Source organism: Pyrus communis, chromosome 16 (genome assembly GCF_041283825.1).
Source record: "Pyrus communis isolate YQ-2024b chromosome 16, ASM4128382v1, whole genome shotgun sequence".
Taxonomy (NCBI): domain Eukaryota; kingdom Viridiplantae; phylum Streptophyta; class Magnoliopsida; order Rosales; family Rosaceae; genus Pyrus; species Pyrus communis.
Genome location: NC_142580.1, coordinates 26430447 through 26552747, shown reverse-complemented (window position 1 = coordinate 26552747; position 122301 = coordinate 26430447). Strand labels below are relative to the sequence as shown.

The following is a 122301-nucleotide window of genomic DNA, read 5'->3' as shown; positions in this document are numbered from 1 at the left end:
ATTCAAACCAATAGGAATTAGCAACAACTTTGTCTAATCTCTCAAAAATAAGCAAGTCATCCTTGTTTTTGTTAGGCCAAGTGAAAGGAACACCCAAAGCTTGTAACGAAATAAGCCCAACATTGTTCATGAAGTCCACAAATTTAGTCATACGAGCATTGACACTTTGGTTCCCACCCCATTTTTCTTGAATGCATGTAATATTGTTGAAGTCTCCTGGCAACATCCAAGGTTTATCTTTGGGGTTTAAGAATAAAAACTCCTCCCACAAACTATCTTGGACAGATTTTTTAGGGTAGACATAGACAAAAGTAGCATAGTACTCAATGTTTGTATGCACATCTTTAACTAGAGCATGGATATGTCTAGGAGAAGCAGCAATCACATTCAGATTAAGTGCACTATCATTCCAACACATAAATATGCCACCCAATCTCCCCTCAGGGTTAAAACCAAAAGATTGATAAAACAACCTTCTAAAACAACTAACGGGGGCTTTATCCATATCAAACTTAGTTTCTACAAAACAAAAGAAGTCTAGCTTAACCAAGATATTAAGAAAGGTAAATTTACTAGTAAAATCAGGTCTTCCCTAACCCCTACAATTCCAAACAATACCCTTCATCAGTCAATTTCCTCAAGATAAGTGGACGAACCAGCCTCAATAGCTTCCTCCTCGTAAACACATTTTCTTGGACTCATCATTCCCCCGGTTGGCCTAGCACTTACGAAAGCGCCTCAGCCACAAGCATGGCCGCAACAAAGCTTCCCGAGTTCTCCCTAGCTTCAGACTCACCACCTCCTACATTTGACATCATCACATCCTAAAACACACATAGCATCAAAGAAATTTGCCTTGCCTAGCCTAAGATCATCATTGTAGTAAGACTCAAATGGAAACAAAAGCTCAACCAAATCATCAAACATTTTTAAATTAGACAGATTTCAATCAGTTATAAAATCGGTAGCTGGTTGAGAATAATGATTTGCATTGTCCCGATAATCCTCTTCATTCCCACTTATCTGCTGCTTTCTCTACTTTGATTTCCCAGCCCTTCTCCAGTCCTGCACAATATCAGCCTTTGCTACCCACTTTGGCTTAGGGCTAGCAACCACTTCTCTATATGACTTGTCATCCCTAGAATTATAACTCATTTTCCTCTCTCTTGGAACAACCGTAGTCCAACCCGCCTCATCAGGCCCCACATCATCATGTTGCCCAGATTCCTCAACTTTCGTGCACTCCTCCTCGACAATTGTTGGATTTGGAAAACAGAGCATCACATCTTTTTGCAAACTCGCCTTAACATTATCATTAACAGCCATGTCCTCCGGATAGACAGACGGTTCATCATCAAAAACCTTGTCAATCATGAAACAACCATCATGCGCTTCAATTACAGCTCACACATGCCCCTCAAGCCTCATTCTTTAGCAGTAAAAACAAACTTCAAAAATCATTTCATAACTGATAAGGATTAGGTAATCATCCTCATGGTTAACAATAAGGATATGTTTCAAGGGGAAGCATAAGTCAACTTTTAAAAGAACTTTAACAAATAGGCCGTTTAAACCCGAAGTTACCTCATTCACTCTAATCACAAGACCTAGCGGCCGCAAAATATCCTTGATAATCTTCTCCACTTTGTATTGCACAGGGACTCGAGGTAGTCAAGCCCAGACAACCAACTTGGTAATGACGTCCGTGTCCTTGAAGTTTGTTGTCCATCGTTCCAAGTGGAAGATTTGTCCATGAACATACCATGGTCGATTCTTCATGACAAATTTTAAGTCATCCTCATCCATGAATTCAAGAGCAAACCACTTCCTACCGAAATGGTCCAAATAGAAGGTGCTATTCACCTCGTTTTTCCATAGCAGCCCCAGCTTCCACTTGATCAAGCGAGTGTCAAGGTTTTGACCTAACATCTTCCCCATAAGAACCCTAGACAAAATATGCTTAACACGCTCCATGGTAAAGGTGCTCATAGCCCTTTCAACAACAACCGGATCTTGTCTAGGTTTAGGAACATGAAAAGGATTCTCCCAACTAGGGACACAGCTCTCAGAGTAAATTCTAGGCTTGTGAGGAGTGCTAGAGGAAGAGGCAGCCAATTGAGGGTTAGATATTCTGAAGGAACCAGTAAGTGAGGGAAATGGAGGCAAGAAGTTTGATGGGAATAGGAGGCACCACTGAACCCGGAATATATAAAGACGCTTAGGAGGAAACCAACCATCAAGGCACACCAATAAAATAAAGAAATACAATAAACAGAAAATCTAAAACCCTATACCGTAAGTCATGATATCAAATCTCAACCATTTACTGGGAGTGGCAGCTGCATGCAATAAACCAACGTCTAGAACATCCCAAAGCACTAGCCTATAGCCAATGAGAGATCTCAAAAAGGGGATAGGGCATGCCAAACGTCTTCGCGTCCAGCAGCCCCAAACAAAAGTTAGCCAAATGCTACACCCTAAGTAACTCCAGTCATAATAAGAGTTGCAAACCACCACCCCCAAGACATTGAGGCAAAAAACAACAAGCACAACACTTGAAACGTCACTTAAACATCTAAAACCAGCAAATCAAGAACCATACAACCATCATAGTAAAAAGACCAATAAAAGACCAGCCTGCAAAGCACCACGAAAAAATCAAGATAAAGAACCCTAGAAACTTATAATGATTAGCTAGACACCTCTTATTAGCTACTACACTTATCCAATAACCCTACTACAAGAGACCCCTCGGGGTTCACCATCCACTTGGCTATCCTCCAATTAGCAATCCACCTCCATCTACTTGAGCTTATGATTAACCTATTCTTAATTATCGAAACCTTAATTGTGGCAACCTAGAACTTATCTACACCATACTTAACTGAGATCTCCTTATCCCCATAACAAATATCTCTTCCCAAATTGTAAAACCTAAAGAAAATACAGTGGAGATCCTTGTGAGGACGCTGGCGGTGCCTCACACACAGAAACCCTAGACCTTCCCCCATTTTTTTTTCTTAGTTTGTATTAATTTTAAGATATTAGGGGGCTTGCAACCTTAACTCATATAAACAACAACATTTGCTATTATTTAGAATACGATCAATATTTTCAATATACTCTGCTCTGCAAAGTATATAAACTTCCTAAAAAGTATTACACATGGACCAATAAAATCACATTTCAAATGATGACATGGCATCCTAACCATTTCAAAGCTTCATATTCTGAAGAGTAGTTTTCCAAGGACACCTACAAGAATCTTCTAAGCACTCGAGCAAAAGCCGCATTTCCCAGGCATAACCTCAAACAGTTTAACTTCAATACATGTTACAGGCTGGGAAAAGCTTAAACACAATAGAAATCTTCCATAATTCATCAACTGGCACAAAACCCTTATGCACCATACACATTCTTAATCATCTCATTGAAGTGTAAACCCTAAACCCTCTAAACCCTAAATCTCTAATCCAGCTATTGTAATCCACTTAACCCAATTAGCACAAATCAATAATTTACTCAAAATGCACAAATTAAGCATAATAAATTAATAACACATGGGTTTTGGCGTGGATTACTTGGGTAGATACAGTCTTCATGCGTCCCCGGTTCAAATATAGTAACCTCACTCCAACTAATATCGAAGCCTTTTGTGCCCACACCTGATGGATTGTGTAGTGATAATTACCAAGTTGAGACTAATACCAGTGTTGTTGGAGTGGGGCATTTTGGCCCGTCTCTCTGATAATTCTACACATATCACTTTTAATCGAAAACAACATATGGGTTTTGTGTATAATCCATAATTTTGCGATTTATTGTTTATGATTGTGAAATGTGCACCTGATTTTCTTGAGGAGGACAACTTTGAGCTTGCAAGCGAGGTCTTGAGATCAGAGTTTCTGTTCAAGATTCTTGCAGGCCAAGATGCGCTTCTCGGAGTTCTTGAGGTGGTAGGTTTTCTCCCGCTTTACCATCCACTCGATCCCACTTGACGTCATCTTCCTTTGTATAACCGTAACTACCCACTCCAGGTTCCCGTTCATCACCTTCACCCGAATCTTGATTGCTCGTGTCGATGACCCACTGTCAGTGCCATTAAGTCCACCCCCTCACTCGCCCGCTTCAACACGTTCCAGGTGCTCCTTGCCGTTACCGAGTTCATTGCTCCGCTTTCCTCCTACGAGAATGCACAGATGCCTAGCTGTTTTGTTTAAGTGATCAAATGTTTTACTGAGGTTTTTATTTGTTTATTTAGTTATTTTTATAATTATAATTATAATTATTTTAAGTTATAATAATGCCCTCTTGACTTTGAGTGAGAGGTATTAGGTTTGATTCTCGTCAAAAGCGAGTTTGAATTACATTATTGTTAACCTATTATGTGGCTAAGCTCACCCCTCTCCCTAGGTAATATCGTTTCTTCAAAAAAAAAAAAAAAAAAAAAAGCATTACACTAATCCCCCGTTTGTTTCACCTTATGCTATGCGAGTTTGAACTACATTATGCTATGCGCTAGTCAAGTGGCGGGCTAGCGCCTAGCACTTAGGCCCTGCCTAGATGGGTTTGTATTTTTTAAATAAATTTAAGATACAATATAGAAATAATTGCTGGTTTACACGTTAAAAAAACCCATGCTTATATATATATATATATATATATATATATATATATATAATTTGAAAAAAAAATGCAAAACATACAAAAATAAATATCTGTTATAAAATATTGAGCGTTTGTAAACTTTAGGGTTATTTTAAAGACCATTAATTTAATGTTATTACTGAGCCTTATTTTCTTTAAGAAAGATGAAGTTGGGCCTGATATACTTGCTAAAAGAAAATGTCAAAAACTTTTACTATATTAAAAAAAAAAAAAAAAACCTACCAACCCTAGCTAAACATTAGTTGCAACCCTCAAATCTCATCTGCACATTCTCTCTTCCTCTCTCTCTCTCTCTCTCTCTCTCTCTCTCTCTCTCTCTCTCTCTCTCTCTCTCTCTGTCTCTCTTCAGATTTCATCGATGAATTATTGTGAGTCAGGGCAACCGGATGTGGAAAGCACTCCCTCGTCAGATTTCATCGACGAATTGTGGAGACTGGATGTGGAAGGTGACGAGGAAAATTGCCTAGCATCACCGCCTAGACACCCCCTAGCACCACCTAGGAATGCCTAGGAGCGCCCAAGTAGGTGCCTAACAACTCCCTGCTTTTGTCCATCGTTTGGCAACCAATCGAGATGACACTTCATCGCTAAGCGCTTGGGCGCCGCCTAGGCTACGTTTTAAAATACTGTTAAGGAATATAAGAATATAAAGTGTTCGGTACAGTGTTGAACAAACAAGCTAAATAATGAAAATAACATTAATCTATATTTGGTATTTGTTCAAGCTAAACTGTAATATTTTTAAATTGTAAATTAATTACATATTTTTAATTATAACTATTTTGTATTATAGCTGAAAGGAAAACATCATAAACATTATGATAACACATCAATGAAGTATAATTGGGTTACTTTGTTAAAGCTTGATGGGAAAGGTATGTTTACAATGAGAAAAGATGACTTTTATAGAGTAACCAAATCATGGCTTTGTTGTCGATACCCACCAACTTGAACAAAATGCATCAAATTTTGCCATATATCATGTGAAATTGGTACAAAGCGGAATATCCTACATATAAAAATTTAACTTTGCATAGTAAACTAGTCAAATGAGCTAGTCAACTAGTTACAAGTTTGTCAGTGATAGAAAGTGCAGTTGCAAGAACAAAACCTAATTGACTAGTATGTCCAACTAGTCAGAGTCTGCCCATATCAATTTCATAACAACAGATCTCAAACTTGAACACATTCACATATTAGTTCATTAGGCAGACAACAATGACAAAACAATTATGAATTAAAGTATGCTGGATTGACTAGTCAAACTCATCAGTCAACTAAGTACAGATTTGTCAGTTAATCAAACACAAATCTATGAATCAAACTTAGTTCACTACAAGTTATCCTAGTCAATGACATTCAATTCATTGCTGATAATATGCAGTGTAAACTTAGTTGCAAACACATATCAAATAACAACTCATAGGATGTATGAAACATATGCTAGTAATTAAGATATGTGAATAAGTTTAAGAGACAAAGAACATAAGAAGATTTTGGCCCCAAAAACCCACCTCTTAGTTAAAAAACGGGGGACTCTCCAGTAAAGAAGATTCATACAAAGTTCCTGCACATGCTTAATTCCTATATCCTAATCTATGAATCAGCTTATACCTATGTACAACCTTGCCTTACACAAGAAGAGGATTCCTTCGGTCTTCACGAAGTGGAAGCTGCTCCTAAATGGATTTGTCTCTAGTTTTCACAAGATGGCAGCTTCTCTTGAATTCTTCACCTTGCAGCGCCGAGATCAACACCAACAAATGCACATGATATGATAATGATGACAGTGAGCAATCTGGATTCAATGACCAGTCAGTTTCTTCGGTCAAATAGTTGAAAAAAGAGACTAACAAGAATAAAAAAAATGGTCAATAAGCAGATTTAAAACTTGAAACCTTGATCACAAATTTAATGCAAAACCCTGAAGAACAATGCAACCCTATTATGCAAGAATGGGTGTTTAATATATGAACATGATTTTGTGGCTAGGGTTTCTAATGAAGAAACAAGAGGCAACCCAAGGCCTTAAAAATGCTATTTGAACATGTAAAATTTCCTAGCCAAAACAATTGAGCATATAAGAAAATTTAAACAAGCATTTTCAGAGATAGATTTATAAATGTTCAAAGAAGAACATTACCCATAAAATGCTTGATGCTCATAAGGAGATTTGAGATGGAGAGGAAAAAACCAACTCTCTAAAAATTATACACTCTCTCCAAAGAGGAAATGAAATCTTCTAACCCTATTAAAACAAAACCTTTGATTTCTGCAAACAAGGTACAAAGAGACACTTTCAAATGTACAAGCAATCTAAGTAGATCAATGGTGAAAAGCTTAATCTTGTATAAAAGGTGTCAGCAGCGAGCAACTCTAACAAAACAAGGTCACTAGTCGAAATGCATCAATAAGTTAAACATGAAATGCATAGGCATGAACAAACCCTTGAGGTGATGTGCCACATCCTTGAACACTTATTCCCAACATCAAAAGTCCTTAAAGAGATATTCTAAACACTAATTGGAGCATGTGTGGTACAATTACAATATTGACAAGGAAAACGAAATACAAAAGTCTAGACTTCACATCAAGATTTATAGCAACAAAAGCAGCACCAACAACATATGAATTAAAGTTGATACATGTCCGTCCAAGATCAAAAGACTTCAATCTACATAATTTTGATTCACAATTATTATAACAAGGGCCACCTATATCCTTCAATAGTTAATAAGCTGATCACAAAACAAATAGCCCACATGATTCACATAAAACTAGTAGCTATCAAAGATGGGCATTTCTAAGGTGCGGATGAAAATCAGACGATCAGAAGTTGCTGAGCTCACGATAGAACTGGGTTGTTATGACTTAGTGCAATTAAAAAATTTTAAGTTTTTTTGTGTTGGGAATCTTTTGGTCAGAGAGTAAGGAAGAGGTGGGTAGTTGAGGGATTCTTGGCGCACTAAAGAGGGAAAGAGAGGTGGACAGAGGGAGCAAGGGTGAGGAATCGATTTCAGTTGAATTGAAGCTGCGTTGCGACAGTGACCCGATAATCTTGTATCTTTAATTGTTTTTGTTCACTGGGTATGTTTTTGTCTTTGAGAAAGGGAGATATTGGGGTTGTCTTCCCCGAGAGAGAGAGAGAGAGAGAGAGAGAGAGAGAGAGAGAGAGAGAGAGCTGGTGAAGGGTGTGACATCTTGATTTGGTGTGGATTAAAGATGTGCTTGGGTTGGAGTTGACAATGGGGGTTTATCTAGAAGGTCTGAAGAAACTAAGAATGTGAAGGCTAGTCTATGAAGAAATCCAGAACCTCTATTATAATCCATTTTCATTCCGTTTTGGTTATAATTTTAGGTTTGAATCCACAATGGTGGATGGTTACCATTAGACATGGCTGAAATCGTAAAACTGGATTTTAGATATTTAGGTGCAAAACTTGTTCTGGGTTGTGATAAGTCGTGTAGATTTGTAGCAAGTAGACATAGAAGTGTAATTCGATGGGGGTGAGTTAGGAATAGAAGAAATTGTGGTGGAAAGAAAGGATGTAGATTCAGGGGATCAATTTGGTGCAGGGAGGGTTGAATTAGTTTTTCCAACGGTAGACAATGAATTGAAACCGAAATTGAAAATGGAATTTGAGTAATTGGATGAAGGGTATACTTTTTACAACAATTACGCACTTGCAACTAGATTTAGCATTCAGGAGCAGCATAGTAGTACAAAGTCCAGTGATGGTGAATGTTGGTTAAGGAAATAATGTGTTTGTGGCAAACAAGGCAAGAAGAGGGTGGATGCTAATCCGAAAAAGTTTGTTGTTACAGTTTTCAATGAAGGACACAACCACCCTATGTCAAGTGCGCCGCACTTATTTAGATCACATCATTGAGTTTCAGAGGCAAAGAATGGGGTAACTATGAGGTAGATAGAAGAAGAAAAATGGATCTCATTGAGAAGCAAATGATGTTGTAGAAATTTTTTTTTTATGAGGACTCCATCTTGTCCGAACCTCAGCCAATATACTCCAAGAAAGAAGAAGTATTATGTTGACATGCAAGATGAAATTATGAAGACTCATAATGCACAAGAGTCAGGTTCAAGTGTTGCAAACTATCCTGACGATTATTTTCGAATCCCATCACTAGGACAAGGCGAATAGTTTTAGCTTATATCATTTATGTTATAATCCCATCATTTATGTTTTCAATTATTGTTCAAGTTTTTAGTTTATGTTATGATCCATCATTTATGTTATGAACTATCATTTATGTTAATTATTGTTCAAGTTGCTGGTTGCTGTGATATGTTTTGTTTCAAAAGTTTTGTCGAAATTTAATTTTTTAGGTTAAACATTCGTAAGCTTAAATTACGATAATATAACTCAAAGTTACAAAAAATAATAGGGCTAAAACCATCCACAACAATTAACACATTTTAGGTCTTGAAATTTAGGTTTTAGGTTTGGATGGTTGGGTGACATTCATTGTTTAAAGACCTAAATTATGTCTTTTAATGGACGATATGTAAATTTGTAAAAATATTGATATCATTCATTTTGATAAAAATAATGCAAATTTGCTCAAAAATGTGGAATTAAAAATGAAACTTTGACAATATCATACGACATTTTGTCGATATTTGACTGATATATAAAAAAACATCGAGGAAATCGGTCGATTTCAATCAAAATTTAAGTGATTTCTTAGATATTTCTACGGAGGTGAGCACAAAGAAATTTCAAAAACCAATTATAACGAGCGACACGTGACGTTATATCCGTTCTTACAGGCCCTCTCCCTCACCAGGCCCTCTCCCTTACCTTGCAGCGTCTCCCTTCTGCCCCTCGTCCCGACCACAGCCCAGCCAGCTCCTCCCCCACCCGGACCCCCGTATTCTCCGACGACCACCCGAACCGCCCCAAATCTTGTAGTCCAAAATTCCAATAGGTCCATTATTAGGCGATGGGTCCACCGCGATCTCTGATTCTTCACCGGCTCGCGCCCTGCTTTGCAGCTCGAATCAGGCAGAACCAGAGGCTTCTATCCTCTTCTTTCTTCTATTCCTCTTCCTCTTCCGCTGTCGAAGAAGCCTCTTCTTCTTCTCCATCTCCGGCCCTCGACCTTGATTCCGTTCACATGACCGATACCTGTGTTCAAGTAATCCCTCTCTCCATCTCCTTCCCTTTTTTTGGGTGCGATTTGACATTTGGGCTGCCTGTATTTTCCATTTTTATTTTTGGGTTATTAATCTGTAATGGTTTTAATTCTGTTGCTTAGCTAACCATTTTCGATGATTTTATGAATGAATCACAAAATAAACACGGGCAAGAAAAAAAATGAAATGGGTTGTGCTAATCGGAATTTTTTTCTTCAAAATTTCTAGTGGATGCACGAAGACTAATCGGCTAAACGGTTTTACTCTAGCATATAATTTGCGTAGCATATCTGTTTTTCGTTCTTATTGAATCGGTTATCATGCTCGTAATATGCAGTTTTCTAGTGAAGAGAGTTTAATGTAACTTATGACATTTTGCGTCTGTAATCTTGAATTGTTTTGTTGAGCTTGGTTTTTGAACGAATATTGTGTTGGGCTTGGTTTCTCAACGACTGTCTTGCAGAGAATGAAACAGCTGCAAGCCAGTGAAGTTGAGGGAAAGATGCTACGTTTGAGTGTAGAAACTGGTGGATGTTCTGGGTTCCAATATGTTTTTGATCTCGACGACAAACACCACCCAGATGACAGGTATTTATAGTCCATCTCTGTAATAATAATTCTTGATTAAAAACGCTTTTGCTTATTAAGTTTGCTTGGTTAACTGGGGACCCATACATTCCACAATAGAGTATTTGAGAAGGAAGGAGTAAAGTTGCTGGTCGACAATATTTCATATGATTTTGTGAAAGGAGCAACTGTTGATTATGTTGAGGAGCTGATTCGCTCTGCTTTCCAAGTAAGTCAATTTATCTCATTCTGTTTTCATGCTTTATTCTTTAATATTCTTGTCCGTGGTGCACATCAAATTTTACACACATCACCCCACATGTAATTTCTCGGTTCGGGATATGTGAACTAGAATAAGTAGTCAATAAATATATTCTTAAGAATTGAAGATGTGCTTGAAATTCTCTGTTAACTATACCTATCTTGGTGAGCATAAGAAAAGTATGGACCATCTGCCAGTGGTCTTCTTTTATGACAATTAGAAATACATTCTGTTATAATCGAAGATCTGCTGAAATCTTTTCTGTTAGCTAAATGATGTGGATAATGTTGAGCATCGGTGCATAAGTAAGAACCATGTGCTAGATATAAAAATCTAGCATAATGGTATTCTGTGTATCAAATATAACAATTGTAGATATTTGTGTAGGTCTTGGCTCACCTTGGTAAACTGGTGGTCATGTTAGAAAATATCATAATGGTTCCCTTGACGATTTAGCTAATAATTCAGTGAGCGTGTTTACCATGCAAGGAACATATCATTGTGGTACACTAGTGGTCTTGTTTGGGTGTTTCCTTTATTTGGATCACTTCCTATATTTTTTTTTTTTCTAATTAGGTTGCAGTAAACGAGAGATAATTGGCAATGCAATACAGTGCTCTTCTGTCATGCGACATATTGGTTGTTACTGGTGTTGTGTGGTCAAGGAGAACAAGGGTTCTTTTCATTTCGGGAGGGGAGTTACAATAAAGAAAATTTTATAAGAATTGAGAGAACGTTTTTGTATGTGAATGAGTGGGAGGTAATTGATTAGGAAGAGCCATAAGGAATGGAAGAATCTTGCAGTGAGTTCAGTTGGGATATGGAAGCTGGGTTTCTCGGTTTTGTTCTTTTAAATGAGTGGACTATGTTACAGGTGGGATTAGGAGGAAACTTGCCCAGGCTATAGAACAGGGGTGCCTTTAACATGGCTATGCCCTTGTGTGTGGTTGCTTAGATTTGTTGTGTACCCCCATTACGGGTTTGGTCAAACAATATGGGGATGTTTAAAGTCTGAAATCTGCTGAATCCCTTCTAAATTTGGTAGGACAAGACCCTTATGGTGTGTTTGGATGAGGGATTTCCAAAGTACCAAGGGATTTAGGCTACAATAGTAAAAATGCACTACAAAGCATTGGATAGAGGGATTTGAAACGACTAGATGCAATGCACTTAGAGGGGTTTGTAAATGACTGCCTGACAGGAGTCAATTGAAAATTCTATGTTTAGTGGCCGTTGTAATGCTGTTCCATTAGTATATTGGTCTTGCGGAATGGAGCGAAGTAGTAAAGCTAGAGCCTAGAATTTGGTTGTAACTCATTAAGATTGAAGATCCACAGAAGCAATTTATTTCTGTATTTGCTTTTCGTTGGTTATAGTGTCTGATTCCTCAAGAGGAAGCATCTTGTATGATTATGCGATTGCCTGTATGTCTGTTTTTGGGTCGTAACTTTATGATGCTGAACTAGTGTAATCAAAGTCAATAGCCTCTAGGCCGCTAGAGAAGTGCAGTTATAATATCACATCTTTCACACGAGGATTTCCTGTACAATTAATCGAATCCTGGTTTCATGTTCAGGTGACTACAAATCCAAGTGCAGTCGGGGGGTGCAGTTGTAAAAGTTCTTTCATGGTGAAATAATAGTTTTGCCACGACTTTTGTGCCCTGCCTTCCAAGATAGCTTAAGACTAGGAGGTAATTAGGTCCGTCCTAATAGATGCTTACATATAATTTTTTCACTTGATTTTTTGAATCATGATTATTTGAGTACATTGTATAATAAAAAGGGTTGATCACAAATGGTTCCTGAATCAAGATGGTCTCTGAAATTGAAAATCAATTAATGTAGTCCCTAAAAATAGGTGTCGCAAATCAATGTAGTCATTCCATCACAATTATGTTAAAAATTTTGTTAAGTGTTGATGTGGCACATAAAGAGGGTCCCATTACTCTTTTTCTCTCACAAATAGTCCTTGAAATTGACAAACGACATTAGTGTTTTAAAAATCGGCCTAGGCGACGCCTAGGCTCTGGACGACAGAGCTCTGATCCGATTTTGACCAAATTGTTCACTTAAGGTGGAAATGATTTAGGCGGCCGTCTAGGCGCTCACTAGGCGGTCTAGGCGGCGCTAGGCGCCACTCTAGGTAGTTGCAAATCCCAAACGCGCAACAACTTTGAATCTGCAACTTCCGATCTCGGCGAGCTTCTGCAGCTTTGCTGTTTGTAAGTAGATGAAGGAAGAGAGAGTATGCCCATAGAGAGAGAGAGAGAGAGAGAGAGAGAGAGAGAGAGAGAGAGAGAGAAAGGGTATTTGACATTTCAGTCGTGGCGGTGCGACCATGCAAGCTGTAGTTTCTATTTCACTTTGTGGTTCTGATTCTTATGAAAGAGATCAGGAAGAGAAGATGAAGAACCGAACTGATTTAATGGGAAATTGGGAAGGTGTTTAACTTTATTTGGGCTCAGGTAATGTGAGAGGTGGTGTGCACGTTCACCTTGGGTAATGTGAGAGGTGGAGTGCACGTTCAATGGATTTTAATTACACAACAACCCACTACATGGGCTTTTATCTTTCAAAAGTTTATATATATATATATATATATGTATGTATGTGTGTGTGTGTGTGTGTATATATTAATGTTTTGTCTAAATGCCATATGAGTTATTTAGTCTATACCCAATCTAATGCAAGGATCATAAACAAGAATAATGTAGTCTATCATTTAAGAATACTTCTCATTATGATTATATGCTTACCATTTTTTAAATATTGAACTTATTGGATGGATGTACTTTGTGTATTAGTTTTGTATTTTATCATTCTTTTATTATCCATACAAGTATATATATTTTAGTGTAAATAAGTACTCATTTAGAAGATATATAGGTGCCCGCCTAGGCTCCGCCTAGCCGCCTAGGCTAGGCCCTTGCTCGCCACTCGACTAGTGTCTAACGTTTTTTAGAACCTTGAACGACATCAAAATGGTTCCTGAAATTGATCCGCGACGTCAAAATGGTTTTTGAAATTCAAAATTGATCAATGTAGTCCCTCAAGTAAGTGTCCCAAATCAATGTAGTTCTTTTGTCAAAAAAATTGTTATGTGCTGATGTGACACATAAATAGGTCACACAAGTTTAATTAAATTAAATAAATTACAAATAGGTTTAATAATTTAATAGTTAATAAAAAATTGTGAATCCAAAAACCCAATCCTACAATCACCTCCAATCCCAGTCTACATTTCTCTACCTCCTTTGTTGTCTATTATATAAAAAAAAAAATTCTAAATACACCCATCTTTAGACACTTTAACATTCTTCGCCGAATTGATCTTGGATTGAGATCACCAATGGTGACGGCTTAGTTGATTGACAATGACTTCTAGGACATCACCATTAACATTTAGGTGATCAACATCCTCACAACCTTACTTTTGGGGAGCTTGTTTAGTGCTTCCCTGGTGGTCTGGTGACTCAAAGAACGGCAAGGTCTGCCTTGAAATAATGAAGTTATAATTGAGGTGCGTCTATTGTTGATTGAAAACTATTTTCAAACTCCTTCTTAGGCCTCGGTTAAGCCTTGTGCATTTAAGAATTTATGGAAGGGATTTGTCTTTGGAGTATGTCCTATTATAAGAAAAAAAATTCTATTGTGCAAAAAGGTATTTAGACAACTTTTTTAATTAATTATTAAACCCACATCAACACATAACGAATTTTTTTTTACAGAATTGTCGCGGAATGATGATATTAATTTGCGACACCTAAGGATTACATTCATCAATTTTCAATTTTAGGGACCATCTTGATGGTGTGAGTCAATTTCAAGGACTATCTTAATGGTACGAGTCAATTTCAGGGACCAGTTGTAATAAAAACCCGTAAATCTTATGGGGCCCATTATGTGCCACATCGGCACATAACATAATTTTTAACAAAATTGTGACGAAATGACCACATTGATTTGTGACACCTATTTCGGAGGCTACATTAATTGATTTTGAATCTCAATGACCGCCTTAATGGTGAATGTAAATTTTAGAAACCATTTGTAATAAAAATCCAAATTTTTTTTATGTATTACACATTTTTACCACGTATATCTGATTGAGGCATCTTGTACTTTTCTCAGCTTTCTGACTTCAACAGTAGACGAATGCTTGCGAGTTGCGACTTGAAATTTGTTGGATTAGCCGCCATGCTACTTGTTACTTTTACTTGAGTTGGGATTACAGTACATTGCGGGGTTTCGATGACTGCCTATTTTGTTGATGTGTAGCGGCATAGATCAATAGTTACTGATTGTAAGGAAGTGAAGGTACTTCAAACTTCATGTTTAATTCTGATGCCGAAGTTTCACTTAGTATTACGATTTAGTGGTATTTCTTTTCACTTGTAAGTGGGAGGTCTTAGGTTCGATTCTAACCAAAGATGAATATGAATCACATTATTATGGCTAACTTAGTGTGAGGTTTAGTTTACTCTTTCACCGCTTAGTATAGATACTATCGTTTTGTTAAAAAAAAAAAAAAAAAAAAAAAAAAAATTCTAATGCCAAAGTATTTTTGAAGCATCGAGACCTTACTGCAAAGCAACTCTTTCCGGCTCTTTCAATATCCAGAAAATTTGGTTACGCTATTAGCCTCACAAACCACAATTCCATACTTCACAATTCTTGCTAGTAGCCTCCTATAACGTACACTTCTACGTCCCATCCGGTACCAGTTCCTAACAGTACAATGAGCATTGCTTGTATAATACTGTACGACTTGATCTGGTCTCCAACCAATGGCAAAGCTAGGAATTGTTGGAGATAGGAGAAAATTTTAAAAGGGTAAAAGGTTCTAAAGAATGTAAACAACTAAATCCTTTTAGATAGTAGGACAATATTAAAGATGTTCTTGATTTCTCAATACAAACAAGTTATAATTATTGCCGGCAAAATTTTATGTCATGAAAACGTTGCATAAATACCTTATTATCAATAAAAACAAAAATCTATGTTTCAATGTAAACAATTAAGCTATCACTCAACTATTAATCTCCCATTTTGTAACGCAATGGCCTTTTAACAATATTCATAGTGAAAAATGCTCTCTCTACCAAAACGGTTGCAACTAGTAATACTAAAGTCAATGTAATAAGCTTATACACTAACTTGTAGGTTTCACACCTCTTGGTCTTCACTAATTCTTTTGAAAGATCAATAATTCTTTTCAATGATGAAAACTCAATATGCATCTCCATATCATGAATATAATTGTTAAGTTGAATTGGAAGATTCATGAGGTCCACACGATCAAAATCTTGAGTATAAAATTGGCAAAACGAATTATTTTTTGTTGGTCAAATAATGCAAAATTATTCACCAGACCCAAACATGCCATACAAAGAAGCAACTCGGTATTTACCTCATTGAAGCAATCATTCAATTCTTTTAGTTGCGTAGCAAGGAGGATGAGTGCTTAGCTTCTTATAATATCACTCCATTATGTAATTGTAGAAGTATGACTAATAACTAATTAAACAACAATTCAATTAACAATATAAATCAATGAAATTAAACTAACAAAAATTCATATCAATAATAAACCATCAATTAATTTAAATTATGTAAATGAAATAATATAAATTTAATGTCAATCAAAATTGTTAAAAAAATGTCAATCAAATAAAATTAGCGATTTAAATAATTAAGATTTTGAAATTTGGGATTTTCCTAAAAATTGAGACTGGACGGTGGTCGCCGTCCCCAGCGTGGACATGTGAAGGCGACAGCGCGTGGTGTTCAGATGGCAGGACGGCGGTAGGGCGGAGGAGACATTTGCTGCCTTGCTGTTGACTGTCGCACTCTCCAATGGCAGACCAAAGGTTCTGCCTCTTTGTGGAGTTGAATCGTTGAGGTAATGCTTTGTGAAACCATTTTTGCATCAACAAATCATTGTGAAACTCTAATCGTGGTCACTTTCGCATTAGTAACCCACGACTAAACCAATCCACCAAGTAAGGTCGGTCGGGCACAAAACATATCAAATGCATTCATACGAGCTCAACCTCAAACTTATTTCACCCAAGCGTAAGTGGAGAATACTACTGGACTAAAAGGGCGTTAGTCAGAAAGAGAGATGCCACTAGACCAAGTGTTTGTTAAGAAATCCTAAATCGCGGTTGAAGAACGTATTTAATAAAATATACACTCAATTACAGGGATAAAGAATTACACTAAAACAGGAAAAAAGGGAATGGGGAAGACGGTTTTCGGATTATAAATCAAGCTGATATTGGAGGTAATGCTCACCAAGAAACAGAAACAAGGGAATGGGGACGACGGTATTCGGATTATAAATCAAGCTGATATTGGAGGTAATGCTCACCAAGAAACAGAAACATCTTGTGGGAAAATAACGACTTTACAAATATCTGGCAGGACTGCAGGAGAGCCATATCTCAGATGATACTGTAGCTGTCATCACCATCACTCGTCCGAATGTAACACATTATTGCCAGTACAAATACGAAAAAGGATGAGAGCTCCATTGCCAAGGCTCCCCAACCAATAACACCAGCATGTTTTAAGATTGCAGGGATTGCAATGCTTCCAATAGCTGAAGCTCCAGTCAGGAACTTGGTTGCATTTACCCAGCTGTTTCATCATCCGCTAGTTAATAAGCGAGTAAGAACACGAATAATGTTGATGCAGCGTTAGACTTAAACGATAGATATTTCAGTATGTAAGTTGAGGGGAGAAAGACAAACCCATTTTCAGATTCTGAAAATATTGAAGAATCGGATCCCACAAAGAACAGCAATGGCATGGGAAGGAGCACATACATTATTACTGCAAAACATCATGAGATGACCACACCATCAGCGTGCATGGTTTCATGCAAATCATTCAAATAAAAACCTACATGCAGAGGATGTTCACTGGACGGAATTAAGATTCTTGAGAAATGTAATATTTATCTTGTTTTAGTAATTAAAAAAAAAAGTATGTTTGAACAGCCCAATGATGACAATGTAACACGACTCTGATACCAGCAAATAAGTGGACGATATGATCGTGGAATTCCATTCCTCGCACATTATAGTGCTTAGAAAGCTATTATTTCTAATTACAGCTTTTGCATATATAGCAGAATTACTAATTACCTTAAACCATTAATCGAATAGAAGCATTAGCTGTGCAGAATCATCGAATCCGTTACCATATACAAGAAAGCAGAAATATCCAACCCTGATTTATTCCTGAACCTATCTTCGTACATGTTGCTAGATGTCATTTAAAGCCACCATATAACCATATCACTATCCTTTTACCACCTGACCTAAGGCTCAAAGGCTCTTGTTTCTAATCAGGGCAAGACAAATATGAAAAAATTAAAAAATAAAATAAAACATATTCAGATCTATTTTATGGATTTGAGTTATGGGAATTAAAGGAATAATAATTTTGGGAAAAAGGAATAGAACCCTTAAAGATTATTTCTTAAAGGAGCTAGAGAATAAAAAATTGAAATCTTTATTAGTACTGTCATACTTATTGTCTTACAAACACATCAACATGTAGCATCACATAACAGCTTATTTGGCCAAAAGAAAAGGTATCACATTGCAAGTTTACGAAGGAAAACAACAGTTCAAAACCTACCAGTTAGCATTGGCCACCAATTATTGTACAAGGCACATGCCTGCATCGAAAAACGTGATAGATGAGAACCTAGTATGACTATCAACCTTACAATAGAGAAAAGCTTACTGATACACATGAATTGAGCATAATTGACAATAAGAAGCACTACCCACCAAAATTTGCAATACAATTCCTCCAGAGACCAAAATTGCCAAGGCGGCAAGTTTTCCAGTGTGCAAGCAAGCATGCATATAGACTGGTAAGTCTGCCATCAGGTACTTACCGCATAGATGGGGAACACCTGAAATCATGTGGTGCTTAAAATAAATATCTCAGCAAATTGACAATAGTAAATAAAAGAAAGCAGTCCATAAATAAACAAAGTACACGAAATATTCGTAAATCATACAACTCACGCCACAATGAACAAGGAAAATGAAGAAGAGACTCATCATAAAAAACTAACAATTAAAAATTCCAGTCATGTAATGCTTAAAGTTTGCTATGAAATAATAATTTGTTGGTCACCTACTTTGACTCTGTTAGGTCTAGGAAGTAACCGCTAATATGATCTGACTTCTCAGGCATTCTTTCAATAAGTGTAATTCTTTATTAAGTTGAGGATCACTCAAACAAATCATACATACAAAGTAATGAAAAATGGTGGTGCTATAGATACACATATTAAAACTGAAACATGATGGACAGAATGAAAATTATTTATCCTATGCAAGAAAAGAATCCAAATAGTTTAAAGACAACTTCCGTAGAACTGTTATTAGGCCTAGCAATTCTTTGCAAGGTCACCCCAGTGATTGAGATAATGGAAGGATGACAATGATTTTATGGGTAAATTGATGATTTTAATTCGTTTCACTCGAGTAATCTGGGATGCACAGATTCTAGAATCCCCTTCTATGCTCATTCCCCATAGATCAGCATCAATCTCTGAATGTTAGTACATAAGTATAGAGTAAGCTACGGAACCACCCTGAAGCATGGCATACATGTACGTGTGTGTGGCGATGTTATTTCTCTTGCTTGAGATTTCCTTCATATTTCTCTTGCTTGAGATTTCCTTCATAACTATCATGACTTATTACTTACCTAGTAAATGTTCAACAATTGCAAAATCATTTCAAAATCTACAAGACATGTTATTTGTTCCACAGAGACCTACAGCTAAAGAACTGCCTCCAGTGCCTATTTCATACTCCTACATACATACACATACATAAAGAGTTCATGTGCCAAGGCAAGATGCTCCTCATTGCCGATCACCGGATCGATGACCACGATATATAAATACACATAGTTCAGACCTAATATGCAGCTAAGGAACCACACATCCCAGTCTTTTGAAGTTGGTAACAATGCATGTAGTAAAAAAATAGACTTTCTTACTGCAATTTACATGTCAGATACAAAGACAGAAAACCAACAACATCAAATGAAAGATGAATTCCAGTGTTTCTTGCATAAATATCTCGAAATTACTATTCATATTACCCATCAAACTTACTAATCTGAACCACCTCAATCTTAGTAATACATATATAGCATAACAGTTTCTCATCATTTAATCATGAATGCTAGTCCAAATTTATATAATCTCATTCAGAACAAACACAATTCCAACAAAATAATTCTTAATACCTGAATTATACATCTTAATAAGTAATACATATTAACTCAATCTAGTGTGTTCATATTATGTATATCATCAAATCAGGGTTAGGGCTAGGGTTAGGATTCTAACTCCTAATAAGAGTATCCATTCCTTGATCTATCCAGTTAAATCCTAAATTAATCCAAAAATATTCATTATCCATATTAAATAATGACAATTCTTCAACCATAATGCAATCACAAATGAAGGTTGAAGAATTTACCTTACTTGTTACTTCAATCAATCGAGCTCAGCCATCCGATTCCGAGGCGGCGAAAACGGTTGGTTGGTGATTCGGAGTCCGTCCGGAGTCGACAGCTGAGCTTAACTCTAGAACAAGAAAGAACGATGAAGACAAAGAATAAGATGAGAGAAGGCTGACGCCAGACGGGAAAAAGATTACCCGAACAAGAAATGGATCGGGGCTCCACAATTTCATTTTTGCTTCAGAGTTCGGACCTCAACAATAAGTCTTGGATCGCACGTGATGCCCATTTTCTCCTAATGTATTTTGAACCAGGATCCTCGCCGGATCCATTCCCTAGGGATCTTAAGGATCACGCAATCGTATCCGTATATCGTGCGGTCAGAAATCATTTAAATTTTAAAATTTAAAATTCAAATTAAATAGTACCTAATGAAAACTGACTGCAAGATATACGATAAATAGACAGGATTGCGTGATCCCTAAGATCCCTAGGGAATGGATCCGGCGAGGATCCTGGTTCATGTATTTTCTCCTTTTTCTCAACTTAAAACTACAGCCTGTCAGTATTCTTCTTTATTTATAAGTGAGAATTATTAGGTTTAATTTTCACAAAAAACGAATTCGAACCTCATTATTTCTAACCCATTGTGAGGCTAAAACTCACCTCATCTCCTTTAATGTAGATAATATTGTTTGTTCAAAAAAAAAAAATCAAAAATCAATAAGACACATTGTGCCTTCCACTGTAAAGGCTTACCATTTTTATGATGTCATCCTTATATTATCATTGTGTGATCATTATGTTATTTAGGCCTGCCAAACGGGTCATGTTTGCCGTATTCGTGTCATTATCATGTAATACTTGTTATCTTAACGGGATCGTGTTGTGTCACACCCATTATCTTAACGAGTTCTTAACAAACAGGTAAAAATAACTCGATCCGTTATGACCCGTTAAGAAAAATCTTTTCTTTTATTTTTCCTCTAAATTTGCACATATCACATTGCCAGATAAATACTACTTCAAACATAAAAGATCAAATGCGCATGATATGCAAAATGAAGGAGTTTTTCTTTTCAAGGTTGTGAAGCTTTTCTCATAAGTTAAAACCTTGCCAATGAAACTCAAAGCTTGCATATTGTTTTTTTTTACACAATCCTTCAACATTTACCTCGATTAGGGCTCAAGATTCGCTCAATCTAGAGATAGATTAGAGGCAAAAGTAGCAGATAAACCGGTGGTGGGTTACTAGGTCATATGTGGTGACAGTATTGACACACCCCGACCGGAGTCGAGACGTGCTGGCGGTCACGTGAGGGTGACGTAGCCAAGTGCGCAACAGAAGTGATAATAATAAGAAAATGTGAATAAAAAAAAAAAAAACCAAAACTAAACTTATTTAACTAGAGATAATATGAAAAAGTGTGAAAGTGATAAAGTATAAGATAAACGCATATCACAGCATAGGTAAAACGAAAGTGCAGTTGAACTAACTAAGTACCAATTATACAAACAAGGAGAAGATCCCTACTTTTATTTAGTAGAATGTTAGAATTGCTATGTAGTCCTCATGAGCCACCAAGGATGAACAGCTACCTGGAACCTGGAGGGGCGTAAAATAGAAGGGTGAGTGGGCAAAAACAAAGCGTTTGAAAATGTATTTATCTTTATGAACATGATAACCCCTCTCCGTAAAACCCGTATAGTTTCCAGAAAATACTACTACGTAGGTATGAAAACCAATGCACAAGAGTAGTGAAAACTGAAGTATGCCATGTCGTAATATCTTAGCAATAATAAATGTAAGCCAGGTGTGGAACCAATGTAAAATAGTATGCCAGTCGGAGTCACCTAACATGACCTGTACAACTGGACTTGTAGCTCATCAATCTAGGCTAGCACACGAGTCAGAGTCACCTACCTGTACGACAAGCTGGGTATAAATATGTACGGTCAAGTGCTACAATCATGTGAAGGCTGTGTGATAATTCGCGGGTCACGTACGAGTTGGAACCACCTATTGTGGTCTGTACGACAGGCTGGCACCAAACTTGGATCCAAGGTGAGCGTGCGGTGTAGGAGGTGAACAATCATGTGAAGGCTGGCCCTAGCCCCAGGTGGGAGCACTAATACTGGGGTGCAACCATGATGAGCTCTAAATATATGTGTGCATACCAATGCAATACAACCCATTCAATCACATAATACTCACCTGAAGCTTACCTAAGTCTCCGTAGCATCACACAATACAATGCACAAGTGTAACAATGCAATATTTAAAATGTAACTTATTTACGACATGGCAAGCAAAGCATATTTCCATATAAAAACGTTTTTGAAAACTGTATATAAATATATATGTATATATATATATATGTGTGTGTGTGTGTGTGTGTGTGTGTGTGTAGAAAACAAATGCCCACTCACTGATAAGTAGTAGGATCGTAACCCCCTAGCTTCGCTTGCCCACGCTCGTCCTCGGGGTACATCTCACCTATATACGATATTACGTTAATTAATTAGCACATAAACAAAGCCTAGGATTAATTCGTCATACGTTGCTCAAACGGGATGTTTGAATATACCAACATGATTTACTCGACAATACGAACACCCCCATATTTTTAGAAAATTTTTTGGATGTTGGACGCGCCCTCAAGCGTAGGCACGTGCCTAGCACACGGGAAGGAAACCCTAACGGCATTAGGAATATTCCGTTCAAATATCAGAATATTCCGTTAAACTCTAACGGTGTTACCTGACGCCGTTAGAATATTCCGTCAACTTTGACGGAATATTCTTTTTCTTCTTCGGTGGATCATGCCGGTCTTCCGCCGTCCACCACACCTGGCTGCCGTCTGGTTTGCCGGTTTCTGGAAAAATTTCAAAGCTTAATATCTACTTCATTTCTCAACCAAAATCCATGAAATTTATATGGATTTGAAGGTCTTGAAGAGTAGAACACATTTGTACCTATTAGGAGTTCAAAATCCTGCAAAAAATGGTCGGAAAATTCCTTGGAAAATCCGGCCAATTTTGCAACTTTCCAAACTCGCCTATACCAACATTTGCTTCACTCCAAAACTACTCCAAAGTGTTAGGGAAGTTGGGTGGATACCTTTCCAGGCCTTAAAACATCGAAACCACTCCTAGATCTCATCGGAGCAACTTGGCTCCTCATCGGAGCTTATGAGTCGATGGTCAAAATTCACCAAACTGAAACCTAAGGGTATGGCTAGGTTTGTGAGTTTGTGAGGAGTGTGATGGTAGTCTTTGTAGGTTCGATCTGTGCTATTTTGGTGTGGTTTGTGTGCGTGGGGTGTCTTGGGTGCAGAAGGAAAAAAAGAGAGGAGAAGAGTCGAGAAGGAGAGAGAAAGAGAGAGTGTACATGTATGTCTGTGTGTGTGTGTGTGATAGGCCAGAATCAGAAAATAATCTTTTCTGATTGGGTTGCCGTGAGAGAGAGATAGAGTTCCAATTGGCCCAAAGAAAGATAAAGGCCCAAAATCTGATTGGTTTAGAGATAATAGAAGCTGATATAATTGGACCTGTTTACGTATTCAATTAATCGTAACTTTTTCGTTACGAATCCAATTCGGCCCTAACTCACGTCGACGCGCACGTGACGTCGAGTACGATTTAACTACGACGGCGAGGAAATAATTTAAAACTACATATGTACATCCACGTCACTAAGCCAACGAGGGTAATATCGTCACTTTACACACTAGGGGAGACAATATATATAATAATTTGGAACGGGTCGTCACAGTAGTGCAGTGGAGGGAGACTGGAGAGGGTGGTTGTGGACTCGTGGTTGGTTGAAGTTGAAGTTCGAGACTGAAATTCAAGAGTTCAATTCGAGAGAGAGAAAGAGAGCGGCTGCTTTGATTCGCCAATCAATATTTTGAGAATCAATATCAGGCAAGCGATGGAAGATATAATATGTCCTAGTCATTAGCCACTCTCCACCTAATTCCCTTAAAAATGACATCCTACTCTTTAAAATGCTCTTCCAAGCTAGAGAATAATTTTGTCGAACTTTATTACCCAAAAAATACTCATCTCAAAGGTACTTACTCTTGACCAATGTCACCCACAAATTATTCTCATCCGTTAGAACCTTCCAACCCAACTTAGCTAGACTAGCATTATTAAACTGATCCAGACGCCTAACTCTAAGGCCACTGAATTTCTTGGGAGTGTGTTGTACACACCCTATCCCAAGAAACAGGAAAAATCTTCCTATCCCTACCCCAAAAGAAATCCCTGCACTCCATATTTAGCCTATTCAAAATTTTATCCGGGCATTTAAAACAAGACATAACATGGTTAGGCATACCTGTAAGATTTGAGTTAATAAGGGTAAGTCTACCCGCCTTAAAAAGGGTGTTTGCCTTCCAACCTGCTAGCTTTTGCTTAATCCCTTTTAACAGCTCATTCCCATTAACTTGATCTTTCCCAAATACAAATGTTATAAATACCAAGGTACCTAGCAATAGTAGTTTTGTGTTGGATTTGTAAAATATTAACAATATTATTTCTGATTTGTGAGTTAGTAATATTTGAAAAATAAATGGATGACTTATGGAAATTAATATTTTGCCCAACCGCCTTAGCAAAAGGGTTCAAAATAGAGAGAATATTTCGTGCTCCCTTGGGTTAGCCTTAGCAAAAAGCAAACAATCGTCAACAAAAACTAAATTAGAGACCCTAAGGCCCCGGGGAGACGATAAGAAACCAACATGGGATTTAGTACTATTAACCATCATATTAAGATGCCTAATTAATGGTTCCATACAAATGATGAAAATGTAAGGCGAGAGGGGATCCCCATGCCTAATACCGATCTTTTAGATTTTATTCTGCAAATATACCATCGATATATTTTATTTGTAAAATCTATGTCATCCCATGGAGTTTATACAAATGATATTGGATGAAACCAGATGGAAGTATGAGTTACAGCATTCATGTTTGTAATGGCTGACAATCACCAAACTCCAATGGAACTATGATATGAAATTGCCTACGAATCAACCATAGGCAACAATTCTCAATTTTAATTTATAAAATCAAAGAAACAAACATTAATCATCAAAATTATCTCATCAATGCAAAATGCATATCCGGTTCAAAATTGATCAGTCAATCTTCATCTACTCTTCGCTAGCAGCCTTGGCGCTCCGAAAACCCTTCTTCAACTCAGCAACTCTCTTCATACAAGCAGCCTTCGACTTCCCGGGCACAGCAGCTGCAATCTTGTCCCACCTCATTGACACTTCCTTTGGAAATGCCTTCAGGGCATTGAGCAATGCAATGTCTTCAGTAGAAGCCCAACTCTCTTTCTTCACTTCACCATTTTCCGCCATCAACTCATCACCCATCTCTAGATTCCCACTTTCAAATTTCTTGTCATTGGGCTTACGCTTCTTCAAGAACTCTGCATATGAATCTGAATCACTCACTTTCTTCTCTCCCAATTCTTTGGCCTTCTTGATCACACTCTCCACCTTATGCCTTCCTTGAAACGACTCGGCAATAACCTCCCACCGTCTCAGCTTCCCCACCGGGTGCTTCAACAGCAGTTTCTTTAAAAACTCAGCATCCTCCTCAACCCACTCCATCTCTTCACCAAAAACCACTGACCCATTACCATTACCTTCGGAAGCCTCACTCTTTTTCTCTTCTCTCAAAGACCCACCAACAGTTTTGGCCACCGGCATCGAATCTGTCCCCAATTCATCAAACTGACGCAGTTTTGATCTCTTTTGAGACACCCTCTTCTTCGATTCGTCCTCTACATGGGTTGCAATTTCTGGAAAGTCCATGACTGGGCCGTGACCAACCCGGTTGTCACCACCAGTGACGGGTGCAGGAGCGAATGGGCTGATGAGGAGGGAGAGAGCGGCCCAAATGAGGAGAGATTGGTAGGGTTCATTTTGGAGGAAGAAGAAGGCGAGACCCAGTAACAGAAATGAGATCAAGACGGTTAAAAAAAAGAATGGCTTGCTGAGATTCTTGTAATAGGGTTGTGGGTTTGCAGCAGAAGAAGCTACTGCTTTGGATTGGAAAAGGAACCTTGGCCTTGCGTCCTCATCCAAAAATTCCATTTTTGGATCTTAGAGCTAAAAGCTTTAGACACAGCTTTATATATATGCTACTAGTCCTTGTGGTTCTTCTGAAGGTCAAACGTGAAGGCTTTGCTTAGGAAGCATCGCTGAAAGGTAAAATAGGAAGGTATGTATCAATACTATCCAGCCAGTAGATGTAAAGAACAAAGAAACCTGAAAAATTAGCACCATAATCTGTTAACAGAAACCATGGTAAATAGCTAGACACTCACCACATAATTCAAAAAAGTAAACAGAAAGAAAACTTAACAAACTAAAGACTTTCACTCGCTAAAGCGTTAAGCCAATCAAATTGAACCTGTGAACATCTCCCATTCTTCTCTTTAAATGAAATTTGATAGCCTGCTCACTGTTTTCACTTTTCCTAGTGAATGGTAACACGCCAACTTCAAACTCATATTGATCAAACATTTTGGAAGTTAGAAATTAAATAAACTCGGAAAACAATTAAATGATCAATTATCATTACACTCCGAATCCACTAAGTAACTTTTGGGCACATCGAAGGGATAGAGAATTGAATGATAAACAATCAAGCTGCATGGTCCAAATTGGAACTCAATTCACTTGTTACTCTATAAACTTAAAATCATGTTAAAACTAGTAAAAATGCAAGTGAATCTTGAAAAAGCTTCTTAAGTAACTAGTGCTTTCATCAAAAGCGTTTTCAATCATTTTAAAGGCACTTCCAAACAAAAATGTTGAATGTTACAAAAAGAAAAACTTTGTGAGTATAATGTTAATTTGTAACACCAGAGACCTTTGCGTAGTATTTCAATCTCGTTTTTCACATATACTATATACAAGAACAATACACAAAGGAACTCAAAACGAACACACGCAATGATACAATGCATCCATGTAAATTTACTACATATATGCAAACTAATCCAATTTGTTTTCTTTGTTCAGTAGGAAAAAGGGCATTGATTCTACAAGTCCTTTCACCGAAAATAAACACAAACGTTTATATACTGCAGAATTACTGGGAGAGGGTTGATAATAAGATGAGATGAGCAAATACAACAGTTCCACAATTTAATACTCTAAATAAATAAATAAATTGAAAATTCAAATTGTAATCGTTCATCAATTAGATTAGCAGCAGAAGAATCAGAGAAAATGGAGATAGAGAGGTGAATAAGTTTAGGGAACGGAACCTCAGCCTGGAGAAGTTACCAGAAACACCCAAAAATGGGAGAAGGAGAGATGCGGCTGGAACCTCAGCCTGGAGTAGATCCAGTTGGACTCAGTCTGTGAACGGAACCGACAAGATTGAGATTTCAGAGACGTCTGATTTTGTAGATCCGGCGACCAAAATAAACCAACCACGCGACGTCGTTCCCGTTTTTCTTTAATTTATTATGGCCAAATCGGATAAATAATTATATGGTGTACTCCGTTAGCAAATTTAGTCCAAAATTGATTTTTTTATTAATTATCTGTTAATGTATGTGTAAAATTGTAAATTTAGTCCAAAACTGATTTTTTATTAATTATCTGTTAATATATGTTAACATACGTGTAAAATTGTATTTTGACATGGGCACTCTTCCTCGTCTCTCTGCTCTCTCTGTAATTTGAATTTTCACAAAACCAGTTCTGAGAAAGCCATCATTGAGATCGGCAGGAAGCTTCAAGACTGTCCTCTTGTTGCTTTCTACGAACAGCAAGAAAGCCGTCATTGAGATCTCCAAGTTCCCTTCGGGCTCGCTGCTGCTTCAGAACAAACCTGTAGAAGAAGGTGAAGTTGTTGATGATGGCGATGGTCACGTGCGGGGAATAATGGATGAGGTTCTCGGTTTCTTCACTGAGATTTCGGTGATACCGGACTGCTTGACCGACTTTCCTACAACACTTGACCATGGTAAAATTGCTGAATTTCACTTTAAATTGAATGCAATATTGGTTTTGCCTATTTTCTTTGTGCCTGTTGCTTTAATTTTTTAAAGAAGTTGTGGAGAATTGAAAAGAAATCACGTTTCTAGGAGGAAGCTTTGATTTGTTTTGAAGAAATCGAATTTATTCGAAAGCTGTTATGATGATTTTCGTTCGGTTCGATTTTGTGTTCTACTTTTGTAATGGTAGATACCGGAGTTGGAATCAGGGACCTCTTAATTTGTTTGTGATTGCGATACAACAATTGACAAGATAATTTGAAACAAATTAACATGACATTTGTGTTGGCAAGTTTATGCTGATTGAATTTGAACCAGACATGGTGTTGTACAAATACAAATTACGGACCTTCTTCTTATCCATACTTCTCGGACATGGTGTTGTGAAAGTACAAATTACAGACCTTGTTCTTATACAGTGGACATTATAAAGACGAGGAAGAAGAAGGTGCACACGTCAAAGTACAATATTACGGATGTATTAGTAGATAGTTAACGGAAAAATCACTTTTGAACTAAATTTGCTAACGGAGTACACCATAGGGGTTTAAATCCGAGTTTTTTTATATCACAGGGGCTATCTTTCGAATATCTTATGGCCACAGGGATCATTTATCCAATTTGACCTTTACTTATTTAGTTAAGTTTCTTTTGAGGAAATCAAAATTGCCTTATCAGTGCAAGTTTCTCTTTTAAGGATGGGTCATGTGAACGTTGTAAGCTGTTATTTATGGAGGGTATTAGATTCTTATTGAGTTTTATGTGATGAAATAGGGCGCAGGGTCCATATTATTAATATTCACTTTTAGTTTCGCAAAAAGGCCCAAAGGTAATTGGACAAAATTACCCCTAAAACAAAAAAAGGATTACAACTTTGAATAAAAAATGGTTTCAGTTAATAGCATATTACACCACAAGGCTTGAGAGTCATTTGAAAAATGAAGCATGAGACTTCAATTTTCTGAATTGTACCAATTTAAGCTCTTTGTCAATTCAACCATCTAATTAGATGTTAAGTATTGATGTGATATAAACTTAACCTACATTTCAAGAACTCATGAACTGCCATTTTCAATATTTGATACCTTACTCTTTTAATCTTTTTATAAATTGACAGTCAATGACACACCCCGACCGAGATCGGAGCGTGCTGGCCGTCACACTAAGGTGACGTAGCCATGTGCACGTGCGGAAGCTAATAAAGTAGTAATATAAAAGTACGAATAATTAAAAACTAGCATACAGGGTACTAAACAAGTGCTAGCGTAAGTGAAAGACAATTTCAGAGCAGGTCTACAGCAGTCCAAAAGAAAGTTGCGACAAAAGTACACCCAAAGGTGACCCTACGCTGGTGAGTATCTGTCAGAAAGCCGGGAGAATCCTCTGGGAATACCACCGAAACTGCTAATCGACTAGAACCTGGAGGGGCGCAAAACAAAAGCGTGAGTGGGAAAAAACAAAGCTTTCGAAAACCATTTATAAAATACATTCTAACCCCTCGCCGTAAAACCTGTATACTTCCCAGAAATAACATATGTACGTATATACGTATGTATAGATATGTCAAACATGCTCAAGGGTATGCCAATCATGCTCCAGAATATGCCATGTCGGAAATCTCATAATACAATGCAAGTGCTCAGGTATAAAGTATGTCAATAACATGTAATCTGGCAGCCGGAGTCACCTAACGTGACCTGTACGGCTGCATATAGAGCTCAAATCTCAAACTCAATAACTGAACTTGCCCACGAGTCGGAACCACCTAAAGTGGTCTGTACGACAGGCCTGGGTGTAACATATATGTACGCTCTAGTGCTACGATCACGTGAAGGCTGTGCGAATAATCACGGGTCACCTACGAGTCGGAACCACCTAAAGTGGTCTGTACGATAGAACTGTGCACCTAACTTGGATCCAAGCTGAGCGTGTGGTGCGGGAGGTGAACATCACGTGAAGGACTGTGCCCTACTCAGGGCGGGAGCACTAACACCAGGGGTGCAGGTTATGAGCTCTCTAAGCATCTCAAGCTACTGCTGAATGTAAATATGAATACCATTTACCTGACACTTACCTGTGTGTACACAGCACCCAATATGCATATGTATATGCAAGCCATTACTAATGCAGGCAATTATGCATAAACGATAATAATAAAGTGCATGGCATAACGTAAATAACCCCTTTTCAAACAATTTCTGGGAATATAAATGTATATAGGTATATACGGAAAACAAAAGCCCACTCACTGGTATGTGGAAGGGTCGTAGCCCCCCTGCCTCGCGTGTGCACGCTCGTCCTCGGGGTACGTGTCATCTATATGCGAAAAAGCTATAAAAAAACGTTAACTTTAAAGCACGTAACCAACTTCTCGTAATAACTTCTCATACATTGCTCAAAATGGACAAATGAATATACCAACGTGCTCTACACAACCTCAGGATCACAACCGTATTTTTAGAAAAATTTTCCTCCGTCGCACGCGCCCCCACGCGCCGGCCAAGGCACGGCCACACGCGCCGGCCACGCGCAGGCACGTGTGGCGCACACTGACGGCGTCAACTGACGCCGTTAGGAATATTCCATCAAAACTGACAGATTCCGTTAACGGCGTCAGGAATATTCCGTCAGAATTGACGGAATATTCCGTCACCTTCTCCGTTCAGTCTCCGGTGCCGTCGCCGGCGCCGGAAAACTGGAAAAACTTCGAACCTTGATTTCTCGTTCATTTCTCAACCATTTTCCAAGATTTTTGCACCAAAATGACACTTAGGACATGTAGAACATAAATATACTAGTTTTAAGGGTTGAAAACCACTAGATTTTACCTGTCCAAATCTCCAAAATCCGGCCAACTCCACAACCAACGATTCCGACGTCCACTTTCGTCCAACGAGCTACTCCGATGCTCCTTAGGACCCCACTAAGACACCTACGAGCTTAGAAATCCCAAAAACTCAATGAATAATCTTTGCATGAACAGTACTCGAATCGGACATTGTTGAATCGACGTGAAAACCAAGGATTTCTCACCTGAAAATGGTATGGCTGTGCTCGCCTCGACCTCACGAGTTCAATGGTATAGTTGGTTCCCTCGATCTGCAAAGGTTTGAGGGTTCTTGGTGTGTGTTTGTACGTTAATGGTGAGAACGGGAAGGGAGAGAGAGATGAGAGACAGAGACAGAGAAAGGATAGAGAGAGACAGTGAATGTGCAGGTGTGTGTGTGGCCCAACACATGCCACAACACACAAAACAACCAAAAACGTGACGAAAAACGCAACTAGGGGCAAAATTGTAATTTCACACGTACGTTTCGATATTTCCGGGACGGGATGTTACAGTCAATGTATGCTTAAACTATCTCTTTAATTTTAACTTCTTTTAGATTTTTTGTAACATTTTTATTTCATTTTGTTCGTTCATCTTTTTTATTTTTTTTTATTTTTTTGTATCCAATTAATAGGTAGTTAGAATGTCACATTCCGGTTCGGGCTTCCATCACATCTCGGGTTCGACTCCACTATAGCATGATATTATCCGTTTTGGGCCCCGATCACACACTCACGGTTTTGTTTCTAGGAACTCACACGAGAACTTCCTAGTGGGTCACCCATCCTGAGATTGCTCTCACATGAACTCACTTAACTTCGGAGTTCTGATAGAACCCGAAGCCAGTGAGCTCCCAAAAGGCCTCGTGCTAGGTAGAGATAGGAATATACATATAAGGCTTATATGATCCACTTCCCTAGGCGATATGGGATGTTACATAGAATTTCGAAAATTTAGATTTTACAAATCAATCAAATAACCAACATTCTAGTTTAGACTGTATAGAGTTTCTTAGAGGCCATTTGATAATTATTTCATTATTTAGTTTCTGACCAAAATTTGAAAACTCAAAAAAGTGGGTTTGGATTTTTAATTTTCAGTTTTGTAGTGTTTTTTATAATTGAAAATAGTTGTCAAACTGGTTTTTAATTTTAATTTTAAAGAAAAGTAAACAGAATGTTAAAACCAAAAACTTGAAGAAAAAAAATAGTTATCAAACGTCTATTTAGTCCTACACTCTCCATCTTCTCCTAACTTGTGGTCAAGATTCTTGTTAGCAGGCATCATATCGAAAGATTTCTCAATGTGCCTAGAATATGAGGTGGTACATGGTACATCATATGTCATTATACAAGTGGTGGTATATTTGAAAAATTAAACTACCCTTCACTTATATAATGATATGTGGTTTACAAGTGATGGGTACACCGTCATGTGGCATGTCGTGCCAATAAAATAAGTACATGTAGATAAGAACTTACACACGTCTTTAACTGAACTATAAGTCTTTATTTCATGGAAAAATGAGTATTCGGTCCCTAGTTTCTAATGTTCATTGACTACTGAGACCTTATTAGTTTTCAAATTTTGATTCAAGTCCCTAGCATTAATGTGATAATGAAGTAACATGTTTATTACATAATTTTTTAATATAAAAATTAGTAATTAATTTAGGGTTTAATACTCACACCTTTATTAAACTCCTAATTAATTTTCAATTCAAACATTTCCAAAATAATAAATAATAAAATTAGATTAAGTTTGTGACAGCCCGTTCCGAAAATTTTAAAACGTACATGTGAAAAGACGATCTTGCCCCTAGTGTGATTTTTACGTTGTGTGGTTGTTTTGAGCTTGGTGTGGTTGGTTTTGCACCACACATTTTCCCCCACACATTCCCTTCACCCTTTCCCTGTCCCTGCACCTGTCCCGTGCCATTTCCCTTCCCATTTTCCCCTCCAATTGTACGGACATACCTAGAAACCACCCAAATCTTCACAGATCGAAGAAACAAAGTACATATCCATGCTCGTGAGGTCCGTAGAAGTGCAACCATACCCATTTCAGGTAAGAATACCTTCGTTTTCACGTCGAACTCGAGATACCCGATTTTTGGCACTGTTCATGCACACGTAAATTCTTATGTTTTTGGGAATTTCAAGCTTGTAGGAAGCTTGGTGAGGTCCTTAGGAGGCTCGGGGTGGTTCGTTTGAAGGTTTTGGACGTCGGGATCGTGAGTTTCGAGGTTGGCCGGAGTTGGTGGTGTTTTCCCGGCAAGATTTCGTGGATTTTAGCACTTGAAAGTGGTATGATTTTGTTCCTCTCGTTGTAAGCTTCATTTTGGTACCAATTTTGTGAAATTTGGTTGAAAAACGAAGAAGATAGGACAATTTGAATTTTTTCTCGATTTTCCGGCGCCGGAGCCTCGCTGGAGAAGACGACGGAATATTCCGTTAGTTTGGACGGAATATTCCTAACGCCGTTGACGGAATCCATTAAAGTTAACGGAATATTCTTGACGGCGTTAACTAACGCCGTCAGTGTGCCAGGCACATGCCTGCGCGTGGCCGGCGCGTGTGGCCGTGCCTTGGCCAGCGCGTGGGGGCGCGTGCGACGGTGAAATTTTTTTCTAAAAATATGGGGATGTTCCTGAGGTTGAGTAGATCATGTTGGTGTATTCATACACCCCATTTGAGCATTGTATGAGAAGTTATTTCATAAGGTTGGTTATGTACTTTAAAATTAACGTTTTTATAGTTGTTTCACATATAGGTGATACCAATCCAGAGGACGAGCGCGGTCACTCGAGGCAAAGGGGTTACGACCCTTCCACATACCAGTGAGTGGGCTTTTGGTTTTCCATATATACCTATATACTTATGTTTTTCCCAGAAATTGATTTGAAACGTTTATTCGTTTATATGCCATGCATTATATTGTCGTTTGTTTATGCATTGTTAGTTGCATATAGATATATGTATGTTTGGTGCTGCGGACGCACAGGTAGGTGCCAGGTGAGTATGATGTATGTTTACTTTTAGTAGTGATTTGAGATGTATAGAGAGCTCATAACCTGCACCCCCGGTGTCAGTGCTCCCGCCTAGAGTTGGGCGCAGTCCTTCACGTGATGTTCACCTCCTGCACCACACGCTCATCTTGGATCCAAGTTAGGTGCACAGTCCTGTCGTACAGACCACTTTAGGTGGTTCCGACTCGTAGGTGACCCGCGATTATTCGCCCAGCCTTCACGTGATCATAGCACTTGAGCGTACTTATATTACACCCAGGCTTGTCGTACAGACCACTTTAGGTGGTTCCGACTCGTGTGCAGGTCTAGTTAGTGAGAGTGAGATTTGAGCTCTAGATTCAGCCGTACAGGTCACGTTAGGTGACTCTGGCTGACAGATTATATGACATTGATGTGATAGTACCTGAGCACTTGCATTTTACTTCGAGATTTTGGCATAGCATATTTTTGAGCATGACTTATATATATGTATCTATATTATATTTTCTGAGAAGTATACAGGTTTTACGGCGAAGGGTTAGAACTTATTTATGAAATGGTTTTGAAAAGCTTTATTTTTGCCCACTCACGCTTTTGTTTTGCGCCCCTCCAGGTTCTAGTTGGCTAGCATGTTTGGTGGTTTCCCTTAGGATTTCCCCGGCATATCTGACAGACGATCACCAGTGTAGGACCACCTTCGGGTGTGCTTTTGTTGTGTCGTTTTCTCCCGGACTGCATTAGGCTTTCATGCTCTGAACTTAGTGTTCACACTTACGCTTGCACTCGTTCGATATTACTTTGTGTAAAGCTAGTTTTTATTTATTCGTACTATTTATATTTTATTTTATTAGTTTCCGCACTGTGCACATGGTTACGTCATTTCCACGTGACGCCCAGCATGCCCTGATCTCGATCGGGGTGTGTCAAAGTTTGTACCTACTAGTTTATTTATTTATTTATTTATTATTATTATTATTATTATTATTATTAAAAGGATTCTCAATTTTTTAATCTTAAATGTACCCATTCATATAATTTTTCACTTTTTTTTAATCTTAAATGTACCCACTCTTAAATATACCAATTTGTTATATGTAAAATATACCATTTTTTTAATATATATAATCCATTCAATTTTTTTAATCCATTTTTAAACTCATATGGGTACATTCTTTTTCATTGATTTGAGAATGTATCCATGTCAAGTTCAATCGAAGAAATTTATTAATGTTATTAAGCTTGATATCTTTTATTTATATGGTTTTGAAGAATGTACCGTACAATAACTTTTTTTGTTAATTTTGGTGAATGTACCCATATATACATATATGTGTGTGTGTGTGTGTGTGTGTATACACACACAATATAATAGAGTATAATTTATATTTTATTATTTTTAATCCACAAATTATGGGTTTTATTTAAAATCTCATTAATATAAACAATTACAAATTACAAGTTTTAATTTTTAATTTAAAAAAATATAGGAACTTACATTATTACATTAATGTTAGGGACTTCGATCAAAAACTAAAAACTAACAAGGTTTCAGTAAAAAAATATTGATAGCTAGAGACCGCATCCAAAGTGTCACTTATTTCATTGTCTTTAAACCTTACCATGTGAAACGAAAAGGTTGGAAATAAAGTCCTCCGTATATATGAAACTTGGAATGTTTTGATCAACAAGGATTGTACGAAGAAAAAAGAAGGTCGGACGAGTCATAAATCATTAAAACTTGTAATTGTGATGAAATAAATAGACTAATAAAAATTAATATATACGGTGATGATGATTAGAATAAGGAATTCTGGTAACTAATTCTCTTATTCTTGGAAACATGCATATACATTCATTCTTCCAATTTGCAAAACAAAACAGACAATAAGAAAAGGTCTTATTCTATTGCATACTTGCATATGTATGCGAAACTAATAAAAATTGATAATTAAACAGGATTAATGAAATCTGATCTGATCAGATCAGTTAACTTGAACTCCAGAGTCGTATGTTTTTCCAACTTTCCAGTCTTCTGGTATGTTGTTCTGAGGAACAACCCAAGTCTCGGAGTCGTCATCACTCAATAACATTCTTATTTGCAACGCTCCACTTGGTGGTGAAGTTGTTGTCCAAATTGCTCCATAACTCCTGTCCAATACTTTGCATACAAAGTTTTTTGGCTACACCAATTTTTAAATACTACTAGTTAATATACATGTAATGATGTTGGTGATCTAATTAATAAGAACGAATAAAAACTAGTAATTAAGCTGGGTTGATAATTAAGAACAAGAGTTTTGTTAGCAATAACAAATAATTAACTACAAACAAAGATTTCATTTGGTCTATCCAGTGTTCTAAAAATCGACCTAGGCATTTGAGTGGTGGCCGGCCGCAGGTATTAACTCATAATCGGGAGCAAAATAGGGATAGGGATTAGGCAGTCGCCGACACAACCTAGACGGTCGTCGAGACAGCCTGGGCAGGCCTTGGGCAGCCTAGGCGGGCAACTGAGTGGCCTATGTGGTTCAAGAATTTCAGTTTTGTTCTGTTTTCAAGAATGCAGATCAGCTACGTTCTTGCCTTTCTGAGTTTCTGGTTCTCTGTTTGGCGAAGAGGAAGAGACGAAGGCCACTCTCATACTTTTTTGATTTAATTTTTTTTTTTAGTTTCTCTCCAATCAAGTTTGGACAGCTACCATCAAGTTGCTTGCTTTTTGTAAAAAGCCATAGGCTGTCAAGCCCTAGCATATTGTTGATTTTTCTCATAAAAAATGATGGGGCGTCAGGATGAAAATGTCTTTACTAAGGAGTAGAATTCTCTCCCATCTTTTTTCTCCTTCATTTTCCTTCCCTCTTATTTGAATGGTCACGGTTAAGCCACATTAACATCTTATATTAATTTTATATAGAAAGAGAAAGACAAAATAGAGAATGTGAGAGGAGAGGAGAAAAGAGAATGAAAAAAAGAAGGGAGAGAATCCTAGTCCATTAAGTATTGGTGTAGAGTACCATCTTTATGCATCCTAGTGTGCCACTTTGCTTTCTATATCCACATATTTGACACCTTTATTTCTCTTTAAATTCAACAGAAATTAATATGATCTCTAAAAAAATATTTTGTAAATTATTATGGGCTTGTAATCATTTGAAGTTTTATCTTATACCATTAAATTCACAAAATATTAAAGATATATAATAAATTATCTAAATTAGCCTAGTTTGTCTAGGCGCTAGACCCTAACTTACCGTCCGACTAACGCCTAACATCTTTTAGAACCTTACTTAATCAAATCTTTTTAAGTTTATTTCAAGAAAAAACCAGTGCTTGCGAAGAGCAAAGCAAGCTGGTTTGGTTCATATACATTGACTGACCCATACACACATATACATATACATACATACATACATATATATATATATTAATTAATTAATTGATATACCTCACACAGCTGGACAGCTGTGATATCTTTCTTCCCTTGCTGGTACCATATTACAAAAGCCAAATAATGAGGATAGTTGCTGTTCTCATCGATCTTGATTGTAATATTTTTGTTTGGATAGCTGCATGATACACTGCATGTTTGAAAAGAGGAGAGATTATTGAGTCAATTTCTAGTTATGAAAAAAGAAGCAGAAATAAAAAAAACTAGAAATAAATTTATCACAAAATCATGCAGGTTCCACAAAGTTGCTTTCAGGATTTAGGCTGCTAATTACCGTCTGTATTCGATATCAACGATACCAAGAGACAGCAGAGAAGCAGCTGCGTCAATAGTTTGAGCCATTCGGCCAAACGCTCGCTTACTCAAGATGAAGTCTGTGTGATCACTCGAGCCTTGGTCAGTTATAACTACAGTTGTCTGAGCAATAGGCACTGTTGGTGCACCTCACCTAGGGAACCATCAAGCAAGCAAACTTAATTATGATCACAAACATTACACATGTACGTGCACAGACATACACACATATCTTAGAATCGTGCATGTTCACCTGGTAACAAGCACCGCATCCGAGGCCACTGCGATAGAGGTCAGAGGCAGCTGAGACATCCCCGCCATTGATTGTTGCTCCAAATGAACCAAATCCGCATGCACCAACTGCAGTTCGATACCAAAAAAAAAAAAAGTATCGAGTAAGCATATGCCTGTAACATAAAAGATTTTGCTCATTCTTTTTGTTTGATTAAAAGTCTCTTACTGTCTATTTCTTGTGCTTCAGAATTTGGATAATAAGCTGCTCGAGAATGAACGAAGCAGTCAGTGCACGTTGCAGGCTCGCCCAGAGTTTGTAATAAAAGCAAAACACTGAGAAGGGAGAGTACTTGGGTCCCAAGAGAGAAAGCCATTAGCAAAATAATGAAAGGAGAGCTTGGTATTGATCAATATTATTGCAAAGTTGGTATTGCAATATTGCATGAAGCTAGAGCCAAATGGTTACTGGTATTTATAGTAAACTGCAAAAGTCCATCTTCAAATTTGGTAGACTTGACCAACTTTGACATTCTGCTCTGCTCAAGATTTTTTCTTTTTTTATTGAATTATGATCAGTGGAGTTCTGTTGTCGTTTGTCGGCTACTTTCCTAGACAGATTTATTTACTTGTTTTACTTGTTTCTCACCTTTCAAATGTGATTGTGATAATTTCTTTTCCCCATGTTAAATTCTTTGATATTAATTAATTAACAAAAAAGTCATTAGTTAAACTGTATTCAAGTGTGAATTATGCAACACTTACCAAATCCAAATGAGTGCACTTTTCAATTTTCTCCATTAGGAGGTAATGCCATGTTATTTTCTTTGTTTCCGTCTAGAAATGGTTGCTCTTTTGTTTTGTACAACAATCATACCATCACATGATACTACATATTTACTTAGTTTATAACAACACATATATAATTTATTTGTTAATATTACATTCTTAGGTCGATGAATATTAATCATAACTATATTATATGCTCACATTATAACACTTGAATTAGTAGTGGAATGAGAGTAGCAGTAAAACATTTCTCCATTGTGGATAAGCATTAATTTATAAGATGAAAAACATTTGTATCTATCACAACTTGTTGGGGGCAATTTTGATGCCCTACATGCTGTTATTTGAACACCATGATAATGGCTTTGCTAAACCCAGAGAGACTAGTCAGAATCAAATATTGAGGCCTTTGAATACACAATTAAGAGATTAGGTTGGAAACTCTGTTGCAAGTACAAGAGAAAGTTAGGTGCTTTTGCACTAGATAATTAAATTTTATACATGTAATATGGTTGGCATCTCAATTTTCCCACCTAAAGCTAGTGTTTATTTATTTATTTTTTTTTTTTTTGAACAAACGGTATTATCTACTCTAAGGGATGACAGAATGGGTTAAGCCTCATAATAGGCTAGCAATAACTGATAGGATTAAAAGCACACCACAAAATAGCACACAAATGTCCTATTGAATTTCCTTATTGACACTAAAATTTGTCAATTGTAGCATATGAAAATAAGGGTCTTTCCCACAAAAGATTGTTTTATCTAATTACTTAAAATGTCACAAAAATTGGGCTGCTGTCCCTACTGACCAGCCACCGAAAAATAATTATTAGACCGACTTACACTTATCTAAAGTCTAGGAAATTTTATATAACACACTAAACACACAGAGCTACACTCACACAAATTTGTGGGATTTTTGGAGTTGATTTGCTATTTAAATTAAATCGAAAAAATAGGACAGAAACAGTTTTTAAGTAGTTCACAAATTAAGAAAAACGAGTTAGAGGAATTGCTATCCACCACCAAATAATCATGCAAACATGTTATGTTTCGTTCAAATTCCTTTTATTTCTGGATCAAGATGCTCAAGTTGGCTCAATGTTAGAACTCAACCTATTACTCTTTCTTATGTAGTATGTTAAGAGAATGGCGTTTTCAACTTAACTTAGTCCCTAACATGCAATCTAGAATGACGTGTTCATAGATTTAACAAGTAGAAATCATTAAGAACGAAAAGAGTTTGAGTCATCACAAGGCATCGTAAGTACTAGCATTGTCTTACTTATCCTACAAATTGGTTCATATGTTAATCGTAATTAACAAGTACTACTCTAGAACATATGTAGGTCCTCATTCGACAAGGGTAGGCACACACATATTCATAGCGTTAGAATTCTAGATATGCTTACTACGTATGCATCCATAGAAAACACATAAAGAATTCATCATTGAGACAAGTAGCGAACCAATTTTCATCCATTCATAAAAGTAATTCAAACGAAATGTCATAACAAACTTACAATCATATTCGGGGCTTCAAAACAACCCCTAACTCCTAAAGATTTAGTTACATATAATCCTTAAATAAAACCAAAAGAAAGACATGAGTTTGAGAAAATAAAACTGAAAGAAGAAAATGCCAAGATTTCCTCCTTCCTCTATTGCTTCCCTCTTCCTCGTCCAACTTCTTGCTGCCTTGCTTTCTTCCCTCCTATTTTCGTCAGCTACACCTTTCCATTTTTTTTTCCTTTGCTGCTGCAACCTGCAACCTTTTTGTTCTTGCTTGCTGCCCCAGTTTCTCCTCCATAACTCACCCTACTATCAGTCGTTTAGTGATGACAATAAGTGAGAGGAAATGGTAAAACATTTGTAACTCTTTAGGCAGCCTTTATGCCAATTACTCCCACTTAATCCTCATCTTCAATTCCATTTCCTCTGATATTTGAATAGGTGTAGCTGGCTTGTTCTTGGCTGCATCAGTTTTAGCTACTAGATTTATTGGGTTCATTACTTTCATTGCAGTCTTGTCAGTTACAAACTGCTCAGCCTCTTGGGAACCTTTTAGTGTTAAAACAGCCATAACTTCTTCTAGAAAAATGATATTAACAATTACGAAATGTTCCATAAAATAGACATCTGTAGCTTTCCAAGAATATAAGGCTCATTCTCTAATTCATTCTAAGCTGTCCGCAACTTGCTTCCAAACTCAGCTGATCTGCGCATGCAGTTTTGATGAATTTGTTAATTAAAATCTCACTTGTGCTATTTTTCTTTTCTTTGCTTGACAAATCCTACAAAACACAAAAACAAAGTAAATAGCTCAAAAATATAAGGAACTAACTAAGAAAAGATAAGTGAATTTGATGTAAAATATATATCAACATGAGCTTATCAAATACCCCTACTCTTAGCTTTTGCTAGTCCTCGAGCAAAACAAAGAAAACATGAAAAAGTAGCAACATGAAAAACATTAGTTCCCCACTATCTGACCCTCATAGAATTTCATTCAAGAAAAAAAATCATCAAGAACCTTAGCTAGCACCAAACAAGCTAATCCAAGCTCATCTTCCTTATTCAAATGTTAGCAGTAACCTTTCAATCATCCTTGAAGTGGTAGTGTGTGTAATAGCCATGCTAATGCAATTTCAAGGTTTTTTTTATTTTTTTATTTTATTTTTTTAAACACCACATGCAACCTAGTGACCTTCTCACGAGACATAATCACACATATGTTTACTTTAACGTGTTTTGCTCAAAGAATCAAATGTGAAAGATCTACCATAAGCTTGCGTAAAGATCACATCTCCACAATCATAATTGCAAAACTTAAATGAAGACGACCTTTATTGGATGTAATGAGGCTTAGGGAGAGGGTTATAGAAATGAAAGGATAGGTAAACACAAGTTCCAAGCTACATTGCAAGCAATTCTCTTGTTGAGATTTATAAGAACTCAAGCTCTTCAGCCACTCTACTAATGCCTCCAACCACACCCTTAAACTGAAACTTAAAAAACACTTTTTATTTGCTTTGTATACAATTTTTCTTTTTCTTCTTTTTTTTTTTTTTTTAAACCTTTTTCTTTTTCATAACTAAATACCAACATGAAATACCCCCAGACTTATTCTTTTGCCAAACTCCTTCAAAGTACTTCACAAACATTTCTCATAAGACAATCTCACATTGCTCACTAGCTAGCTTAGAAAGGGTAAGGAAAAATGTGTAAGGTATAAGGGTAGACATATATGTTGATAAGAAATAAAAGACTCAACATATATGGCTCAAATTGGCAATCTAATGATATCATTTTTCTTTAGGAAACATGCTTATTTGGGCCATAGTGATAAACCTAATGCCTCTATCCTTTTCAAGTTCATGCAATCAATGAAAAATATTTCGAAAGATCGTTACACAAGTTCTAGAGATGTAAGTCATGTAAGTTCATTACACATGAAAGAATATGAGTGTATGAAAAATGCACACACTTTCAATAACCTCAAAAACTCACATAAGTTGTATATGGTCACTATATTCACATATGAAGCTTTAAGTCATGCTTTAGTTTCACATCAACAAGGCTATGTGCATTTGGTTTTTCAAAGATGATTAAACATGTACAAAACTAACAAGAGAATCAGGAATTTCATACAACACATGCTTACTAAGTTCTTGGTCACCGTGGTTCAAATTCACTCCAATTATATCATTGGGTCGGGAAACTAACAAAAATCTAATTCAAAACAATAAATAAAACAAGACAATATTTTTGGATTTTCAAATCTTCAAGATTTTTTTTATAAATGTTTTTCGTTTTTTTAGAGTTAAAAAAACTAATTAAGAGAAAAAAAAGAAACAACACAGACACAAATCAAACCAGTTCTTAGTCGAAGGGATGAAAATTTTCAATTTGGTCATTTTTTCAATCCTTACCCCCAAACCTAAACTGGACATTGTCCCCAATGTCAGAAAACACAATAATTCATAAAATAAAAATAAAATAAAATAGTAAGAAACAAAATAAAGCATTCGGGCTGAAAACTTTCCCAATTTGCAGTAAAATCAAATGATGACCCCCAAACTTCAATTTTGCAATCAACTTCAAGGGTGGACATAACCAAATGTTCATCCACATCATGCTATGCAAAAGACTCGTAATATGGGTTGAGTCTATACCCATTCACTTTTAACACATTCTTGGTCTTCGCACTTTCAATTTCCACTTTGATTTCTCGAAGCTTTCGAAGTGTTCGTTCAAACTCAGGATCGTAGGAAGCTAGGTCAATGCTCTTGGACCTTTGAGTATGCATATACTACAAAGAGTACCTGAAATAAAAACAAAAACAAAAACACAAACTACACAAGAAAATAAAACAATAGAAAAAATAAGTAATTTGAAATAACAATCCCCCGTGACACAGAGCCAAAAATTTGATAGGATTAAAAGCACATCACAAAGTAGCACACAAATGTCCTATTGATTTTCCTTATTAACACTAAAAATTTTCAATTGTAGCATATGAAAATAAAGGTCTTTCCCGTAGAAGATTGTTTTATCTAATTACTTAAAATGTCACAAAAACTGGGTTGCTGTCCCTACTGATCAGCCACCGAAAAATAATTATTATACGGACTTACACTTATCTAAAGTCTATGAAATTTTGTATAACACACTAGACACACAGAGCTACACTCACACAAACTTTTGGGATTTTTGGAGTTGATTTGCTATTTAAATTAAATCGAAAAACAGGACAGAAACAAATTTTAAGTAGTTCACAAATTAAGAAAAATGAGTTAGAGGAATTGCTATCTACCACCAACTAATCATGCAAACATGTTATGTTTCATTCAAATTCCTTTTATTTCTGGATGAAGATGCTCAAGTTGGCTCAATGTTAGAACTCAACCTATTACTATTTCTTATGTAGTGTGTTAAGAGAATGACGTTTTCAACTTAACTTAGTCCCAAGCATGCAATCTAGAATGGCGTTTTCATAGATTTAACAAGTAGAAATCATTAAGAACGAAAAAGAGTTTGAGTCATCACAAAGCATCATAAGTACTAGCGTTGTCTTACTTATCCTAGAAATTGGTTCATATGTTAATCGCAATTAACAAGTACTACTCTAGAACATATGTAGGTCCTCATTGGACAAGGGCAAGCACACACATATTCATAGTGTTAGAATCCTAGATATGCTTACTACGTATGCATCCATAGAAAACACATAAAGAATTCATCAATGAGACAAGTAGTGAACCAATTTTCATCCATTCATAAAAGTAATTCAAACGAAATATCTTAACAAACTTGCAATCATATTCGGGGCTTCAAAACAACCCCTAACTCCTAAAGATTTAGTTACACATAATCCTTAAATAAAACCAAAAGAAAGACATGAGTTTGAGAAGATAAAACCGAAAGAAGAGAATGCCAAGATTTCCTCATTCCTGTATTGCTTCCCTCTTCCTCGTCCAACTTCTTGCTGCCTTGCTTTCTTGCCTCCCATTTTCGTCAGCTGCACCTTTCCATTCTTTTTTTTAATTTTTTAATTTTTTTCCTTTGCCGCTGCAACCTGCAACATTTTAGTTCTTGCTTGCTGCCCCAATTTCTTCTCCATAACTCACCCCACTAACAACCATTTAGTGATGACAATAAGTGAGAGGAAATGGTAAAACAATTGTAACTCTTTAGGTATCCTTTATGCCAATTACTCCCACTTAATCCTCATCTTTAATTCCATTTCTTCTGATATTTGAATAGATGTCAGCTGGCTTGTTCTTGGCTGCGTCAGTTTTGGTTGCTAGATTTATTGGTTTTATTGCTTCCATTGCAGTCTTGTCAGTTACAAACTGCTCAACCTCTTGTGAACCTTTCAGTGTTAAAACGACCATAACTTCTTCTAGAAAAATGATATTAACAATCCGCGAAATGCTCCAGAAAATAGATATCCGTAGATTTCCAAGAATATAAGGTTCATTCTCTAATTCATTCTGAGTTGTCCGTAACTTGCTTCCAAATTCAGTTGATCTGAACAGGCAATTTTGACGAATTTGTTACTTAAAATCCCACTTGTACTATTTTTCTTTTCTTTGCTTGGCGAATCCTACAAAACACAAAAACAAAATAAATAGCTAAAAAATAGAAGGAACTAACTAAGAAAAGACAAGTGAATTTGATGTAAAATATATATAAACATAAGCTTATCAATAACGTGGTTCAAATTCACATTTGGCGAGAATCGAAAATAAGACCTCTCACTTACAAATGAAGAAATAGCATTAAACCATAATACTAAGTGGCTTCACCTAGAGCTAGTTATATGTATATATGAGCACATGGGCTTCATTCATATAATCATATTTATTGAAGGAAGATAGCCCAAACTAGAAAAGGTGTTTTTGCAAGTAGAACTTAAGGGTGTGTTTGTTGTACCGGACTATCTCGGACTGGACTAGCTTTAGGGACTAACCTGGACTGGCTTAGACTAGATTAAGCTGGACTAACTTAGTGAAGCGCTTGATGCAGTGTCGGACTAAAAAGCTGGATAATAACAAATTCTAATATTATATTATTTAATTCATATTTATTAATATTTTATATTATTTAATACATATTTAGTAATATTTTATTACTACTACTGTCTGGTTTTTTCATTCTAGAAACCTCCCATCTCTATTCCCAATTCTTTTCCACTAATCCCCCTTTTTCTTCCTTATTTTGCTCCATCCCTCTCCTTCTGTTTCTTCCAAAATTTTATTCGTCCATCTCCCTCTTCATCTCCATTTTTTTCTTCGTATCTCTCTCCGTTCATCTTCCTCTTTTCTTTCTAATTTTTCTAAGACACAATTGGCGAATCAGAACCCAAATTAGAGTCTAAGTTATCTGGGTATTCATGGGTCTGCTTCTCCAGCGTCAATGGCGAAGGTCTGCGATCAGGGAGTCTGGACTAGGTGCAGTGTGTTTAGAGTGACTGCTATGCGTTTCAGACGCACAACGATTTTTGTAAAAAAAAAAAAAAAATTGGCTTTTTTGTTTAGAATTTTGGATTTTGATCTGGTTTTGAAAGTGGAAATATTGCATAATTTTTTACCTATTTTGCTTCGAATTTTGTAGGATCTGGATTTGGAAATGGTAGATGAAAGGGGCGAAGTAGGGCATAGTTTATATATGGGACCTGGGTTCCGAATCTTGCGAGGGACAAGTAGATGGGAGAGGCAAAGCGAGGAGGGACGAAGTGCTTAGTCTCGTTGTCCTAGTTTGTATCAAACACAGGACTAGACTACCACTTAGTCCAGTCCAATCTAGTGAATGCTAGTGAGTGCAAACAAACGCACCCTAAGAGTATAAATAAGATCACAATTTAATTGATGGTAATTATTATATAGCAGATGCATGTATGTAATTATATAGTGTTATAGTAATATATTTGTACTTTGGTTCAAAGTATAGTAGTTCTTTTTTAAGCGTTTCATTTTCCTTGCAGTCCACTTCAAGGATGCCCTTTTTTCCAAGTTGATGTGAAAAGAAAAACTTCGGCGCAATATGCTTGGTGTTGTCTCATTTGATATAACCCTTCTTGAGCTGTTCGATGCATGATGCGTTGTCTTCAAAGATTGTCATAGGGACATCTACGGTGGGATAAAGATCGCAAGAGCTTCGAATATAGCCACTACTACTCTTAACCAAAAGCATTCAATAGTATAGATCAAAGTTATTGTACATGGTATTGGCATGGAGAAGTTGTTCCAGATAGTAAGAATGAGAAAAGGAGTAATTGGGAAGAAATAGTTGAAGATAACATTATCGAGATGGTGGAAGCAGCTTATGATCATTTTGCTTCAAATCCTGAACAATTTGAGAAGTTGTTAGAAGATGCAGAGAAACTTGTATACCCTGGTTCAAACTTCACAAAGTTATCAACCTTGGTCAGATTGTACAATATAAAAGCAAAGAATGGGTGTAGTGATAAATTATTTGCAGATTTACTAGAATTTTTAGGAGTATTGCTCCCACTGAAGAATGAAATACCCCCCCCTGTGTATGAAGCAAAACAACATTGTTTTCTCTCGGAATTGAGTACGAAAAAATACATGCATGCCCCAATGATTGCATCCTATACAAGAAAGAGCATTTAGATGCATTTGCATGTCCTACCTATGGTTTTTATAGATGGAAGGTTAACAAAAGTTCTGGGGAGCCTAGTAAGGGGGTACCTGCTAAGGTACTATGGTATTTTCCCCCTATTCCAAGATTTCAAAGAATGTTTTATAATAGCAAGACAGCAAAGAATTTGATATGGCATGCCAAAGATAGAGAAGTTGATGGTAAGTTGCGTCATCTGGTTGACTCTCCTTCATGGAAGCTTGTTGACCACATGTGACCAAAATTTGGTGGTGACCCAATAAATCTCCGACTAGCAATTTCAACAGATGGGATTAATCCCTATAGCGCTTTAAGCAGTAGATATAGTTGTTGGCCAGTGATTATGGTCACTTACAACCTTCCACCATGGTTATGCAACCAGGTAATGATATCGACATTTATATGGCACCATTTATTGATGACTTAAAAACTCTACGGGAGGTTGGTGTTGAAACTTATGATGCATACAATAAGGAGAGCTTTATGTTAAAGGCTGTGTTATTATGGACCATTAATGACTTTCCTGCTTACGGAAACTTATGTGGGTGTAGTGTGAAAGGATACTCTGGATGCCCTATATGTGGTAATAGAACATCTTCTAAATGGCTAAAGTTAGGGAGAAAGGTAATCTTTACTGGTCAAATAAGATTCCTACTACAAAATCATCATTACCCTCAACAAAAAAAACCATTTGATGGTACTCAAGAGTTTGGATCAGCTCCATCTCGTTGAGAAGGGAAGAAATATTGCATAAAGTTGAAGGAATCAAAATATCATGGGGTAAGAAGAATGTAGATCTCCCATCAAAAAACAAAAACAAAGGAAATATTATGTCAAATAATACAAAGCTTCTTGGAAAAAGGAAGGTGAGGAGTGGAATAATGAACACAAAAGAAACAGATAAGAAGGAAAAAGAAATAGACAAAAAGGCTGATGTTCAAACTCACTGGAAAAAGAAGTCAATTTTCTTTGATTTACCATATTGGAAGTCATTGCATGTTCGACATTGTTTAGATGTTATGCACATTGAGAAAAATGTTTTTGAGAGTATCTATGGTACATTACTTAACATTCCTGGAAAAACAAAGGATGGTGTGGTAGCTCGATATGATCTAATTGCTTTAGGTCTACGTACGGATTTGGCACCAGAACATGGAAATAACAAAACATTTCTTCCCCCAGCACCTTATACATTATTTAAGGTTGAGAAGATTTCAGTTTGCAAAGCATTGTCCGAACTCAAGGTCCCATCAGGATATTCTTCAAATTTCAGAAACCTTGTGTCAATGGAGGTGCTAAAACTGTTTAATCTTAAATCTCATGATTGTCATATACTTATGCAGCAATTACTTCCTGTGGCACTTCGTGCAGTACTGCCAAAGCATGTAAGATATGCTATCACCAGATTTTGTCTATTCTTTAGCCACTTATGCAGCAAAACAGTGGATGTTTTAAGGTTAGATGAAATACAAAGTGAGTTGGTGATTACTGTGTGCTTGCTTGAAAAGATTTTTCCACCTTCCTTTTTTGATATAATGGTCCATCTCACAGTGCACTTGGTTAGGGAAGTTCGCTTATGTGGACTAGTTTATTTTCGTTGGACGTACCCTTTTGAAAGGTACATGACAATATTAAAGGGTTATGTGAGAAATACATATCATCCAGAGGGTTGTATGGTTGAATGTTATATTGCAGAATAGAGGTTTGTAGCGAGTATTTATCAGGGGTAGACCCAATTGGAATTCCATTGAAGATTCGTTCACATCATAAAGATGTTGGCTATCCATTATCGGCTGGAAAATTTTTGAAGGCGGATAAAAAGCATTGGCAGCAAGCACATCACTATGTTTTGGATAACACACCTGAAGTGGAACCTTATATCAAGTTTAACCACTCATACTCATTTATGTAGTTTAACTCATTGTTTTTTCATTTACTGACAATATTTCCTATCCTTTTGACCAACTCAATGTTACCTAATTAAAAAAACTATCAGGGAGCATAAGAAATCCTTGATTAAGGAGCACCCCAAAAAATCAAAAAATTTGAAGTGGCTTCAGGATGAACATAATCAAACTTTCATTTATTGGCTGCAAAAAAAGGTATTAAACTCGCATTGACTTATGCACTAACATTTTTGTTTATGAACTCAAATTAATTATGCCAACATATGCACGTTGAAAATGAGCTTAATGTCCCTAATAATCACATATCAGAAACCTTGAGATGGATAGCACATGGCCCTTGATATGAAGTAACAAAATATTCTGGATGTTCCGTTAGTGGTTGTAATTTTCACACCAAGTCTCGTGATGATTCACAAGTCACTCAAAACAGTAGAGTAGGCTTAGTGGCCAATACGATGCAAATTTCAAGCGCTAAGGATAAGAATCCTATTATCGCAAATATGACTTTTTATGGGGTGATTCAAGAGATATGGGAACTTAATTATAACAAATTCATGTGTGTAGTATTTAAATGTGATTGGGTTGAAAATAAAAGTGGCATCAGATTAGAAGAGTTTGGGTTCAAATTAATTGACCTCAACAAAATTGGACATAAGTCAGATAGTTTTGTTTTAGCTACTCAAGTGAAGCAGATATTTTACATTGCAGATCCAGAGGATTCAAGGTGGTCAATTGTACTGCCTGGGCCTCAGTATTATAGGCTACATGATGATGAGCTAGTAGATACTATAATTGAACGTGAATGTCTTACTACTAAATTGCCACCCATTGAGTCATTTGATTTACTAACTGAGGAGTCTGATGATATCTACATGCAGGATGACTATGAAGGCATTTGGGTTGAAAATACATAGTCATATCACTGAAAGGAATATCTACTCTATTTCATATGTTATTGAATGCTATTTTGAATGCATATTTTTAAATTACATTACGACTTTATATTTTCTCCATACTTTTGGATTTATCTTGTTTAGTTGTGACTTATTGGTAAGCCTTAATTTATTTAGAGATTATTGGGCTGAGATGAAGTATGATGATAATCTTTGTGGAAATGGGAGTTGAATTCATATTGTTCTTTTTTTTTAGTATTGACAATTGTCACTTAGGGAGTATTTGTTTATTGAAATGAACATTGGAATTGAATTGAATGAAGGTTGGTTTTATGATTTTGGAGAATGGCCAATTGCCCTATTTCTTTATTTTTCTTTCTTCCTCAACCAACTATTGGCATGAGCCTATCCGTTTAAGGTTCATTTAAGGAACCAAACATTACCTTTAAGGTTCTTTATATTTCTTTCTTCCTCATCTTACTAATTTGATCATTCTCTTGATTATAAATGAATCTTGCAGAATATCTTGATGAAATGACAGATTCAGAAGAAGATGACCAAGATTTTGTAACAAGGAAACCAAGAGGTGCAACTCAATTGCAAGACTTGGTGCAAGGTAGAAGTGATGGGGATCAGTTGGAGGTTGGATATAACAGTAAGGGACAACCGTGTGGACTTGCAGGAGCAAAACTAGCAAGTTTTATTGGTGTTATGGCGCGTACCACAGTTCCAATTACAATTCCAACTTCGAAAGAAGTAGAGTCATCTTATTAAAAAAAGACTTGGGACATGGTTCAGGTATATCTCCAAAAAATTAAACAAAAAAAAAAGCTTTTACATTTGTATGACTTTGTGAAAGTAATGACAAATTTCTATTATGCATTTGTAGAAAGCCTTTATAGTACATTCAAATAGCAGAGCGGATGTTTTGAAGAGTGCTGCAAAGACGTGGCGAACATTCAAGAGTAGTCTAACATGTGAGTACATATTAAAGTTCAAAGACCAACCTGGAGTCTTAAAGAAACCACCAAAGATCTATGATTTCATTCGTTAGCTAGTATGGGATGAATTTGTGAGGTCGAGATTAACTGAGAAGCATATGGTACGTATATATGATTTCAAAATTAAGTACGAAGCATCCGGTATATATTATGTTTTGCAATTATTAAAGACTAATTATTGGATTGCATTTGATAGAAAATCCATGAAGAATAATCGAGGAGGCGAGCTAAGCATAAGTACCCTCATCGACTTTCTAGAAAAGGCTATGCAAGATTGGAAGAACAAATAGTAATGTCCTGTTACTTTTCTATTCATTTAATTATCATACAAATAAAAACTATCAGATATAATTTTGATATGTTCATCCAAATAGAAATCAGCTTATGGAATCACTATTGACATTGACCGAACAATGCTTTGGAAGCTTGGGCGTGTTGATAAAAAAGGAAACTATACGAATGAGATGGTGAAAGTACGCACTGATAAAATAGTAAGTTTTATCAGTAAGGTTGGGAAAGATACTTAATTGATGTATTTCATACTAACGCCAACTGTTATTGGATGAAGTAACTAAGGCTGTTGAAGATGGGACATTACCTAGTAATGACATATTGACAATTGCTTTGGAAACACCTGAATATTCGGGTCGTGTAAGAGGTGTTGGAACTGGCGTCAGTCATAGAATGTACTTCAAGACTCCAAGATACAAAACTCAATCGAGTCAACAACAAATGATGCAAACACATTTGGAGTAGCAAAGTTTACACATTGAGGAGTTAAATAAGAAATTCAATTTGATTGCTTCTTTGTTAACTCCAGATCAGTTGAGCAAGATGCAAGAGTTGGTCCAATCTAATGTGGTATAGTCCAATCATATTTCTAAGAAACCTAGTTGCACAGCAAGGAAAGAAAAAAAAATGAAACATCTACTGAGAAAGTGAAACAGGGTGATTTGGTGGAAATCATGTCCAAGAAGAGAGCGAAACATGATGATGTGCCGAAATTCATGTCTAAGAAGAGAGCGAAACAAAAGGTTAACAAGAATACTAAAACCATGGATAAGAAGGTATGTACTAGTAATGCAAGTTTTGTTCTTCTTAACTATAATAAGTAGCAATGTTAATTTAAGTTTACTTTTCTTAGGTCAAGCAAAAGGATATGCAGGAAATATCTGATTTGAACATTGATGCGAGAATTATACGCACACAAATTAAACCCTCTTTTTGACAATTGTAGTATATATATAAGTAGGGATCGTTCTTAACCGGGGATTAGGAGGGATTGTTAATCACTTGGATTTGACTCAAAAACGTAAAAACACAATATAAAACACTATACTAGACTCAAAGAATGCAAAACTAAACAAACGTAAAATACTTAAAACAAATCAAATGATTAAGACTTAACAAAAGATGGGGGGGGATTGAGTTTTTGGCGAAATTAACTAAAATGCACAAATTGTAATTAAAGGCAGAATGTAAATATGAATGTGATGAAAATATGGATGGAATGCTAGCTACAAGGTTCTTCTCCACACATGTTACACTTGCATACAAGATTGATTTTTAGTTGGTCTTTCGATAAGTTATGAAACTCAACACCCCGGGTTAATTAGGTCCGCTTAAATTAACCGTCAAGTTCTCCTTAAGTTAATGAATTGGATGGGTTTGCGCAACGCAATTCACAACATTCTCCAAAAGTCCTTTACGTGAAAAGCACAATAAAGATACAATCAAAGATCATTAAGCATCATGAAAACTATAAGTGTTGACGAGACATTCGTTACTATGATGAGCATGAAACTAGTGCCAAGAATTCATTTAACGCGATTGTTTATAAGCAACCTCCACTACTTGTGAATATAAGTTCATAACTATTAGGTGAAACTCACTTATATTCTAGTGTCATATTCATGCATGAAAATTAAGCGTGCACTCTCAATAAACATACATAAATAAGTTATCAATCAAACGGTTAAACAAATTGAATCCACAACTTATGAAATTCCAACCAAAGGTAATCAATTCATATTGCAAGCATAAACATGGTTTCGAATCACCCCCTAGCTAAAGGGGGTTTAGTTCCTCATACGTACAAGACAAAGAGAATTGAAATTAAACATTGAAATCAAAGAAACACCTAAACATTCCAACAACTCAAACTTGAATTGTATGAACGTTTAGGCCCTCTTCTCTTCCTCTTCGTTGCGGCACAAGGTGTAAGGATAGGTTGTGTGATGGTGTGAAGTGTTTTGGAGGGATGGGGAGTGGTTGGAGTGGCTGCAATGGAGGAGAAAAACTGCAGAAAATGGAAGGGGATGCACGGCAAAGAATGGTGTGTTGTGTGATTGTTTTGTGTTGTGAATGGAATGAATGTTTTGTGGCTGCAATGGATGCTTATTTATAGGTAAATGAATGATTAAAAGAGGGAACATGACAGCTAGGTTGTTGGTGGAAAGCTGGAAATGGGATGGGAGTGCATGTGGGTGAATATGTGGCTGCTATCATGAAGGAAAGCTGGAATTGTGGAATGCACGGCATTGAGTGGTGTTGTTGGTGTGTGAATGGGAATGCAATCTGAAATGGGAGAGCATGTGGGTGAAATAATGAAGGAAATGCATGTGAGTGAATATGTGGCTGCCATCATGAAGGAAAGCTGGAATTGTGGAATGCATGTGCACGGCAAGGATGGGAGAAGAGGGTGAATGTGCATGTGCAATGATTTCTTGGTGAGGGGATGCACGACATGGGTAGGAATGGGTCTTTTGTTGATGATTGTGTTGGTGATGAATGTGGATGTGTTGAATTGGTGGTGCAATGATGAAAGAATAAGTGCATGTGGCTGAATGCAAAGGGAATGCAAAGTGAATGAATAATGAAATGGGAAAGCATGTGCAAGGTTGTAGTTTAGGGTGTTTGAGTGAATGGTTGAGATGGTTTCTAGGGTGAATGGTGTGTATGGTTTTTGAAGAGAAAATGGTTGCAATGGTGTGTAATTGGGCTAGGGTTTAAGTGCATAAAATGGACCCAAATTGCTCCCCCTTGCATGGCAAGGGAAGGGAAATATGGTTAAGCCCATGGCAAGGTTGTGTAATTGGGTTAGGGCCATTGTTTTGTGTCCTCAAGTGCATACAAGGCATCCAACACTTTGGCTCCAAGCATAAGCTATCCATCCTTAGCCCAATAGTGCTCCAAAAGGCCCCTAAATGCACTTCTTTGCTCCTTAAGCCATTAGAACCTGAAAACACACAAAAGAAGCATAAAGGACTAAAATAACTAAAGAAACATAACGTAAGTGTACGAGAACAAGCCATTTAAGTCGCATGAATATGCTCCTATCAAATTCCCCCACACTTAGCTTTTGCTAGTCCTCGAGCAAAACAGAAAAACAAAACAAAATGAAACGAAACAAAACAAACCAAAGACAATCTTAAACCTTCCAACGTTGCCTCAGGGATTTCCAATGCACATGACATGTTAAAAATCATTACTCACATAGATTTTAATCATCCTTACACTTAAGTACATACTTAATCATAGTCACCACATATTAGTTCACAATTAAGCATTTAAAACCATGTTTTGAATGTTGTAACATGCCTTAGAGAATTTGCTCAATTCCTTACAAGATATGCACTCAATTTTCACTCAGATTTTCTGACTACACACCCTAAACTAGTTATATGTGAGAAGATTGATGTAAACATGAAAACAAACACTCACATATATATATCACAAAGAAAGCAATTTCTGGAGTTTAATAAGCATGTTTAGGTATGATCTCATGAATGGAATGCTCCTACTTAGATGCGAGAACCAGTGACACCATATGCTCATACCAAGTTCAAACTCCACAAATTGAAACACATAACACTCAAGATTGAAGTCACGGGTTATACTGGGGCTTGGGGTGTTTGGATAACAAAGAAAGATAGGGATAAACAAAAGTTCTTTGAGCAATAGTGAGCAAAGTAATGAATTATGCACTTAGAATTTCCTTTAGAGCGCAGAAAACAACTTTTAGACAAATAGGGGAGATTCAAACAACTCTTATTTTTCTTTTCTTTTTCATGACTTTTTTTTTTTTTTTTTTTTTTTTTTTTTTTCTAGCCGTGCCTATGGCACAACAACTCTCATCAATAATCCTTCCCCCACACTTATTTTCTGCAACATATTAATCAAAAGGAATTCATTTTCCGTCATGCTTACTATGCTTCAAGAACAAGGGTACGGATGGTCCTAATCTAGGCTAGGTGAGGATGATATGGGTTAACAAAGAACATGGGCTAAACAAGGCTCAACGGGGTTAAAACTTACAACATATACGAAATATGGGAAGTAAGGCTATTTGGCTATGGTGGCAACTACACAACTTCATCTTGATATATGTTATGCAATTCAATGTCATGCTTTGAATGAAACGGATATAAGTTCTAGCATTTAGTTCTATCATGATACAATTGCATTCTAAGTAGCAACTAAGCAAGGAATAATGAGATCATGCAACAACTTTAGAAAACAAAGAATCACAGATTATAACTCTTCAAAGAAAGTAATGGCTCGAGTCTCACAGGGATGTAGCGTTATTATGAGTTCCTTCCTTCAAGCATGTTACAGAAACGAATTTTTCTTTTATGATTGCATGTGAAGTCATACATTATAACCATAACCAAGCATATACCAAGAGTAAATCAAAATTTTCTCCATGTTTATAACTCTTTTTAACAGTCATGCAATTACAAACCAAATCCTCATCATTGTGTTGGAAGGTATCCTAAGACATAAACACACAAAAACGACTCAAAACACTCTTTTTAGGTTTTTCAAAACATGTTTTTCAAATTTTTATGTGCTTTTCGGAGTTATAAAAAAATACTAAAACACTCTAAAACAGCTTAAAAATACCTTAAAACAGCAAGGAACAACGATTGAAGTTATGGGTGATAAAATCCCACGAATTTGCATCAGATATACTTAGTTACCCCCCCCCCCCCCAATACTTGAATCAAACATTGTCCTCAATGTTTTAAGCTTAAAATCACACCAAACAAAAGTAAACATAAAAACAGCAACTAAACATACTAAACATGGCATGATGTAACTAACAAAGAGAAGAGTTTAGGGACGCAAATCTGGTTGTGGAATGTAAATTCCATCTTCTCCTTGGTGATTGCATTGAGGCTTGATTTTGGTGATTCCACAGGCTTATTCTTGAACTGGGCTGGATGATTCTTTTGGTCTCCCCCTGAAGGTCTGAGCTTACTCCTTTTATCTGTTTCTTTGTTCAATCTTTCCAATTCGTATTGAAAAAGGTTGGAGGATAACTCAGCCTATGCAGTTGTTGCGCTTGTCTCCACATGCTTCAATGTATCATTTTCACTTGCCTTACTTGCTCCCCTTGCAGAAGTGGTCCCTTCTCTGGAAGTGTATCAACCGTTGAAGATGACTACTCGAGAGCAACGCTAGGTAAGCAACCAGGGAATAGATTCCAGGCAGTCGGTTCCAGATCGGAAGACTGACTCCAAGTGCCGGCTGATTGCTTCTTTCACTTTGCCATGCGAGTAAGAACAAGGACAAAGGAAAAGACAGGGAATGAGCATGATATGAGATACTTTTGCTTTTGAACTTGATGATATGAGATACCTTTGCTTTTGAAGAAACGGCGAATGAATCAGCACATGTATTTGTTGTGGTTGTCTCCACATGCTTCGATCTACCGTTTCTTTCTGCCTCATCTGTACTCCAGGTATCTGGTATCTTCTTTGGGGGAGAAAAAATTGAGTATTTCAAGAGGCTTTGCTGGGAGTGCGCCCTCAGAGGTGAGGAAGAGTTGGGCATTTTCTTCAGGTCTGCCTTGCCATAAAAGATGAAGGTTGACATATATAGGGATTTCCCAATAGCAAGTGGTGGTACTGTTCTTTTACCCTTGTCGACAAACGTCTCTTCGATTTCTGAGCAAACGCCTCTTCGATTTCTGAATGGCAAAAGTAGTCACGGGTGCGGCTCTGTCACCACGCTTGTTGGCAAAAGTGCGTAGTTGGGATGATAACCTTCACGTGTTTTCAACTTTGTCACAGATCTTTTGACAAAGTTGAACGCGTTATCTGAAAAGCCTCGAGTGTGTCTGAAAAGTGTGGCGAGCTTTACGCAGGAAAATTCGGCTGTTTGAATCAGTGGTCGTGTCGCCTTTCCTTTTTATAGAGGTATCGATCACCTCCAACATGCACACTTTGAAGATTGTCCATTTGTGAAAATCGTCTCCGACCCTTTCAGATTTTACTCCATCCACCTTTCTCTTTTAACCCTTTGACAATGGCTAACCCGTCTAACATTTGCTTAGATTTGAGTCTCAGCAGTGATCCGAGTGCACCGCGTCAGGTAAATGTATGGTGCCCTTCTTTCTTATCTTCTAATGGCCCTTTGACAGGTGAAGACTCTGTGATGAAGGACGCAACAACATCTACGATAGTAGCTAGGAACCTCCTCACTCCAAAAGATAGTAGGCTGCTTTCAGAACGGTCCGATAAGTTGGCCGTTCAAGAGTCCCTAGCTCTCAGTGTTCAGTGCGCAGGCTCTGTGTCCAACATGGGCCAACGTCTACTTGCTCGATCCCGTCAAGTGGAATCATTGATGGCGGAGGTGGAAACTCTTAAGCAAGAGATCAAACAGCTTAAGCACGAGAATAGAAGTTTGCATGTGCTTGCAAATAACTATTCGACGGGCATGAAGAGGAAGCTTGATGAGCTGCAAGAATCCAGTGGTCGAATTCAAAGTGACCGTCAAAGGCTTGCGACTTTCTTCCAGAGGCACCTTTTTCCTGGCTCATCTAGCGTTCCACCAAGTATTGAGGCCTCTTCTTTGATGTCTCCCGCTTCTGTAGTTTTCCCAAGTAGTGGGGCTTCAAGTAAACAACCTTTGTGAAGGCTCCATTTTCTTTGTTTTAGCCGTGCCTATCAATAAATCAAACATTGTTCTCAATGTTCCAATCATAGACTCACACAATTAACAAACAAACAAACAAAACAACAACTAAACAACCTAACATGGCAGAAACGAAATAGCAACAAAGAGAAGAGTTTAGGAATGCAAATCTGGAATTGGAGTGCTTTCTAGGTCTTCCTTTGTTGAATGCATGGGTTGCCTCCCAAGTAGCGCTTTCTTTATCGTCTTGCAGCCGGACGATGGTATGCTCATTCCTCACTTAAGACCCACAACATACAATGGATCTTTGAATGGGAGGTGATACTTGAGATGATCCGTTAATAGTTTAAGTTCTAGAGTGGATGCCTGAATTATTAACAACATATTAGTATAAAAGAAAATTGAAATTCGGGGAGGCGGCTTACCTGTGTGCTCCGACATGAACTCAAGGATAAACACATCTTCTTTGAACATTTCAGGAACTTTGCCCTTGGACAAATTATGTGTGAGGATTGTTCCTTGTCCTGTGTCATAAAATTCAACTTCTTTGGGGTTATTTATCTCAAGAACGTCCTCTTTGATGAATTCATGATATTCACTACTTTTCACCTTTGGAAGGGCTTCCAAGGTGTCTTTTTCATTTTCTTCTTCCTTGGAAATCATGAACCTGCAAGGAATAGGGATATTAGGTGGAATGGGGTTAGAACTAATTAAATTTGGAACAACCTTACTTGAATTAGATGGCGTAGGAGCAATAGGTTCCTCCGGCAAAGGTGTTTCCACCCTTGCCGTGGGTTGGGTGTATTCCTCTTCCTCAAATTGCAATCTTTCATCTTCCTTGTGATTTGATTTTGATGGTTGAGGGTCCGTTCCAACCTCCTTACCACTTCTTAACATGATAGCATTGGTGGTTTCAAATACTCCCTTCTGATTTACAATGGTTGAACTAGGGAGTTTGCCTTGGTCGCAAAATTGTCCTACAAACTTCGCTATCTGCCCAATTTGCTTTTCCAAGTGGTCCAACCTTTTGTCTTGATTTTTCCTCTCTTTGTTTTGAAGTTGGATTCCCTGCGTCAAAGTAGTAAGTAATTGAAAAATCTTATCATTACCACTTGAATTACCTACATTGCTTTGGGCAGGTTGTGGTGGCTGCATAGGTGTTGAATAGAATTCCTCATATGGCGGCCAATATCCTTCTTCTTGAACATGTTGAGGTTCCCACCACATAGAGTTTGAATGATCACTCCAATCTGAATTATAAGTATTGGAAAACACGTTATTCCTTGATTGAAGATCAAATGTACCAACGCTTTGCATTTGGGACCTTTCCATGAGCTGTGACAAAAGAGAAGCATTATCAAGTGCCATGTTGTGCTTCTCTAGTACTTGAATTCAACAAACAAAACACAAATAAAAAACTAAAACTAAAATACATAACTGAAACGAACAATCCAAGGGATTAACAAATTTGCTAATCCCCGGCAACGACGCCAAAATTTGATGCGAGAATTATACGCACACAAATTAAACCCTCTTTTTGACAATTGTAGTATATGTATAAGTAGGGATCGTTCTTAACCGGGGATTAGGAGGGATTGTTAATCACTTGGATTTGACCCAAAAACGTAAAAACACAATATAAAACACTATACTAGACTCAAAGAATGCAAAACTGAACAAACGTAAAATACTTAAAACAAATCAAATGATTAAGACTTAACAAAAGATGGGGGGGGGGGGATTGAGTTTTTGGCGAAATTAACTAAAATGCACAAATTGTAATTAAAGGTAGAATGTAAATATGAATGTGATGAAAATATGGATGGAATGCTAGCTAGAAGATTCTTCTCCACACATGTTACACTTGCATACAAGATTGATTTTCAGTTGGTCTTTCGATAAGTTATGAAACTCAACACCCCGGGTTAATTAGGTCCGCTTAAATTAACCGTCAAGTTCTCCTTAAGTTAATGAATTGGATGGGTTTGCGCAACGCAATTCACAACATTCTCCAAAAGTCCTTTACGTGAAAAGCACAATAAAGATACAATCAAAGATCATTAAGCATCATGAAAACTATAAGTGTTGACGAGGCATTCGTTACTATGATGAGCATGAAACTAGTGCCAAGAATTCATTTAACGCGATTGTTTATAAGCAACCTCCACTACTTGTGAATATAAGTTCATAACTATTAGGTGAAACTCACTTATATTCTAGCGTCATATTCATGCATGAAAATTAAGCGTGCACTCTCAATAAACATACATAAATAAGTTATCAATCAAACGGTTAAACAAATTGAATCCACAACTTATGAAATTCCAACCAAAGGTAATCAATTCATATTGCAAGCATAAACATGGTTTCAAATCACCCCCTAGCTAAAGGGGGTTTAGTTCCTCATACGTACAAGACAAAGAGAATTGAAATTAAACATTGAAATCAAAGAAACACCTAAACATTCCAACAACTCAAACTTGAATTGTATGAACGTTTAGGCCCTCTTCTCTTCCTCTTCGTTGCGGCACAAGGTGTAAGGATAGGTTGTGTGATGGTGTGAAGTGTTTTGGAGGGATGGGGAGTGGTTGGAGTGGCTGCAATGGAGGAGAAAAACTGCAGAAAATGGAAGGGGATGCACGGCAAAGAATGGTGTGTTGTGTGATTGTTTTGTGTTGTGAATGGAATGAATGTTTTGTGGCTGCAATGGATGCTTATTTATAGGTAAATGAATGATTAAAAGAGGGAATATGACAGCTAGGTTGTTGGTGGAAAGCTGGAAATGGGATGGGAGTGCATGTGGGTGAATATGTGGCTGCCATCATGAAGGAAAGCTGGAATTGTGGAATGCACGGCATTGAGTGGTGTTGTTGGTGTGTGAATGGGAATGCAATCTGAAATGGGAGAGCATGTGGGTGAAATAATGAAGGAAATGCATGTGAGTGAATATGTGGCTGCCATCATGAAGGAAAGCTGGAATTGTGGAATGCATGTGCACAGCAAGGATGGGAGAAGAGGGTGAATGTGCATGTGCAATGATTTCTTGGTGAGAGGATGCACGGCATGGGTAGGAATGGGTCTTTTGTTGATGATTGTGTTGGTGATGAATGTGGATGTGTTGAATTGGTGGTGCAATGATGAAAGAATAAGTGCATGTGGCTGAATGCAAAGGGAATGCAAAGTGAATGAATAATGAAGTGGGAAAGCATGTGCAAGGTTGTAGTTTAGGGTGTTTGAGTGAATGGTTGAGATGGTTTCTAGGGTGAATGGTGTGTACGGTTTTTGAAGAGAAAATGGCTGCAATGGTGTGTAATTGGGCTAGGGTTTAAGTGCATAAAATGGACCCAAATTGCTCCCCCTTGCATGGCAAGGGAAGGGAAATATGGTTAAGCCCATGGCAAGGTTGTGTAATTGGGTTAGGGCCATTGTTTTGTGTCCTCAAGTGCATACAAGGCATCCAACACTTTGGCTCCAAGCATAAGCTATCCATCCTTAGCCCAATAGTGCTCCAAAAGGCCCCTAAATGCACTTCTTTGCTCCTTAAGCCATTAGAACCTGAAAACACACAAAAGAAGCATAAAGGACTAAAATAACTAAAGAAACATAACGTAAATGTACGAGAACAAGCCATTTAAGTCGCATGAATATGCTCCTATCAAACATCATGGAAAAGACGGACAAAATTGCAAATTCAAACAAAAAAGAAAGTGATATCAAGAAGCATTTCAAGGTACATAGTCATTGTAGTATTTGTTCTTTTTGGCTATTTTAAGTAGCGATTATTAATTAATTTAATTTTCCAAGGTAAAGCAAAGTGACCAAGCGAACATATATGATGTGAACATCAACGATAAGACAAACAAAATTACAAATTCCATGGAAAAAATATCTGATATCAAGAAGGTACATGCGTTTTATGTCTTTCCTATTTATGCTATAATCCCAACAATAGTTGATTAATGAAATATATTTTTTTTAAGGTACAACAGGGCAAGCTCGCTATAGACACTGCTAAGAACATTGTTGCATATGGATCAGTCATCCCATTAGACGAGCCAATACATGGAGTTCCACTTGGGCCTAAGAACTACGTGTTTCTATTGATGTAGCAATTAAAGAAGATGCTCTTCTTCCAATACCTAGTTGTGAAGCTGTGAATATCAAACAAGCAATTGGGAGTCACGTAGCTTGGCCACGACATCTTGTTGTGATAAATGATGAGGTACTCCTATGTGATTTTCTTATGAATATGTGGAAAAAATTATCGTACTAATATGTCTCATTTCACTATATTAATCTATCTATGCAAAGTTGAGAACGAATCCACCCTCAGGCAAAGATCCCAAAAACAACCTTTGGCTTTGCGTTCACTTATGCTCATAGCTCAAAACATGCATAAGGATGTTACTGTACCTATCATTATGGAATCTGACCTATTCGGAAATGAGCACACAACATTTATTGGTGGAGATGACATCATTCAATTTTGTTCCATGGCTGAAATATCAACTGTTTGCATTTCAATTTACATCAGGTTTGACATAATCTTAAATTTATATACAATACAGTCTATTGCATGCACCCACATTGGGTAATGATAAGATACTAATTGCCACATTTTTTGTTGGCAACTTTGGTCAACGTTGAAGAAGAACAATCTTGATGGATTGTTTGGATTTGTAGATCCTGGCAGAATTTCTCAAAAGGCTGGCAAAAAGGAACAAAGATCAAATGCATGGGCTCTCATATTATAGAACTGCAAAAAAGGACAATTAATTTTTGCTCTGTATAACAAAGGGTTATTAGTACTATGTGTTTTGAATTTTTGTTCCTAACAGATCAGTAGTTGACCATTGTGTAATAAAGAATGCAATTATTTATGTTTTAGGTTTCATTGGTTGTTGGCTATTACTGACCCCTATGAGGAATTAGTGTATTATATGGACTCGCTTAATTGGATACAGATAGATCCTGGAATGAAGAACATTGTTGAACTGTAAGTATTTGGATATACGTTTGTCTTTATTTAATGCATTTCAAGATTTGTATATATTTCATGTGTTATATATTATCCTCTATGTGCAGAGTATTGAAGATATTTAAAGCTCAAAAGGGAATAAAGGGTCGAAAAAATATTAATTGGAAAGTAGTAAAGGTAAGGAATCTTTGTCTCACGGGTCCAGCACGCCTGTAAGCTTCTCATTATTCTTGATAATATTTTGGTGGTGTTCTGGAATACTGAATGGTTTTGCTTTTATTTTTATTTTTTTACCCTACCTAGTGTGTTTTAGCATTGGAAGTACAGAGTGGTATCTTACTATCTTTCAACAAGATCTTTTTTAGAAGGAATCTGGTTAATAGCCAGCAATAAGTGTAATAAATATTGTTATTAATCCACTAGATTTTTAAGCACTTGGTGTAATATTCTGTATATTAAAAGATGTGCCTTTCCATAGGATAATCATATGACAAAAGGTCTTTTTTGGCATTGCATTAACAAAATGATACCATCAGGGGAAATGAAAGAGTATTTGCTACTTTGCGCTGATAGGTTCTGTATTGGATGGGACCAGACTATATGTATGGATATGTTGCCGACAATTATTTGCGTTTTGTATCTAGGAGCACAAAAACTGAAATGTTACGCCAAACGATATGTGGAAATGATTATTTGAATTGCTATGGTCATGATACCTTACATCCTTTTAAAGTTCTTTGTTTATATGTTTTTATTTTTGCATTTCTGATGTGCGTGTGTGTGTTGTGGAGACTGCTTTAAATTAATCTGACTAACTTACATTTTATACTTTTTTATTTTTATATGAAGTGCCCTTTGCAAGAAGGAATTATAGAATGTGGATATTATGTGATGAAATACATGAAGGAAATCATTGATGATCCGAACTGCTCAATTATTACCAAGGTTAGTACTACTATTACAAAGAACACTTAAGCGAGTGTATTCGCTTGACATTTTATTAGCTCTATACTAAGTGAAAAAAAAAAAAAAAAAAAAAAAAACCACATTAGCAAAAAATACGAGTAGAGAGCCCTTGTTCTTTCTGGGCTAGTTGATGCTAATTGACCACTTCCTTATTAGTTAATGATTGAAATTAGTTTTTGTTATAACATGTTCTCTTCGATTGTGATTTGTTGCAGTTCAAAGAAAAAGCTACATACACTCAACAGGAAATTGATGCATTAAGAATAGAGTGGACTGAGTATGTTGATGACTTCATCCCAATAGATGAAACACTATTAACTAGTTTGTGAAATTTTAAATTAAGTGAACTTATAGTTTTATTTTAGTAGGAAACTCTACACACTATATTGTCTTTTGTAATACTTCAGTACTAGATGAATTACAAATTTATGAAGCAATACTGTTTAATTTAATATCTTGCTTCTTGGATGAATTATGTTAAGTCTTTTTATATATGTCATCATACATATTTCAGGACATGTATTGAATTGTTTATGACACGCTTTGTGTGTCGTTGCTAATATTCAATGACGTTGGAGTGCTATAGTACATGACGCTATACAGATGTCATGTTTACTGTACCATGATGCTTATTCCTCTGTTTATGACACATATTCCGCGTCTCCAATTGAAATAGATGACACACTTTTTTTAATTCAATGATGCTTGTTAGGTCTCTAAAAGCTATACATGACATTTTGCGTATGTCATGATTAGTATACCATGATGCTCATTCCTATGTTTATGACACTTATTCCGTGTCTTAAATAGTAATAGATGACACAAGTTCTTAATTTAACGATGCTTATTGGGCGTCCTTAAAAGTAATACATGACACTCTTTCAACGTCATAAAAAATATCTTTAATAACATCCACAAAGATGACGCTAAACCCTTGCATCATTAAACTTTTAACATGACCCATAAAATACGTCATGTTTGTAAAAATTTGTAGTAGTGCCCTTAATTTAAGGGGTGACAACTTTAGGGTTTATCGGGTTAGTAGGGTCTGTCAAGGTTGCTTGTAACCTTCTCCCTCATTTTATATACCCCCTTTTGTACATTCAATCCATCTATGAAAAACATAATCAAACCAACTTAAAACTTCCGCAATAACTGATAAGCTTTGATCACCGTCAGTCATATGTTAACTAGGTTGTTTTTACTTTCCTTGAAGACCAAAAGCAAGCATCGTGGGGTTAGGATTCCTGTTTTCCAAATATCACAAAGAATGCATGCACTCTCATCCGACTTTCTAAACCATTTTCTTGATTTCTTCTCAAGACATTAGAGGAATAGGGAGTAGCCTACTCCCGTTGTAGCCACCCTCCAGATGCCAATATTCCGACACCCCAACAGCTATCACAAATTCTCGTACACCAGCTTTCTATTTCATTATGTAATATCGCAGCAACACTACCTACCAGGTGAAGGAAAAGAGTTGACATAATTAGACCTGGCGTTCATGTCGTGTTTCTCATTTTCGTGACATACCCGATATCTTAACGAGTCGTATCGTGTAACACCAGTTAAAATGAACTGGTAATATGACCCAACCTGTTAATATTAACGGGTAATATGACTCGACCAGTTACTTAGTAAAGGAAACATATTTTAAACCAATAAAGAATCAAATTAAACCATAATACTAAGTCTATATCTTCTTCTTCTATTCTTCTATATAAAGTTAGAAGCACACAATGGTGAAGCATTCCGAAATGCCAAAAATATCCTCATTTCATACACAAGGCTAATGGATAACTACTCATAAAAATAGGGTTAAAAACGTAAAAATATGGAATTACATCTCAATAATGATTCCGACCATTGGATCAAATCACCCACACTTTCAATTAAATTTCACCCATTAGATTAAGCATACAGTTACTGCTCCAGATGAAAAAAATGATAATCGACCACGACTACTCCAGATGGAATCGAAGCACTCCATATCAGCAGTTGCACATACTAAAGATGGGACCGCCCTCCATCACACGTTCTCGATCACCACAGTGCATACAAAAGTGTAAATTGGGTAATTTTCTCAAACAATATTCTTATCTCTGCCAGAATTTTGCAATGGGTTTTCGCCATAAATTTTCACTTTCTGCTTCAATTCAGGTACTCTATGCCTAATTGAATTGTTCATATCTACAGATGTTTTGATTTATTAACTAATTGCCCGCTTTAATATATAATAATTTGGAGATTTTTACTTGATTATCATTTGAACTATTCGAAATTATTTATCTTTACGAGATTTTTTTAATGGGTTTTGAACCAATTTGTAGAAAGCTCTCTCTTTTGTGTATTGGTTATTCTGTTTCTGGCTTAATTTTAGCCATTTTGGAATGCCAGAGACATTTATAGCAGTTACTAAAGTTACACAATTACCAGTTCTTTACAAAAGGCCTTCTTCAACCGCCGAAATTCTTGAGCTTTCATCCCACCAGAGATTGGTGGCTTCAGCTTCATTGTCACTCAGACTGGTTACCCATTGATGTTGGGTACGGTTTATTTTTGTTTGTCTTTTTTCCCAGATTTAATTTGATGTATTGTATTATTTATCTGGCGACGATGCTCCACTAGCTTCGAATTTTGTGCTGCACATCAACACCCTTTGATCATCCAAGGGCTCTCGATAGAGTTGGGGCGGCAGGATCTGGATCTAAGATGGTTGAACACTCTATAGGCAGTTAATATTTTTGCCAACCAATCTGCTCGGTTGTATTCGTAACCTCTGGGTTGTGACGGTTCTTCATCTCTCTTACTTGAGATTCTTTGAATTTTTTGTCCACATTTGAAGACGAACAGGGAGGAAAGTTGGATAATTATCCTCCTATTTTGAAAAATAAGAGATAATTATCCTCCTAAACTAAGCGGTTATAATCATAACACGTTGAAAAAAAATTGGAGCTCAAATTTGAAACTGCAATTAGCATTGCAATTGGTTTTTTTGCTTTCCTGCAAAAACTAAATTGTTTTCACTCTCAGCTATGTTACTTTAATGTTTGATTTATTTTTAATTTCCCTTTTTATCATTAACTCCAGATTTGATCAAATATATAGGTTGATTGGTGAATCCCCAGTGATCAATGCGTCAATATATGAGTTGGTGGTTTCATTCTTTTGGGTAACTTCCTTTAATTCTTTTTTCCTCCTATCCATGAATTAATTTTAATTAATTTAGTACAAATGTTCATTTTTGGTTTCTAGGAAATTAAAAGTTTGAACCTTTTTTATTTGTGTAATCAGTTTTGAAGTTTGTTTCACAGGGAAAATATGGAAGAAGGAAGAGAAATAAAGGAATAAGAGGGAACAAAAATAGTTTTGAGTCATTGTTTTCTGTTTTGACTAACATAGTTTCACCCCCTTTTCGTTTTTCCTTCTATCCATGATTTTGATTTTAACTAATTTAAACAAAATGATCATTAAAGTTTGAACCTTTTCTATTTCTTATAGATTTGAGCTACAAGAGTAGAGGAGAAGAGGTCTTGATCATGTTTTTTTTTTCTTCATTTAGATGGTTGATCTACTCTCTTATTTGGCACTCGAACTTTTTTATCTGCTTCTATTTCCTATGCATACTTTTTTATATAGACAATTGGTGGACGATGTTTTGATGGAACGGCGGTTGTCAAGTAGGACGACAATCTATGCTTTATTTTATGGGCATGCCCATTTTCTTAACATGCCTCTCATATTTCCCATTATGTTTTTCCTATTTTTCAATTCACGCTCTTCTCTTTCTCACTCTTCGCCTGTAAAGCCGTCAGGTGTGTCGAAGTGGTTGGATATGTTTGATGTGAAAGAACTGGCGTGCTTTGAGAGGCTACGTGAAGGGTATATTTCTATTTTCTTTTTCTTCCATGTTTTATTTATTTATTGGCGATCAATGATACTTTGTTTTTCTTCCATTTTGGAAGAATAATGTTACAATTTCTCTATTTTGTAGTGGTTTTAAGGCTCTACAGATGTCCTTAATTGTATATGTCATGTTTAGTTTATCTTAATATTGTAATCTACGATCGAACCTATATATGTAGTATGAACACTATATCAGAGAAGGGATTTTTATTTTCTTACTTTGTATTCAGTGGAAACAACGAAGAACCATGGGAAGACATCTACAGTCGGTCCAAGAACAGTGATTATAGAATTTGGGTTCAACTTTGTCTTATATCTTGTAATCAGCTCAACTTCTTCTTATTTCCTTATATTCAGATGGATTTCCTCTTCGTTGGGGTTGATTATAGAATTTGGGTTTGTTCATTTGGTGTTTTAAGTATTCGTAAGAGTGTTTGTTTATTTTTTAGGGTGACATACTTATTGCGTTGCTCTTTAAAAAAAAAATTCTGAGAACACAATTCATTGGTGCCCTTTTCAATTTCACTGAGCACAGATATGTATTTGTGCTTTTATGTTTCATTGAGCACAGAATTATCTCGAATTGATGAAGTAAACATGTTCTTTATCTGAGTATGCTTTGTCTATTTTTGTTACTTCATGTTTTGTTCAATTTTTCTTTGCATAAATAAGATGCCATGCAAGCAAGTAAAGCTTTCTGGGTTTTACATGTCTACTGATTCTGAAGCTGGAGTGTCAAAGCAAGAAAATGGTTCAGATTGCGGTTTAAGAGTTGCTTGACTATTAAATATTTTATGTTGTTTAAAATATTGTTCAACGAAGAGTTGCTTGGCTATTAATTAGTGTAAGATTTAGAGAAATGTAGTTAACCAATTCTTAAACCGCAATCTAAAAACCATTTTCATGGTTTTGACACTCGAACTTCAGAATCAATAGACATGTAAAACCCAGAAAGCTTTACTTGCTTGCATGGCATCTTATTTATGCAAAGAAAAATTAATCGAAACATGAAGTAACAAAAATAGACAAAGCATACTCAGATAAAGAACATGTTTACTTCATCAATTCGAGATAATTTTGCGCTCAATGAAACATTAAAGCACAAATACATATCCGTGCTCAATGAAATTGAAAAGAGCACCAATGAATTGTGTTCTTAGACTTTTATTTTTTTTGTAGTGTTTATGCATTCTTGTCTCTCCCCCTCACTCCTATTCAAATAAAAGGAGAAGCAGTGCTACCCGTACTTTTCCCCTTTCCTAAAAGAACATACATAAAGCAAGGGTTCCAAGTCTCTTTCTTTATTTTGGTCAAAGTAAAGAGCAACGCAATAAGGATATCACCCTAAAAAATAAGCAAACACTCTTACAAATACTTAAAACACCAAATGAACAAACCCAAATTCTATAATCAACCCCAACGAAGAGGAAATCCAACTGAATATAAGGAAATAAGAAGAAGTTGAACTGATTACAAGAAATAAGAAGTTGAACCCAAATTCTACAATCACTGTTCTTGGACCGACTGTAGATATCTTCCCATGGTTCTTTGTTTCCTCTGAATACAAAGTAAGAAAATAAAATCCCTTCTCTAATATAGTGTTCATACTGCATATATAGGTTTGATCGTAGATTACAGTATTAAGATAAATTAAACATGACATAAACAATTAAGGACATCTTTAGAGCCTTAAAACCATTACAGAATAGAGCAATTGTAACATTTTTCTTCCAAAATGGAAAAAGAACAAAGTATCATATGATCGCCAATAAATAAATATAACATGGAAGAAAAAGTAAATAGAAATATACCCTTCACGTATCCTCTCAAAGCACGCCAATTTTTTCACATCAAACATATCCAACCACTTTGACACACTTGACGGCTCTACAGGCGAAGAGTGAGAAAGAGAAGAGCGTGAATTGAAAAATAGGAAAAACAAAATGGGAAATATGAGAGACATGTTAAGAAAATGGGCATGCCCATAAAATAAAGCATAGATCGTCATCCTACCTGACAACTGTCGTCCCATCAAAACATCATCCACCAATTGTCTATAAAAAAAGTATGCATAGAAAATAGAAGTAGATAAAAAGGTCCGAGCGCCAAATAAGAGAGTAGATCAACCATCTAAATGAAGAAATAAAAAACATGATCAAGACCTCTTCTCCTCCGCTCTTGTTGCCCAAATCTATAAGAAAAGGTTCAAACTTTAATGATCATTTTGTTTAAATTAGTTAAAAACAAAATCATGGACAGAAGGAAAAACGAAAAGGGATGAAACTATGTTACTCAAAACAGAAAAGGATGACTCAAAACTAATTTTGTTCCCTCTTCTTCAACTATTTCTCTTCCTTCTTCCATATTTTCACTGTGAAACAAACTTCAAAACTGATTACACAAATAAAAAAAGGTTCAAACTTTTAATTTACTAGAAACCAAAAATGAACATTTCTACTAAATTAATTAAAATTAATTCATAGGAACAAGTTTTTCAGTAAAATCCCATAAAAAAACTGTTGCGCTTGGGGCATTTTACCGCAGTACGTAGAAAGGGGCGGTGAAGGTGATAGCGTGGAGGTTCTGGCCATTTGATAAGGATTTGGTTTTAATGAAGGATCGGAAGATGGTAATTTTTAATTCTCCCTTTACTTCAAATGTTGCAGATCCATAAGAAAGAGGTGTTTCACTTCATTGGTTTGTATATTAGCAATTTTTATATATTTGTAACCGTATGATAGGATTACAAATGGTAACGATTTCACTAAATCTCTCTAGCTTTAATTCTTTGTTGTTTTATCCTTTCTGTGTGAGATTTTATCTTATTATTTATAATCTCTGCATTCTTATTCATGTGCTTATAACAACCATTTATTGATTATTATTTTTCTTGCAGTTCCAAGCTTTTGATGAGTTAAGGCCAAATCTCACGATCTCCCTCCTTATCCTGCTTTCTTTCAATTTCTTGGTATATGCAATATTTCTTTGCCGGGATTTTTTATAATATTATTACTATTATTATATTTTCTTCTTCTATATATATAAATACAAAACAAAACAAAACTACCACGTAGATGGATAAAAAGGTAAAAACATGGGTATAGAGTTTTTTTCCTTTGGTAGAATGGCTATAGAGTATTTAGGGTTTTCATTTAAGTTCGTAATATGCTTTTCAATTACTGAATAATTTATTTCTCCCTCTCCTTCTTATAGGGAAATCTATATATGGAACGATTATTGTTGAACTTGATGCCTGTTTCATTTGGAGAATAGTCATTCTGACTTTTCTCAGTCTAATTCCTTTTTACTATTCATATTCCTTTTCCATTTTCATTACATGTACGTAAATGTGGATCGATTTTTAGTCATCAAAATTCATATGTTTTGCAGGTTCTTGATTGCGGTGAGAAGATTGAGCTGTTGGGGGTTAAAACTAATAATCTTCGCTCCCAGGTTAGTCCATAGTTTATGTGTATCAGAGTAATATTTGATTTCTTAATAGGTGGCTTCATTCAAATGGAGTTTGTTTTTAAATTGAGTTCTTACAATTGTGGCAACATAAAATTGACAAAGCAGTTTGCATGTGGAATGGGAAAGGGTAAGATATATATCAAGATATAATAGATAACATACTATGAAGCTAGAAACCTATCAACATCTTTAGCAATTTTTAATAAGATAAATTGTTCAAACAAATGTGATAAAAGTCAGTGTATTTTGTGGTACTGTAAGGAAAAAAAAAAAAAATATATATATATATATGAATTTTTACTCTTCAACTTAATGTCATAGATTAATTGTTTAATTTATTCTTATACATTATTATTTGATTCCTTGAAGTATTTTTACCTTTATTTTTTCCTAATCTGTTTGTATGTGCTTCCGCGCGTATAAGGAGCCTTTATTTTATCACGCATTTTACACCCAACTTAATCATATTCCAATACCTTTTATTTGTATTTATATGTTGTATTTTATTTTTAGAACGCCATATGAGAAAGAAAACAACTACCACAATACATCTTAAGGGGCGCATAGCGCCCGTGATTAAAAAAGGCCTCTCGCATGCACGTGAGCGCGTATAGGAGGATAATTGCAATTGCAATTTCAAATTTGAGCTCCAATTTTTTTTTCAACGTGTTATAATTATAATCTCTCAGTTTAGGAGGATAATTATCCAGCTTTTCCTCCATGTTCGTCTTAAAATGCCTAGCGATCAATTCCATAAAATGTGGACAAAAAATTCAAAGAATCTCAAGTAAGAGAGATGAAGAACCGTCACAACCCAGAGGTTACGAACACAACTGAGTGGAATGGTGGGCAAAAGTATTAATTGACTGTAGAGTGTTCAACCATCTCAGATTTGGATCCTGCCGCCCCAACTCTATTGAGAGCCCTAGGATGATCAAAGGGTGTTAACGTGCAATAGCGGAGCATCGTCATCAGATAAATAATACAATACATCAAATTAAATCCGGGAAAAAAGACAAACAAAAATAAACCGTACCCGACACCAATGGGTCACCAGTCTGAGCGACAATGAAACTGAAGCCACCAATCTCTGGTGAGATGAAAGGTCAAGAATTTCGGCGGCTGAAGAAGGCTTTTTGTAAAGAACTGGTAATTGAGTAACTTCAGTAACTCCTATAAATGTCTCTGGTATTCCAGAATGGCAAAAATTAAGCCATAAACTGAATAACCAATACACAAAAGAGAGAGCTTTCAACAAATTGGTCCAAAATCCATTAAAAAAATCTGGTAAAGATAAATAATTTCAAATAGTTCAAATGATAATCAAGTAAAAATCTCCAAATTATTATATATTAAAGTGGGCAATTAGTTAATAAATCAAAACATTAGACTATGAACAATTCAATTAGGCATAGAGTACCTGAATTGAAGCAGAAAGTGAAAAATTTTGGCCCCATTTCAAAATTTTGGCATAGATAAGAATATTGTTTGAGAAAATTATGCAATTTACTCTTTTGTATGCACTGTGGTGATCGAGAACGTGCGATTAGGGGTGGGCACGGTTTGGTTTGATGCGGTTTTGAGTGAAACCGAAACCGAAACCAAAATTTTTTGCGGTTCGGTTCGGTGCGGTTTCAAACGATTTCGGTTTGGTTTTTAAGAAAAAATGTACAATTTGCAATTTAACATATTAATAAGCATTTCCCAATAGTAATAGGAAAAAGACATTTGTTATGTAAACAATTAGCATGTTGCATGCAGTTGTGATGTTAAAACATGTTTGTGCAATAAAAGGGTGTCCCTTACAATGTTTATCATAAACAAGTTGAATAAATTTGAATTCATTAAAAGTGAGCGAAACTTTCATACTAGAATATATGATATCATGCTTCAAATGAGTAGACTTCATTAGATCATTGTTCGACTCTTGATAACAAGATTAGTCCACCCTTGTACATATATGTGTGTGTGATGGTATAAAATAACAAAGGTCCTTCAAGTTAATGAACGAAAGAAAGTGGTGAATGATGATATTCTAGTGTGGTTGAGTCCATACTAAGTGTATAGATTTTAACAAACAACCAATTAAAACATGAAATCTAATATGGACATTTAATTAAATATTTATTAATATTTGCGGTGCAGTTCGGTTTCAGTGCAGTTTTCAATAGCCAAAACCGAAACCAAACCGTTTTCTATGTTGCGGTTCGGTTTCAAAATCGAAACCGTTTCAAAACCGCAAAACCAAACCATTCGGTGCGGTTCGATTTGGTTTGTGTTTCAGTTTCTGTTTTCAATTCTAAGTGCCCACCCCTACGTGCGATGGAGGGTAGTTCCATCTCCAATCTGTGCAATTGCTGATATGGAGTGCTTCGATTCCATTTGGAGTAGTTGTGGTCGATTATCCTTTTTTTCATCTGGAGCAGTAATTGTATGCTTAATCTAATGGGTGAAAATTAATTTAAAGTGTGGGTGATTTGATCCAATGGTCGGAATCATTATTGAGATGTAATTCCATATTTTTACGTTTTTAACCCTATTTTTATGAGCAGTTATCCATTAGCCTTGTGTATGAAATGAGGACATTTTTGGCATTTCGGAATGCTTCACCATTGTGTGCTTCTGACTTTATATATATATATATATATATATATATATATATATATATATATATTAGAAAGCTAGAATACAACCTTGGAATTGGATCCGCTCCGAATCCCTTCACTGGGGATCTCGGGCATCAATGAATAGTAACCGTTCATCAAAGATCGTTCGGCCATAATTTTTTTCTTTTTTATATTTTTCACGCAAAACAAGGTTGCTTTACTTTTAAAAATATAAAAAGCATTCAATTGTGGCCGCACGATCTTTGATGAACGGTTAGTATTCATTGATGCTCCGGATCCTAGTGAGGAGATCCAGAGAGGATCTAATTCCTACAACTTTATTGTCTCAAGGCTTCACCAAAAATAATTGGACTAAAATAACCCTCAAACAAAAAAAAAAATCTATAACTTACCTAATATAATACATTAAAAACTCATAGGCAACTTTGTCAAAATACAAAAATATAAAATTTGTTTTATTGAAGGAAAAAGAAATAAATAACTCCTCCATTTCAGGAGATACTAATATCTCACAAAAATATTAAAAAATAAATAAAAATAAAAATAACAACCAACGTGGGGAGAAAAAGTATCACGATCAACGTGTTTAGTTTGCAAACTGCATAGTAGTTTCGGTTCAGTTTTCAAACTCCCACAGCCTTGTATGGGCTTTTTAGCCAAAATGGTCCCTAAGATTTGCATAACACATCACTTTGGTCCCTGAGATTGAAAATCAATAGAAATGGTCCCTGAGATTGTCCACCGTCCATTATTTTGGTCATTCCGTTAAAAACTCCGTTAAGTGTCTTAGAGCTTTTGTCCGGAAGTTTAGGCAATTTTCAAAGCTCCATAATTCAATCGTTTCTTAACCAAATTCGACCCATAATATATCAAAATGAAGATAGGAAGGATAGAACAAGATTATACCTATTTGGAAGCCCAATGGTGCCAGAGATTTCTGGAAAATAGCCTGAAAGGTGATTGGCCAGAGGGAAAATTGAAAAAATCGCCGGAAACTGGGTAAATTTTAAACGTTCATAACTTCTTCAATACTCAACGAAATCGCGTTATTCAAAAACAAAAATCATACTACTCCATGACATGAAGAGAATGGTACCTTTTTTGAAGGCTAAATCGCCGTGGTTTTTTCCGGAAAACGGCTTGAAAGTGGCTAACTCGAGACTAAGACAGCCACTTTCAAGCTATTTTCAGCCAAAATACGGCCATTTATCCATATAGAAAGGTACCATTCTCTTGGTATCATTGAGAAATATGATTTTCGTTTTTGAATCACTCGATTTCGTTAAGTATTGAAGAAGTTATGAACGTTTAAAGTTTACCCAGTTTCCGGCAAATTTTCCAGTTTTTCCGCGGAACAGTCAAATTTCAGGCTTTTTTCCGGCCATCTCCGGCCACCATTGGGATTTCAAATAGGTATAATCTTATTATACACTTTCATATCTTCATTTTGATATATTATGGGTCGAATTTGGTTAAGAAACGATTGAGTTACAAAGTTTTGAAAATTGCCCAAACTTTCGGCCAAGAGCTCCGGGACACTTAACGGAGTTTTTAATGAAAGGAACAAAATAATGGATGGTGGACAATCTCAAGGACCATTTATATTGATTTTCAATCTCAGGGACCAAAGTGATGTGTTATGCAAATCTCAGAGACCGTTTTAGCTAAAAAGCCCCTTGTATCATACCTTCTTCTTTGCATTTGTTCAGTTACGAAATTCTAATATCACTCCATCACCCTTCTAATATTGATAGTCCTCCCTGAAATTTCCGGCTTTATTATATTTTCATTTGGTGTTCTATCGATTTGGCTTGGCTTTACCCCAATAGCATTCTATGTGCAGCAGCGGAAAGTCTCTTTAATTTTCTTTCCTTTCTCCACGAATCAAAGGCCTTCAACATTTCATGCAAATTCCTAATATTTATGAACTTTTAACTTCAATTTCTCTCAAAAAATTCATTTGTTTTGTTATTGTTTTTCGGCAGGTCGGGAGAGCTGGTCACATACGTTGTCGGGATGCCTTCGTCGGAAGAATTAATTAGAGCCATGGATGAAATATCTGACACACCATGTGATTGGAATTTTAAATTCTCACAGGCTTTGCTACTTGGTTAATTTCGGTCTCAATTTCCTGATCAAATTTCTTCCTCTCTGATACATCAAGTCGCCTGCAAAAAAAGGTAGCTTTTAATCCTACTCAATTTCTATTGTTGGTTATCTAAATCACGGCATCCTTCTCTCTCACTACAACCCTCGTCAGCATCGTGCTGCGAGGCATGGACGGAGCCAATGAAGGCTCACTGGGGGCAGATGCCCCCACTCAAGTAATTCGCTTATTATGTTGCTGATTAGAGTAATAAATATACACGCGTTATCTTCGAAGAAAATATATGTATCTAATATCCAACATATCTTCATACCACTTATTCTCCATGTCAAATATTATATGAGCAAAAGTGCTTTTACTCTGTCATTCAAACTGAAAAACTCCTCTCCCGCCTGTCATGTATTAATATTTTTCTCACCACTTTTTCACTTTCCACTACTACACTGAAATTTTTGTAACATGAAATTGTGATACATCATCATTTGAAAGTATCTCTATTATCATATTGAGTATAAGTCAACTTATACTAAGGTTTTCTTAATTGATTTTCGGAATACTCCCACGACAAGAAATTTGTGACTCCGTCCCTGCTACAAGGGGAAGTAGTGGAGAACTCCAAGAACTCCATTTGGTCTCCTAAGAGGTAACGGAGGAGTATAATTCCAATTCTATGAACTGCTCCGCTAATTTAGAGAAGGGACTCAATGCTCATTGTTTTTCGAGTCTATTTGGATTTTTTTCTTTTTTTTTTTTTTTTTTTTTTCACACGTTTGGTTTTTGTTTTAACTTTTTATTTTCCCTATTTTCAAGTAGGATTACCCTTTACTTAGTAAGGGAATTATAGGCGAAAGCAACAACTTAATAGTCTGTTATTGGAGCTGAAATTGTGGTACTGTTGGCACTCTTTTCAGTGTTTGCTCGAGTTCGTTTCAGTTCCACATGCAGGACTAAAGAAGAAAAATGCAGAAGTCAGGCTTTTCAAAATTTAAATTAATGCTGTTTTTTGCTTTAATAGTTTTAATAATCCTTTAAATACTTTTTCTTTTAAATTTAAAGCTATAAATACTCTGATTTCTTCTTCGTAGGGAAGAAGGATCAATGAAATTGCAGACGCAGTGTTCCAATTAATCCAACCAGCTCTCTTCAGTTTTACTTCTTTCATTATTTATACAAATAGATAGTGATGAACTTTAGGGTCTAAATCTCTTTAAGAACAACTTCTTTTCCAAAAATGGAGATTTTCATTGGGTTTGTAATTCATGTTTTCAGTTTTGTTTTCTCTCGGTTTTGATAACATATTTGCATTCAATTAATTTTTTTAATATTTTTTATGGACTTCTTGCAGCAAATTAACTGACTCCGCAATTTTTTTAACACCATGTCTGAATTGTCGGGCATGTTTCAAATGTGAGTGTGTTGCCTCATTTCATTGTACGGTTTTAGTTCATAATCAACTAATTCACTCATTTAATTTCCTCACCAATTAAAGGAAGCATTTGCAAGCTTCCACCAAAGAAACGCAAGAAGAAAGGCAACTATTAATTGACCTTGAAGACAATTTGAGTGGAGAACCAAACAGATAACAATGGCCATTGTAGTTTCAGTCTCAACTTTCTTTCTAAGCGGCGTGTTGTGCACCGTGATGTAAAAATAGCTTTTTCGCACGTCCATGAGTGTGCAGAAAGGCTAGTATTTAATAAGCAATATGTAAACTATGGCTATTGTATTTTATATAAAGTTTTTTTAGTTGTGTAAGATCATCAAAATAACTTTTTTTTCTTAATGGGTCAAAACGGGTTAACCATGATTAAACATGTTAAAGATCCGTTATTAACAGGTTCTTAACCTTTGACTGATAACCACTCGATTAGTTAACGTATCAATTCGAAATCCATTATTTTCGCGTTATTTCGGGTCGTGTTAACGAATCGTATAAGAAATTGCCAGGCCTAAACATAATGGCCATGAAACAGATATAGGGTACAAACCAAACCTAGTAATCCAAGAGCTAGACGACGTCAACAACTCAACAACAGGCCGAGCTCTCACCGGCTCATGGGTTTGGACCTCGTACCTGGTCCTACCCAATTGGATGGCCACTCAAGGCCCAGCCATCTTCCACTTCCAATTGCACTTCCAGGACAAGTCGGTACTCGAGCTCAGTGCAGGTACAGGACTCCCCGGATTGACAGCAGCTTGGCTTGGAGCGAGCCTAAGTCGTTCTCATGAATATTGGGCCACTCCTTCCCAGGGCTATTGAGGAATGCGGGGGCCAACGGACTCGGGGATCGAGTCGAGGTGAGGGAACTGTGTTGGGATTGGACGAGTAATTTGATGTCCAACGTACGTGTTCTATAACCCGGATGAGATGGGTGGGTTGGCAAAAGACGTTGAAGAGTGTGGGCCGCAGATGTACTACGGTTTGGGCGGCGACGGATGTCAGGCCGTGGACCGCCAGTGAATTGGTACATAGGTTTTGAGCTTGTTGAGTTCCCGAGTCAAATCATGGAGAGCTTAGACGATTGTTTTCTTTAATAGTAACAAGAAGGGGCGGATGCTGCGGATCTTGCTAGTTTTGCGTCAAGTGGTTATACTTTTCCTTGGTTTTTTCAGAGACTTGTCAACAAAATAGGAAAAGGTAAAAGGGAATCGAGGGGAAACGAAGCCGGATAACAGAAACAAACCAATCATTAGCCTTTTTATATACCACCTGACCGGGGTAAAGGGTTCAATGCCAAGCAATACAAGCACTGAATAAACACTTGCTAAAGATTTCATCATCGTCGATGCAAAATTATAATGTAGAGTATAACTACATGCCAGGAGCTGAAAGGGTTAGGCGACTTACCCCAGCATGCTGTACAATTTTTTGGTGGTAAAACTGCTTCTGTATATGAATAAATGGGGTCATTCCCCTGTCAGTCAGCATATATAGCTCGCTCTGTCTCTTCTGGTGCCAGAACCATTTCGCCAAAAACCATGCCATGTAATGCTCTCATTTCACTTAACCATCTTTTTCTTACCTTTCTTCGGAACAATACAAAACTTCAAGCAGGTAATATTGGGGTTATCCTTTTCTTTCTCAGCAGCGGATGTGCCGCTCTTGTTTGCTCAGACCCCATATGCTCATTTGCCCACTCTATTTGATAGTATTCTCAAAACCCAGAACACCTCAACTACAGGTTCTGGAGATAGCGACACTGATCGCAACCAACAAATCTTCTGCATTTTAGGGTAGTTGTATTTGGGCACACAAGAGAGCACAAACCAAGTTGCTGAATGCAAATACTATAACCCATCACAGCCATTATTCCCTACTGTCTCTTAACCATTGTAGTGGATTTTCTGATTTTGGGAGGTCTGGCCCTGCTGCTGTTGTTGTGGGGCCTGCAAGTTCATTGGCTGTGTGTTGTAATGGGCAAAAGGCTGAGAGTACAGTGAGTTCATAAAGCCCTGCAAATATGTCGAACCTATCAGCTATTAGCACTGGCGAGGATAGCCACCACCAAGCCAAAATATGACTCAATATGACTCAATATGACTTGAAGAAGAACAGAGGCAGAATGCAGTACGCATTTTCGTCATATACCAACCCACTAAACTCTGTTGAAGAGCAATGTGAAAGGACTTCCTAATTACAGAACAGCCAAATGTTTCTACTTCCCATTTCCTTATTTTCCCGTCACAATCTATTAAATAGCATTGGTATAAAATGAAACCTGAGACTGAAGTTGATTGGCATTTGCAACTCCATCCTGTGATGGGTCATTAAAGCCCACCTGAGTAAATAGGCCTTGTGATCCATGAGGCATGTAGTCCTGTAAGAAAGCAATTGAGAATTGCCCAAAGCACAGTAAAAATTTAACGACAACAAAGGGAAACTAGCAAACCTGAGACATGAAGTCATTCCCACTACCAAATCGAGAATATCCAGCTTGAGAGTTCTGGTTCAGAAAGTTCCCTGGAAACCCACCTTGTGCTCCTTGAGTAACATAATCAACAGCATATCCACTTTGAGAAGCCTGTCAAGCATGCTAGCATCATGTCAGTTTTAATTTTTCGAATACATGACTAATTCTGGAATTGCAAGTAATAGAGGTTCTTAAATTACATAACATAGACTATGGGTACATTAGGAAAGTAAATAGCGCAGACACAAAAAGGATGAGGGAAAATCCTCTTTCTATAAATAACCTTTTCCTTTCAATTTTTCTTTTGCATGATGTAGGAACTCTTCTTCCATGTGAAATTAATTCATCGAAAATGTAAACAAAAAAGGTAATTAATGAAAAACATTGTATAACATCCTTAAACAAACCACTTAAGGCATAGCCCAAAAACACAGGCTAAAAATGCATATTTGGTCACTATACTTTGCCTCGATGTCATTTTCGGTCAGTGTGTTTGGTTTTGCAAGGAATTTAAAAACAATTTTGAAACTGCGGTAATTAACAAGTTAGAATCCAGATTTTCATTTTGGAAAACAATCTGTCTGTTTTCAAGAAAATGTTGCTAAGGGATTGAAAGACCGCGCTATAGGCCTCCTAAAACTACTTACACTTCTCGGGTTTATCCACTTTGGATTGTGATAAAATTGCTAACAAAAATTGAAATACAGTGACTATATTGATACATTTAAAACCACAGGACCAAAAGTGATTTTGAGTCAATACACAGTGAACAAAACTATATTTTACCCAAAAATTAAATCCAGAAATACACTGCAGAAACAAACAAATAATGTATGGCCCAGCATACACTAAAAATACAACAAAAGAAAAAGCACCGCAACTTCGTACCTGAGTGGAGAAGTCAGCAACATTATAAGGAACATGTGATCCCTGACTTTTAAAGTCATCACCCAAACATTCCTGGCAACATAAAATCAAAGATAAAATAAAAAAATGAATATCAACATGACAAGTTACTACGAACATCATGTTTAGTACGAGAGAGACCTGAGACATGCCCGCCATGGAAAATCCATCACGAAACGTTTGGCTTGGGCCTTGAACTGGCATCTGTTGCATACAACAAAGAAGAGTACATGCATCAGGCGGATGAGGGAACAAGATCTAGGGGAGAATTGGTACATGAGAAAAACAGAAGGATAAAAAGGGCCGGTACAAACATTATTGACAAATCCATGTTGAGATAAGGGGCCACCAACAGATGGTTGGCTATTTGGATTTTTAAGAGAAGGAATGTTGAAGGTAGACCCCATATTCCCAACATTTTGTTGTGTGCCTTGCTGGTGCGGAAGATGACCGCCAATTGGAGCACCGGCATTCCCACGTCCTGCCCCAAAACCACGACTTCCAGGTTGAGGGACATGAGGAACAGCTCCAACTGGTCCATGCACAGCTCCACGAGTTGGAATAGCATACGGTTGAGAAAGGGGTCCTCCATGAAATGGCGAAAGAGGTGCCTGAGGTAATGGATATCCAGCCGGATGTACACCAGGCTTATGGGTACCATTGGGTGGGCCAGGAGGTAGGTAAGAACCTGCTTTTGGCATAAACAATTTATAAGGATGAAAGACAAATCATTATTTTAGGCATATGAGACCAGTTAAGGTTTTCTACTTATTTATTGGATTAAAACTTAGAACTCGGGGGTTAATTATTTTATCTATTTCCTTGTCTATGTGAGATTAATTACTTTTAACTTCTAAAGGAAAAAAATTTAACATTTCAACACATGTGAAACCGTTTATTTGAATTATTCACCATATCAAATGAACCCAAGTTTATATACTAAACACTAACATATCAATAACCATTACGTTAAAAGTATTGGCTTCAATTTTTCATATAGATTGCTTCCCTTTTTCATCCCTACTACTTTTGTATTTGGTGGAATAGGAAAAGTAAAAATATCAAAACAAAGATAACAAGAACACCATCAGAGTAAAATGGAAAGCATGGTGAAAACAAACAGTGCACTTCATCCTACAATTCCTGGAGAAAGAAGGTAAAAAGGGAAAGAGACTAGTACTAACATACCCCTACCCCGATTACTTCTTCTGTCAGCACTTTGGCCAGCTGAGGCAACAGACCCAAAACTGTCATTGGGGATAACTCCAGGACCACCACCATAGAATAGGCGACGATCATTGTAGATCTGTGTCAACATAAGAGCAAACACAACAAATTTACATCCATCATAAATTGGTGATTTCATAACCCACAACAGATTAAAAATATGAGTACATCAAAAGAAAAAGCATGAATACTTAATTTTTGCCTTCTCTGCTAGTGACATACCTTTTTAGGCTTTGGAAATTGCACCATACTCTGCTTCAGGTTATTTAGTGGCCCCTCAACCAAGCACTCGTGTTCCTAATGGTGTATAAAATGTCAGTACTATGGAATGCTAGAGTCTGTATATCAACCCATACAGCACAATCATTTTTAATGGGCACATGACAATCAAAGAAAGAAGAAAAGGTGAATAAAATAGACAGGAGGAAAACATCATTAATTAGCAGTAACAAATATGCTGCCAGCCGTATAAGTATTAGCCAGCTGCCACCAATCATTCCCAATATGACTTCTTTCTTTTGGAAACTACAAATGAGCGACTCACTATACTGCCACACTACAAACACAATGAACCAAAGGATCTAAAAGGACTTGAGAAAAACAGGATGAGAACGAAAAATACATACTAGCAGAAAAAATTGTCAAGTTAAATAACAAAAAATACTTGAGAAAAACTTAAAAAGTCTTTTTCTATTAGCTGGAATAAAAAACAAAAGGCACAGGTCAACACAAACCAACAATATCAAAATTACAGAGAACAGTTAATACCTTGTAATGAGTCAACAGGCTATTCCACAGTGGCTGCTTACTAAGAACTTTAGGGTTTCCAAGAATGACAATACCATATCGAGCACGTGTTAGAGCAACATTGAGCCTGCGAGGATCATTAAGGAATCCGATGCCCTGAAAAAGGGGTGTATTAGACAGGAATCCTCCCCAAACCCCCCCACCCCACCCCCCACCCCCCACACCCCCCCCCCCACCCCTCACCCCACACCTCCCCCCCCCCCCCCCCCCCCAACAACCCCCGCGCGGCGGGGAAATAGCAACAAAACAATTCAAATGTATATTGATAACAGAAAAATGTGCATACTTCACACAAGTGGTTTTATGAACTCACCTGATGCTCATTACTCCTCACACACGAAAGGATGATATAATCCTTTTCCCGTCCTTGAAATGAATCTACGCTGGCAACCTGTAATAACATAACAATGAAGCAAAATAGACAAAATAGGTCAAGAGCAAAGACTTCTACATGTGATGAATATATTACCTCAATTTCCTTATAAAGTTGCTGTCTGAGAGCACCATTTCTCGACATATAGTTCACAATATAAGCTCTCTGTCCCTCATATGGTGTGATCACTCCAATCTACAAAGTGTATTTTTATTAAATTAATGAAACATGGAATCCAGATATAAAATGCTAAACTCATAAGGAATGTTGTAGGTTCACCTGACTAGGAACTACGCCACTCCTCAAGAATGTTGTGACAATCTTTTCAACGTTAGCAGCCTCAGTTCTGTTCAGATAGGATGTTCCACTAGCACTTATCTCCTCTTGCCCCATCTATAACACAGCTGTATGAGTCCAGAACAAGTCTTCGGAGATAATATGATCTAAAAATGTCAACAGAAAAGCACCTAGTAGACAGAGCGTAACTCTTTGCAACAAACTTTTAGATGGTTTATACTATTCAACTGGCACTTATTGTTACCTGTACATAAAAGAACATGGGACGATTGGGAACCGGCCAAGGAAAATCAATGCCCGATGATTGCCTTTCATTGATGGTAACTCCATTTTGAAGTGTGCCCTCGTAGAAGCTGTTAGATGGAAATTCTGACAAGGCTGGATGCATTCGGTATTGAACCTAAAATTAATCACACAAAATATATTAGCCTTGCAACACATGCAAGCAAGAGCAATTTCACTCTGAACAACATACAACAACACAGAAAGTGTCATAAACCTCTTAATGATGCACTGATAGCTACACTATGCAACTTAATATTTGAATCAGAAACAAGACTGATGACAGAAAAGAATTAAAATTAAATAAAAAAGAACCAAACAGGCTAAATGTTGAGAATAATCCAAACAAATTAATTCACAATAAAGTTTATTTGCTCACAGAAGTTACGGAAAAATGTGATAAGAAGGAAAAAAAATAAATACAGGTACCTAAACTCCAAAGCAATAAACAATGAGTTAAGGGCAAATACATTGAGAACTGCAACAAGCTTCCAATAAAGAGATAGAGATAAGTAAAGCAACAACTTCATTGGCACACCTTAATATTGAATTGAATGTTCATGCTGTAACATTAAGAAGAAAAGACCAATATCATATCTATTGATGAATGGGTATACAAAATAGTGTTTTAGGGGCGCGCCTAGGCAGCTTTGGAGGCAGGGCACAAGTGATAACGCCTCTGCCCAGTGGGAGTGGGCAAAAACTCACCGAGGCGAGCCTAGGCGGCTGAGGCACACCTAAAGGCGGTTGGCGGGCGTTTCCAGATCCATCCGCAACCCAAAATCAAAGTCAAATGCTCAGTTGTCTGGGTAAATCGAAGTTGAAGGCTGTCATCTGGGTTTAGGGTTGCAGGGTGTGCAGCATCTTCACAAGGAAGACGACCACGAAGAAGAGGATGGATTTTTTTTTTAAAAGACTTGGTCCAAAACGATGTCATTTTGGCCAAGTCTTTAATATTTTTTAAATGACGTGGCCCAAAGCGACGTCATTTTGGCCAAGTCTGTTTTTCTTTTATTTTTAAAACCCCAAGAGTCCCCTGTTTTCCCTGTTTTTCTCAGCAGTCCCCTATTATTTAAGGTCCCGTAAGGCTTCGACTCACGCCTCCGCTTAGGCGGGGCTATCCATGGAACGCCTTGCCCACACCTCCGCCTTTTAATACATTGATACAAATAACAAAACTCAGATTTCATCTCTGATTATCCAACATAAAAGAATAAATAAACAAATAAATAAATGTAAAAAAAAGGGGCAAGTAAATGGACACTAGCAAAATGATACTATGCGCAGCTACCCATGCACAGACTGAAAACTTTGGACCAATTACCTGCAATCTAATTGGTTTCACACCAAGTATAACGAGGCGTTCAAAGAGAGACTGGGCAAGCCCAGCACGAGCTGCTTTCTTGCACATAATGACTGGACCAAGCTGGCAGTGATCTCCAACAAGAACAACCTAATACGGAAATTTCTCATCAGACTCCGGGCAACAACTTGTTAAAAATCAAGCTCATAGTCAAAATTTAGCAACGTCTACATATTTGATCTCAAAGTACCTGCTTTGCCCCAAGAACCAAAGGAATCAGGCATTCAGGTTCTGTAGCCTGAGTCGACTCATCAATAAGTACCTACAAGCAGAGGATAGATTTGTGTAAGCTATTTTTAAGTTGTGACAGATAGTAACTAACTGTTAATTTAAGACTTATTCCAACCTGACGGAACCTAAAATTGGCCAATCGAGGATCTCCAGCACCAACACATGTGCAACAAATGACATCAGCACTTTGAGAAATCTCCCTCTCGGTTGCCCGCTTCAGTGCCTTATATTTTTTCTCATCATTACTAGACAATTCTCCTGTAAAATTTCAGGAACTAATGAGCATCAAGTCGAGACAAATATACATAGAAGTTTTCAGAAAAGCGAAGTGACCTTGCTCATCCTTCAATTGTTGCAGCTTGTGAAGTTCACTCTTTTCTGACATGTCAAGATGACGAACCTGAGATGAACAGAGTCGGTACGCATCCAGTTAAATAAGTGAGAAGATACGAACCTGAGATTAAAAATTATTAATTAAGGCAACAAGTCAATACAAACCTGGTAATGAAGGGTTAAATGCTCAACAGGAGAACTTACAGCTTCCCTTGATTTTGCACAAAGTCTAACAACCTTAAATACCAAAAGGAAGAAACAAAAATCAGACAAATTCATAAGAAACCTACTATTACCAAAGAGACATAATAGATAAAAACTTTTGCAATGTTTGATGCAAAAATGAGCTAATTCCTGAATCTCATAAACAGCACAAAACTGTAAACCAACTAGTTTCAAACAAATAGAAATCAGATTACACACTGCTATGCTTTACAAAGCAGAACAAGTGATACTTGAGAGGGAGTCATTCTAAGTTGGAAATAAATACGCTTAGGTACTCATTTTCTGATTTCTTGCTGCTTGGAATTACTTTTCTTTGATGGATATAGATTTCAGCTTAATATAAAAAGCAACAACATGAACAGTGAACAACCGATCTATCATAAAGGAGCAATCTAAAATTCAGAGAAAAGGAAACTACTAAACAGCCCAGCAACAAAACCATCATTTAACCCAGGTAAATAAGAAGCTCTGCAATCTAATAAAATATAAGTGAAACAGAATCCATTTATGTATCTGCACAACATTGCTTACACAACTAAAGGGATATTTAAATATTCTTTCAAAGAGCCACAAAACAAATGGGACACAATTTAGAGTCGGTATAAATTTATAATTGCAGGCAAAGGCCAAGCACTAGTCCTCTACCTTCAACCCAGTTGCACTTATCTTCTCAGCTAGTTGGTCAACAGCCACATTACTAGGAGCACACACCAAAACCTGGTAAAGAGAGAAATTGTGATTAAAACAGGGGCGAGAGAGAGGGAGAGGAAATAACAAATGTTAGTTATTTACCTGTCCCTGGCCTTGTTTAGCCATGTGATACACAATTGCTGCAGAAGTCACAGTTTTTCCTGTGCCAGGTGGACCCTGGATCAAACTTATAGGCTTCTGAAGGACACTCTTTACAGCAAAAACCTATCAATACAAAAGTGTAAGACACTCAGATTAGACCAACTACAACAAAGGATCCTGAAAAGGACCTAGAAAATGCTGTTACAAAATACTTGGGATGGAGATGCATTTGATGTGAAAAACTAGTATCTAGAAATAGAGAGGATAAGCCAGAAAAGAAAGCAAAGTACAGAGCTCTTCAACAAAAATCTCTTCAATGTATCATGAACATAGAGGATAACAATAAGTGTATAATCAAAATATCATACTTGAGATGCATTGAGCTCCGGAAGACCAGGTGCACCAAAACGACGAGGCAATGAATTACGGACCATTTGAACCTCTACTTCATGGCCTAACAAATGATGATAAATATATCTGCACAAATAGTATAAAGAACACTTAAGTTCAATGCAAAACATTAAAATCGCTGCAGCCTGACATGATTTATTTTCCTTTCATTTTAGGTAACATACTTTCATTGAATAAAATACAAACTGAAACAGCTAATGCAATATCTGCTCTAAAAACCAATTTATGCTTGTCATCTCCATAAAATATTTAGCTATACAAGAATTATAACACAGAAGTAGAATCAACACTTATAAGTCACATATGATAAGCATGTCATCAAATTTTTTTTTTTTTGGAAACAAAAGGCCGTTCTTTCTAAAACTTAAAAGTCTGCCAAAGAAGATGCGGAAAAAGAAAAGGATGAAAAAAAAAAAAAACACTGCAAACCTACCCACTAACACTTGTCTCGTCCACTGCAAAAGCTTTCATAGCTCCCTGCATCCGATCAAAACTTGTACTCTTCCAGACAAAGTCAACACTGAAGCCATGGTTCAGATCCACTGGAACTCCCTGCACACAACATGAATACACATTAGTAACAACCAAGTTTAATGAATTAGATAACAATATATAAGCTGCACTAATACTAAAACTACCTGACTGGCACGAAGTTCAAGTGCAACCTCTTCTTGTGCAGTTAACTTGATCTGAAACAGCAGATAAGTACTATAGAATAAGTGCCACAAAACTAAAACACATATACAATATATACTCTTAATGCTTCGGGAAGAAGGCATACAACATGTCCCACTGACTGCCAAGCTGGATGAGCTGCATCTCCAGAATAACGAAGCCGCAACTCATCACCAGGTACAAGGCGCAACTCATTGTCTTCCTGCAGCAACCAAACAAAAACTGAATGTTCAAAATACATACATATGAACAGAATGAACACCATGCATATGGTACTAAAAGAATTCACCAAAAAAAAAGTGTACAAATTTTTTGCAGATAGTCACCTTTGTAAACACAAAATAAGCAATACGCTTCTTGTTAAGACCAATATCCCACCGAATTGTGACATTGTCTTTGCTTTGAGATTCTTTCATCATCTACAACAAAATTAAGATATAAGAACTTAACAACTTGCATGTTCTGTACCACAGGGATCATAAGAAATCTTTGAATTGAAAAGAAAAAGGAAAACAGAGATTAGTCTTCATACTTTATCATAGTCAGCTTCAAGTTTAATAAGTGGTGCAAATACATTTTGATACTGCATCAGAAACAAGAAAAACATCAGCTTATCAGCAAAACATCCATTTAGAAGATGCAAATTCTCCAAAGGCTTCCTATGTTATAAAATGAACAAGATTTCAGCCTTCTCAAAATTTCAAAGCATATACAATGAATTTCAAACAGATTCACCTGGTAAGCATCTTCATACTTCAAGTCCACAGGTTGGGGTTCATCGTCCACACCCGGCTTCTCGAGATCTTCAAGGGAAGCATCAGGATTGCTCTTCCAAAGTTCTTCTACTTTATTTATTTGTTGAGCACTGATTTGGCGCGCCCTTAGCTGCTCCTGTTCAGACGGGACCTGCAAAGCACAGCATCTTAAAACTCCTAAACAGAAAACCATAAATTGCCTCAGATGAAAATAACTATTAGCCTAATGACAGAGTAGTGAAATACCAAACCTTAACAAGCCACTGCAAGAAACACCTATCATCTATCAGGGGACACCACTGGCTCAGATCCCAGTTCATATCCTTCAATGCATTAACACTTAAGCAGGGTTCCCTACAAAGAAGAACAACAACACTCTCTGTCTTGGCTGAAATAAATCCCAGAAGGAATACATTACGACATCCACAGTTGTAGCATTCAAGGATTGTTTCTCCCAATGGGCTATCTTTATGAAGACAGACTTCCTTGTGTTTGGCTCGGACCTACAAAACCCAACATAACAGACCAATTAGGCAGAGTTATCAGAATGCAATGTCTATCCCTTATTAATAATGTCAGCTAATAGTATACAGCAATTGAAAGATTTATCTTCAAGCTTGCATTTGGGAACCAACCATATGCAACCACCCAAGAATCAGCATGCTATTAAGAAAAAAAGTTATGTATGATATGAGGCTCCAACAGCTGGTACTTTCTTTATATTTAACAGATTATTTGTGGTTGCATAACCTTAAAAATTCGCCCGTGAAAAGGCTGTTCAAAGCATCAACAAAGATTAATTTTTCAAGATTGAAAAAGTCAAAAGACATGAATGGAAGAAGCAGTTCAACTTTTACAAAAATTTATGTCTGCTCAATGTGAAGTGAAGTCAAATGAGGCAGTTTATGGTAAGTTCCCATTACACTAGAGCAAAGAAATTGAAGCCCAAGTAATTTAGGGCCTATTGGGATTGCTTCTGGACAGGATAAATGCACTTGCTGACAGCCAAATGCAGTTTCTGATTGCGTTTGGAAAAAACTGTTTGAAGTGCTTCTGGATCATAGAATTGCTTTCTGAAGAAGCACCTGCTAGATGCTTCTTCAGGAAGCACTTTCAACAGCTTTTAGAGGAGGCACTTGGATATTTAATAGAAATTTCAATGTGTTTCTAGTGTAAGCACTTCTAGTTCCTACAGAAGCAATCCCAAATAAGCCATCATCAATTATATCGCCAAGGCTTTTCATGAATAGTCCTGCCTAGGCGAAAGCCTTGAGGCATGAGGCGTAGCCTCACGGGACCTAAAATTATTAATATATATAATATAATGGACAATAGAGTCGAAGTCAAACATATAGAGTCGAAATCAAACATCTAGAGTCGAAATCAAACATATAGAGTCAAAATCAAACATTATAGAAGAATAATCAACAATCAAATAAAAAGTTTATTCACTGTAAGTGAGAAACCTTAACCCTTGAAACAAAAAAAGCCCCTGCTACGCCTCACATGCCTACCTCGACCACGCCTAGGCAAGTTTAAGCTTAATCCCACTGGGCAGAGGAGTTTTCCTCACTGCCCCGTCTTGAAGGCCGCCTAGGCGCTCCTCAAGGCTCTTTTTTTAAAACATTGATTTTAACTTTAAAAAATTATTTGTAGCCCATCCATGATCCTACTCGAGCTAACATAAACTGAAAGAGGATATGAATGATACTCTAATGCTCTATCATACAATGTAATAATAAGAGTACTATCAACTCAAGAACAGCCACATGATTGGCAGAAAAGAAGTATCAGAAATCAAATCATGCAGTCTTGTAAACACCAAAATCTGAAGCATAATGCTGGTTGCTTAAATCATATTAAACCAATGTAATCATTAACTCCATTCGTATGTAAGATCCAATGTCATCCACCCAGACAAATCAGAGGAATATTGATCCAAAATTTCTGGTCAAGTGTATTTCATTAATGGAAGTTTAATAATAAGTGGTGTGGGAAGTAGAAGACTTCCAAATTTTCGTGTCAATAAATAAGTATCTCTATAAATTTGCATAGATATATAAGAGCACATTACTGCGTATGTTATTACAAAAAATTATTTATATCAACTCATATATTTATATATTCTAAAATATGTGGCCAAACCTAACTGTAACATCAACATGAACCACATGAATCTTCAATAGCTCAAAAAGTTGTTAAATCATTCATGCAACCAAACTACAACTCCAAAAAAAAAAAAAAAAAAAAAAGTCCATGAGTATAAGGTGCCATGATTAATAATTGGCTGGACCCATCACTAAGGTCCGATTATATGTGTTCAGAGACTAAATTGACAAAGATAAATCATCAGAATCTACTTTCTCCTTACCCAGATTGCTTCCTATCTCTCGGTGCACTTTTGTCATCCAATACCATGTTTAAACCAAAATTCATCATCGACTCCCAATATGTAGAACTAAAAACATCTTGAAACAGGGATAATAAACCCAAACATCATGGGGGTATAATATTGCAGCTCTAAATGTACCTAAAATTAAGTTCAATCTTTGTACAAGCAATGCCAACACGTGATACCCATCATCGTATCAGCTAGTTTGTCTCTCAAAACAAAAAACACTTATTGCTCTGCATCCTCTTACTACTAAACTTCCTCCAATGGCATCCATTTTGAAACTAGTACCTTCCACTTCTTACCCAAATTCCCATTGGATTCATACCCGAAAATTATAATCGCAAAACCCAAAATATAAATAAACAGGCAGAAACAATAGCACTCCGAACCAGGTGAGTTACCAGGTGATTCACAATATGGGAGCCGGACGTATTCCCCCTAGAATTACAGAACCATTTTCGACACGAAGGCACATTACACCTCACAACGCACGCCGGGTTCGACACGCCACAGTACCGGCACGCATGTTCCGTGAAATCCCCTTTTCCAAACTCGTAATTGTCGTCATCCCCAGTGTCCTCAAAGTTAAGCACACTCATCCCAGCAGTTAGGACGTCAACCACCTGATTATTCCCGGCGTTACTGCCCGACCCACCTGCCCTAGCCTTTGTGGCGCTGCCCGGGGCAGCTGAAACCGGTGATGCATCAGACTGGTGGTCCGATCCGACTCCACCCCCGCCACGGTCACGGTCCGCGGGTTCCGATAAGGAATCTGAAGCGGTGGGCCAGGCGACAGGGGACCGAATCGGGTCGCGGAACTCTGGGTAGTCAAAGTCCTCGCCTTGGGTGTTGAATTCGAGGAAGGTGTAGGCGTCATTGGCGGTGTCGGGCTGCGACGCCGTGTCAAAGAGGTTGTTGGGCTGTGAATCCATGGTTGGGGTGTGGAATTGAAATTTGTTGAGGGTTTTGGAGAGAGATGAGGAGAGTGAAAGGGGGTTAGGGTTAGGGTTCGGTCAAGAAACGAATGCGAAGAGAGAAGAAAGATGTTTCGGAAGAGGAGAGAGTGTGGGAGGTGTGATGGTTGTAGAGGGAGAGAGAGAGAGAGGGAGGGAGAGAGAGAGAGGAGAGGGGAGAGAGAGTGCGTGTGAGGGGGTTTTGTTAGTTCTGTTTTTGGGCGAGTACCCAAATATAGGTTAAAACTGTTTTTGCAATATTTGCGACGCGCCACTGTGATTGGGCAGTGACTGGGTGCAGTCTCTTGGAGAAGAAATTCATCAGTATCCAAATCGGATCGAGTGTTTCTACGGGTCAAGAGACAAAAATCACCTTCTATCTCACCTTCCTGATTTTGTCCCGTTGACGGGCCACATTTTGTGTAGCACTCCCCCTCACACCACACCCATGGGCCACCACATCCAATGGCCTCACACGATTGTTGTGATTAACTCAAAATTAAAGTGTTGGATATGAATCTAGAAGCGGTGACAATCGGCCAAAAGCAAAGAAGTGTTTGAAGAGTACTGACATCAGGGCGATCGATCAGAGATGAGTAGCGAAATACTCTCGTATTTCCTGTTTTGTTTATGGGTCGTATATGGGTTGAGTTTCGCACTTCTTACTTGGATTCTTTGTTTAGTGGAAAAGTTTTGATAATTTACCTATTTGATTAGGATAAAGTTTTGAATTCCTTGCCTATTAGGATTCGGATTTGACTTCCTATTAGGGTTCTCATTGTACAAGCCCTATACCATAAATAGGGCCTTAAGGCTTGTTATTTGGCGTGGTTTATTTGAGTGACAAACTTGCAAAAGTCAATTTGTGAGTTTGAGAGAGAACAAGTTAGGAGAATCTTCTCTGTTGGTTTTGGGTTTTCTACTCATCTAGTTTAGGGTTTGTAATTTGTGGGATTTAGGTTGTGAGAGTTAAACACCATTTTGTAATCTCTTTTTTTTAGTGAAATTTCTTGTCGTGCTTCGCCCGTGACCGTAGGCGTTACACTGAACCACATTTATCTCTAGTATTCTTATTTTGAGATTATTTGTTTCTTTGCTTTAGCCTACAACGTTGATATTTGGTACTTTATTAGAATTCACTTCCGCTTGTGCTCTCTTTTTTGTAAGGAGGACTTAAGCGCTTGGACTTACGTAGGTGGCATAATTACTGTCAGGTGAAGAAAACTATTGACATATTAAGATTATGTAAGAAACATATGCATATATATTAACAATTAAAGAAAACATTAACTCAAAAACAAATCTAAGTCCCATAAAATTCAAGACCTAGGGAGTGGTAAATTAAGATTGTTTGCAAAATGATTGAGCTTTCATACCCTTGAAGCTCATTCTTTTGTTAGCAAGGTAGTCACCCAAGTGGAGGGCTTTCGAGTCCTCTCCTTACTCCTTGGATATTTTCTTTCTCCTTGATTCTTTGCACCTTGCTTGCTCCTTTGCTCCTTGAGGATTTGGTGAATAGAATCTTGAAAGCTTCCAAAGTTGAAAGCTTCTTAGTCTGCACACTAAGGATGATGTGTGAAGAAGAGATGGATGATCTAGGAGATGATTGAATGCTAGTAGAATAACCCTAGAATGTTGGCCTCCTTAGAAGAAAAGAGAAAGTGATAGTTCCCTATTTTACCTCAAATAAACGCTAATGAGGTTTATGCTATAATTCCACTTTTATAATCCCTGTGGCAAACTTGAAAATAGATGTTGGACCATGATTTTCTAGACTTAAGGCATGTGGCACCTTAGGTGGCAAGAAAGACCGGAATGCCCGTAGGACGTGATAATTAGGCAAACAAGTTGAGATGCCTGATATGGATCAAAACAGGTTACTTTTATAGGCATCTTAGTCATATTGAGTCAGCCTTAGTCAGATCAAACTAGTCTTAGTCAGATCGGTCTAGCCTTCGTCAAATTGGACTAGTATCAGTCAGATGAAGTCAAAATACCAAGCGAAGTCAGACAACCATAGACAAATGGACTAGGCTTAAGCACATTGATGACATTACTTGTCTCTCAAGTAAGGAAGTCCTAATTAAAGTCAAATTGGGATATCTTAGAGATTAGGCAACATAATCAAGATTCTAGTAAAATTGGGTTCGTATCCTAGATTTCCTCCTAGATAGTTTCCTGATTTGATAAAGATTACTCTCCCTACAAGATCCCTATGAATACACTATCCTGGGTATTTATCAAGGGATGATCACTGTGTTCTCTATAAGATTATAAGACTACTATAGATATCCACCTACATTCACATATTTCCCTCTACAAAACCACAACACACTTATTCTCTCTATATGTAACAAAGGCTCTTATGCCGCCGTCTACACATAGACACGTCCATGGAGAACTCATCTCGCAACACCCTTCCATAGGTTATTCATCAAGGATGGATAACACCATTCTTTCATAGAACTACACCCGTGGTTTGATTCTCCTTCCTGGAGATATGTAGGCAGTCCTTTCCAAATTCGACCACACCCCCAATTAACCTCATTCTCCCTTTGACAATGATCATGGGCTTGATGGTGATCATGGGCTATTCTGATTTGGTTTTCACCTCCGTCCGCGGATGTGCACAAATTTGGTTTCAACAACAAGTGCTTTCATTGAGAGTAAATGCATATTCCCCTGTTCAACTCACTCTATTGACATGAAAATCTACTTTGGGCAAAAAGTGCAAAAAGTGATCAAATGAAGGAATTTTGGAGTAATTATAATTAGAGTGGATTTGTGAGTCTTTTGAGATAATTGTATCTAAATTTCAAAATTTAATTCCAAGCCATTTGACCATGGAGAAGAAAAGAAGGCCCAGCGTGTAGCTTTTCTAGATTGATGCTTTTAGGCGTTTTGGGTAATTTGAAGGTCAAGATGGCATATTTAGAGGAAGGTTCATTCTGAGGATTTGTTGAGGACGTCTTAAGCTTTAAAAAGAGACATTTTTGGACCAAATTGGAGTTGATTTGATGGTAAAAATCCTATATGTGAGGGATAAAAAAAGGACGACGTTCACAGTTACTTCATGATGGATTGACGAATCACGAACCCAACACCATATGACGTGAAGAAGAGTTATATTGCAAGACCTGGATTTGCCTAGAGGAACACAAAAATGGAGGATTTCGAATACCTTTATTTACCTTTTTCTATTATCTTATTACTTGGAAAAGTTTAAATCACTTTACCAGGAAACAAAGAGTTTGATCTAGCTATTTGTTGTTGCTTTTTTTTTTTTTTAAGGGGATATGTGTTAATTGCACATCCCTTCTTCCTTTCAGTCCAACACTATTTCGAGGAAGCCAGTAATTCCAACAACGGCACAACGTTTTTTATGAATATGGCATGATCTCAACATGAGGAGAAGTAACTTAGAGGCAAGTCACCCCTAGAAAAGGCGTAAAAGTTTTCGGAACTAAGTCTCGAGTTCCGAGCTTAAATATGAATCATCATGGGTTTAGAAGGCAGCATGGCAATCATGTTATAGGACAAAGAATTACAAAAAAGACTCGAAGAGAAGCACGTCCATGCAAAGGAGGGAAGACAGGTTTGGTCCCATGTAGACCAACACCTCATCGCAAGTTTGACTTGTGGACCTCTTATTTGAAGTATACTCACAACTCAGTTTGAGTCTAGCAACACTCCAACTGGGGTGTGTGCTCTCACAAAAGTTATGGTAGCTATGTAATTGTGCCTAAAACCTATTTTGCATACTTGAATGGTTTTCAATGAAAGACTGACTTCCTAGATGAATTTTGATAGAAGGCTAGCTGAAGTCGGAAGTTAAGATGCCCAAGATTGTTGTACCAAAGTTTTGGAATTTTCGACAAAGCCAATTCTTCCTGTCTTGCGTATAAAGACAGTCGAAGCTGTCAGAACTGCACAGCTATGGGAAAATGAAGATTTTAAAGCCTTCCTAATTTTTTCCCATATCATGCCAAATGTGGCTGAAAAGATAAGAAGTCGAGCTACAATATTTTTTGACGCGCCTTGATCCTGGAGTCCGAATGACAACTAGATGGCCGTGTGCTGCTGACACCCGAGGGTGACGTTTCAGGAATGCACATGCTGAGAACATGTAAAACATGCATATAAATTTCACACGTAACAACGCAACATAGTAATCAAGTACAAACCTTAATAAAATATAATATTCAACTGCCAACAATTTAAAAGTGATAACGCATGATATGTTCAGAGCATACTACTAATTCGAAATACAAGCGGAAGGAATATTAGAAAGTGCTATTACAAGAGGTGTCTTACGCAGAAAAGAGGACACAAATTCACTAATATGGGAATGCCTCGTAGCTCGGGTCGTATGCCTCGTTCCTAGGTCCTGAGGGGATGCAAAACAAAACATGAGTGGACCAAGTTTATATATAAGTAATACTAAAACAGTTTTTCTTCAACGTACTAGCCCCCAGCTTTAGGAAACTCATACAGCATAATAAGTAATAGGTTTTCCAAAAACCCTAGCATGCCATAAAACCTTCGTAAAACATATATTTGATAAGCTATTATTTATATAAATTTTACATCAAATTCACTTGTCTTTTCTTAGTTAGTTCCTTATATTTTTGAGCTATTTACTTTGTTTTTGTGTTTTGTAGGATTTGTCAAGTAAAGAAAAGAAAAATAGCACAAGTGGAATTTTAAGTAACAAATTCGTCAAAACTGCCTGTGCAGGTCAGCTGACTTTGGAAGAAAGTTGCGGACAGCTCAGAATGAATTAGAGAATGAGCCTTATATGCTTGGAAAGCTACGGATGTCTATTTTCAGGAGCATTTCGCAGATTGTTAATATCATTTTTCTAGAAAAAGTTATGGCCGTTTTAACACCAAAAGGTTCCTAAGAGGCTGAGCAGTTTGTAACTGACAAGAAAGCATTGAAAGCAATAAATCCAATAAAACTAGCAGCCAAAATTGATGCAATCAAGAACAAACCAACTGACACCTATTCAAATATCAGAGGAAATGGAATTAAAGATGAGGATTAAGAGGGAGTAATTGGCATAAAGGTTACCCAAGGAGTTACAATTGTTTCACCATTTCCTCTCACTTATTGTCATCACTAAATGGCTATTAGTGGGGGAGTTAAGGAGAAGAAAATGATGCAGCAAGAATTGGTTTAAAAATAGTGTTGGGGAAGGAAGGAAAAGAAAAGCCTCAATCGATTTCTTTCGGTTCTATTTTCTCAAACTCATGTCTATCTTTTGTTTTAACTTAAGAATTGTGTAACTAAATTTTTAGTAGTTAGGGGCTGTTTTGAAGCCCTGAATATGATTGCAAGTTTGTTATGACATTTCGTTTGAATTACTTTTATGAATGGATGAAAATTGGTTCACTACTTGTCTCATTGATGAATTCTTTATGTGTTTTCTATGGATGCATACTTAGTAAGCATATCTAGGATTCTAATGCTATGAATGTGTGTGTGCCTGCCCTTGTTGAATGAGGACCTACATATATTCTAGAGTAGTACTTGTTAATTGCGATTAACATGTGAATCAATTTCTAGGATAAGTAAGACAACGCTAGTACTTACGATGCCTTGTGATGACTCAAACTCTTTTCATTCTTAATGATTTCTACTTGTTAAATCTATGAACACACCATTCTAGATTGCATGTTAGGGACTAAGTTAAGTTGAAAATGCCATTCTCTTAACATACTACATAAGAAAGAGTAATAGGTTGAGTTCTAACATTGAGTCAACTTCAGCATCTTCATCCGAAAATAGAAGGAATTTAAATGAAACATAACATGTTTGCATGATTATTTGGTGGTGGATAGCAATTCCCCTAACTCGTTTCTCTTAACTTGCGAACTACTTAAAATCTGTTTTTGTTCGATTTAATTTAAATAGCAAATCAACTCCAAAAATCCCAAAAATTTGTATGAGTGTAGCTCTGTGTGTCTAGTATCTGCATGTAAAATTTCGTAGACTTTAGATAAGTGTAAGTCGGTCTAATAATTATTTTTCGGTGGCTAGTCAGTAGGGACAACAACCCAGTTTTTGTGACATTTTAAGTAGTTAGATAAAACAATCTTCTGCGGGAAAGACCCTTATTTTCATATGCTACAATTGACAAATATTATTGTTAATAAGGAAAATTAATAGGACATTTGTGTGCTACTTTGTGGTGTGCTTTCAATCCTATCAATATCATATATAGTGTGCTTAGTAGTGGTATCATTCGCCCGAAGGCCCTTCATCACCCACCCGAAGGCATATATAAGTATCATTCGCCCGAAGGCCTTTCATCACCCGCCCGAAGACATATATAAATCTTCCACTAAGTAAGCATAGAAAATCATGAACATAAACTTTCGAAAATATATCTCATTGGAGCTCAATAGCTCAAACATCATATCAATAAATCATATTCATAAATATCTCAGTAAACATAAATTCGATAAAGCATGATATTTCATAATGCATAAATCCGATAACTCATAAACGTCTCATAAAATGCAGTTATTACATCATGCCTTTCATGTATGCATTTCTACTAATTAAATCATGCATTTTGGAAAGGGTCCACTCACAGATACTCCGTCGCCGAAGAGTCGTTCGAACTAGGGAGGACGGAAACGTCACTAACAAACGCACCTAAGCACATAAAGGGACCAATTAATAAAACTCTACTAAAATGATTGAATTTAAGAAAACGAATGTTGTAAACGGATTCAGGACATTGAAAAATCTAAAGGGGGGACCTCGGGTTCCCCCACGCGCTGCCACAGGATAGTGGCCCGAAAGGCCATACACCGAGATTGGTCACCGAAAAAGTCCCGGGTGCCACTGTGGATGGCGGCGGAGCTCAGTATCTCCAGAGAAGGCGCATGTGCTCCACGTGCCGACCTTCAAACCTAGAAAAATCTTAGATTTTTCCCCCAACTTCAAAAGCCCATTCCGAGCTTGATACAAGTCCAAATTGAGTGATTCAAAAGCTAAAATGTAGTTAGGAATGTGGAGAAGAGATTCATACCAAGAGGGGACTCAGTGGTGGCCGAAGTTGGCCTGAAAGATGGCCAAACGACCACTACCTGGAAATTTTCAGATTCGTACAGTGACTTTTTTTGATCTTTTTTGTGTTCCTACACCACCAAGGCCATGCAAAAACTTACTAATCGTGAACCTAAACGCGATCAACAATGATAGGGACCAATTTCGAACCTTTGTTGGAAATGGCGAGATATCGCTGAAGAAGTTCCTTCAACAATGCAGCTCGGGGAGTGAATTTTTGAAAGGTTTTTCTTTTATTTTTCTGGTTCAAGGACTTATAGGGACTACAAGGGAAGGTGGTGGTGTAGTCAAGGTTGTTGTTGCTTGTGGAGACTTCGGGGAGGGTTGGTTTTTGAGAGAGAAAAGGGAGGGCTGAAAGGTGAGGGAGAGAGTTTGTAGAGAGAGATATTTAAGAAATAATAGAGGGAAGAGGGTCATGAGGACAAGGGGGAACATGTGGGCTCTAGTGGTTCACAAAACAAGGTCACTAAAGATGAAACACAAAATATCCAAATAAACATTTGACGTTTCGTAATGTAAAATCTTCGTTATAACTTCAAATTCGAATTCGTTCGTGCCTACACGTTCATGGCAATGAGTATGATAAGAATAAACTAAGAAAATTAGTAATATGCATTATGTTGAGATGGTCAACGAAAGTCAACGTTTATGCTTCAAGTGTAATTTGGTAATTTCATACATTCGATAATATAAAATACAACAAATTTAGGACGAGGTATCACATTTTTATTCTTCCAGAATTTTCCAAAAGAAAGAACGGTCTCAAATCTAGCACACAAAGTAGCTAAACAACAAACCAATACAAGCAGCACATCGCAGTAGCACTACTGACTTCCTAGATTAAACTGTACCTGCTTGGAGCAAACTAGGGTTGGTACCATATATCATCACTAAGATACAGAAGTAGGTTTTTGTAGAATTTTCCGAAACTCAATTTCAAGTTACATGGAAGGCGTTATTGCCATTTTATCACTCATAGCACATGTTGAAATTTTCTGCAGGATTCTTTAGATTTTCGCTTCGAATTCATATTAAACAATGTACAACGTGCCGCAATGACCTATGAGTTCAGAATGCACACAGTCATGATTAAGTCAACGGTTAACTTGAGAGTTCCAACCAATTTAAGTCTGCTCCGATGAGCTAAAACCGAAGTTCACCCGCAAAGCATTGCATGACAACTCCACATTTGTCCTCCTCCATTACTAGCCTGTAATGAAAAAGGACAAGGGGCATACCATATGGAGAAAGATGAAAAATTTCATGAATCTAAAAGACTCCAATACGACATGGCAGTGCAGCGACAAAAGAGAGGAGAGAATTCTTACCGTAATGTACCTTTATTCATATTAGTAAAGAAGAAAGAATCCTTGCGTTCAAGTAATACACTATCTAAATGATTCAACAAAATCTTATAAATATTTACATAATCACATTCCTAACTAAATTAGGTCTGTAACACAACCAAGTTTTTAATTTATTAATAAATTAAAAAACTAAAGATTGTAATAATTGTTAAACAGGTCTTAATTCGTTAAAGGGAAATTTCATTTGAACCCATATAACCTATTTCTACACCCAGCTTACTCTTTACACCCATATTATTTTTAATTAAACTATTGATATCTCTTGAAATCCAACTTTACTACCTAAATCACCCTCACAACCCAATTCAATACGTAAATTTATTTTTGCACCCATTCAAAACATTAAAAACCACGTAAAATTCAATACACTTATAAACTTACCGGGTTGACAATATGTAATTGCTGCTAAAGATTGATTTGCCCAATAGATTAAAAGACTACCCTTGAGTTCCTATTTCTTATGATTTCTTGGTTCACAGCGCACAACATTAGCGACAACTCGTTTTCCCTCATTGAAAATGTAGTTGCTACTAGTTCAATACTCTTGTATATACATACCTATCTTGAAAACAAGTTCAATAGCAGCACAAGTCAACTTCAGCACAAACTAGGCTGCTTTTCTTACTCTCAAATCCCCAACTAGGCAACCTGTCATTTCTTGTTGAGCTGGAATTCAAAAACAACAATTTTGGTGGTACCTTGCCACCATAATTGTCTCATCTACACAGGTTGAAGTTGATTAGCTTTAGTTCAACAACTTGAATAATCTTTAAAGGAACCCTTCCAATACATATACACATCTGTTGATTTTTCAGAAATTCCAAACTTGATTGGCAGTAAAGATCAGGTGTAGTGGTTGTTTGTGCAGGCTAATGCTCTTTTAACAGGTCATATTCCGGTTGTCTTCAACGTGTCCTCTTTTGACTATTTTGGCTCTAACCCTAAACAACTTAAGTGGTAGTTTACCAGACAATATATGCCAACATCTTCCAAGCATTCAGAGGTTGCATTTGCCACGTAACCAGTTTGATGGAGGGTGAATGTAGGATAAGCATTGTGGAGTGTGATTATTGGGGGTGGGTTTATTAATAAATTTTAGTTTAATGTTAACTTTACCTTGTACTTAATGATAATTATGTTATAAGGTAAAAGAAACAATTCACATATTGTTGAATACACCCCACATCTACTTTTTCAATCAAAATTTATCTTAGTACACTCCACATACTTTCCTGTACTACCCTCACACCCCAAACTTTCTACATACACCCTACATTCTTCACATACTTTCAACATTCTCTCATTGTTCATTCTCACCACACCTCCAAATTTCAAGACTCCCGCTGAACATGCAAATGATAATTATGAGGTCGACTACATGACATTCGATTGTTGGTTTATTTTACTGGTAGAGCACAAATTCAAAATTTGTATCCCTCTCTGTTACTCTTTTAGAGTCAATCTCACAAAATTTTGACCCAAAAAAGAATGATAGGACATGCGTGAATTTTTTTTTCCAAAATCATAATGGGTTCAATTCTTTTTATTGTACAAAACTTAAAAGAAAGTAGTGCCAACTCCCAAGATTACCACTTAGAGAAATTTTTTTTTTATATTATAATGGATTTTTTTTTTTTTGAGAAATCGAAAATTTGTTTTGGAGTAGTTATAGATTTTGATAACAAAAAGAATGTTGTAGTTCTTACAAAATCCATAATGAAGTATGTCTGGTTACGAATTTGTAATTTTTTTTTAGGGTTTCTATCAATTGGGGGGTTTTTGTCAATTAGGGGTTTTAAGATTTTAGGGTTTGGATTTAGACAACCAAGTTAGAGTTAAGGTTCATATTAGTATATAATTTGTGTATTCAATTTCTTTTAAATTTTTTGAGTCTAAATAATCATTTCATGTTAATATACATGAGTGATTTAATAATATATGTTTATGTGGGGTGTTAATGAAAAAACCCATAAAATTTCCCTTCTTAAACTTGCAGTCTGCAATTTTTTCTCAAATTTGGTTTCTCATTCTGTCAAATTTAGTACTTCTAAACCAATTTGTGCAGACATTGTTTACTTTTGACGTAAAATGAAATTAACCATTTCATGTACACCATAGAAGTATATGGTATTAGTTAGTCTATAGTTATATGAATATTTACAAATTCATCTTGTAACCTGATCAAGTTTTCAAGATGAACTCATTTATTTAACTTTCAAATTAACCTAACTTTTTTTTTTGGTTGCAAACTACGTCTAAACTGCACCGGCAAACACTCCAAGTTTTTGCTATTCATCCCAACTCTCAATCTGCAATGTAAACACAACTCTCTGAGTACAGCGCCGAGCAGCCAATATCGAACTGTAATAAAAGGTCCAAAGGAAAAAAAAGAGAAAAATAAAACTAGAAACAAGGCGTAATGACTTTGCATCTTAACGTTTAGATCTATTTACCCATTCAACGGGACATAAGGATTTGTAATTCTTCTCAAACCTCTCGCATCCTTGATACACCTGAAGACAATATGATATATATTAATAAAACCATACTTGTACGACACACATCGCTGACAAATATGAAAATTATGTACTTTCACATCACACGAGCGTCATTGAAACTATGGTTAAGTCGTATTCTTCTCCTTCTCCATGGGAGGTCTTACTCCCCTATATGATAGGTTTCATATCAAACTACGGCGCACACATTGTGTATTCAAAGGAAAAAGATATTATAACTAATGTTTACCAACTAGCATTGTGGTCTAGTAGCCATATTCATCCAAACTTGTAAATGGAATGTTTTAGTTTGACTCACATGGATGACAATCACAATTGTGTTGAGTTATTTTTTCTTTTTATAAACAACATAATAATCTACAGTAAATTCATCTAAACTACCAGAAGTTGGATTTAAAGATGGAACTCCAGGTGCATAGGCGAATGCTCATAACCAACTTCACTTGCAACATTTGTGTCAAGTTCAATTAGGTAATTTGCAATACTTTCTGAATTGGGAAAACTAGAGTTTGATCCCTAGGTGATAAGACACCCCTAATTTTTTTTTCCCCTTAACTTGTGAGGTACTCATTATTCATGGTTGGGAAAATTTATATATCTTCGAGACTAATATTTTCTTTCACTCCGCATTCATGGTTGAGGATTTTTTTTCATGAACCAGCTACTCCGTCTAATACCCTAATTATAACTTGAAGGCTGTATAAATAACTTAGGTTTAAAGAAAAAATTGTGAATTTTTTTTTTATATTACAAATAGTCCTAAAAATTGACTCACACCTTAAAGATAGTCAATCATTGAAATTGAAAATCGATAAATGTAGTTCTTAAAAATAGGTGTCGCAAACAATATGGTCAATTCATCACAACTTTATTGAAAATTCTGTTATTTGCTAACGTGACATATAAATAGGCCCACAAGATTTAAGGGGTTTTAACACAAATGGTCCCAAAATTTATCTATACCATCAATATGCATCTTGATGGTACAAGTCAATTTCAAGAATTTGATAATTAGACTTGTGGGACCATTTATGTGTCACATCAGCAAATTATAGAATTTTTTTTATATATAATTGTTATAAAATGACCACATTGATTTGAGACACCTACTTTTAAGACTATATTGATCGATTTTTAATTTTATAGACCATTTTGACGGTACAGCTCAATTTCAAGGACCATTTGTAATAAAAATTCTTAAGGAAAATTACCAAGCTCAACTAAATATTTAGAATAGACCACAATTTTTATTGCAAGAAGGCCTATACTAAATAAAAGATGGGTAAAATTACCATCGTGTACTCAAGTTTATTTGTTTTAGGATTTTGAAAGGTTCATTAGAGTCCGTGACAGACTCTTATTGTTTTGGAGTTTTATAAAGTCAGTCAAGGTCTAGGGTTGATCATTTTGAGTTTAGGATTTCAGAATGTCTTTGGGAGGAGTTAGGGTTTGGGGTGCAAATCTAGGGTTTTGGGGTCTTTGGGAGGAGTTATGGCTTCGGGTGCAGATCTAAGGTTTTGGGCGTAACCCAAAATTTGCGAATTAGACCATACGCCAAAGTTGATTAATGCAGTGAACTTTTTTATGTTTTTTTTTTTTTTTTATTTTTTTATTGCCAGCAAATTTTTTGCACTAACTTACACTAAAGAGAAGGAAGGGTTTAAATGATGAAGGGGAAGACCAATAACCAACTCACTTGCAGTGAAATGTTTTATTTAAAAACAAATTACGTATGCCTAAGGTTAATGTGTATTCGGTTATCACGCTAGTCACATACTAGAGGTCCCGGTTCGAACCCGGGATCAGACACTTATTTCAAATTTACTTTAAAAAAAAAAAAAAAATGAGATATGACCTTGTGATTGTTGGGCACTATAACTAACAAATCAGTTTGACATTTTAACTATCTAGTACGTACCTGGACTTAAAATATGATTTTTAGCTTAAGGTTATTTTGAACTTCATAATTAAACTAGAAATCTCCCATAATATACGATCAACATTTACAGTGATAAAATGCTTAATATATAGGGGTACTATATGTAACTTGTGGAACTGTATGTAACTTGCATAACAGTGCCTCGCTGTTGGGTTATCTTCAACCTGCCAATATGATCAACGTCATTAACATACCATCGTTATATTCGTTGTCATCAGTAGCAATAATTAGCATCTATATAATTATTAGCCATATAGTAAACAAAAATTTTGGGCACTCGATTGAGGAGCTTTCATGCAAATTAGTCATAATCTCTTGTAGTTTTTCTGCTTCGGCACGCATTTCATTTTTAGTTATGAGAATACTTATAAGATGTTTATGTTCTCATACTGTGAACTTTGAAAATGACAACCGTAATAAGCATTTGTTTGGCAGCATATGTTTTAGATGAAAAACATTAGTATTTACATAACAAATGTGGAGAAAGGAAGAGAATTAAAGAGACCTCGATTTTGCTGTGATCCTTGATTGTTGAGGCTGAGGACGGCGGTGGCGGAGAGGGTGCTCACTTGATGGAGCCGTATTCGTGAGCAGGCCTAGGAGCTTGCTCTCCCCGAGCCACCCTGTTCACATCTCTGGCTCTCATCTTGTCGTGTGGATCAACTTGGGAAGCAGCCGACATGGTTGATCAATTTCAATTCTCTCTGTAGAGTGTAGCTAGCTATCTTCTCTCCGATATCAGAACTTAGTTTGCGGTTGCAGTGTGTGACTGTGTGTAAGAATGTTACCTACAAATCTGCATCCTACACATTTTTGTTATTTTTCTGTTTTCCTGTACAATGCCACGTTTTTTAGAAATAGAAAGCTTCATCCACTCGAATCTGCAATTGATAGCAGCAGGTTCATCCTCACCCTTTCACTATTATCTGCTTAAAGCGAAACATTTTAATTATGGGCTTGGTTGCTTGACATTTTTAGGTTTATTATTTGCTATACTTTTGTTTTAGTTTCTTCAGTTAGATGTAATGTCACCCAAAATAGTATAATAGACCGAATCACCATCTCTATTCTCTTCAAGATAATATATTTCGTAACCCAAGTTGGCAAATGCTATAGTTTGTTCAAGAGAGAAAGCAAGCTTTGTTTGCAGTAGTATGTGCAACTCAGATCTCTTATTTTCCTGCAAATGAATGGACTTAATTGGAATCCTCGATCAAATCAGTTATCACATTCAGACAAGTTCCCAATAATTTGTGTTTCATATGAAGAAGACCATCTTCACCAACACCGGATTTATCTGCAAAGTGAATTTTGATTAGCCCAAATTTATTAATCAAGAAGCCACTGTTTTAATAAAATTTGGCATAATCCTTAACATGAATATAGAAGGAAAGAAGCAAAATAGGCCTCACATGGATGTATACGTGTAGAAATTACGTTGGAAGGTAAGTTGACAACTAAGAAAATGGAGGCTATGGAAGAATTTTGGTTTTTATTCAAATTAGATAAATAGACTGGTCAGATCAGTTTTATTGTCACAGTGCTCACCATCAATAAATCTTTTCAATAATAGACCTGTGCACTTGAAAAAATCGTCCACCTTGGAGAAACAAAACTCAGTTGAGGCTTCTCTGATTCCTTTGTAACCAATTAAAAGAAACGCCAAAGCAGCAGAGACTAGCTATGCCTGCGTGCCAAAACATGCAGTTCAGCGAAAAGATAAAAAATTAGTGGTTAATGGAGACTAGGTTGTGGTGAAGGCACTGGATGGTCTCCTTCCAACCTCATCGCAGTTTTTATATTAAAACTATACATTAATTTGGGACCACTCGATTTTTTTTTTAGTTTCTTTTAACATGGCTAGCATGGATCATATATGTACTCCAAATTGTTTTGTTTTTTGTTGTCTTTACACCATAAGGACCATTAGGTATTAATTCATAAATGTATTGGGTGGGTTGGGCGGGTTGGATTTCAATAAGAGAAGAAAAAGTAATCAAAACACAAGAAGCAATTGAAAACATGGCTGCAAGTGATAAGTGTTTTCTGTTTCGTGTGTGTGGGTGTGTGTGCGCGCGTTCATTGTAGGGAATCTTATAACAAAACTGAATTATATGTTCGATGCTTTTCATTTTCATTTTGGGTTAAAAAGTTAGAGCTTTGGATTGGGATTTTTCTTTATTCAACTATCATTCTCTGCTTAGGAGGCGATCTTAAACTGCTTAAATTTGTTTGCTTAGGAGACTATGTTAAAATGCTTAAACTACTTAAAATTGTGATCGTTTATGCAGCATTTGATAAAATTGGGAAATAAAATTGGGGAAATAATGTTAATGGTTTGTAGATGCTTAGGAGACTGTGGGGCTGCTTAAATTTTATATATTCAGTAGCATAGAGTCAACATGACATGGACAACGATGGTCAGATTGCCACCCTTAGTTGGTGGTATTATATTTACAACACATTTAAATTGAGGATTTAGAAAATCTAATAATAAAACTGAAATATATGTTCCATGCTTTTTGTTTTCATTTTCGGTTAAAAGGTTGGAGCTTTGGATTGGGATTTACCTTTATTAACCTATAATTTTGTGCTCAGGACACCATCTTGGGGGTCTTAACATGATTGTTCTTCTATTTCATGGATTCAAAATATGTTTAGTATCTCATTTAATTGGTGTACCTTTGCTCATTTAACTCAAATTTAATACGATTTTGTCCTCCAATTTCTCTGAATTGATAACGGATTTACTTTCTTGGGAAATTTTAGGAACTCTGCTTGTGGTAGGAAGAAGCCGGTTCCTTGCTACTTTTAGGTATACGATTATGCGCCCTGATTGCATGTTCAAAGTCTAATTAGTTATTTAAATTTTTTATTTATCTTCGCAAAGCTTTTGTACTTAGATTTTAATTATGTGATTGGTTTGTGAAAAATAACCGAGAAGACTAATCATGGGGACATTCTTATTTCTGAATTTTCTCCTCAGTATTGTTTCTTGAATAAATTTGGATTGGTAGATGTAGGGGTAGAGCAACGGCCGTGGTATAAATAAAAGGTCTAGACGTAATGATTTCTGGGTTTAGAATTGATTGGAAAATAGGAAAGAATGTTATGTTCTCTAATTTTTTATGCTGTTTGCTGTTCTAAACTTTCGAACTCCTTTTTGGATTGATCTTTGTTATTTTTGTTTTTGGGGGTATCTGATAGGTCAAGGTTACCAAATCTTGGTTGTACTTTTTCCCAAGTCATGGCACATTTGAAACTTTGAATTCTTGAGTTTATATTTTAATTATCATTAGTTAATGCTTAACATTTGGCCTTTTGTTTTGAGATTAAAATGAAATCATTCCAATTTTTTGGTGTATTTTTAAGTGAGGTTTAGGATATGGTATACGTTTGGCCTATGTGAGTGACACTCTGCCTGAGGTTTAATTAGCTTCTCAAATCTCTTTAACCTCCTTACTCTGTATAAATTTTAATTGAAATAGGGCATTTAGGATTGTTTTTTAATTTTTTTTTAATTAGGATTTAGCATATTACGTGCTGTGCCTAAAACTTCTTTATTCCAAGTTGTTTTGTTTCAAAGAATCCGTCGTTGAACTAGCTACCAAGAAAAAGTATGAAGCAATATTTATAAACTCATTAGTACCTAAACAAGAAAATAAGTACTCCATCACCATAGAGTATAGTTGCATTCACCCGTAACTTGGTTAACTGTACTGCTGGGGCGAAGGAAGCTCGATAAGCTTTCCAATTCCATTTACTCACTAGATATTAAAGCTGTAAACTGAATTAAAAGCTGGTTTATTTTCCATTGGCTATCTGTAAACTTTTGGATTCTCATTATCTTTCTCTACAAGGTTACAAGGATTTATATACATGACTTCAAGTATCAAGATCAAATCACCCTAAATTAAGGGATACAAGTGTGTAGGTAGGACGGCTTATACTTTGTAGGTAGGACGGCTTATAGGATGGCTTATACTTTGTAGGTAGGACGGCTTATAGGACGGCTTGTACTTTGTAGGTAGGACGGCTTATGACTACTAACAACCTTATCAACATCCCCCCGCAAACTTGACTCCGGGGAGGAGACAAAGTTTGAACACAGAGATCGAAAACGCGCCGTAGACAGCCCCTTCGTAAAGACATCTGCAAGTTGCAATGTGGAAGGCAGAAACTGAACTCGATGAGTACCAGAAGCAACTCGTTCACGAACGAAATGATAGTCAAGGGCAATATGCTTAGTGCGAGCATGAAAGACGGGGTTAGCAGCCATGTACGTTGCACTTAAGTTGTCACAATGCATCAAAACAGGAAGACGAACAGGCACCCGAAGTTCATGTAGTAAACTGAGGATCCAAATGGTATCGGCACAAGCAAAGGCAAGAGCCCTATACTCCGTTTCAGCACTAGAGCGAGACACTGTCCGTTGCTTCTTGGCACACCAAGAAATTAAATTATTCCCCAAGTAAACACAAAAACCAGTTGTAGAACGGCGGGTGTCTGGACACCCCGCCCAATCCGCATCCGAATAGGCAGCAAGCTGAAATGGTTGAGCAGATGGTGTGAACGTAATTCCCATGCCCAAAGTCCCTTTAAGATATCGCAAGATACGTTTAACAGCATCCATATGGTCAGTGGTAGGACGTCCCATAAATTGAGCAACAGTTTGCACCGCAAAGGAGATGTCAGGACGCGTTAACGTGAGATACTGAAGTGAGCCCACAATTTGTCTATAAAGGGATGCATCTGGAAGAGGTGAACCTGAGGTAGCAGATAAAGAAGTCTTGGCAGCAACTGGAGTAGGGCATGGTTTACACTCAAGCATATTACTACGTTTCAAAATATCAAGAGTATATTTGTTTTGTGTCAACCGGAGGCCAGAAGATAGATGAGAGACTTCGACACCCAAGAAATAGTGTAAACGCCCAAGGTCTTTAAGTTCAAACTCTTTACCCAAAACTGCAATAAAGGTTTGAAGTAGAGAAGAAGCATTACCCGTCAACACTATGTCATCAACATAGAGAAGAAAAATCAAAATTGTAGAACCCTGATGAAAAGTGAATATGGAGCTATCCGCCCTACTTTGAACAAAGCCAGAATGGACAAGGAAAGCACTGAGGCGTTGAAACCACGCACATGGTGCTTGTTTAAGACCATAGAGTGCCTTGTGCAATTTACACACATAATTAGGGCGAGTGGGATCAACGAAACCTGGCGGCTGCTGCATATAAACCTCCTCCATAAGAGAGCCATGAAGAAAAGCATTCTTCACATCAAGTTGATGAAGAGGCCACCCAAAGTGCACTGCTAAACTCAAAACTGTGCGAATCGTCGTAGGTTTAACCACGGGACTAAAAGTTTCTGAATAATCAACACCCGCTTGTTGGTGAAACCCCTTGGCGACAAGACGCGCCTTATGACGTTCAATCGAGCCATCCGAATTCTGTTTCAACTTAAACACCCATTTACAACCGACGATGTTGGCACGAGGAACCGGAGGAACCAAAGACCACGTACGTTGTTTTAATAAAGCATTGAATTCATCTGACATCGCCTGTCTCCATTCAGGGGACCTAGATGCTTGGCTGTAACATGTAGGTTCAGAATCTTCCCCAACCAAAGCAATGAAGGCGTGAGGAATGGGATGGCGCGATGCAAAGTAAGACCGAGCTTTGGGTTTAAAGATACCCGATTTGGAGCGAGTTTGAGGTCCAATATATGGAACTGGGGCAGTAACAATAGCTTGAGATGGCTCGCTAGCTGACGGGAGTAAGCTACCAGATGCAGGTGGAGCTGTGACGCCAGGACCAGAGGGAGGCACAACACCCTGTCCAGTACCAGAATCTGAAGCAGCTGCTGCAGAGAGAGGAGCAACAGGTGGTTGCAGAGAACTAGTAGATGGCGGTGTAGGCAGAGTTTGCGTCTCAGAGGGCAGCGAGTAAGGTGCATGAATAATTGGCACAAATGCAAAGTCTGATGGTGGCATCGTGGAAAAAGCAGCAAGAACACCATAAGGATAGGAGTCCTCATTAAAAATAACATGACGAGAGAGATATACTCGGCCAGTCGGAGGGTGAAGACATCGATAACCCTTGTATTGGTCACTGTAGCCAAGAAAAACACAAGCCAAAGATCTAGGTTGTAGTTTATTAGTCATAGAATCACCAAGATACGGAAAGCAAGCACAAGCAAAAGTTCGGAAAGCCATATAATCTGGAGATCGTCCAAATAGCATTTGGAATGGAGAGGCCCACTTAAGAACATGAGAGGGTAACCGATTCAAAACATAAACAGCGGTGCAAAGTGCCTCAGCCCAAAATTTAGGAGGAAGATTGGCAGCAAGTAACAATGTGCGTCCCATTTCAGAAATATGACGGTGTTTGCGTTCAGCAAGGCCGTTTTGCTGCGGGGTATGCGGACAAGAAAATCTGTGGTGAATCCCTTTTTGCGCACACAAGGTCCGAAACGATAAATTATCATACTCCTTACCCCCATCACTTTGGAAGATTTTAACCATGGTCGAAAATTGATTATAAATAAGAGTGAGAAAAGTATTAAAGTGAGTAAAAACCTCTGACTTATTACGCATGGGATAAATCCATGTATACCGTGTGTAGTCATCGGTAAACAAGACATAATAACGAAAACCGGAGATTGACAAAATAGGAGACATCCAAACATCAGAATGAATTAATTCAAAAGGAGACTTAGCATAATGTTCAGAAGAATGAAATGACAGACGATGGGATTTAGCCAACGCACAATGATTACAAAAATTTTTATTTGAAATTGAAAAAGACGAGCCTAATACATCACTAGAGGCTAATACACTAAGAACTTGACGAGATGGATGCCCAAGACGACGATGCCAAAGTGATGACGACGCTAAAACGGAAACAAAAGCACGTTTGGGAGTTGACCAATTCCTAGAGGCAAGACCAAGCTTAATGGGATAGAGGCCATCCTCACATGGGCCCTGAAAAAGAACAACACCGGTTTTTAAATCACGGATGACAAAACCCCAAGGAAAGAACGTTAAACTAACAAGATTATCACGTGTAAACTTAGCAATCGACAATAAATTCTTTTTAATTGCTGGAACATGTAAAACTTGGGATAATAAAAAAATAAACGACCCAGACTCAAATGAAATATTACCAGTGTGCGCAATAGGGAGGGCCTCACCACTACCAACAACCACCTTGTCATGAGAACCATACCCAGTAGCCGAAGTCATTGTTCGAGCATCACTCGTCATATGATGAGTAGCCCCAGTATCAGGATACCATATTGGATCAGAGGGAGAAGTAAGATGCATACCAGCAAAGGCACGAGAGATATCATCATTTGAACGAGTAGCTTGAGGACACAATGCAGCAATGTGGCCAAATTGGTTGCAGGCCCAACACTGAGGACCACGATTGACAGGAGCAGGTCCAAGAATACCAAGGCGTTGTTGTACAGCACCACGTTGACCATATCGCCCAACACCTCCATGTTGATTCGATCGGCCACCACTAGGGGTACGGGGAAACCGATTGCCACCAGAAGCACCATTGGGGCGAGAAGAAGAGTGACCACCGCGTCCATTAGACGAACCACCAACCGTATGACGGGCAGAATAGAAAGCAGAATGGGATGATGCAGCAACCTGTTTCATGGCATGCTTGGACTCAAAGACTAGGAGACGGGTACACAGATCATTAAAGGATGGCAGAGGTGGAAAATTGGTCAGGGCCAAGACAAGCATTTCATATTCAGGCCCCAAGCCGTTAAGCACATACGTAACCAAATCATCATTCTGAACAGGTTGACCAATGGAGGCTAATTGATCTGCTAAATGCTTGGCCAGACCCAAGTATTCTGCAATTGTTTGACTCCCTTTCTGAAGAGAAAGCAACTGAAACCGATGATGGGTAGAATTGGCAAGAGATTGTTGAGAAAAATTCTGACGAAGATGCTCCCATATCTCACGAGAAGTGGACAGCCCAACAGTCAAAGAAAGAACGGGCTCAGTAAGCGTAGCACGTAGCAGGCTCACAAGTGTCTGATCAGTCTGGTACCACACAAGGTAATCGGGATTAGGAGTCGTAGTGACCACATGAGGAACCACCGTAGAAGTAACATCAGAATCAACAGAAGCAGTGGGGGAGGCAGCAGGCGCAGGGGTGGTGATAAAGAGAGGAGGACAGGGGTGAGTTCCATCAACAAAACGCCAAAGATTTTGGCCAATCAGAAAAGGCTTAACCTGACTTTCCCAAGGAAGATAGTTGGTTTCAGAAAGCTTAACGGAAACGAGGGTAGAGATATTGGGGATTGAAAAGGTGGAAGATGAAGTTGCGGAAGCCATGAAAAAAAAAAAAGGAGGATCAGAGGCTCAATACCATGTAAACTTTTGGATTCTCATTATCTTTCTCTACAAGGTTACAAGGATTTATATACATGACTTCAAGTATCAAGATCAAATCACCCTAAATTAAGGGATACAAGTGTGTAGGTAGGACGGCTTATACTTTGTAGGTAGGACGACTTATAGGACGGCTTATAGGATGGCTTATACTTTGTAGGTAGGACGGCTTATAGGACGGCTTGTATTTTGTAGGTAGGACGGCTTATGACTACTAACAACCTTATCAACACTATCGATCAGGGTAAGAAAAACATTGAATTGGGATCATTAAACAGCGTTGATGTAGGACAGTATACCAAATGAGTTCGAAGAGGACTCAACAATTGAAGCCTGATCAAGTTTGACGATAGGTTATTTGAAACATGGGAAGAGTATTTAAGAAAGGGTACTGAGATATACAATGGAAAATTAACTACAGAAAAGTTGAAAAGATTATCTGCCCTATATATGATGTATGATAGTGATTAAGGAACCCTAGAAGATAAAACTTATATCAAAACTAATGATGTTCTAGATTGGTTTTTTTTTTTCAAGTACATTTTTGTGTGGGGATGAGTGGTAAAAATGTTTGGTTTGAGCACATTTTTGTGTTTGTTGGAAGGTTTCAATAACTTTTTTTAAGATAATCTATCATCTCAGATGGAAAAGTTGAATGCAAAGACGATCATGACGACAAATGATAACTTCCCGTGATTAGCTACTTTTCTTTCGTGAAATGTAATTTTGTTGTACATTAAGTCCTTTGCATTGTCACAAATTGAGTCCATTGCAATGTTATAGATTGAGTTACTTTTCCTACATTTGTTTATTTGCGCTTCAAATTCTTACTCTGAATCTCGTTACTTTTTTGCAGTTTAGATCGGACTATCGTCGCAACATCATTATCAACTCTTGCTACTGCCATTAATCTAGGGGTTCTGAGGCATTGCGTTTGAATCAAGGCTTTGGTATGTCACCTGAACTTAAATGCGTTCTTTTCCCGTGCTTTCCGTTTGAGAGAATGCGACTTTATGAACTTTTTTTTTATTGATTGTTGATGCGAGAATTATATGCACACAAATTAAACCCTCTTTTTATCAATTGTAGTGAAGAATGTAAGTAGGGATCGTTCTGGACCGGGGATTAGGAGGGATTGTTAATCACTTGGAAACTGACTCAAATACGTAAAAACAAGTTTAAAACACTATACTAGACTCAAAGAATGCAAAACTAAACTTTAAAACACCAAAACAAACCAAAAGACTCAAAACAGCACCGAAACACTCAAAACTGCCTTAAAAACACAATCTGGGCAGTTTTGAACACTAGACACAACTTTGGACGAAAATTGGTTTTACTTTGACCTAAGACACTTAAAAACACAAACTAAAGTGATTTCTAACTACTATGACTCAACAAAGTAAAGGGGGATTGGTTTTGGACGAATTTAAAAACAAAACAAACTTTTTAAATTAGAACAGATTGTAAAACGAATTTGATGGAATTGAATGGATGGGAAGCTAGCTAAGGGGTTCATCTCCACACATGTTATACTTGCATATAAAACGATTTCCAATTGCTTTTCAATTACCCATGAATTCTCAATGCCCCAAGTTAATTAGGTTCGCTTAAATTAACCTTCAGATTTTCCTAACGTTATTGAATTGGATGATTGCATACGACAACCCAAAACATTCCCCACCAGTCCCCTACATGATTGCATAATAGAGATACAAGCAAGAATCATTAAGTTCTATGAAAACCATAAGCATTGACGAAGCACTTGTTACTATGATTGCATGAAACTTATGCCAAGAATTTACTTAACGCGATTGAGATCATCAACCTTTACTACTTGTGAATATAATTCCATAACGATTAGGTGAAATTTCCTTATATCCTAGCATCCAATTTATGCATGATAATTAAGCGTGCACTCTCAACCAACACACACAAATCAATGTAATTCACATAGATAAGTAAATTGAATTCACAACTTATGAAACGCAATTAGAAGTAATCAAATCATATCGCAAGCATAAACATGTATTTCGAATCCCCCCTAGCCAAGGGGGGGTTTAGTTCCTCATACGCACAAAACAAAGAGAATTGAAATTAAACATTGAAATCAAAGGAAAAGAAACACCTAGAAATTCCAGCGACGCGAACTTGAATTGCATGAACTTCCGAGCTTCCTTCTCCTCCTCCTTGGTGCGGCAAGGGTCTAGGGACAGGTTTAGGGCCTTAGGTGTATGGATGCATGGTTATGGAGGGGTGTAGTAGTGTTTAGGGGAAGGGGATGGTGCGGCAAAGCTTAAAACTAAGGAGAAAGGTGTTTAGTGGCTGCGGCAAGGGTGTGGAGAGGGTTGGACGAATTTCTGGAATGAATGAATGTGTATGAGAGGTGGTGATCTGATCTAGGGGTTAATATGAGTATATATAGGCACTTAAAACCCTAGGGTAATCAGATATGGACTTGAATAACCCAAATCCACAAGGAAATAGGCTTAGAAATCAGAAATAGAAAGGGATAATGCTTCCTAGGTGCGGCAGGTAAGGAGATAAGGTGATAAGGCTTCTAGAATGCCTTGCAAGGCAAGGGAAATCAACTTTCTAGAAGGATTTGGGGCGCCACTTTTGTAGGAGATAAGATAAGGTTCCTAGAATCATGTTTTAAGGGCCAAATTTGTAGGGAAAAAGAGATAAGGGTGCGGCACCTTTGTAGGGATAATGTTAGGGCTTCTAGAAAGCCTAAAAACTAAGGGGATTTGGATAAAACCCACGGCAAAGATAGGATAGGGCATCTAAGGCTTCTAGAAACCCTCCAAGATAAGGTAAAGTGCATGGCATCCCTATAGGATTAGGATAAGGTGTCCTAAAGTGTTTAGGACTCCTCTTTGTGGCTGAAAACCTTGTGCATTAGGATTAGGAAAGCTAATCCTTCTTCATCTTGGAATTCTTCTCCTTCTTGGACTTGGAAAGCTTCTTTGTTGCTTCACTTGAGACCATATGGATTTTGACTTTCCTTCATCAAGTAGGAAACCTTATTTGAGTAGGAATCTTCATTCTTCTAGGAATCCTAATTCAACTAGGAAACCCATTTTAACTAGGAATCCTAATTCAACTAGGAAACCCATCTTAACTAGGAATCCTAATTCAACTAGGAAACCCATCTTCCATTTAGGGACTTTCCTACTTCAACTAGGAAACCTTGCTCAAGTAGGAATCATCATCTTAAGTCTTCAATTTCGTCCATCCTCTTGGCTCCAAGCATATGATGTCCATTCCAAGCTCTAATTTGCTCCAAAAGGCTCCAAAATGCATCTTTTTGCATACTTTGCCCTTAAAACCTGAAAACACATAGAACTAGCTTAAAAGACTACTTTACTAAGGAAAAACACTATAAATGCACAAAAACAAGCTAAACTAAGGTGCGTAAATATGCTCCTATCAATTGTTTGGTTTGATCACCTTATATTATTCGTTTGGTTTCTGCTTTGTTTCTCATTTTTTGTTCTCTTTGTGATCCTCTGATTGTCCAGAGGTTGGATGGTTTGTTTTTTTCTTTTCTTTTTTTTGGTTTTAATTTTGTCTGTGCGATTCTGTTAAGGTTGAAGGTCCCTTGCTATCTCTGTGATTTTGGTTTTAACCCATTGTTCTTGATTCTTTATCGAATGTTGTTAGGTATTTTATCTTTGTGATTTTGTTATTGGTTGGTTGTTGTTTTCGTTAGGTTTTTCTGATAGTGAATTGTCTCATCCTCCCTGAAGTGCTTTAACATATGCTATTGATAACTGCGCTTTCTCAAAGAATCAGATTTTTTTTAGAAAAATCCTATATTTAAGAAAATGAGTAGACTTTTAACAACGCATGAATGCATCTTAGATGTTCAAAAAAATTCATGGATATTTACATTCAAACCGCAAGATACATTAACACATTAATAATTAAGTTATGTATTTTCTTTATCGGCTACCACTTCAAAATTTGATCTACGACACTGTCGAAATGCTTTTTGGTTGCGTTTTCTCTAATACTTATCTAACTTTTGCGAGCTCTTATATATTCACTTTATTAATTTGAGTTTTTAACATTGATGACTGTTGAGACCAAGAACAAAATATACGAGAGCAACACTGTAAAGACTCAAAGTAATGCTGCAAATAACTCAAACAATCTGGAGGAATGACTTATTTTATTAAAAGAAGAGTTTGGCTAATATATAGCCTTTACAGAAATAACAAGAAACCCTAAAAACTAGTTCACGATCCACACTACTCGAAAGGTGACGTGCATGGGAAATGTTCTACGTAGAACAAGTATTCCTAGATAATAGGAACTTATTTAAAACCAAAACAAACTAAATGGTTGAGTCCTATAGCTATGGGAACAACCAGACTTATCAATCCCTCCCTTAAACTTACTGTTATCAAACAGTTAGTTTATACCAGCAATCTCGCAGACTCCTAGCATACTTCGAAGTCTCTGGAAAACATCAACCTTCAAAGGTTTGGTCATTATGTCTGCCACCTGATCTTCGCTCCCACAATGAATCAAAGCAATCGAACCTTCCTTTGTGAGATTCCTTAAGAAATGATATCTTACATCAATGTGCTTACTACGACCATGCATCACAGGATTCTTTGACAGCTTAATGGTTGAACTGTTATCACATCTGATTAAAGTACACTTCTCATTACTGTACTCAAGCTCTTTCAGTACTCTCTTCATCCATATTGCTTGACACGCACACACTGCAGCTGCTACAAACTCAGCTTCTGTAGTGGACAGTGTAACAATAGGTTGTTTTTTTTGAACTCCATGTCACAGCACCCGAGCTCAGTAAGAACACATAACCACTTGTGCTCTTCCTATCCTCCACATCTCCTGCATAGTCACTATCTGTAAAAGCAAGCAATCCATCATCTCCACTTTTCTTATAATGAATACCATAATTCATTGTCCCTTTTAAGTATCAAAATGCTCTCTTTGCAGCTTGCATGTGAAGCTCGGTTGATTTTGCCATAAATCTGCTTAAAAGACTGGTGACAAACATCATGTCTGGTCTTGTGGCAGTGAGGTACATCAAGCTTCCTACCACTTGCTTAAAATATGTCTCATCCACAGTAATCCCACTTTCATCCTTACTGATCTTGACGCCTGGGACAATCGGGCTGCTCACTTCATTACTCTCCAACATTCTAAACCTCTTTAGAACCTCCAGGGCATATTTTTTTTTATGTATGAAAATACCATCAGTTCTTTGAAGTACTTCAATGCCGAGAAAGAACCTCATGCTTCCCATATCAGTCATGTCAAACTCTCTCATCATGGACTTCTTGAACTCCTCCATCATATCTTTATCATTACCAGTAAAAATTAAATCATCAACGTAAATACTTACAATGATGATCTTTCCTGCTCCATTCTTCTTTGTGAACAAGGTTTGCTCACTGTCACACCTTTGAAAACCCTCCTTGATAAAGTGTGCCTCGATTTGACTGAACCAAGCTCGTGGAGCCTGTTACAAGCCATACAAAGCTTTGTGTAGTCTATAGACCAAGTGCTCCTTACCTTCCTTCTCGTAACCCCTTGGTTGCTCAACGTAAACCTCTTCACTCAGTTCTCCATGAAGAAACGCTGACTTGACATCTAACTGGAAAATCCTCCAACCATTTTGTGCTGCCAATGCAATGATCATTCTCACCGTGTCCATCCTTGCCACTGGTGCAAAGACCTCTGTGTAGTCTATGCCGTGTTTCTGTGAGTAGCCTTTGGCTACTAGACGTGCCTTGTGCTTGTTGATTTCTCCATGTTCGTTATACTTGGTCTTATAGACCCACTTGACCCCAATCCTTTTGGCTCCAGTAGGCAATTCACTTAAAACCCATGTTTTATTCTTCTCAATTGAGCTGATTTCACTGTCCATAGCTTGTCTCCATTTCTCTTCTTTCACTGCTTCTTCAAAACGGATAGGATCTTCAGTTGGCATGACTTGAACCATGTGTGCTTCGTCCTCACTTAGCCCTTCTCCAGTGACATAGTCACTTAAGTAAGAAGGAGGGCGTCTTACTCTTCCTTCATAAACCTTCCCTTCATCCTCACCAAGTTCATCTTGTGTTTCTTCACTGCTCTCACTTCTCTCACCTACACTGCTCTCACCCACATTTCTTTCTTCTCTAGCCTCACTGCCATTTTCATTTTCTCTCACCCCTTCTTCACCCTCACCATTTTCTTCATTTTCTCCCCATTCCAAACCTATCATAATCTGTCCCTCATAACTCACATCCCAATCCCACTGTTTTTCTTCCTCAAAGATAACATCCCTGCTCACAATAATTTTCTTAGCTATTGGATCAAATAATCTATATCCCTTGGACTCTTCACTAACTCCCAATAAAATACAAGGAAAACTCTTATCATCTAGTTTACCTCGCTTGACATCTGGAACATGGACATGTGCTAAGCTTCCAAAGACGCGAAGATGCTCAACTGAGGGTTTTATGCCACTCCACGCCTCTTGTGGAGTGATATCCTTCACTGCCAGTGTGGGACACCTATTCAGGACATAGATAGCCCAGTTCACTGCCTCTGGCCAGAGTGTTTTTGGAAGCTTTTTCTCAGACAGCATAGATCGAACCATATTCATAACGGTTCGATTCTTTCTTTCAGCCACCCCGTTTTGTTGTGGCGTGTAGGCAGTGGTTAACTGCCTCTTGATCCCATTCTCTTTGCAGAAATTAACGAACTCAGTTGAGGTGAATTCGCCTCCTCTATCTGTTCGTAGACACTTGATACTCAACCCTTTCTCTTTTTCCACCATTTTCTTTAAATCCTGGAAGCAGTGCAGTGCCTCACTCTTTGCTGTTAACAGGTACACCCATGTTTTACGACTAAAATCATCAATAAAGCATAAGGTATACCTTTTCCCACTGTTTGATGTAGGAGAAATGGGTCCACAGATGTCTGCATGAATAAGCTCCAAAGGTTGACTTGCTCTCCACGTACTTTTTGTTGGCATCTCAGTTCGATGTTGTTTGCCTTGAATGCAGTCTGTGCATGTGGTATTTGAGGTTTGAAATTGGGGAAGTCCACGAACCATCTTCTTTTGTTGTAGAATTCTCAAACCTTTGTGACTTAGGTGACCGTATCTTCGATGCTAAAGATAAGGAAGATCCTGTGTACTTGTGTGAAGACATCTTGCTGGTTGAACATTTGTAGAGACTAGCGTCTGAGCTCGTAGTATAAACATCCTGTTCCTACTCATCTCAGTCTGAATAATCAGACCCTTAGTTGGATGATATATTTTGCAAACTCCCTCTTGAATCAATATAGTCAGGCCTCTTTCTTGAAGTTGTCCTATGCTCAAGAGATTGTTTTTGAGCTCTGGAACATAGTACACTTCATGGACTATATGTGTAATTCCATTTAAAAACAGCTTGACACTTCCTTTGCCAACCACATTCATTCTACTATTGTTTCCCAATTTGACTGAATGGACAAAAGTTTCATCTAGATTCGTGAACATACCTTGATTGCCACACATATGATTGGAACATCCTGAGTCAAGGAACCAAGCATCAGTCTGTTCAGGCAACTCAACAAATGCCATCAACAACATATCATCTTCTTCAGTTACGTCTGCATAATTAGCCTCCTTTTCCCACATTGGACATTTATACTGGAAGTGTCCAAGATTATGACACTTGTAGCATTCCACAGTGTCTTTGTTAAACACTTGGCCTCCCCTTCCACGTCCTCGTCCTCTATAATTGCTTCTTCCACGTCCTCGTCCTCTATAAGTGCTGCTACTCCCCTCAGTTCTGACATCAGTGGTTACCTTCAGAACTTGCTCCACACTGCTGCTTCTGTGAAACTTTTGCTCATGTACAGTGAGCGAGCTTTGAAGCTCATCAATGGTGATTGCATCCAAGTCCCTAGATTCCTCAATCGAACAAACTATATAATTAAATTTGTCCGTGAGAGATCGCAGGATTTTCTCACAGATCGTGACATCAGTCATGGTCTCCCCATAGACTCTCATTTTGTTTGCTACGGTCATTACTCTAGCAAAGTAATTAGTGATTGTTTCACCAACCTTCATCTCAAGAGTCTCAAAGTCTCTTCGTAGCGCTTGAAGAGTTGAGCGCTTCACTCGTGCATTTCCTTCATATTTCGTTTTCATGGAATCCTAGATCTTCTTGGATGTGTCCTTTTCCAACATCGTCTCTAGGATACTTCTATCAATTGCTTGGAAAAGATTTTTGGCTTTGAGATCCTTGAGTTTCATTGCATCAAACTCTTTATGTCGTGCTTCTGATAGGGGTTGTGCCCCCTTTGCTGGTTCTTCATAACCAGTTTCAATCAAACTCCAATACTCCTTGCTTCGAAGGAAATTTTCCATAAGCATGCTCCAATGATCATAATGACCATCGAAACGTGGAATGGACGCCTGCACATAGTTTCCTTCAGAACTCATTTTCCTCTCTTTCTCTCTTGTGTTTGGAAGTCACTCAAAAGCTGCAGCTTTTCGGTTCTCAGGCCCCAGTGAGGGGCTCTGATACCAGTTTGTTGAGACCAAGAACAAAATATACGAGAGCAACACTGTAAAGACTCAAAGTAATGCTGCAAATAACTCAAACAATCTGGAGGAATGACTTATTTTATTAAAAGAAGAGTTTGGCTAATATATAGCCTTTACAGAAATAACAAGAAACCCTAAAAACTAGTTCACGATCCACACTACTCGGAAGGTGACGTGCATGGGAAATGTTCTACGTAGAACAAGTCTTCCTAGATAATAGGAACTTATTTAAAACCAAAACAAACTAAATGGTTGAGTCCTATAGCTACGGGAACAACCAGACTTATCAATGACAATGTTATTGTTCAACCTACAAGCTAAAAGATATTTCTAAAAAACATCAATATTGACGCTCTATTTAATTTCTGATTCAGGGTAAATAAAATGGTGAAAAAGATTGATTGATTGAAGAGAACAACAAATTCTAGGAGGAGTTTTGGTAAAAAATTTAAGGAAACTGGTTATGGCTTGAAACGATGAACGAAATCAAGGGACATTAGTGAGATATTCAGACACTGCCTGGGGACCTGGTACAAAGAGAGCATTGAGAATAGAAAAAACAAGGATGGGTTTGCATGTTTATGGTAAGGGTGCAAATTGAAACAAGTTGGTGGTCCATACTATGTATCCACCTGCAAATCGTAGTAATCTGCTGAAAGAAAAAGTTCCATTGGATGAAAATATTTTGCAACGATTTTTGGTGGGATCTACAAGTTTGGTCGCTGAAAGAAGGTTGGAGTTTTGTTGCTCTTACTTGCCTCCAT

General features: G+C 37.1%; 6 protein-coding genes, 1 long non-coding RNA gene and 3 pseudogenes across 24 annotated transcripts; 4 read left to right on the top strand and 6 right to left on the bottom strand.

The window, feature by feature from the left end:
- Nucleotides 1-3179: 3179 nt before the first annotated feature.
- Nucleotides 3180-4217, bottom strand: LOC148690204 (uncharacterized; annotated as a pseudogene).
- Nucleotides 4218-9402: 5185 nt separating this feature from the next.
- LOC137732262 (iron-sulfur assembly protein IscA-like 2, mitochondrial) lies at nucleotides 9403-15037 on the top strand. 2 transcript variants are annotated; one of them, XR_015957420.1, is made up of 5 exons: nucleotides 9403-9825; nucleotides 10287-10411; nucleotides 10511-10619; nucleotides 12229-12345; nucleotides 14786-15037. XR_015957420.1 is itself a non-coding variant. In XM_068471570.2 (4 exons), the coding sequence occupies exons 1-4, from the start codon at nucleotides 9631-9633 to the stop codon at nucleotides 12289-12291; spliced, it is 492 nt and encodes a 163-aa protein (XP_068327671.2). In that variant the 5' UTR covers nucleotides 9404-9630; the 3' UTR covers nucleotides 12292-12461. The 2 variants fall into 2 exon arrangements, 1 of the variants encoding a protein (XP_068327671.2); XM_068471570.2 differs by lacking the exon at nucleotides 14786-15037 and having other exon boundaries at nucleotides 9404-9825; nucleotides 12229-12461.
- A 1759-nt stretch (nucleotides 15038-16796) lies between these two features.
- Nucleotides 16797-20372, bottom strand: LOC137731761 (vacuolar protein sorting-associated protein 55 homolog). 4 transcript variants are annotated; one of them, XM_068470965.2, is made up of 5 exons: nucleotides 20179-20372; nucleotides 18460-18603; nucleotides 18305-18344; nucleotides 17410-17491; nucleotides 16797-17296 (listed from the first exon to the last, which is right to left on the bottom strand). In XM_068470965.2, exons 2-5 carry the CDS (start codon nucleotides 18595-18597, stop codon nucleotides 17101-17103), a joined length of 456 nt encoding a protein of 151 aa, XP_068327066.1. In that variant the 5' UTR covers nucleotides 18598-18603; nucleotides 20179-20372; the 3' UTR covers nucleotides 16797-17100. The 4 variants fall into 4 exon arrangements, with proteins under 4 accessions (XP_068327066.1, XP_088543157.1, XP_068327069.1 ...); XM_088687031.1 differs by having other exon boundaries at nucleotides 20184-20372; XM_068470968.2 differs by having other exon boundaries at nucleotides 18460-18587; nucleotides 20184-20372.
- A 4650-nt stretch (nucleotides 20373-25022) lies between these two features.
- LOC137731624 (transcription factor MAMYB) lies at nucleotides 25023-27630 on the bottom strand. 9 transcript variants are annotated; one of them, XM_088688250.1, is made up of 3 exons: nucleotides 27459-27584; nucleotides 26597-26662; nucleotides 25023-26451 (listed from the first exon to the last, which is right to left on the bottom strand). In XM_088688250.1, the coding sequence occupies exon 3, from the start codon at nucleotides 26275-26277 to the stop codon at nucleotides 25324-25326; it is 954 nt and encodes a 317-aa protein (XP_088544376.1). In that variant the 5' UTR covers nucleotides 26278-26451; nucleotides 26597-26662; nucleotides 27459-27584; the 3' UTR covers nucleotides 25023-25323. The 9 variants fall into 9 exon arrangements, with proteins under 9 accessions (XP_088544376.1, XP_088544380.1, XP_088544377.1 ...); XM_088688254.1 differs by having other exon boundaries at nucleotides 25023-26384; XM_088688251.1 differs by having other exon boundaries at nucleotides 26597-26684; nucleotides 27478-27584.
- Nucleotides 27631-36015: 8385 nt separating this feature from the next.
- Nucleotides 36016-38380, bottom strand: LOC137730769 (expansin-like B1; annotated as a pseudogene).
- Nucleotides 38381-46609: 8229 nt separating this feature from the next.
- Nucleotides 46610-49764, top strand: LOC148690203 (uncharacterized; annotated as a pseudogene).
- A 12292-nt stretch (nucleotides 49765-62056) lies between these two features.
- LOC148690202 (uncharacterized) lies at nucleotides 62057-63938 on the top strand. Its single transcript, XM_088687215.1, has 5 exons — nucleotides 62057-62199; nucleotides 62554-62661; nucleotides 62751-62820; nucleotides 63493-63588; nucleotides 63825-63938. The coding sequence occupies exons 1-5, from the start codon at nucleotides 62057-62059 to the stop codon at nucleotides 63936-63938; spliced, it is 531 nt and encodes a 176-aa protein (XP_088543341.1).
- Nucleotides 63939-70003: 6065 nt separating this feature from the next.
- LOC148690201 (uncharacterized) lies at nucleotides 70004-71065 on the top strand. Its single transcript, XR_015958048.1, has 3 exons — nucleotides 70004-70144; nucleotides 70412-70483; nucleotides 70906-71065. It is a non-coding gene; the product is annotated as an uncharacterized LOC148690201 (long non-coding RNA).
- A 7325-nt stretch (nucleotides 71066-78390) lies between these two features.
- On the bottom strand, nucleotides 78391-92047 carry LOC137730814 (regulator of nonsense transcripts 1 homolog). Of its 6 annotated transcripts, none has more exons than XM_068469794.2 (29): nucleotides 91105-92047; nucleotides 88560-88811; nucleotides 88289-88459; nucleotides 88086-88136; nucleotides 87880-87972; nucleotides 87660-87755; nucleotides 87517-87567; nucleotides 87312-87430; nucleotides 86836-86944; nucleotides 86468-86590; nucleotides 86321-86392; nucleotides 85616-85687; nucleotides 85451-85517; nucleotides 85233-85375; nucleotides 85077-85148; nucleotides 84848-84976; nucleotides 83486-83641; nucleotides 83224-83337; nucleotides 83041-83139; nucleotides 82885-82962; nucleotides 82533-82667; nucleotides 81987-82061; nucleotides 81726-81843; nucleotides 80852-81225; nucleotides 80679-80741; nucleotides 80520-80591; nucleotides 79611-79742; nucleotides 79440-79538; nucleotides 78391-79173 (listed from the first exon to the last, which is right to left on the bottom strand). In XM_068469794.2, the coding sequence occupies exons 1-29, from the start codon at nucleotides 91633-91635 to the stop codon at nucleotides 79045-79047; spliced, it is 3795 nt and encodes a 1264-aa protein (XP_068325895.2). In that variant the 5' UTR covers nucleotides 91636-92047; the 3' UTR covers nucleotides 78391-79044. The 6 variants fall into 6 exon arrangements, with proteins under 6 accessions (XP_068325895.2, XP_068325896.2, XP_068325894.2 ...); XM_068469795.2 differs by having other exon boundaries at nucleotides 81732-81843; nucleotides 91105-91889; XM_068469793.2 differs by having other exon boundaries at nucleotides 80852-81228; nucleotides 91105-91863.
- A 10311-nt stretch (nucleotides 92048-102358) lies between these two features.
- Nucleotides 102359-105240, bottom strand: LOC137732887 (putative cytochrome c oxidase subunit 6b-like). Its single transcript, XM_088687214.1, is given in 4 exon segments — nucleotides 102359-102412; nucleotides 102557-102616; nucleotides 104657-104722; nucleotides 105064-105240. Coding segments are annotated over 4 exon segments (357 nt in total).
- Between the last annotated feature and the right edge of the window lie 17061 nt (nucleotides 105241-122301).

What these genes read in the sequence shown, in the direction of transcription:
- LOC137732262 (XM_068471570.2), top strand. Translation starts at nt 9,631, where the DNA reads ATGGGTCCACCGCGATCTCTGATTCTTCACCGGCTCGCGCCCTGCTTT. An exon ending in TGACCGATACCTGTGTTCAA is followed by an intron (nt 9,826 to 10,286) that starts GTAATCCCTCTC and finishes ACTGTCTTGCAG; the next exon opens with AGAATGAAACAGCTGCAAGC. An exon ending in TGATTCGCTCTGCTTTCCAA is followed by an intron (nt 10,620 to 12,228) that starts GTAAGTCAATTT and finishes TTTCATGTTCAG; the next exon opens with GTGACTACAAATCCAAGTGC.
- LOC137731761 (XM_068470965.2), bottom strand. Translation starts at nt 18,597, where the DNA reads ATGATTTCAGGTGTTCCCCATCTATGCGGTAAGTACCTGATGGCAGAC. An exon ending in GAATTGTATTGCAAATTTTG is followed by an intron (nt 18,345 to 18,459) that starts GTGGGTAGTGCT and finishes TTTTCGATGCAG; the next exon opens with GCATGTGCCTTGTACAATAA. An exon ending in TTGGTGGCCAATGCTAACTG is followed by an intron (nt 17,492 to 18,304) that starts GTAGGTTTTGAA and finishes GATGTTTTGCAG; the next exon opens with TAATAATGTATGTGCTCCTT.
- LOC137731624 (XM_088688249.1), bottom strand. Translation starts at nt 26,277, where the DNA reads ATGGAATTTTTGGATGAGGACGCAAGGCCAAGGTTCCTTTTCCAATCC.
- LOC148690202 (XM_088687215.1), top strand. Translation starts at nt 62,057, where the DNA reads ATGCATAAGGATGTTACTGTACCTATCATTATGGAATCTGACCTATTC. An exon ending in ATGAAGAACATTGTTGAACT is followed by an intron (nt 62,662 to 62,750) that starts GTAAGTATTTGG and finishes CTCTATGTGCAG; the next exon opens with AGTATTGAAGATATTTAAAG. An exon ending in TTAATTGGAAAGTAGTAAAG is followed by an intron (nt 62,821 to 63,492) that starts GTAAGGAATCTT and finishes TTTTATATGAAG; the next exon opens with TGCCCTTTGCAAGAAGGAAT.
- LOC137730814 (XM_068469793.2), bottom strand. Translation starts at nt 91,635, where the DNA reads ATGGATTCACAGCCCAACAACCTCTTTGACACGGCGTCGCAGCCCGAC. An exon ending in TGAGGAGTAATGAGCATCAG is followed by an intron (nt 82,668 to 82,884) that starts GTGAGTTCATAA and finishes CCCCTTTTTCAG; the next exon opens with GGCATCGGATTCCTTAATGA. An exon ending in AAGAAGTAATCGGGGTAGGG is followed by an intron (nt 81,229 to 81,725) that starts GTATGTTAGTAC and finishes TTATGCCAAAAG; the next exon opens with CAGGTTCTTACCTACCTCCT.